Source organism: Pan paniscus, chromosome 9 (assembly GCF_029289425.2).
Source record: "Pan paniscus chromosome 9, NHGRI_mPanPan1-v2.0_pri, whole genome shotgun sequence".
In the NCBI taxonomy this organism is placed as follows: domain Eukaryota; kingdom Metazoa; phylum Chordata; class Mammalia; order Primates; family Hominidae; genus Pan; species Pan paniscus.
In genome coordinates, this window is record NC_073258.2 from 68,779,584 (window position 1) to 68,917,662 (window position 138,079).

A 138,079-nucleotide genomic window follows, 5' to 3' on the forward strand; every position below is an offset into this window, starting at 1 on the left:
AGGGGCAAAGCCCTCATGGAGAACCTCTGCTAGGGCAATGTGGAAGGGATATGTGGGGTTGGAGCCTCCACACAGAGTCCCCACTGGGGCACTGCCTGGTGGAGATGTGAGAAGAGGGCCACCGTCCTCCAGACCCCAGAATGGTAGGTCCCCTGACAGCTTGCACCATGTGCCTGGGAAAGACACAGGCACTGAATGCCAGCCTGTGAAAAATCCTGCCCCTTGCATCAGCATGCCCTGGATGTGGGACATATAGCCAAAGGAGATCATTTTAGAGCTTTAAGATTTAATGACTGCCCCACTGGATTTCAGACTTGCATGGGGCCTGTAGCACCTTTTTTTTTGGGCAATTTTTCCCATTTAGAATGGGAATATTTACCTAATGCTTGTACCCTCATTGTATCTAGGAAATAACTAGCTTGCTTTTGATTTTACAGGCTCATAGGCAGAAGGGACTTGCCTTGTCTCAGATGAGATTTTAGACCGTGGACTTTTGAGTTAATGCTGGAATTAGTTAAGACTTTGGCATGATTGTGTTTTGAAATGTGAAAGGGACATGAGATTTGGGATGGGTCAGGGGTGGAATGATTTGGTTAGGCTTTGTGTCCCCACCCAAATCTGATCTTGAATTGTAATCCCCAGGTGTTGAGGGTGAGACCTGGTGGGAGGTGATTGGATCGTGAATCAGCATGTTGCCTCCATGCTGTTCTCGTGATAGTTGGGGAGTTCTCATGAGATCTGATGGTTTTATAAAAGTCAGTTTCCCTGGGCTTTTTGCTTGCTCTCTCTTGCATGTTGCCATGTAAGATGTGCCTGCTTCCCCTTCTGCTGTGATTGTAAGTTTCCTGAGGCCTCCCCAGTCATGCAGAACAGTCAGTCAATTAAACCTTTTTGCTTTATAAATTACTCAGCCTCGGGTAGTATCTTCATAGCAGTGTGAAAACGGACTAATATACCTTTCAACAGAAGGTAATGGGGCAATTAGAATTTCATAGGCAAAAAAAAGAAATGTTAATCTAAACCTCACAACTTATAGAAAATTAACTGAAATGGATTATGGACTTAATTACAAAATGAAAAATTATATAACTTTAAGGGAAAAAATGTGAGAAAATGTTCAGGATCTAGAGCTAGGCAAAGAATTCTTAGACTTAATACTAAAAGCATGATCCATAAGAGGAAAAATGGATAAATTGCACCTCATAAAAATAAAAATGTTTGGCTGGGCACTATGGCTCACACCTCTAATCCCAGCACTTTGGTAGGCTAAGTCAGTAGGATCACTTGAATCCAGGGGTTCAAGACTAGCCTGGGCAACACAGTGGGACTCCATCTCTACAAACAATAAAAAAAATTAACCAGGTATGGTGGTACATGCCTGTAGTCCCAGCTACTCAGGAGGTTAAGGTGGGAGGATCACTTGAGCCTGGGAGGTCAAGGCTGCAGTGGACCATGATTGCGCCACTGCACTCCAGCTTGGGCAGCAGAGGCAGCTTGGGCAGCAGAGGCGGTGGCTCACGTCTGTAGTCCCAGCACTTTGGGAGGCCGAGGCAGGTGGATCATGAGCTCAGGAGATTGAGACCATCCTGGCTAACACAGTGAAACCCTGTCTCTACTAAAAATACAAAAAAATTAGCCAGGCGTGGTGGCAGGCGTCTGTAGTCCCAGCTACTTGGGAGGCTGAGGAAAGAGAATGGTGTGAACCTGGGAAGTGGAGGTTGCAGTGAGCCGAGATTGCGCCACTGCACTCCAGCCTGGGTGACAGAGCGAGACTCCATCCCAAAAAAAAAAAAAAAAGGAAATGTTTGCTTTGCAAAACACTCTGTTAAGAGGTTAAAAAGTAAAGTTAGAAGTGGGAGAGGCCAGGCACAGTGGCTCATGCCTGTAATCCCAGCACTATGGGAGGCCGAGGTGGGCAGATCATGAGGTCAGGAGTTTGGGACCAGCCTGGGCAACATGGTGAAACCCCATCTCTACTAAAAATATAAAAATTAGCTGGGCATGGTAGTGCATGCCTGTAATCCCAGCTACCTGGGAGGTTGAGGCAGGAGAATCACTTGAACCTGGGAGGCAGATGTTGCAGTGAGCTGAGATTGCACCACTGCACCCCAGCCTGGGTGACAGAGTGAGACTCCACCTCAAAAAAAAAAAAAAGAAAGAAAATAAATAGCCCTCATCAAAGACTCAAGTTATCTTTTTATAGTTGATTTCTAGCTCAGTTGTATTGCGTACAGAAAACATGCTCTAAGATTTCAATCTGTTGAAGAGTGTGGGTGTTTCTGGTGCTGTATAGGATCTGATAGGTACTCCTTGTGTGCTTGAAAACAAAGCGTATTTTCAGTCATTCAAATATTCAATATTATTCTGATCGTTTTCTCAGTCTCTTCTATCAATTACTGAAGCACTATTTCAAAATATCCCACTCTAGGCTGGAAGGAAATAGAAATGAGTCAAGATTGAGATTGGCAAATACACACACACACACACACACACACACACACACACACACACAGCTGTTTTGTGTATTTCTCATCGTAATTCCATCATACTTTACTGTATAGAGTTTGTGGCCATGTTATTAAGGGCATACACATTTAGAATTTTTGCAACGTCCTAATAAATACGGAATCTTTTCACATTAGCAAATTCCCATCTCATATGTAAAGGTTTTGTTTTCTTTGTTTTGAGATGGTCTCGCTGTGTTGCCCAGGCTGGAGTGCCGTGGCTATTCACAGGCTGTATCGTGGTACATTACAGCCTTGAACTCCTAGCCCCAAGCCGTCTTCCAGTTTCAGCCTTCCAAGTAGTAAAGATTTTGTTTTAAAATTCATTATTTATTTATTTATTTATTTTTCTTCCCTTAAGGTGCTATTGGTAGGCCAAGCATAGTGGCTTATGCCTGTAATCCCAGAACTTTGGAAGGCTGAGGTGGGTGAATCACTTGAGGTCAGGAGTTTGAGGCCAGCCTGGCCAACATGGTGAAACCCCTCTCTACTAAAAGTACAAAATTTAGCTGGGTGTAGTGCCGGGCGCCTGTAGTCCCAGCTACTTGGGAGGCTAAGGCAGGAGAATGGCTTGAACCCGGGAGGCAGAAGTTGCAGTGAGCCGAGATCGCGCCACTGCACTGCAGCCTGAGGACAGAGCAAGACTGTCTCAAAAAAAAAAAAAAGAAAAAAAAAGAAAAAAGTGCTATTGACCTGACATCAATATAGATATATGACAGCTTTTCTTCAGTTTGTTCCTATGTGGCCTATCTTTTTTAATCCTTTTATTTTCAACCTTCCTATAGCCTTATGCTATAAATGTGCTCCTTGTAAATAGAATATAATTTGATTTTCTTTTGTTTTTCATTCTGACTTCGTCTTTTTTTTTTTTTTTTTTTTTTTTTTTTTGAGGCAGGGTCTTGCTCTGTCCTCCAGTCTGGAGTGCAGTGGTGTGATCATGGCTCACTGCAGCCTCAACCTCCTGGACACAAGCAATCCTCTTGGCTCAGCCTCCTAAGTAGCTGGGACTACAGGCATGCACCGCCACATCTGGCTAATTTTTTAATTTTTAATTTTGTAGAGACGGAGTCTCCTTATGTTGCCCAGGCCGGTCTCGAACTCCTGGGCTCAAGGAATCCTCCTACCTTGGCCTCCCAAAGTGCTGGGATTACAGGCGTGAGCTACCTTGCCCAGCCCCCAATTTTTTTTTTTTTTTTTTTTGAGACGGAGTCTTGCTTTGTCTACTAGGCTGGAGTGCAGTGGCACAATCTCGGCTCACCACAACCTCCATCTCCCAGGTTCAAGCAATTCTCCTGCCTTAGCCTCCCGATCAGCTGGGACTACAGGCGTGTGCCGCCATGCCTGGCTACTTTTGTATTTTTAGTAGAGATGGAGTTTCACCATGCTGGCCAGGGTGGTCTTGAACTCCTGACCTCAGGTGATCCACCCGCCTCGACCTCCCAAAGGGCTGGGATTACAGGCATGAGCCACCACGCCCGGCCAAATTTTTTTAAAAATACAAAATAAATTGTTCTATTGTGAACAATGCTGCAATAAACATGGGAGCTCGGTTTCTGAGCGTGCTTGTAAAGGTCTTCTGGTGGACGCATACGCTCTTTCCTTTGAGCTTTGTATTAGTTTCCTTCAGAGAAACGGAACCAATGGGATGTGTGTGGAGAGAAAGAGAGAGGGAGAGGCAGAGACAGAGAGGGAGAGGCAGAGACAGAGAAAGGCTCCAAGGAATTGGCTTATGTGCTTGGTGGAGGCTGGGTATGTTCAAAAAAGTCCAATTCTGCAGGATAGGTTGGCAGGCTGGAGACCCCAGGAAGAGGTGATGCCGTGGCTCGAGGCTGAAGGCCGTCTCTGGCAGAATTCCTTCCTCTTCAGGGAACCTCAGTTGTCTCTCTTAAGGCCTTCAGCTGATTAGATGAGGCCCACCCCCATTATGGAGGGTCATCTGCTTCACTCAAAATCTACTGATCTAATTGTCAATCTCATCTAAAAAATGCCTTCACAGAAACATCTAGAATAATGTTTGACCAAATACTTGGGTGTTGGGGCCTGACCAATTTAACCCATAAAATCACCTATCACTAGTATATACCTTGGAAGTTTTACAGCTGATACAGTTTTTCAGTGTGGCTGAACAGTTTAACAATCCATCCCATCTGCAGTGCGTGGAAGTTCCAGTTGCTCTCCCTCCTGTTGACAGTTGGAATTGTTGTTGTTTTTTGTTTTGTTTTGTTTTGTTTTGTTTTGAGACGGAGCCTCATTCTGTTGCCCAGGCTGGAGTGCAGTGGTGGGATCTCAGCTCACTGCAACCTCCACCTCCTGGGTTCAAGCAATTCTCTGCCTCAGCCTCCTGAGTAGCTGGGACTACAGGTGCCCAGCACCACGCCCGGGTAATTTTTGTATTTTTAGTAGAGACGGGGTTTCATCATCTTGGCCAGGGTGGTCTTGAACACCTGACCTCGTGATCCACCCGTCTCAGCCTCCCAAAGTGCTGGGATTACAGGCGTGAGCCACCACGCCTGGCCCAACAGTTGGAATTGTTAGTGCCCTGCGTGCAGTGGTATTTCACTGTGGCTTTAATTTACATTTCTGGCCGGGCATGGTGGCTCATGCCTGTAATCCCAGCACTTCGGAAGGCTGAGGCAGGCAGATCACCTGAGGTCAGGAGTTGGAGACCAGCCTGGCCAACATGGTGAAACCGCGTCCTTACTAAAAATACACAAATTAGCCGAGCATAGTGGCACATGTCTGTAATCCCAGCTACCCGGGAGGCTGAGGCAGGAGAATCACTTGAATCTGGGAGGTGGAGGTTGCAGTAAGCAGAGATCACACCACTGCACTCTGGCCTGGGCGACAGAGTGAAACTCCATCTTGAAAAAAAAAATTGCATTTCCTAATGACACTGAACATGTTTTTACCTTTTTATATGCTTAAGGGGTGTATAATAATGGCACACAAATCGTCTTAAGGCTATTTGTTTTAAATATGAGGGACTAGACTATGAAATATGGACACAGATAGGCTAGTAATTTATTGTCCCTTTGAAGTCTTTTTTTTTTTTTTTTTTGGTAGAGATGGGGTCTTGCCATGTTGCCCAAGCTGGTCTCGAACTCCTTGGCTCAAGTGATCCACCTGCCTTGGCCTCCCAAAGTGCTGGGATTACAGGCATGAACCACCACAACTGGCCCCCTTCAAAGTCTTTTTTTTTTTTTTTTTGAGACGGGGTCTCACTCTGTCACCCAGGCTGGAGACCAGTGGTGCGATCTCGGCTCACTGCAACCTCTGCCTCCTGGGTTCAAGTGATTCTCCTGCCTCAGCCTCCCGAGTAGCTGAGACTACAGGTGTGTGCCACCACACCCGGCTCTTTTTTGTGTGTTTTTAGTAGAGACAGCATCTCACCATGTTGGCCAGGCTGGTCTCAAACTCCTGACTGCAAATGATCTGCCGGCCTCGGCCTCCCAAAATGCTGGGATTATAGGCGTGAGCCACTGCGCCCAGCCCAAAGTCTTTACATATTTGCCCAACATGTATTTAGTTTGGCTGTTTCTTTATTTTAAAAAGCCGCTTTTTATTTAAAGAAAAACAAAAGATTGTTTTCAGAAATAGATTCACCTTCCGGGGCTAAAAAAATCCTAACCATTTCCTACTTCTCTTTGGTTCTTGTTCTCACTTCAGGTTGTATATTAATCAGATACAAGTTCCACTGAGGTTACAAAGTCCCCCAACCGCAGCAGCTGAAACAAGCTAGAAGTATGTTTTCACTCTGCAACAAGTCCGGTGTCCTCTGCACGAAGCAATGGGCACTCCGTGGTGTTAGGGACCCAGGCTCCCCCTGCTCTCTCTGCCATGCCAAGGATGCCATCCCTGTCACGTCCATGTTCCAGCCCCGCGGGATCAGGGGTTCTCTGAACAACACCTTTTGAAGAGGCATCTTCTAGGTTTGCAATGTAGATGATAAAATAAGTCACTTGTTGGCAACACGCAGCATACCCCATGCAGCACCGGGTTTCTGACTTGCAACTGGCGTGACTTCTAGTGAATGTGCCGCCCAGAAACACTCGACGGAGACTGCACTGCTATCACTAAGTTGTTTTTTCTCCCTCTTGAGTACTTCAGTGGGGTGGGGCCAATTTATATTTAACCAGTTATTTCAGGAATCAAGGAGGGCGGGGAGGCACACTGACTGCTGTATTACTGGTTCATTCTGGGAAGCCTGGGCCCAGCTCCAGCTTGCTGAGGCCACGCTACGGGGTCCACAGCGTCGATTGTCCCTGACTCTAACCAGCTCCTCCCAGAGCCTGCAAATGTGCCACACACAGCAGCAGGGGCGGGGCTCACTCCTCATTCTCACTCTTCGACTTGTATTGGGCTGATTTTGATTGAAAGCAGCAGAAACCCAATCAAAGGCGAATTTGCTGACTCAGTTAACTGGAAGATAACGGATGCTTCTGCTTTACGCACGTTGGATCCAGGAGCTCCATCAAATTCTTCATCATTTCTCACTCTTCCTCCCCATGAAACATTCTTTTTCTCCCTCTGTCTCTCTCTTTTTTTTTTTTTTGAGACAGAGTCTTGCTCTGTCGTCCAGGCTGGAGTGCAGTGGTGCGATCTCGGCTCACTGAAACCTCCGCCTCCCAGGTTCGAGCAATTCTCGTGCCTCAGCCTCCCGAGTGGCTGGGACTACAGGTGCCCGGCTAATTTTTGAATTTTTAGTGGAGACGGGGTTTCACCGCGTTGGCCAGGCTGGTGTCGAACTTCTGACCTCAAGTGGTCTGTCCGCCTCAGCCTCCCAAAATGTTGGGATTACAGGCATGAGCCACTGCACCCAGCCAGCGTTCTTTTTCTCTACACTGCTTACTTCTCTGTGGCTTCATTCTCAGGCAGCCTGTACCTGCAGGGTGGCAAATATGGCCAAGTCACTTTAAGGCTTTCTTTGATGAGTTCTGGGGTTGCCTTTCATTGGCGTGGCTCACTGGGTCCTGCCCCTTCCTGAATAATCACTTTGGCTAGGAGAATGCAGTTCCTATCCCCTTGGCAGAAGTGGTCACTTTCAGTTCGATCACATGGCTTTGGTTGCTCCAAGAAAGAGAGGTTCTGTTACCAAAGGAAGAGGCAAAGGATGCTTAGCTGACGAAGACCTCAGATGCCCTCTGTGCCTTCTTTGCTGTGCCCAGATGATGCCTTTGGCCAGCTTTTTCCTGTACTGCTCATTATAAAAACAATATGTAATGAAGTGGAGAAAACTTATTTCTCAAAAATTCCTGGACAGGCACTGTGGCTCACGCCTATAATTTCAGTGCCTTGGGAAGCTGAGGTGGGAGGCCAGGAGTTTGAGACCAGCCTGGGCAACACACTGAGATCCCATCTCCATTTAAAATATGTATATTAAAAAAACAAATCCTAAGGGAAGACTGGAGATAGGCTGGTGGGTGATTTGGACAGAGAGGGGCCATCTCTATGCCCAGGGCCTGGATGTCCCATGAACAGCTTTTCCTGGGGTCAGGCAGGCAGGGGTGGAGGGCACCAGCAGAAGGAGATGGAGGACTGGGCTATGCCAGGTGCTGCCTCCTGTCCATGCCCCACCCTGATTCTCCATCACGGGCCGATTCCCTGCAATGCCCAGGAGGACTGGAGTGAGAAAGTGGGCTCTCCATGATGGAGACTGAGGAGGGGAGAAAGCTACAGGCTTGGTTTGCTCTGTTGCAGAGGAGGGAAGTGGCCTTGAGCTGCCTAGGCCTGGGAATTGGGGTTCAGACTGAGATCTAAGTAAATCTGCAATGGGCAGGAGGCCTAAGGGATCATATGTTTTCTGAAAATCAAAGATGCAGGCCGGGCGCGGTGGCTCATGCCTGTAATTCCAGCACTTTGGGAGGCTGAGGTGGGCGGATCACGAGGTCAGGAGATCGAGACCATCCTGGCTAACATGGTGAAACCCCGTCTCTACTAAAAATACAAAACATTAGCCAGCCGTGGTGATGGGCGCCTGTAGTCCCCGCTACTCGGGAGGCTGAGGCAGGAGAATGGTGTGAACCTGGGAGGCAGAGCTTGCAGTGAGCCGAGATCATGCCACTGCACTCCAGCCTGGGCGACAGAGTAAGACTCTGTCTCAAAAAAAAAAAAAAAAAAAAAGAAAAGAAAGAAAAAGAAAATCAAAGATAAACTGGGGTGTTTTCCAATACCAGCAACCACTTCTCTGACTCTCCAGATACCAGCTTAGTGTTTGAGAAAAGAAAAATCCCTCAGAGCAGTCTGACCTACATGAGGTGCACGAATGAATCAGGCCGGGAGAGACATGGATGTGGACTTCAGTTGCACACCCCCTGCCTGGAGGTAATCATATAAAGGCATTTTGACTGACTAGCTGCCTCACCCATTATCTTCATGCTCCTGGAATTTGTGATACAAAGCACAATGTATAGCCAATCAATAGCTTACGTTATTTTACTGAGATAGGGTCTCACTATGTTGCCCAGGCTGGCCCCAAACTCCTGTGATCCTCAAGTGATCCTCCCACCTCAGCCTCCCAAGTAGCTTGCAATAACTCCTATTATTTTAATGTAAATTCCTGGTAAAGGGGCCGGGTATGGTGGCTCATGCCTGTAATCCCAGCACTTTGGGAGGCCGAGGCAGGTGGATCACTCGAGTCCAGGAGTTCAAGACCAGCGTGGCCAATATGGCAAAACCCATCTCTACAAAAAATACACAAATTAGCCAGGCGTGGTGTTGTACGCCTGTAGTCCCAGCTACTGGGGAGGCTGAAGTGGGAGGATTGCTTGAGCTTGGGAGGTGAAGGTTGCAGTGAGCCGATGTAATGCTACTGCACTTCAGCCTGGGCAATAGAGTGAAAACCTCCTCTAAAAAAAAAAAAAAATTCTGGTAAACAACTTAGGGATTGCCTCTTTTCTTTTTCCTTAAAAACCAGCTTCTAACTGCTGCTAATCAGAGTGTACATTTAGGGCAACTTGAGTCTGTGCTCCCAGGCGGCCACCCTCAGGCTTTAGACTCTATACTTAATAATATTTTCTGAATCTTGTTTTTGTTGTTGTTGTTGTTGTTTGTTTGTTTTTTTGAGACACAGTCTCACTCTGTTGCCCACGTTGGAGTACAGTGGCGCAATCTCGGCTCACTGCAACCTCTGCCTCCCAGGTTCAAGCGATTCTCCTGCCTCAGCCTCCCGAGTAGCTGGGATTACAGGCTCCTGCCACCTCACCTAGCTAATTTTTGTACTTTTAGTAGAAACGGGGTTTCACCATCTTGGCCAGGCTGGTCTTGAACTTCTGACCTTGTGATCCACCTGCCCTGGCCTCCCAAAGTGCTGGGATTACAGGCGTGAGCCATTGCGCTGGCCTGAATCTTGTTATTTAAAGTCGACATTTTGCACCCCAGATGGAACCTGAAGGGAGCCTCCAGCGATCCCACCGCTTCCCCAGCAACCAGATCCTTGGTACCAGCATGAGCAACTTACTCACTTTACCTTGCCCAAGCCAGCAAGGATTTCTGATAAGGCCCCTCTCAGGGCCGAATTCCTCCCAGGTTTGGTTGTGAATTCAGACTTGCTTCAAGCTACACATATTCTTTACTCGGTGGGGTTGGAGTCGAAACTCTACTGAGAGGTGGGAGTTTCATCTGTTATTCTCTAGAGACTCTGCTGATCACATATTCATAATTTTCAGTTTTCTCTGAGGTTAAGATTTTGTTTGTCTTACTCATTAGAATTTGCAACCTTTTTTCTCATTTCAAATTTTGATCAGGGAGAAAATAGTTCCTCTCCGAAAAGAGAAAGTGAAATCTTTGTGGCTTCAGTGTCAAATCTGTAATCTTTCAAACTGGCCAGGTTCTGAGGCTCGGTTCAATGGTCTAAAACTGAGTGTTCCTCCTGAAGGCAAGATCAACATGAAAACATAGGCTGGATTTGTGTTTAACACTGTGGCGCGCCTCTTCATGCAAATGTTTAGAAAACTGGTCATGCATAACTTGTGATGACCCAGCTTATAATGGCCAAAATGGAGGACTTTGAAATGCCTACATGAATTCATCTGCATGCACAACTGGAAAAAGCTGGTTTTAGGAGCAGACAAATGGGGCCGGGCGTGGTGGCTCACGCCTGTAATCCCAGCACTTTGGGAGGCAGAGGCGGGCGGATCACTTAAGGTCAGGAGTTTGAGGCCAGCCTGGCCAACATGGTGAAACCCCATCTCTACTAAAAATACAAAAATTAGCCGGGCGTGGTGGCAGTCGCCTGTAATCCCAGCTATTTAGGAGGCTGAGGCAGGAGAATTGCTTGAACCCGGGAGGCGGAGGTTGCAGTGAGCCAAGATCACACCACTGCACTCCAGCCTGAGTGACAGATCGAGACTCTGTCTCCAAAAAAAAGAACTAAACAAATGGAATGAGCGACTTACTTCCAATAGCACCTAGAAGCTTCTAAAAGACATTCTGAGAGAAAAAATTGCCTCCATTCAAGAGGTAAACAAAAGGATATTTGAAACGAGTTCTAAATTAAGAAAGACTTCGGAGGCTTTTTCTCTTTCTCCTCCAGCTGCCCCTTCGTCCTCTCCCCTGTGATCTGAACTCACCTCTCTCTGCTAGTTCCCTCGGCTCCCATACATCTCTCAGGCAGAGATTTTTGGAATTCCACAATACACACATTTCCTTCTCTCCAAAGGGGGGAATGTGTCTAAATTTGGAACAAAGGAAACAAATGGAACCACTTCACAATGAGAATGACTTACTAACATTATAAAATACAGGTCCAACATTTTTTTTTCTCTAAACGAGGATGAATGAATGACACTGATGATTTATTGACCCAATATCGGACAATACCCTTTAAAAGCCCTGCTGGACTTCACAGTCCCTTGGAGATGTAAATCTTACCAGGTATTTGAAATGTTAACTTCCAGGGAATTGGCTAAGCCATGTTCTAGTTGAGATCAGATCTGAAACAAGTTAAAATCCTTTACATGTTCAAACTGCCTGCTTTGCTTCTGCTGCAGGCCTTACAAAGCAATGGGATCTGGTGGCTATGATTCCGGGCATTCACAGCGGCAGCCCAGGTTGGACTCCTGGTCAGGGAACCAGTCTTGTTTGTTTTAAATTATTGGGGTGACTCTTCACCTTTTGGGTAGCCATTTGTTATTGGTCCTCTTCCTTCCCATGGGCAGCTTCCGATTTCCTGTTTTTCCCATCTGTGGGGCATATGGGGATTTTGAGCCTTTATGCATAGGTGGTCGGCTGAGAAGGTGACATCCTGGAATATGGCTGGACAGAAATGTGGGTCACGCTCCATTTGCAGCTTGTGATGTCAGAGGCATTTGAACCAGAGCAATTCCATCTTGAATGACCTACTGGGCTGCATTCCCAGATGGTTACGGAATTCTAAGTCACAGGATGAGATAGGAGGTCGGCACAAGATACAGGTCATAAAGACCTTGCTGATAAAACAGGTTGCAGTAAAGAAGCCGGCCAAACCCCACCAAAACCAAGATGGCGGCGAGAGTGACCTCTGGTCGTCCTCACTGCTACACTCCCATCAGCGCCGTGACAGTTTATAAATGCCATGGCAACGTCAGGAAGTTACCCCATATGGTCTAAAAAGAGGAGGCATGAATAATCCACCCCTTGTTTAGCATATCATCAAGAAATAACCATAAAAATGGGCAACTGGCAGCCCTCGGGGCTGCTCTGTCTATGGAGTAGCCATTCTTTTATTCCTTTACTTTTTTAACAAATTTGCTTTCACTTTACTCTATGGACTCATCCTGAATTCTTTCCTGTGTGAGATCCAAGAACCCTCTCTTGGGCCTCGATCGGGACCCCTTTCCAGTAACAGTGAGACTTTTCCTTCTTTGAGCTGTCTTTAGGGTGGTTCTGGATCTCGTGAGGATCACTTTGCACTTCTTTGGAGATGTCTTGTGTGTCCTTGGCTAAGTCATAACCTTGGTTAAGGGTTACTGGTTTTGGTGAGTCACTTGAAAAGGAACTTTTTTTTTTTTTTAAGGTGAATTAAATGTTCATAAATGATAGGCCTTCAGGTAAAGTAGCCTTTCTTCTTTTTCAGAGCTATCCATGCTGAGTCCAGCCATGGAGAATTCTTTCTTTGCTTCAGGGTGAAGCTTATTAAAGAGCTTCACCCTGAAGTCAGTTATGTGATCAAGAAACAAGCTAAGACCGGGCACGGTGGCTCACGCCTGTGATCCCAGCATTTTGGGAGGCCAAGGCAGATGGATCATCTGAGGTCAGGAGTTCGAAACCAGCCTGGCCAACATGGTGAAACCCCGTCTCTACTAAAAATACAAAAATTATCCAGGCATGATGGTGGGTGCCTGTAATCCCAGATACTTGGGAGGCTGAGGCAGGAGAATCACTTGAACCTGGGATGTGGAGGTTGTGGTGAGGCAAGATCATGCCATTGCACTCTAGCCTGGGCAATAAGAGCAAACCTCCATCTCAAAAAACAAACAAACAAACAAACAAACAAAAACAATTAGCCAGGCACGGTGGTGCACGCCTGTAATCCCATTTACTCGGGAGGCTGAGGCAGGAGAATTACTTGAACCCTGGGGAGGCAGAGGTTGCAGTGAGCCAAGATTGCACCACTACACTCTAGCCTGGGTGACAGAGCAAGACTCTATCTCAAAAACAAACAAACAAACAAACAAACAAACAAAAAACCGAAAACAAAAAACAAAAAACCCCAAAACCAAAATCAAAAACTCTGCTTCTTCTGTGTGTCTTTACATCTCTATATCTATATATAGATATATAGATTTTTCTTTTTGAGACAGAGTCTTATTCTGTCGTCCAGGCTGGAGTGCAGTGGAGCGATCTCGGCTCACTGCAACCTCTGCCTCCCGGGTTGAATTGATTCTTCTGCCTCAGCCTCCTGAGTAGCTGGGACTACATATGTGTGCCACCACGCCCGGCTAATTTTTGTATTTTTAGTAGAGACAGTGTTTCACCATATTGGCCAGGCTGGTCTCGAACTCCTGACCTTGTGATCAGCCCGCCTTGGCCTCGCAAAGTGCTGGAATTACAGGCATGAGCCACCACACCCGACCACGTCTATATATTTTTATATGTCATGTGTTTGTGATATTTCACCGCCAAAATATATGAAAGAGCTCCAAGTAATTAGCTTAAAGAAAAAGAAAGTGTTTTAATCAAATGTTTCATCAGGAAAACAGAAACTAACTCAAAAATCTTTTAGTTCACATGACTTGGGTACATTTTTGGTAAATAAGACTAGTTCAATATTGTTGGCTTGACTGGGCATGGTGGCTCATGCCTATAAACCCAGGACTTTAGGGGGCCGAGGCTAGAGGATCACTTGAACCCAGGAGTTTAAGACCAGTCTGGGCAACATAGCGAGATTGTGTCCCTACCAAAAAAAAAAAAAAAAAAATTAGCCAGGCACAGTGGTGTGCACCTGTAATTCCAGCTACTCAGGAGGCTGAGGTAGGAGGATAGCTTGAGCCCAGGAGACTGAGGCTTCAGTGAGCCATGATCATGCCACTGCACTCCAGCCTGGATGACACAGCAAGATCCTGTCTCAAAAAGGTGAGATCCTGGAATGTGGCTGGACAGAAATGTGGATTGGACCCCATTTGCAGCTATAATAATATAGTTGGCTTAATAAAAACAGCTCCCAGAGAGAATAAGAAAACAAAAAACAAAACAAACCAAAAAACCAGCTCTGTCTTCTGATCAGCAAAATACCCATGTATGTAAGCTGAGATTGCGCCACTGCACTCCAGCCTGGGAGACAGAGCGAGACTCCTTCTCAAACAAAAAACCAAAAACTGACAAGGGGGAAAGTAAAGTAAATTTTTGTTTGAAAGTTGAATGCCAACATTCAACAGAGCTCTTAGGTGATGACTGCCTAACATTTGAAGGCTATAAAAATAATTAACAAAGAAATAACTTAGGAGGATGGCGAGCTTTGTTTATTGAAATATTCAAGCATAATTGTTGAGAATGAATAAATTAAATAAATGTCAATGGGGTAAAAGTTTAAAAAGGAACTTTTCATAGTTTCAAACATCTTTTGCAGAAACTTAATGCCATTATGTTAACGACATATTAAGTAATTCATCATCATAAAATGTCTGAGTTGTTTATATGGTATAGAAAAACTAAATATATTTAGATCTGTTAATAAACAAAAAACCAATAAAACATTTTTCTAAAAATTATGAAATGGTTTTCATCTACAAATACTGGTATAAAACAGTTTAAGGCCGGGCACGGTGGCTCACACCTGTAATCCTAGCATTTTGGGAGGCCGAGGCGGGCGGATCACTCGGATCAGGAGTTTGAGACCAGCCTGGCCAACATGGTGAAGCCCCGTCTCTACTAAAAACATACAAAAATTAGCCAGGCATGGTGGTGGGTGCCTGTAATCCCAGCTAGTCAGGAGGCTGAGGCAGGAGAATTGCTTGAACCTGGGAGGCAGAGGTTGTGGTGAGCTGAGATCATGCCACTGCACTCCAGCCTGGGCGACAGAGCAAGACTCCGTCTCAAAAACAAACAAACAGAAAGAAACAGTTTAAAATGACATATTTCCTAGGTTTTTCACCGCAAATTAGGGTTACTAAGAGTTAAAATTTGGCAGGGTGCAGTGGCTCACGTCTGTAATCCCAGCACTTTGGGAGGCCGAGGTGGGTGGATCACAAGGTCAGGAGGTCGAGACCATCCTGGCCAACATGGTGAAACCCCATCTCTACTAAAATACGCAAAAAAATTAGCCGGGCATGGTGGCGCATGCCTGTAGTCCCAGCTACTTGGGAGGCTGAGGCAGGGGAATTGCTTGAACCTGGGAGGCAGAGGTTGCAGTGAGTGGAGGTTGTGCCACTGCACTCCAGCCTGGTGACAAAGCGAGACTCCATCTCAAAAAGAAAGACTTAAAATTTTAGTTAATGTATGTAAGTAAAAATACTAACTATAAGAGAAACAATTCTATCTATAGAGTGTATACAGAAAGTAAGACATGTTTTTGGGTGGAAGGCTGAGGCAGGAGGATTGCTTGAGCCCAGGAGTTTGAGGCTGCAGTGAGCTATGATCATGTCACTGCACTCCAGCCTGGGTGACAGAGTGAGAACTGGTCTAGAAAAAAAAAATGTGTTTTTGGTAAATAAGTTGAAAAGAGGGAATAAGCTTTTCTTTTGCATGAGAAAACTCTGTGTGGTTAAACTGACAAGGGGGAAAATAGGTCAAGCATGGTGGCTCACGCTTGTAATCCCAGCACTTTGGGAGGCCAAAGCGAGTGGGTCACTTGAGGTCAGGAGTTCGAGACCAGCCTGGCAAACATGGTGAAACCCTGTCTCTACTAAAAATACAAAAATGAGCTGGGCATGTTGGCACACACCTGTAATCCCAGCTACTCAGGAGGCCGAGGCATGAGAGTCGCTTGAACCCGGGAGGTGGAGGTTGCCGTGAGCTGAGATTGTGCCACTGAACTCCAGCCTGGGAGACAAAGCAAGACTCCATCTCAAATAGAAAAACCAAAAACTGACAAGGAGGACAGTAAGGTAAATTTTTGTTCTAAGATTGAATGCTAACATAAAAAAGGGAGTATAGGATAAAACTGAAGGTTTAAGCAAGTTGTAGATTTACAGGAGATTAATCTCATGAGAGAAATTTTGTGTGTGATCAAGTTGGTTAAAATTGGAAGGGAATTATTTATAAGTTCTATAAAGCGAGTATTAATATCAAAAGCACCGATGCAAGGCCAGAGGCTGAGCCTGTGTCGGAACAACAGGGTTTTCGCCCAGCAGTGACCTGCTCTTTAATAGAAAATCCCAAGAGGTAAAGAAAGATTTATGGAAATCTTACCTTGTGTGGTCAAAGCTGACTGAGATTGGTTGAATTTGTTTATAATATTTTATTAAAATTGGCTTTCATATTGATAATACATTAATATAAGGTAAAATTTGGTTTTCTCCTTTGAACAAGAATTTAGCATTGTATTAATAAGAGATACTAGGCCGGGCGCAGTGGCTCACGCCTATAATCCCAGCACTTAGGGAGGCCGAGGCTGGCGGATCATGAGGTCAGGAGCTTGAGACCAGCCTGACTAACATGGTGAAACCCCATCTCTACTAAAAATACAAAAATTAGCCAGGCGTGGTGGCGGGTACCTGTAATCCCAGTTACTCGGGAGGCTGAGGCAGGAGAATCTCTTGAACCTGGGAGGTGGAGGTTGCAGTGAGCCAGGATCACACCACTGCACTCTATCTTGGCTGACAGAGCAAGAATCCGTCTCAAAAAAAAAAAAAAAAAAAAAAAAAGAGATAGTAAAAGATTTGTTTACCTTTTGAATAAACTGCAAAAAAAAAAAAAAATGAGTGGGAGAGTTTGCCTCAGGCTATCTTTATTGGGTATTTCAATTGTTTAGGAAACTGTCTCCTCTCTAATCCAATAGTAAAGTTTTTTGCTTTTTGAAATCTTTGAGTTATCATTTTGGCTAAATTAATAACTTTTTAAAAAAATTTTCTTAGAGGCCAGGCATAGTGGCTCACGCCTGTAATCCCAGAACTTTGGGAGGACGAGGCAGGCGGATCACTTGAGGTCAGGAGTTCAAGACCAGCCTGACCAACATGGTGAAACCTGGTCTCCTCGAAAATTAGCTGGGCGTGGTGGCGCATGCCTGTAATCCCAGCTACTCAGGAATTACAGGCAAGCTGAGGCAGGAGAATCACTTGAACCCGGGAGGTGGAGGTTGCAGTGAGCCAAGATCGCACCACTGCACTCTAGCCTGGGTGACAGAGTAAGACTCCGTCTCAAAAAAATATATATTTTTTCTTAGAGATGGGGGCTCACTTTGTCACCAGGCTGGAGTGCAGTGGCATGATCATAGCTCACTGCAGCCTCAAGCTCCTGGGCTCCAGGGATCCTTCTGCCTCAGCCTCCCGATTAGCTAATAATATTAGCCTGGGCAACATAGTGTGACCCTGTCTCTATTTTAAAAAAATTTTAAATATTAGCAAGGCTGGCTAATATTTGACATTTTTGTTTTTATAGAATCAGAGTCACACTATGTTGCCCAGGCTGTTCTCAAACTCCTAGGCTCAAGTGATCCTTCTGCCTTGCCTCCCAAAGTGCTAGAATTACAGGCATGAGGTACTGCACCTGGCCTAAATTAATGACTTTTATTTTATAGTAACCTGTATCCTATTTTGATCATGTGTTTTAAACCTTACTTATTTTATTTATTTATTTATTTATTTAATTTTTTTTCGAGATGGAGTCTTGCTCTTGTTGCCCAGGCTGGAGTGCAGTGGCGCGATCTCGGCTCACCGCAAGCTCCACCTCCCAGATTCACGCCATTCTCCTGCCTTAGCCTCCTGAGTAGCTGGGACTACAGGCGCCCGCCGCCACGGCCGGCTAATTTTTTTGTATTTTTGGTAGAGATGGGGTTTCACCGTGTTAGCCAGGATGGTCTCGATCTCCAGACGTCGTGATCCGCCCGCCTCGACCTCCCAAAATGCTGGGATTACAGGCGTGAGCCACTGTGCCTGGCCAAACCTTACTTATTTTAATATCAAGTGTTTTGAACCTTTAATATTTGACATACTTCCCAAAATTAAATTTCAAAATTTTTGTTTTTTTTGAGACAGTGTTTCACTCTGTTGCCCAGGCTGGAGTGCGGTGGTGTGATCTCAGCTCACTGCTACTTTTGCCTCCTGGGTTCAAATGATTCTCCTGTTTCAGCCTCTTGAGTAGCTGGGACTACAGGTGCACACCAACATGGCTGGCTAATTTTTGTATTTTTGGTAGAGGCGGGGTTTCACCATGTTGGCCAGGCTGGTTTTGAACTCCTGACCTCAAGTGATCCACCCGCCTCAGCCTCCCAAGGTGCTGGGATTACAGGTGTGAGCCACCACACCTGGACACCTAATTTAAATTTCAAATTTAGAAAAATTTTTGACATATTTCCCAAAGTTAATTAAGTCTTTTTTATCTGAACTATCTTGGACACAAGAAATAGGAGCCCCTGGAAGTCCAAGAGAGAAATATTGGGCTTATTTGGTATGTTAAAATCATATACGGAGCATTGTCAAATAAGAAATGGTGTTTAACTTTCTTTTTTTTGGGATGGAGTCTCGTTCTGTCGCCCAGACTGGAGTGCAGTGGCACAATCTCGGCTCACTGCAATCTCCACCTCCCAGGTTCAAGCAATTCTCCTGCCTCAGCCTTCTGAGTAGCTGGATTACAGGTGCACCCCATCGCACCCAGCTAATTTTTGTATTTTTAGCAGAGATGGGGTTTTGCTATGTTAACCAGGCTGGTCTCGAACACCTGACCTCGTGATCCACTCGCCTTGGCCTCCCAAAGTGCTGGGATTACAGGCATAAGCCACCGCGCCCAGCCGGTGTTTAACTTTCTTTGAGTTATATTTCTATAAATGTGTTATTAATATGTGTTCCAAAATTGAATGAGATTCTTAAAATGACATGTCTCGGTATATGTTTTCAGTGATAATGTTGTTAAATTTTTGTATGTCACAGAAATAACCAAGTTTCCTTGTCAGTTGCATCTTTAACCATGGCTAGTCTAAGTTTTTTGTCATCCACAGACAATTATTGTTTTACTTTGATTCTCAAAAATTAGTTTATAATCAGCTACAGTCCAAAATTTGCTTCTTAAGGAAATTCACAGAAAACGATGCTGAAAAGTACTCTTGAGTATAGGTTTCCAGTAAATTTATTTATTAATTAAATATTTGTTTGCTTGTGTATGTTTTTTGAGACAGGGTCTCACTCTGTCACCCAGGCTGGAGTGCAGTGGTGTGAACATGTCTCACTGCAGCCTCAACCTCCTGGGCTCCAGCAATCCTCCTACCCTAGTCTCCCGAGTAGCTGGGACTACAGGCATGCACCATCACGCCTGGCAAATTTTTAAATTTTTTGTACAGACAGTCTTTCTGTGTCACTCAGGCTGGTCTCAAACTCCTGACCTCAGGTGATCCTTTTGCCTTGTCCTTCCAAAGTGCTGGTAAGATAGGAGAACAGGGAATTAGGGTAACAAAGGGTCAAGGCATAAGCAAAAAACAGCAGGGGCAGCCAGTTCTAGGCAAGATTAGGCAGCACGCAGGCCACGTCCTCACTCCTGTGATAACAAGACAGGAGTCTTCACTTCTGCCTCCGATTGACCACAGGCAGAGTCTGCACTTCAGCCTCTGATTGGTCATGGGCCAATCGCTTACAGGGTGTAACCAATTGGAAGCCTCTGCAGGGCACCTACGGTGTTACCAAATTCTTTTGGCTTAATAAAAACCCTGAAGCATATTGTAATCAGGGCTGCTTGAGCCTGCTCCCACTCTGTGGAGCATACTTTTGCTTTAATAAATCTATGCTCTCATCTTCTGTTGCTTTGTGCATTTTGTTCAGTTCTTTGTTCAACACGCCAAGAACCTGGACAACTCACAGTCAAGACTTTCCATCTGGTAACACTGGGACCACAGTCATGAGCTACCGCACCCTGCTCTGGTAACTTTAGAGATCATACCACTGAACTAAGTAAAAACTTCCAGAACCCTAATAAAGAACTGATGCATTCATGAAGATTGTGAACACAACATCAAGCAGAACAAGAATTAATTACGTAGGACAGAACCGATAGGGGACTAAAATGATTTTTATGACTTTTGTTTGTTTGAAACGTTGCTGATTCTTTTTATATTTTGTTTTCTAGAAACAAGAAAACTTTTTCTTTTGAGCTATTTATAACTCACAGCCATTGGGCAAAGTATACTTTTGTGAGCAAAATTGAAATATTTACCTTTCTTTCTACCTGATTTCTCCAAAATTTGGGCACTATTTGTGACGATTCTTATTTTATTGCAATACAGTTATTTGCATAAGTTCAGTAAGACTATGTTTTCTTTTGTAACTGGGCACACTGAAGACACTGGTAATTTTACCAAGGCTTTGACTGTACTGGCATATTTTCAGATACAGCCAGACTGTTTTGAGGAGTTGAGGCTGATTTTATAGAGCCAGTAAAAAGTCCCTTGGAAAGATTGGTCTGGTACCTGGTTTTTATGGTTCCCTTACAAGCTTCCTGACCTTGTGGTGTGGGCGGCAAGCCACCCACGTGCCGAGGCAAGAGACCGAAGGCATGTGCTCTTCCAGCATAATAAAGAAAATAATTAGAATAAGAATAGTTATACTAGAAATAGAATATAGACATGATTGTATATGAATATTATCAATCATTAGTTTGTAGCATTACTCTTTATTATATTAATCTCTGTTCTATAATTATTACCTGTTCTATACTTATTACCTAAGGAAAACCAGGCCATACAGAATTAGGAGCTGAAGGGACACGGTGAGAAGTGACCAGAAGGCAAGAATGTGAGCCCTCTGTCAAGCCCGGACAAGGGCCACTAGAGGGCTCCTTGGTCTAGCAGTAACGCCAGTGCCTGGGAAGGCACCCATTACTTAGCAGACCTTGGTCTAGTGGTAGTGCCAGTGCCTGGGAAGGCACCTGTTACTTAGCAGACTGGGAAAGGGAGTCTCCCTTTCCCCCAGGGAGTTAGAGAACACTCTGCTTCACCACCTCTTGTGGAAGGCCTGCCATCAGCCAGGCCTGCCCGCAGCCATCCGGAGGCCTAAATGTCTCCCTGTGATGCTCTGCTTCAGTGGTCACGCTCCTGGTCCACTTTCATGTTCCGCTCTGTGCACCTGGCCCCGCCTTCTAGATAGCAGTAGCAGAATTAGTGAAAGTATTAAAGTCTTTGATCTTTCCGAGAAATGCATAGAAGAAATAATGACGTAAGCTGTCCCCTCTCTCTCTCCGCCTTGGCTACCAAATAGGGAAGGGCCCCCTGTTTGGTGGACACATGACTCGCGTGACCTTACCCTTACATTGGACTTTACATTGGAGATGACTCACGCTCCTTACCCTGCCCCCGTGCCTTGTATACAATAATTATCAGCGCGGCCAGGCATTTGGGCCTTCGCGTCTTGGTGGTAGTGGTCCCCCAGGCCCAGCTGTCTTTTCTTCTATCTCCTTGTCTTGTGTCTTTATTTCTACAATCTCTCGTCTCCGCACACGAAGAGAAAAACCCATAGGCCCTGTAGGGCTGGACCCTACATTGTGGTAAGGAAAGAATGTCACTTTCTGACAAACCCAGGAACCTCAAGATATTTGGGACCTTGAGAAGAGAGGAATTCACCCAATTCATACAGGTACTACAGGCACAGGCTGATCATGAATCCATGGGTTGGCTTCAAAGCCTGGGGAGGCTTTCAAAAGTCCAACCTGAGATTCTTTATGAAAAAGCTCCAGCAAAGCCAATTTAAAAGAGCCTGCATGGCCATTCACTATTCTCATTGCACTTTTTACAAATAATCAGGCCAAGTATAATACTAAAACTTATTTGGCAACAAAATCAGCCCTACTAAGATTTCTTTTGATAGAAATGCAGAACTGGAGAGTGAGAGAGAATCAATCTTTAAAAAGCAAACTGTGGCACATCTGTTATTAGATTCCAGCCCTGACCATTGTTTTTGAGATTTTATTGTTTTCCTACAATTTTGACTAAATCTTGAATTATTTCCTGGCCACAAGTCTCTAAAGAAGGACTGGGTTTTAATTTTCTTCCTGATGTTTTTAGTTGATTCCCTGATGGAATAGGTTTTTGTTGTCATTCTGACATACAAATTCTTTGGTTGTGATTCTTTTTTTGTTTTTGAGATGGAGTTTTGCTCTGTCACCCAGGCTGGAGTGCAGTGCAGTGGTACGATCTCAGCTCACTGCAACCTCCGCTTCCCTGGTTCAAGCGATTCTCCTGCCTCAGCCTCCTAAGTAGCGGGGACTACAGGTGTCCACCACGACACCTGGCTAATTTTTGTACTTTTAGTAGAGATGGGGTTTCACCATGTTGGCCAGGCTGATCTCGAATTCCTGACCTCAGGTGATCTGCCTGCCTCAGCCTCCCAAAGTGCTGGGATTACAGACATGAGCCACCGCATCTGGCCGGTTGTGATTTTTATATACACCCCTCCATTTTTTTTTTTTTAAGAGACAGAGTCTGGCTCTGTCACCCAGGCTGGAGTGCAGTGGTGTGATCTTGGCTTACTGTTGCCTCCGCCTCCTGAGCTCAAGGGATCCTCCTACCTCTGCCTCCCGAGTAGCTGAGACTACAGGCACACATCACAACTCCCGGCTAATTATTGTACTTTTTTGTAAAGACAGAATTTTACTATGTTGCCCAGGCTGGTCTCAAACTCCTGAGCTCAAACAATCCATCCACCTTGGCCTCCCTAAGTCCTGGGATTACAGGTGTGAACCACCACACCTGGCCTGTTTTACTCCCGAGAAAACTACGCTCATTGTATTCTGAACACTAGAGACGAAGTGACAGCAGGTATATAAATCAGACGGAGGTCTCATTTTTGCCACCCTGCAATGCCATCCTAATTTGGCTTTTGGTGCTCTTAAAATTCCTCTTTGAGATATATTCTCCCCCGGCACCCCACAGCATCAGACGGGACCAGCCAGGGAGGAGCCTTCCTAGAGATACAAGGCTAAGACTAAGGAGTGAAAATGAGTTCACTTGAGATGCTGCTTTTTTTGAAAGATCTTGATGAAAAGGAGGGAGATGAGCAAAGAAAAGTAGCTCAGAGAAGTCTTAGCTGTGCAAAGTCTGAAAAATTCATCAGGCTCAGGGAGATGTGATCATGAAACTCCAGCGACCCTCACACCTGCAGCCACACCCCACCCGCACAATTGTTTAAAGGCATTTTGTTCCTGTTTCCTGCCTCACTCATTATGTTCATGTTCCTGGGATTTGTGATACAAAGAACAATGTACAGCCAGTTGATAACTTATGTTATTTTATTGTAAATTCTTGGTAAACAACTTAGGAACTACCTCTGTCTTTTTAACTTAAAAACCTGGGCCTCCTAGCCTGGGCAACACAGCAAGACCCGGTCTCTATGAAAAAGTTTTTTTTATTTGTTTTTTTTTTTGAGACCTCCTGGGTTCAAGTGATTCTCCCGCCTCATCCTCCGGAGTAGCTGGGATTACAGGCACCCGCGATCATGCCTGGCTAATTTTTTTTGTATTTTTGTAGAGACGGGGTTTCACCATGTTGGCCTGGCTGGTCTTAAACTCCTGACCTCAGGTGATCCGACTGCCTTGGCCTCCCAAAGTGCTGGGATTACAGGCGTGAGCCACCCACCAGGACAAAAAGTTTTAAAAATTAGCCGAACGTGGCTGTGCGTGCCTGTGGTCCCAACAACTCAGGAGGCTGAGGTGGGAAGATCGCTTGAGCCCGAGAGGTAGAGGCTGCAGTGAGCTGTGATTGTGCCACTGCACCCCATCCTAGGCAACAGAGCAAGATTTTGTCTCTGAAAAGAAATAAACAAACAGGCTGGACATGGTGGCTCACGCCTGTAATCTCAGCATTTTGGGAGGCTGAGGTGTGTGGATCACTTAAGGTCAGGAGTTCGAGACTAGCCTGGCCAGCATGGTGAAACCCCATCTCTACTAAAAATACAAAAGTTAGCTGGGCGTGGTGGCGAGTGTCAGCTACTCAGGAGGCTCAGGTAGGAGAATCGCTTTGAACCCAGGAGGTGGAGGTTGCAGCGAGCTGAGATTGTGCCACTGCACTCCAGCCTGGGTGGCAGAGACTCCGTCCCAAAAAAAAAAAAAAAAAAAGGAAGGAGGAACATCAGGAAGATGGGGCGTGTGGAGACCCCGGGCCTGCCGCCCCTTGACACACCCCACGCTCTCTGCCCGCCTGGTCTCCAGCCATGGCTGCCACAATCAGCTTCCCACTGGTGACACTTGACAGCCCCTGCCTCAGAGCACCTGTGGCTATCAGTTTCTGCCCTGAGGCCTCTCTAGCACAGATCACCTGCTGGAACCTCCCTGGTGGTCTCAGATGAGACCTGGAGTGCAGGGCGTCAGCAGTCATGAGCCCTTGAGTGATGGGGTGGGAGGCAGGACATACAGTCCCCTCTCCTCTGTCCCACCTGGCTCCTCAGAAGTCCCTAGATGCCAGCCCGATGACGCACCTCGGAGGGGCTCGTCCTCCTGCCCTGTCCCACTCTCCATCGTCCTCCACTCCCGTGCCCTGGAACCACTCCCCAAAACAAGCCACTGCATACAAGCCTCGTCTTGGGCTCTGCCTTTTGAGAGACCCAGCCTAAGACAGCAGGGGGTGATTATAGAAATAATTCTGGGTAGTTTTTCCAACACAGAGAGAGGGACTGACACCCTTTTTCCTGTGAACACTTATTGACAGTCTTCCTCCACATGGAGAAGTAGATAAAACGCAAGCTCCAAAGCGCGGGGACTTTGTCTTCTTCCCTCTGCGTCCCCAGTGCCTTCAGCCATGCCTGGCACATAGTAGGTGCCCAGGAAACCTGTGTTCAAGGAGGAAGGTTGGGGGGGGGGGTGCAGCTCTGCTGCTCTGGGTCCCCTCCAGGCTGAAGCTGCATGTCTCTTTCTTTAGGGGAGCTGTCCTCGCTTCTGCACTCTTTGGTGTTGCCTCAGGAGGGTGCTAGAACCTTGGAGACTGGGTCTGGGACAGGCAGGACTGGGTCTGAGATGGATGATGCCTGGGGCTTAGCCTGGAGGGGAGGGGCAAGGTGGGTGGGTCCCCTGGTGGGTATCCTAAGACACGTGTTGGGAGCAGGGAGGAAAAAGCCTCCTCTGGGCCTGACTCCTGAGGCCGGGTGCTTCTCCCACTCTGGGATGAAGCTCATTGGCCCCTGGTAGGTGTGGGAAGGCTCTCGGGGGTGCTTTGGGATTGAACCCAGAGCATGTCAGCGCCCTCAGTCCCTGGAGCCAGCCTTGGCGGGGGCGGAGATCCTGGCAGCAGAACTGGCATTTGGAAATATCCGGGAGAGGACCTGAGGTATGGGGCCTGAGCTCAGCCCAGGGGACTCTGAGCCCCCACCCTCTGCAGAGTCCCCTCAGGCAGGAGGAGGGGAAGCCGAGGGTCTCCTTCGGGAAGGCTCAGCAGGATGGGGCCATGCAGCCCCAGGGGATCAGGCAGGCAGAGTATGAGTGACTGCTGCTGGCACTTACCATGCACTCGCTGTGCGTGAAGCATCGTCTCGTTGAACCCTTCAGCTTGTCCTCACTGCAAGTGAGGAAAGGGAGCATGAGGTTGCAAGTAGCATGGCCAAGGTTGCAGAGGGTGAGGGAGGAGCCAGGAATTGATCCCAGACCGCCCGGCCTAGAGGCTACGCTCTCGCCCCTGAGGCCATGGATGGAAGATGATATTGTAAGTGCCGCGAGAGCAGGGCGCTTATCTTCTTTATCGCTTGATTCGTTGAAGAGCTGTTCTGCTAACTGCATCTTTCCGGGCTTTCAGGAAAGCACGCAGGACACTGGCCGCCAGCCCTGGAGAGTCAGTGCAGAGGTGAGGGTTTGTCTATCTGGATGACAAGGTGACTTTCAGATGCAGTCTGAAGGAATGTGACTGTCAGCGGGGTCCGAGGCTGTCCCCACCATCCCCGAAGCACCGTCAACACCAGCATCCTGGCACCGAGTGGACACACCCTGGAAAAGGCTCACTGCCACCCATGGGCCCTGCTCCAGCAAGGACAGAAGATGAACTGGGCTTCCAGTTACTCTGGGGGGTTTGGGGAGGATGACTCTGAGTGCTAAGCCACTAAATGCAGCCCCAGTTAGTCAGGTTTGGCTGGGACACCACAAATGATGTGGGCAAAGGCCTGGAGCACTGGCCATCCAGCCCCCACGCCGCTAGCTGTCTCTGGAAAAGTGTTGGACTGAAGCCCAAGCCTGCTTCCGTGCCCTGCTGAGCTGGGCAGTCAACCCCGGCTTAGCTTTTGCTGCCCTGACGGAGCCCCAGCCCTTGGTCAGGCTGCACATGGCAGCTTGGTGGGCACAGGGCAGCCGTGGATCAAGACCAAGAAAGGGACAGAGGCCAAGGGCTTTCCCAGCTTCAGTCCACCTGCTCGGGACAACTGGTGCTCCAAGCACCAAGTAGAGCTCCCAGCCCTGAGATGAGCGTCCTCAACTCCTTTCAGGGAAGCATGAACCCATGCCTGTGGCCCACCCATCCCTGCGCCTGGGCTCAGTGAGGCCACTGGGGCACCTTCACCTTGGATAAGAGTTCAGAACTTTGAAGATTAAGCTGGACCAGATCTGCTCATCCTCACAGTACATTTCAGGAGCATCTCAATGGCTCCCACCCTGGCCTGGAACCCTCCTGTGCTGCCGAGATATCAGGGAGGCGCTGGGTACTGCAAGGGGAAGATGGCATTGCTATGGAGCCACTCTTGGTGAAGGTCAAATGGGTGACATTGGAAGTCTAGCTTTTCCTGAGGCTGGGGTCTGGACCTTAGTCTAGATCAGGGGTCAGCAAATTTTTCTTGAAAATGTAGACAGAAAATATCTTAAGCTGGCCGGGCACGGTGGCTCACACCTGTAATCCCAGCACTTTGGGAGGCTGAGACAGGCAGATCACAAGGTCAGGAGATCGAGAGCATCTTGGCTAACACAGTGAAACCCCGTCTCTACTAAAAATACAAAAAATTAGCCGGGTGTGGTGGCGGGCGCCTGTAGTCCCAGCTACTCGGGAGGCTGAGGCAGGAGAATGGCGTGAACCCGGGAGGTGGAGCTTGCAGTGAGCCAAGATCGTGCCACTGCACTCCAGCCTGGGCAACAGAGCCAGACTCCATCTCAAAAAAAAAAAAGAAAAAAGAAAATATCTTAAGCTTTGAGGACCACATAGTCTCTGTTGCAATCACTCATTTGGGCCACTGTAGCACAAAAACAAACATAGATAACACACACATGAGTGAGCATGGCTGGGGCCCAATAAAACTTTATTTACACAAGCAGGTGATGAACCACGGTCCATAGTGTCCCAACCCTTGATTTAGATGGTGAACTATCATGAGCTTTCGTTGCCCTCTCCGGTAGAAATATGGGAGAAACCACAGAGAGAAACAGAGATTTCAGGAAAAAGTAAAATTAAACAAATAAAGTGAGACGTAGCCCCTCCTGGAGGCTGCAGGCTGTGTTGAACCTGTGTGTGTCTGGGTGTACAGGGATGTGAGTAGATGCGCGTGGAGATGTGTGTGTGGGTGGAGACTGAGCGTGGCTGGAGGTGGCCGTGGTAGGATGCCAGAAGGAAGGAGTTTGCATTCAGTTCCTTTATTAGTACTCTCTGGAGTTGTTGAGGGGATGTCACTGCTGAACACTGACCCTGGTGCAGGCTAAACCGAAGTTAGCCTCTGCTACCCTCTGCTGGGTGAGGCACTGGGGAGAACAGTGGGACTGAATGGGGCGGGCTTTCTCCCTCCCACACTTCCCCTGGAAACACCCAGCACCAGCACATTAGAACATGGGGAGCCACCTTCCCCAGCACTGCTTCCCAAGGTTCGGAAGGGGAAACTCTGACCTCAAGCTCTGTTTGAAGAGCGATAGCAAAGGGGAGAGGTTGGCTGTGGTCTGGTGGTGCTTATCTCCTTCCTTTGCTTTGAAACCACAGGCTGGCATACTACCCGAGAGAATGACCAGTGCCACCAAGGGAAGGGCACAAGCTCACTGGTTCCAGGGGAGACATCTCAGGGGACAGGAACATCCCCTGACGCTGAATGAGTGCAGCACACAGACGGAGAATACACACAGGAGAAATCATGAGGACATGAGAGAAGACACTGGCAATAGGAAGTTACAAAAAGCAACAAAAAGAAAGAGTAGATATAAAAACAATAATCGAAGAAAGCCAACAACAGATGGGATGAATCATACGAGGTATGCGACTCATGGATGAAGAGGTGAGTGATGAGATCAGCTGGGGAACTCTCTCCCAGGAAAGACAAACCAGAAGAAACACAAATGACATCGAAGTGGCCAGGCGCAGTGGCTCACGCCTGTAATCCCAGCACTTTGGGAGCCCGAGGCAGGTGGATCACTTGAGGTCAGGAGTTTGAGACCAGCCTGGCCAACATGATGAAACCCTGTCTCTACTAAAAATACAAAAATTAGCCAGGTGTGGTGGCAGGCACCTGTGATCCCAGCTACTCAGGAGGCTGAGGCAGGAGAATCACTTGAACTGGGAAGCAGAGATTGCAGTGAGCTGAGATGGTGCCAGTGCACTCCAGCCTGGGCAGTAGAGTGACACCCTGTCTAAAAAAAAAAAAAGGCAGTAAAGTGATAGGAGGATAGATTAGAAGGGCCATTTTCCAGATAGTGCAAGGAAGAAAGAAGAAGAAGAAGAGGAGGAGGAGGAGGAAGAGGAAGAAGACGGAGAAGAGGGCATCTCAGAAGAAACAATGGAGATACATTTCTCAAAACTGAAGAAAGATGACCAACCTCAGACCGAAGGGCCAAGAGGCCAAACCAGAGAGACAGCTTGGCAAGCCAGGAAGAGCACCAAAGCTAGACAATTAGAGTGAAATTAAAGAAAACCCAAGGTGACAAAAATTTCAAAAGCTTCCTTGTGACCTCAGTCCATTGGTGAAAATAAAAAAAAAAAAAAAAAAAAAAAAGGGACAGCCTGGGCAACATGGTGAAACCCCATCTCTACAAAAAATACAAAAATTAGCTGGGTGTGGTGGCACATGCCTGTAGTCCCAGCTATTCGAGAGGCTAAGTAAGGCAGGAGGATCACTTGGGGCCAAGAGTTCCAGACCAGCTGCGGCAACATACGTGTTGTGGGAAGTCAGGCACCCCGAACGGAGGGACTGGCTGAAGCCATGGCAGAAGAACATAAATTGTGAAGATTTCATGGACATTTATCACTTCCCCAATCAATACTCTTGTGATTTCCTATGCCTGTCTTTACTTTAATCTCTTAATCCTGTCATCTTCGTAAACTGAGGATGTATGTCGCCTTAGGACCCTGTGATGATTGCGTTAACTGCACAAATTGTTTGTAGAGGACAATTGTGTGTTTGAGCAATGTGAAATCTGGGCATCTTAAGAACAGGATAACAGCAATTTTCAGGGAACAAGGGAGATAACCTTAAAGTCTGGCTGCCTGTGGGCCGGGCAGGACAGAGCCATACTTCTCTTATTACCGCAAACAGGTAAGAGAAATATCGCTGAATTCTTTCCCCAGTAAGGAATATTAATAATTAACAGCCCTGAGAAAAGAATGCATTCCCAGGGCCGGGCCACTGAAATGGCCTCCCTGAGAGTGCCTGCCTTTATTCAGAAGTAGAAAGGGATGAAACACGCCCTAGTCTCCTGCAGCGCCCCCAGACTTGATAGGATTAGGAAATTCCAGCCTGGCAAATTCTAGTCAGACCGGTTCTCTGCTCTTGAACCCTGACAGTGCGTGCACAGTGGGACCTGGAAGTTCATTAGTGATTCTAGTTTCGCCGTGACCTTCTGCCCTGTGATCTTTTGTCGCCCTTGAAGTATGTGATCTCTGTGACCCACACCCTGTTCATGCACTCCCTCCTCTTTGAAAATTGCTAATAAAAACTCGCTGGTTTTACGGCTCAGGGGGCATCACGGAACCTGCGGACATGTGATGTCTCCCCTGGACACCCGGCTTTAAAATGTCTCTCTTTTGTACTCTTTCCCTTTATTTCTCAGGCCAGCCGACACTTAGGGAAAATAGGAAAGGACCCACGTGAAATATTGGGGGCTGAATTTCCCCCGACAATAAGTCTCTTAAAAAAGACTTTTAAATGAAATTTCTTTGTTTTTTAACTTTTATTTCAGTTTTGGGGGTACATGTGAAGGTTTGTTACATAAGTAAACTCGTGTCATCGGTGTTTGTTGTACAGAATATTTCATCACCCAGGTATTATGCCGAGTACCCAATAGTTCTCTTTTCTGCTCCTCTCCTTCCTCCCACCCTGCACCCTGGAGTCAACCACAGTGTCTGTTGTTTCCTTGTTTGTGTTATAAGTTCTCATCATTTAGCTCCCACTTACAAGTGAGAACATGCAGTATTTGGATTTCTGTTCCTGCATTAGTTTGCTAAGGATAATAGCCTCTAGCTCCATCCATGTTCCCACAAAAGACATGATCTAGTTCTTTTTAATGGCTGCATTAAATGAAGTTTTAAAGATACAACATAAACACCAACCTCTTCCCCACCACAAAAATCCCTTGCTGAATTTGATTACACTTAAATTAACGAGTTTTGTTTCATGAAAGACTCCTTGGACAAACTTGACAGTTGATGGAATAGGAGAAGCTGTCTGTCATGTCTAAAGCCAACAAGAGATCAATATATAGAATAAATGGAGATCTGCAAATCAACAGAAAGTAGGCAGCAAAGCCAAAGAAAATAGCCTAAGGCACAGCCACTAAAAGGAACGTGATCATGTCCTTTGCAGGGACATGGGTGGAGCTGGAAGCCGTTAGCCTCAGCAAACTCACACAGGAACAGAAAACCAGTGAGACCGCATGGTCTCACTTATAAGTGGGAGCTGAACAATGAGAACACATGGTCACATGGCGGCGATCAACACACACTGGTGCCTGTTGAGCGGGGTGCTGGGGAGGGAGAGTACCAGGAAGAATAGCTAAGGGATACTGGGCTTAATACCTGGGTGATGGGATGATCTGTACAGCAAACCATCATGGTGCACACACCTATGTAACAAATCTGCACATCCTGCACATGTACCCCAGAACTTCAAATAAAAGTTGGAGGGCCAGGCGCGGTGGCTCACGCCTGTAATCCCAGCACTTTGGGAAGCCGAGGCGTGCAGATCACCTAAGGTCAGGAGTTCGAGACCAGCCCGGCCAACATGGTGAAACCCCGTCTCTACTAAAAATACAAAAATCAGCCAGATGTGGCACGCACCTATAATTCCACCTACTCGGGAGGCTGAAGCAGGAGAATTGCTTGAACCCGAGAGGCGGAGGTTGCAGTGAGCCGCCGAGATCGCGCCACTGCACTCCAGCCGGGGCCACAGCGTGAGACTACGTCATAAAATAAAATAAAAATAAAGCAATTTCCTCTCCTCTAAGCGGCCTCCACCCCTCTCCCCTGCCCTGTGAAGCGGGTGTGCAAGCTCCGGGATCGCAGCGGTCTTAGGGAATTTCCCCCCGCGATGTCCCGGCGCGCCAGTAGCTGTGCACACTTCGCTGCGGTCCTCTTCCTGCTGTCTGTTTACTCCCTAGGCCCCGCTGGGGACCTGGGAAAGAGGGAAAGGCTTCCCCGGCCAGCTGCGCGGCGACTCCGGGGACTCCAGGGCGCCCCTCTGCGGCCGACGCCAGGGGTGCAGCGGCCGCCGGGGCTGGGGCCGGCGGGAGTCCGCGGGACCCTCCAGAAGAGCGGCCGGCGCCGTGACTCAGCACTGGGGCGGAGCGGGGCGGGACCACCCTTATAAGGCTCGGAGGCCGCGAGGCCTTCGTTGGAGTTTCGCCGCCGCAGTCTTCGCCACCAGTGAGTACGCGCGGCCCGCGTCCCCGGGGATGGGGCTCAGAGCTCCCAGCATGGGGCCAACCCGCAGCATCAGGCCCGGGCTCCCGGCAGGGCCCCTCGCCCACCTCGAGACCCGGGACGGGGGCCTAGGGGACCCAGGACGTCCCCAGTGCCGTTAGCGGCTTTCAGGGGGCCCGGAGCGCCTCGGGGAGGGATGGGACCCCGGGGGCGGGTAGGGGGGGCAGGCTGCGCGCACCGCGCCTTGGCATCCTCCCCCGGGCTCCAGCAAACTTTTCTTTGTTCGCTGCAGTGCCGCCCTACACCGTGGTCTATTTCCCAGTTCGAGGTAGGAGCATGTGTCTGGCAGGGAAGGGAGGCAGGGGCTGGGGCTGCAGCCCACAGCCCCTCGCCCACCCGGAGAGATCCGAACCCCCTTATCCCTCCGTCGTGTGGCTTTTACCCCGGGCCTCCTTCCTGTTCCCCGCCTCTCCCGCCATGCCTGCTCCCCGCCCCAGTGTTGTGTGAAATCTTCGGAGGAACCTGTTTCCCTGTTCCCTCCCTGCACTCCTGACCCCTCCCCGGGTTGCTGCGAGGCGGAGTCGGCCCGGTCCCCACATCTCGTACTTCTCCCTCCCCGCAGGCCGCTGCGCGGCCCTGCGCATGCTGCTGGCAGATCAGGGCCAGAGCTGGAAGGAGGAGGTGGTGACCGTGGAGACGTGGCAGGAGGGCTCACTCAAAGCCTCCTGCGTAAGTGACCATGCCCGGGCAAGGGGAGGGGGTGCTGGGCCTTAGGGGGCTGTGACTAGGATCGGGGGACGCCCAAGCTCAGTGCCCCTCCCTGAGCCATGCCTCCCCCAACAGCTATACGGGCAGCTCCCCAAGTTCCAGGACGGAGACCTCACCCTGTACCAGTCCAATACCATCCTGCGTCACCTGGGCCGCACCCTTGGTGAGTCTTGAACCTCCAAGTCCAGGGCAGGCATGGGCAAGCCTCTGCCCCCGGAGCCCTTTTGTTTAAATCAGCTGCCCCGCAGCCCTCTGGAGTGGAGGAAACTGAGACCCACTGAGGTTACGTAGTTTGCCCAAGGTCAAGCCTGGGTGCCTGCAATCCTTGCCCTGTGCCAGGCTGCCTCCCAGGTGTCAGGTGAGCTCTGAGCACCTGCTGTGTGGCAGTCTCTCATCCTTCCACGCACATCCTCTTCCCCTCCTCCCAGGCTGGGGCTCACAGACAGCCCCCTGGTTGGCCCATCCCCAGTGACTGTGTGTTGATCAGGCGCCCAGTCACGCGGCCTGCTCCCCCCCACCCAACCCCAGGGCTCTATGGGAAGGACCAGCAGGAGGCAGCCCTGGTGGACATGGTGAATGACGGCGTGGAGGACCTCCGCTGCAAATACGTCTCCCTCATCTACACCAACTATGTGAGCATCTGCACCAGGGTTGGGCACTGGGGGCTGAACAAAGAAAGGGGCTTCTTGTGCCCTCACCCCCCTACCCCTCAGGTGGCTCGGGCTGACCCCTTCTTGGGTCAGGGTGCAGGGGCTGGGTCAGCTCTGGGCCAGGGGCCCAGGGGCCTGGGACAAGACACAACCTGCACCCTTATTGCCTGGGACATCAACCAGCCAAGTAACGGGTCATGGGGGAGAGTGCAAGGACAGAGACCTCCAGCAACTGGTGGTTTCTGATCTCCTGGGGTGGCGAGGGCTTCCTGGAGTAGCCAGAGGTGGAGGAGGATTTGTCACCAGTTTCTGGATGGAGGTGCTGGCACTTTTAGCTGAGGAAAATATGCAGACACAGAGCACATTTGGGGACCTGGGACCAGTTCAGCAGAGGCAGCGTGTGTGTGTGTGTGTGCGTGCGTGTGCGTGTGTGTGTGTACGCTTGCATGTGTGTCGGGTGGGTAAGGAGATAGAGATGGGCGGGCAGTAGGCCCAGGTCCCGAAGGCCTTGAACCCACTGGTTTGGAGTCTCCTAAGGGCAATGGGGGCCTTTGAGAAGTCTGAACAGGGCTGTGTCTGAATGTGAGGTCTAGAAGGATCCTCTGGAGAAGCCAGCTCTAAAGCTTTTGCAATCATCTGGTGAGAGATCCCAGCAAGGATGGACAGGCAGAATGGAATAGAGATGAATTGGCAGCTGAAGTGGACAGGATTTGGTACTAGCCTGGTTGTGGGGAGCGAGCAGAGGAGAATCTGGGACTCTGGTGTCTGGCCTGGGGCAGACGGGGGTGTCTCAGGGGCTGGGAGGGATGAGAGTAGGATGATACATGGTGGTGTCTGGCAGGAGGCGGGCAAGGATGACTATGTGAAGGCACTGCCCGGGCAACTGAAGCCTTTTGAGACCCTGCTGTCCCAGAACCAGGGAGGCAAGACCTTCATTGTGGGAGACCAGGTGAGCATCTGGCCCCATCCTGTTCCTTCCTCGCCACCCTCTGCTTCCAGATGGACACAGGTGTGAGCCATTTGTTTAGCAAAGCAGGGCAGACCTAGGGGATGGGCTTAGGCCCTCTGCCCCCAATTCCTCCAGCCTGCTCCCGCCGGCTGAGTCCCTGGCCCCCCTGCCCTGCAGATCTCCTTTGCTGACTACAACCTGCTGGACTTGCTGCTGATCCATGAGGTCCTAGCCCCTGGCTGCCTGGATGCGTTCCCCCTGCTCTCAGCATATGTGGGGCGCCTCAGCGCCCGGCCCAAGCTCAAGGCCTTCCTGGCCTCCCCTGAGTACGTGAACCTCCCCATCAATGGCAACGGGAAACAGTGAGGGTTGGGGGGACTCTGAGCGGGAGGCAGAGTTTGCCTTCCTTTCTCCAGGACCAATAAAATTTCTAAGAGAGCTACTATGAGCACTGTGTTTCCTGGGATGGGGCTTAGGGGTTCTCAGCCTCGAGGTCGGCGGGAGGGCAGAGCAGAGGACTAGAAAACAGCTCCTCCAGCACAGTCAGTGGCTTCCTGGAGCCCTCAGCCTGGCTGTGTTTACTCAACCTCACAAACTGGAAGAGGAAGAAAAAAAAAAGAGAGAGAGAAACAAAGAGAAATAACCATGGTCACTGTCCTGGAGCACCACACAGTGTATACAGAAGGAGAAAAGTCTCATAGAAACATGCTTTCTAGGCACAGCACGCGCCTGTCAGATGGACAGACTCCAGGATGGAGGGAAATGAGGGATTCTGGGAAGGAGGGATGTGAGGAGTTCCCTGTCCTGGGGGATTAGCTGAGTAGCTCTGAGCAGCCCAGGTTGGTGGTAGGGTCATTCTGCTTGGATGGGAGCTTTCCTGGCTTCCTGCTGACTTGTGAGTTTTGGTGCATCCTAGGCAAGCAATGACACTACTGTATTAGGATTCTCCAGAGAAGCTAAGCCAGTAAGATACTGTAGGGCAGGCAAAATTTTATCTCTGTCCTTTTAGGGTTTTTTGGCTGGGCCTGAGAACTAAAGACATGAGCAAGAGAAAAGCATTCAAATTTATCTAGGCTGGGCATGGTGGCTCATGCCTGTAATCCCAGCACTTTGGGAGGCTGAGGCAGGTGAATCACTTGAGGTCAGGAGTTCAAGACCAGCCTGACCAACATGGTGAAACCCCGTCTCTACTAAAAATACAAAAATTAGCCAGGTGTGGTGGCGGTTACCTGTAGTCCCTGCTACTTGGGAGGCTGAGGCATGAGAATCGCTCTCTCTCTCCTGCCACCTTGTAAAGATGTGCCTGCTTCCTCTTCACCTTCCACCCTGATTGTAAGTTTCCTGAGGCTTCCCAGTCATGCTTCCTGTTAAGCCTGCAAAACTGTGAGTCAATTAAACCTCTTTTCTTCATAAATTACTCAGTCTCTGATAGTTCTTTGTAGCAGTGTGAGAATGGACTAATACACTGTTTTTGTTTTGTTTTGTTTTGTTTTGTTTTTGAGATGGAGTCTCACTCTGGTGCCTAGGCTGGAGTATAGTGGTGTAATCTCTGCTCACTGTAACCTCTGCCTCTCAGGCTGAAGCAATTCTCCTGCCTCAGCCTCCTGAGTAGCTGGGATTACAGGTGCCCACCACCGTGCCTGGCTAATTTTTGTATTTTTAGTAGAGATGGGCTTTCATCATGTTGGCCAGGCTGGTTTCGGACTTTTAACCTCACGTGATCCACTTGCCTTGGGCTCGCAAAGTGCTGGGATTACAGGCGTGAGCCACCGCCCCCAGCTTAATACGCTATATTAATCAGAAACTGCCAACTAACCTCTAACTTGGGACTTTTCACTCTAACCAGTCAAAATTGTTTTCTTTGTCTGGCTTCTGCAAATACATGATTAAGTTTCACTTCCCCTCTAATAGAAGCACTAGCTGCTTTGGTCTTGTGCTATCTTAATTTATGTGTCACTGAATGCTCAAATAAACTCTTTAGAATGTAAATGGGCTTAAGTTTATCTTTTAGCAGATCTGATGTCAGAGGTAGGATCCTTCAGAAGGACATCAGAAGGATCTGAAGGATTTCTCCCCATCCTGGGCCCAATGATGGTCTCCAGGAGCAATGAGCAAACAGGTGTAGGCATTTCACTGAGCCCCCTACACGCTGCTTCCTGCAGCATATTTGAAGGTCATCACTGGTAAGTCCCACTCAGATACTGTATTAGTCCCTTCTCACACTGCTATAAAGAACTACCTGAGACTGGGTAATTTATAAAGAAAAGAGGCTAAGCCAGGTGTGGTGGCTCATACCTGTAATCCCAACACTTTGGTTTTTTTTTTGGTTGTTGTTGTTGTTGTTGTTTTTTGAGTCAGAGTCTCACTCTGTCGCCCAGGCTGGAGTGCAGTGGCACAATCTCAGCTTACTGCAACCTCCACTTTCTGGGTTCAAGTGATTCTCCTGCCTCTGCCTCCCAAGTAGCTAGGATTACAGGCACATGCCACTATGCCTGGCTAATTTTTGTATTTTTAGTAGAGACAGGGTTTCACCATGTTGGCCAGGCTGGTGTCAAAACTCCTGATCTCAGGTGATCCACTCACCTCAGCCTCTCAAAGTGCTGGGATTACAGGCGTAAGCCACTGCACCCGGCCAATCCCAGCACTTCAGGAGGCTGAGGCGAGCAGATCACTTGAGGTCAGGAGTTGGAGACCAGCCTGGCCAACATGGTGAAACCCCATTTCTATTAAAATATTTAAAAAATCAGCTGGGCATGGTGGCACGTGCCTGTAATCACAGCTACACGGGAGGCTGAGGTAGGAGAATCCCTTGAACCCGGGAGGCAGAGGCTGCAGTGAGCTGAGATCACGCCTCTGCACTCCAGCCTGGGTGACAGAGGATTGATTGACTCACAGTTCTGCATGGCTGGGGAGGCCTCAGGAAACCTACAATCGTGGCAGAAGGCGAATGGGAAGCAAGGCACATCTTACATGGTGGCAGGGGAGATAAGGGGGGAAGTTCCACACCCTTTTATACCAACAGAGCACGTGAGAACTCACTGTCACGAGAATAGCAAGGGGGAAATTCGCCCCCATGATCCTATCACCTCCCACTAAGTCCCTCCCTCACCACGTGGAGATTACAATTCAAGATGAGATTTGGGTGGGGACACAGCCAAACCATATCACATACAAACTCCAGAACTTAAATTGAGTTCTCTGAGTTGAGCCGATCTGGACTGGGTTTGGAAGTTGTGGTAGAAGTTTAACGCATCCTGTAGGGAGGCTTCAGGTATCTGACTGGGTCAGACAGAAACTGAAATGGTTTTAGTGAAAGACCTCTAATAGGTAAGATTCCAGGAAAACAAACAATTCTGGGCTCATTTAAATCCAGGGGGTCTGGGACTCCATCGCAGGACTTGTGCTCTTCTAGAGAAATGAGTGAATCTTACCGAAAATAATTTAGAATTTTGGTGGCCACAGTGGGGAAGTTTTAACCTAAATAAAACTGCTCATCTCCAGAATGCATTGAAAAAAAAGAGGGGGGATCCCAAACACCCCAGAAATAATGGGATGTATTTTTGGTTGGCAAGCAGAGGGTTCTAAGTTCTCCATCTTTCTCACTAGCCTCCTCTGAATCTGCTGACTTCTTTGCTTGGTTACTTTCCCACCTTGACGATGCAATGAAAAAAAACCCAGCTAGATAAGTTATACAAGTTAGGCTGTCAAATCAACCATGTCTGCTTCTTTACCCTTATGCCATGGTTAAAATCTTAAGCTCAGAGCAATAATGAAAAGTATCCCTGTCCGGCATAGAAAATGCTTTGTCTGCCCTATTTGTTAATGGGCTCCACCCTGACCTCAGTAATCTAGTTACACATATGTTGACAGGACCTGAGGAAGCTCAAAATTGGATGCAAGAGGCAGAATGGTATTGCTCTGAGGACAATATCCAAGGTCCACAAGCCCCTACTTGGTCCATATATAGGCCAGAAAAAACCCAAACTTTTGACCGGGCGCAGTGGCTCACGCCTGTAATCCCAGCACTTTGGGAGGCCGAGGAGGGTGGATCACGAGGTCAGGAGATCAAGACCATCCTGGCTAACACGATGAAACCCTGTCTCTACTAAAAATACAAAAAAATTAGCCGGGTGTAGTGGCAGGCACCTGTAGTCCCAGCTGCTCGGGAGGCTGAGGCAGGAGAATGGCGTGAACCTGGGAGGTGGAGCTTACAGTGAGCCAAGATTGCACCACTGCACTCCAGCCTGGGTGACAGAGCGAGACTCCATCTCAAAAAAAAAATTGATGCCTGATAGCATTTCAATTTATCAGTTAGTCTGGAAACTACACGAGAAGAAAGAACAAAATACCCTTAAACAACTACCCCCGGGCAGGGAGACTCATTTTCCTGTCTCTCCGGGCCTGATACGTTTTGCATAGCTCGCATTCTTCACACTGCTCTAGGCTACTTTTCTTTCTCATTTCCCCCTTTTGATAGATATTTTTCTCTTCTGAAAGCATTGATGATCGACATTTTTTTTATACATATGATTTTTGTTCACTGTCACGTAAGATTCAGGAATCAATGTGTTAGATGCAAGTTTGTCCCATGTCACTGGGAAGGCTTATTCCCAGGCCATCTGTCCTACTTCAGAGGGAAAGAGGAGAGGTACCTATGGTTGAAGAATTTAGTGAAGGTGCCGGGCATGGTGGCTCACGCCTGTAATCCCAGCACTTTGGGAGGCCGAGGCAGGTGGATCACCTGAGGTCGGGAGTTCAAGACCAGCCTGGCCAACATGGTGAAACCCGTCTCTACTAAAAATACAAACATTACCCGGGCGTGGTGGTGCACGCTTGTAATCCCAGCTACTCAGGAGGCTGAGGCAGGAGAATCGCTTGAACCTGGGAAGCAGAGGTTGCAGTGAGCCAAGATCGCACCATTGCACTCTAGCCTGGGCAACAAGAGCAAGACTTCATTTCAAAAAAAAAAAAAGAATTTAGTGAAGTCTCAAGGTCAAATTGATTAGAACCACAGAGGGACAAAGCAATGGGAACTCAGTCGAGCCATCCGCTTACAAAGGAGCCGTGACATGTGAGAGCATTTCTAAGCATCTAGCTATCATGATTTTATTTTTTGTTGTTGACTTAAGACATCTAGAAATGCAAAGCATAATCAATTTAAGAATAAAAACTACTGGCCGGGCACAGTTGCTCACACCTGTAATCTCAGCACTTTGGGAGGCTGAGGTGGGAGGCTGAGTTGGGCAGATCACTTGAGGTTAGGAGTTCGAGACCAGCCTGGCCAACATGGTGAAACCTGTCTCTACTAAAAACACAAAAATTAGCCAGGTGTGGTGGCAGACGCCTGTAATCCCAGCTACTCAGGAGGCCGAGGCAGGAGATTCGCTTGAATCCTGGAGGCGGAGGTTGCAGTGAGCTGAGATGGTGCCACTGCACTCCAGCCTAGGTGACAAGAGTGAAACTGTATCAAAAAAAAATATGATGCAAATAAAGACAGTTATTAACAAAACAAGTTGAAATCCAGATCTGAAAAGTGTTCTTACTTGTGAAGGTAACAAATCAAATAGATCATGTAATGGAGTTGGCTTTTTGACAGCTTGCAGCCATTTAGCCTTTTGAGTGATCCTTCCAAACCGAGTTTCCACTTCTCATCCAGGTTTGAAGAACAAGGTGACTGGTTGTGGTCAGCTTCGGTGGGAGATCTCTGGTAATGAAAGATGTCCACTCAGGTGGGCTGCCTGTTTAAAGTGAAAAAAAAAATGTGAATCCATGAGTCAATGCCCCTGATGTTAGCTGCACAAAGACTGGTTAACAGTACGTGACATGATCCCTTCCAACATGGTTGGAGGGAGTATTTTATTTGATGATGTTTCCAATAAACAAAATCTCCAGGTTGGAAGCTGTGATCTTTGATGTCTGTCTCCAGGGAGATTGCTTTTTAAAAGAATTCTTCATTAATTAAATTTTTTTTTTTTTAAGTGAGAAGCTTTATAAAGGCCCTGGCAATCATGAAGTATAGCATTTTTAAGAAGAGCTGGCTCATAGACTTCTGCATTCAGGCACATGGCCTTCCTGTTATTTCAAAGAAAGAAAGCCAATGTTGTTGAAATGGGGTAGAGTGTGAATTAAGCAATACCAATGGAAGACTCTTAGGCCAGAGAAGTTTCAAGTTTCTATAAGCTTGGCCAGGCACGGTGGCTCACGCCTGTAATCCCAGCACTTTGGGAGGCCGAGGCAGACGGATCACCTGAGGCCAGGAGTTCGAGACCAGCCTGGCCAACATGGCGAAACCCATCTCTACTAAAAAGTACAAAAATTAGCTGGGCATGGTGGTGGGTGCCTGTAATCCCAGCTACTCAGGAGGCTGAGGCAGGAGAATTGCTTGAACCTGGGAGGCGGAGGTTGCAGTGAGCTGAGATCACGCCACTGCCCTCTAGCCTGAGCGACAAGAGGGAGACTGTCTCAAAAAAAAAAAAAAAGTTTCTATAAGCTTTGCCAATTTGATTTTTATTATTTGTGCATTTCACAAGTCTGGAAGACTGAGGGTGGTATGGACAATGGAAATGTTGAAAAATCAGCCATACGTTACAAATAAACTGAATTATTTGACCAGTGAAATGGGTTCTTTAGTTTCCATGAAGATTGGAGGGAGCTCTCCAAGAAGGAATAGGGCAAGATTTAAAGTAGTCATGGTCAAAGATGCAATCAACAAAGAAATTTGGTCATTTTATTGTTTTGTGGCCTACTGAAACGGGAAGGGTTCCCTTGTCCCCCTTGCAGGGCGTGTGATGGGGGAGTGGTTCGCTTCTTCAGTGCCCCGCTGCTCAGACCTGCAGGGGAGCATACAGATGGGCAGGTTGTGGGGCTCCAACCCACGGCAGCATCTAGGGGTGGATGTTTACAGCTCCTGAAGCCCCAGTGGGCATGTGTTACAAGGTGCTCTTTTAGTTTTGCCATCTATAGGCAGCTTGTGTTAACCAGCAGCTCAATTAGACCCTCTGCTTTGTTACAAGGACAGAGGGATTTCTGTATCCCAGGTTCTTGCCTTGGTGTACTGGAAGAATAGGATCACACCTGGGCTTGGAGAATGAGTGCAAGGTTTTATTGAGTGGAGGTAACTCTCAGCAGTTGGAGGAAGCCAGAAGGGCATGGAGTGGGAAGGTTTTGCCCTGGAGTCAGGCTGCTCAGCGGCCTGGGCTCGCCTTTGACTGCCAGGCCAAACTCCGCCTCGTTCTGCAGGTGGATGGCCTGCTGGCATGCTGGCGTCTGTCGTGTGCTCTTCCACCAGCCTGCTCCCTTCTGTGGCGGATTGGTCAGAGAGGTGGGAAGAACTATAGGGAAAGGACGCAAACCTTCTGAAAGGTGGGAAGGTTCTGCAGAGCCCCGGGGGAGAAGAACTGAAGGCAGCTCTTCTATAACCCTGAGGCAGAGGGCAAGGAGTAGGTACAAGGGAGTATGGGGGATTTTATCTTAAATAGGCATGTTTACTTATGTCGACCAGGAACTGACCTTAGATCATCTATGATCACCTATGATCATGTTTCAGGGAACATGAGGTTCCCTGAAAGGGGAATAATAAATATTAATTACTTACAGATTGTGTCGGCTCCAGGTTTTCGACATTGTGCCTGCACTGAATAAAAGCAAAGCAGCTCCAGCTTCTTCCACTAGAGCCAGGCAGTCACCTAGCTGCTCTTACACTGCATACCTGTGTCTGGGTACTCATTTCCTCTATTGGCCAGGGTCTGTGGGACAGAGCTGGCACCCCTCAATGACCTCTCAATGTCCAGCCACTTGTGTCTTCTTCTGCCAATGTGTTCCTCTCCACGTCCAGCTGCTTGTGTGTCTGCTTGCTAGGGTCTCAGGATTTTTATAGGCACAGGATAGGGGTGTGGTGGGCCAGGGTGCTCTTGGGAAATGCAATATTTGGGCAGGAAAACAAAAATGCCTGCCTTCACCCAGGTCCATGGGCACAGGCCTGGGGATGGAGCTCTAGCCAGGGACTACACATTCCTCTACCCAGCACTTCCCTGCCCACCTTCCGTATCACTATAATTCAACATAATACTTACAATAATGACCGATAATATATACCAACACATATCAGATTTTTAGGAATCTCATACAATTTTGGAACACATATTAATAACACATTTCACAAATATAACTCAAAGAAAGTTAAATGTCATTTCTTTTTTGACAATGCTTGCTGTGTAATTTTTACATGCCAAATAATACCAAGTTCTCTTGAACTTACATGGGTTTTTTTTTTCTTTTTCAAATGTTGAAAAGTTAGTTTGAGGTCAAAATGGCTTAATTTAGAATTTGAATTTTCATTTTTGGAAGTTTGTCAAATACCAAAGCTTTAAAACACTTGATATTAAAATAGAAAAGGTTTAAAAGACTTGTTCAAAATAGAATCATGGGGAACTTCAAAATAATAGTCATTCATTTAGCCAAAGTGATAACTGAAAGATTTCAGAAAAGCTGGGTGTGGTGACTCATATCTGTAATCCCAGCACTTTGGGAAGCCAAGGTGGGAGGATCACCTGAAGTCAGGAGTTCGAGACCAGTCTGGCTAACATGGTGAAACCCTGTCTCCCCTAAAAATACAAAATTAGTTGGGCATGGTGGCAGGTGCCTGTAATCCCCGCTACTCAAGAGGCTAAGGCAGGAGAATCGCTTGAACACGGGGGGTGGGGGGGAGGTTGCATTGAGCCAAGTTCGCACCATTGCACTGTAGCCTGGGCAAAAAGAGCGAAACTCCATCTAAAAAAGAAAAAAGATTTCCGAAAGCAAAAACCTTTATTGTTTGATAGAGAGGAGACTCAGTTTTCTAAACAATCCAAAGACCTAATGAAGGAAGCATAAGGCAAACTCGCTCCTCTTTTTTTATTTTTTTCACTTTGCAGTTTGCTCAAAAGGCAAACAAAAATCTTTTACAATCTCTTATTACTACTACATGAAAATCTCGTTTAAAAGAGAAAACTAAATTCTACCTTTACATTAGTGTATTATTAATGCTACAGCTAAAAATATAGTTATAATAAAATCTTGCAAACAGATCCATCTAATCTCAATCACTTTTGACCACTACTCAAGATAAAGTTTCTATATACCTTTTATACTCTTACAATGTTTTTCTTTTTCTTTTCTCTTTTCTTTTCTTTTTTTTTTTTTTTTTTTTTGAGATGGAGTCTCGCTCTGTCACCCAGGCTAGAGTGCAGTGGCACGATCTCTGCTCACTGCAACCTCTGCCTCCCGGGTTCAAGCGATTCTCCTGCCTCAGCCTCTGAAGAAGCTGGGACTACAGGCACCTGCCACCATGCTCGGCTAATTTTTGTATTTTTAGCAGAGACAGGGTTTCACCATATTGGCCAGGCTGGTTTCGAACTCCTGACCTTGTGATCTGCCCACCTCGGCCTCCCAAAGTGCTGGGATTACAAGTGTGAGCCACCATGCCCGGCCACAATGTTTTTCATTGTCTTTCTTTCTCCAGCTTTGTTTATTCATTTGGCTTTATCTATCTCATATATATGATATGATATGATACACACACACATGCATATATATACGTATGCATATATATACACACACATACACGAACGTATATAATCATATATATTTCTTAATGGGATTATATATATATATAATTTTAGAGATGGGGTATTGCTCTATTGTCCAGGCTGGAGTGCAGTGGCAAAATCAGAGCTCCTGGGCTCAAGCAATCCTCCTGCCTCAGCCTCCTGAATAGCTGAGACTACAGGCATGAACCACCATGCCCAGCTAATTTAAAAAAAATTTATCAGGCCAGCCATGGTGGCTCATGCCTGTAATCCCAGCACTTCAGGAGGCTGAGGCAGGTGGATCACTTGAGCTCAGGAGTTTGAGACCAGCCTAAGCAACGTGCCGAAACCTCGTTTCTACAAAAAATACGAAAGTTAGCCAGGTGTGGTGGCACAGGCCTGTAGTCCTAGCTAGTTAGGGGGCTGAGATGGGAGGATTGCTTGAGCCCGAATTCTTTTTGGTTTCTCCAATTTAAGTGTCTCCCACTTTTCTGACTTGTAATCATTAAGAACAAGGATTGCTTTGTTCCTAAAGCCCTACAAGCAGGATATGGACAACTGGATTAAACTTCAGAGAAAACCCCTCATGCCTGATGTAGGGAGCACTCGAGGAGTTTGCTGAAATGCCTTCTGCCATAAACAGAGATATTAAAACCACAAATCAGGAAAATATACTTCGAGCTTCAATCTAGGAATCTTGATTAACTGACCCCTGGACTCAGAGACTATATTTATAGTTTGTTCTGGTTATCTCCCTGAGTGAGAACTGAGCCCATTCAACCCAGATTCATATGTTTGCAAGGTGTCCTTGAAAAGGAGAGAGAGAGAGAGAGAACAAGGTGAAGACACACTTGTTCCCGGCTGCCCAGGCCTGGAAGTGACACACTTCATTTCTGCCCCATTTGGATGCAAGAAGACTGAGAAACTGTTTAGCTCTGTGTCTGAGAAGAGGAAATGAGTTTGTGATATCTAGCCAGTCTCTATCACATACAACCAACCCATGCTTTAAAAATGAAAAATAAAATAAAATAAAAATATAAAACAAATCCATGCCTATCTTGGAACTCAGTATGTACTCGCAGTGGTATCATAAATAAGTTTGAAAAGAAGAGTTATTTAGATAGCATTAGTGAAACTGATTCCACCTATTAAGAAAAATTACTGGATCCTTACCTCACACCATATACAATAAAGTCTAAACAGATCAGTGGTTCTTGATAGGAGGCAATGTTGTCACCCAGAGGATATTTGGTAATATCTGGAGACATTTTTGTTGTCCCAACTTGTGGGGTGCTATTGACACCTAGGGATGCTGCTCAACATCCTCCAATGCACAGGGCAGCTAGCAAATAAAGCCCCAATGGCCACAGTGTCAAGGTTGAGAAGCTCACAGCAAAGCCCCAAACGGCCATAGTGTCAAGGTTGAGAAGCCCTGCACTAGGGTTCACCTACACTTGAGAGAGAAAAATAAAATACTAACAGAAAAAAATAATTAAAGAAAGTTTTTTATGACCTTGGGCTAGGGATAGATTTCTTTTTTCTTTCTTTCTTTTTTTTTTTTTTTTGGAGTTTAAAACTTTTTATTTGGAAATAATTTCAAAGTTATAAAATGTTGCAAAAAAATTTTTTAAACTACCAAAAACAGCCATATTTACCCTTTACCCAGATTTACCTATTCAACATTTTATACCATTCACTTCATTATTTTCTTTCTCTCTTTTTTTTTTTTTTATTGATCATTCTTGAGTGTTTCTGGCAGAGGGGGATTTGGCAGCGTCATAGGACAATAGTGGAGGGAAGGTCAGCAGATAAACAAGTGAACAAAGGTCTCTGGCTTTCCTAGGCAGACGACCCTGCGGCCTTCCGCAGTGTTTGTGTGCCTGGGTACTTGAGATTAGGGAGTGGTGATGACTCTTAACGAGCATGCTGCCTTCAAGCATCTGTTTAACAAAGCACATCTTGCACCCCCCTTAATCCATTTAACCCTGAGTGGACACAGCACATGTTTCAGAGAGCACAGGGTTGGGGGTAAGGTCATAGATCAACAGCATCCCAAGGCAGAAGAATTTTTCTTACTACAGAACAAAATGAAGTCTCCCATGTCTACTTCTTTCTACACAGACACAGCAACAATCTGATTTCTCTATCTTTTCCCCGCCTTTCCCCCTTTTCTATTCCACAAAACCGCCATCGTCATCATGGCCCCTTCTCAATGAGCTGTTGGGTACACCTCCCAGACGGGGTGGTGGCTGGGCAGAGGGGCTGGCCCCCACCTCCCTCCCAGACGGGGTGGCTGCCGGGCGGAGGCGCTCCTCACTTCTCAGAGGGGGCAGCTGCTGGGCGGAGGGGCTCCTCACTTCTCAGATGGGGCGGCCAGGCAGAGACGCTCCTCACCTCCCAGACGGGGTCCCGGCCGGGCAGAGACGCTCCTCACCTCCCAGACGGGGTCGCGGCCAGGCAGAGGCGCTCCCCACATCCCAGATGATGGGCGGCCAGGCAGAGACGCTCCTCACCTCCTAGACGGGATGGCGGCCGGGAAGAGGCGCTCCTCACTTCCCAGACTGGGCAGCCGGGCAGAGGGGCTCCTCACATCCCAGACAATGGGCGGCCAGGCAGAGACGCTCCTCACCTCCCAGACGGGGTGGCGGCCGGGCAGAGGCTGCAATCTTGGCACTTTGGGAGGCCAAGGCAGGCGGCTGGGAGGTGGAGGTTGTAGCTGGCCGAGATCACACCACTGCACTCCAGCCTGGGCAACATTGAGCACTGAGTGAACGAGACTCCGTCTGCAATCCCGGCACCTGGGGAGGCCGAGGCTGGCGGATCACTCGTGGTTAGGAGCTGGAGACCAGCCCGGCCAACACAGCGAAACCCCGTCTCCACCAAAAAAACCGGGATCGATTTCTTAAACAAGGCCCCTAAATGAATGAATTTAACTAAATCGAAACAAAAGATTTCTCTTTTTAAATTTTTAATGGATACATTGTACTTGTACATATTTATGGAGTACAATTTGGTGGTTCCATATACATATATGTGTTTTATAATGATCAAATTAGGTAGGCTGGGCATAATGGCTCACATCTAGCATCCCAGAACTTTGGGAGGCCCAGGCGGAAGAATTGTTTGAGCCCAGGAGTTCAAGGTCCCCCTGGGCAACATTATGAGACCCCATCTCTATAAAAAATTTAAAAATTAGTGGGGTGTGGTGGTTCATGCCTGTGGTCCCAACTACTTTGGAGCTGAGGTGGGAGGATTGCTTGAGCCCAAGAGATCAAGGCTGTAGTGAGCTATATTCCCATCACTGCACTCCAGCCTGGGTAATAGAGGGAGATCCTGTCTCAAAAACAAACAAATTAGGATATTTAGTGTGACCATCACCTCATGCATTTATCTGAAGTTTTCTCTTGTACAATGATCATTATTGTTTATCAGATTATCAGATAGATGATAAAGGAAATATTTGCAACATTTGACAGGAAGAGGGAGGACCTGTGGTTTTTAATGGTGGAGCTGGGATTCCCACTAATCCTTCAGAATACCCCAAAAGCCACAAAGACCATGAAAACCAAAACACACATTCCATCTAAATACACACTTTATCTCTTATGAAAGTAGGAGACTCCAAGCAGTTTGGGAGGCTGAGACAGGCAGATCACCTGAGGTCAGGAGATAGAGACCAGCCTGGCCAACATGGTGAAATCCTGTCTCTACTAAAAATACAAAAATTAGCCGGTCCCAGTGGCATGCACCTGTAATCCCAGCTACTCGGGAGGCAGAGGCACGAGAATCACTTGAACCTGGGAGGTGAAGGTTGCAGTGAGCCGAGATCGTGCCACTGTACTCCAGCCTGGGCGGCGACAAAGCGAGACTCTGTTTCAAAAAAAAAAAAAAAAAGAAGAAGAAAGAAAGAAAGTAGGACACATCTCGAGTGACTACAGTTAAGAGCATCTGTGCACCAAGTAACATATCTGGGCACCTATACAACAAAAGCTCACAGATAGACAAGGACTCTGGCAGTTTTAAACAACAGATTTCAAACTCTGCCATAGGAAAGCAGAGAGGCACCACCCTTCAATTGCTCTTGGGACATTTACTATAATAATAATGTATTATGCCTTAAAGGAAATTTTAGAACATTCCAGGGATTAAGAGGGGTGGGGAGAGGGAGAGAAATAGTACAGATGACAGTCTTTCATTATGAGGCAATAAAATGAAAAATAACAAAACCGGGAAACAAAATCCCCCTAACCCCTGTACATTTATAAATCTTTCTTAAAATGACTCCCGTCAAAGAAGAAATCAAAACCAAAATTGCAGAACATCTAGCGAATGATGATAAAGATGCACTATATGTAAGAACTATTGGTCTACTTGACTGGATTGCTATGGCTTTAGAATCAGTCTCGCTATCTGCCAGGGCAAAACCCACCACCCACCCCATCTTCTTCTTCAAAATTGTCTTGGCTATTCTTGGCCCTTTGTTGTTCTATATACATTTTGGTGTCAGCTTTCCCACTTCCATGAAAAGCCCTGGTGGGATTTTGATGGGAATTTGCAGTGAATTTACAGATTAATTTGAAGATGTGACACCTTTATGATATTAAGTCATCCACCTGGTGAAAGCCCTGTGAACCAGCCTGGCTCCCCCATCCTCCCAGCAGCTGAGGGGCCGACTGGCGGGGACTGTGGGTGCACGATAAAGGAAGGAAGCCATAAATACTGGCCATGGCCTCATGACCGGCTGCAGCCACAGAGGTCCCCTTCAATGTCCTTTGTGGCTTTGAGTTTTGCATAGTGGGAGGAAATTGTCTTTGCAAGGTGCAAAGTGGCCTCAGGAGGAAGAAAATGTAATAGAAGACAACTGCTCAACCTGTTTCTGATCATAAAAACTCAACAGTATTTTTCTTTTTCTTTTCGCTGATTTATAAGATGAGGCCTGACATTTCTAAAACCTGAACCATTGAGGAATGGGGAAGATGAGTTTCACATTTCTCACAGCTTAGAAGGGGCGTTGAAGGGGTGTGTAAGCTTTTCCTGGTGTCTGTCATCCCAGATAGCCATCAAGGACTATGAGGAGTGAAAAAGAAGAGACTAGAGCTTTTGTTTTAAGGGACAAGAGCTTTTGTGTTAAGGGACAAAGGGGGTATAGGCAAGACTTCAGGTGACAACAGGGGGATGGGCAAAGGACCAATGTAGAAACAATCGTTACCTAGACCTGATCTTCTGGGTTTCCGGATGTGAGTTTGCTGCAGGGAGGCACCAGCAGGACTGGACCCAGGGGACTGATACCGGTACCTGGGGTCTGTGTATGCCCAAGACCTCCCTGGTCCTCCGTGATGGAAACTGCAGACCACGTCTAATGCGTCAGGATGGTATATGCCAAAGAGGGACCCTGAGACCCTGGCAGAGTGATGGAGAGTGGCCACACCAGGATGGCGGCGCGGAGGGTATTCCATGGCCCCCGAGCTGGGCCAGCAGGGAGAGAGGCCTGGGCCTGATGCGTCATTCATTGTGCTGCTTGCCTTAAATACTTTCACCTTGTCCTTTGCGTGCCCCACCGGCCGTGACTGATAGACTTTACTCTTTCCAGTTTAAATTCATGGAAAAAAAAAGATTTCCAGTTCAAGACAGCAGGATACAACCTGAAACCCACTATGTCTTTCTCAAACACATCAAGACCAGAGAAGAAAAACTAGAAAAACTTTTTTTTTTTTTTTTAAGACGGAGTCTTGCTCTGCCACCCAGGCTGGAGTGCAATGGCACGATCTTGGCCCACTGCAATCTCTGCCTCCCGGGTTCAAGGAATTCTCCTGCCTCAGCCTCCCGAGTAGCTGGGATTACAGGCACCTGCCACCATGCCCGGTTAATGTTTTGTATTTTTAGCAGAGACGGGGTTTCACCATGTTAGCCAGGATGGTCTCGAATTCCTGGCCTCAAGTGATCCACCCGCCTCGGCCTCCCAAAGTGTCGGGATTATAGGCGTGAGCCACCGCACCTGGCCTGTATTTCCTATTTAGCATTCTTTCCCTGTATTTCTTCTTTACTCTGTTTTCTTGTCTTCAGTTGAATTGAGGTTTTTGTGCTAGTCCCTTCTCCCCTACTATTGGAAGTTACACATTTTACTTTTATTTTTAGTGATTACTCTTAAATTTTTAGATCATACCTAAATTTCATGTCCAAGCAAAAGCTGATTAATATCTCTATCCCCCTTCCTGAATATGAAGTGAAAACAAAAACAGAGTATATGTCCAGGCGCAGTGGCTCATGCCTGTAATCCCAACACTTTGGGAGGTCGAGGTGGGCGGATCACCTGAGGTCAGGAGTTCGAGACCAGCCTGGCCAACATGGAGAAACCCTGTCTCTACTAAAAAAAAAAATAAATAGCCGGGCGCGGTGGTGCATGAGTGAGCCGAGAGTTCACGAGTTCGAGAAAAAGTAACAATTTGGCCAGGTTCAGTGGCTTACGCCTGTTATCCCAGCACTTTGGGAGGCTGAGGTGGGTGGATCACCTGAGGTCAGGAGTTCGAGACCAGCCTGGTCAACATGGTGAAACCCTGTCTCTACTAAAAATACAAAAATTAGCCAAGTGTGGTGGTATGCACCTGTAATCCCAGCTACTTGGGAGGCAGAGGCAGGAGAATCGCTTGAACCCAGGAGGCAGAGGTTGCAGCGAGCTGATTGCACCACTGCACTCTGGTCTGGGTGGAAAGAATGAGACTCCATCTCAATAAATAAATATTTTTAAAAAAATCACCTAGAAACAGTAACAGGTATTGTCAGGATGGTCATAAAATGTTATTACTTTCTTCTTGCTTTTTTGGCATTTCTTCAATTTCAAACATAGGAAAAAAATTGATGTTTTTCATTTTTCAAATATAATATTTGATTACAATATTGAGTAAGTCCCTCCCTTGAGAAGCTCTGTGCTGGGGGTTGGGGAAGATCTGATCGTGCCTTACTCACACTGGGCCTGACAATAGGTGCTCAAGATAGTTGTATGGGGTTGTTGTAGGACCAACAGGTTTGTATGCCCATATGTATGCAGTAACAGACCAATTACACTGAGATAGCAGGGTTTGCAGCACAGAAAGAGTTTAATGATTGCAGGGCATCAAGTTTGGAGATGGGAGGAGACCTTCAAATCCATCTCCCCAAGGAATTTTGGACTGAATTTTTTAAGGAGATTGTGGAGGGCAAGGGGCTGGAAATTTGGGATTGTTGATTGCCTAAGCAAGGGGCATGAAATAATTGGGATTGGAAACCGCATTCTTTGGTGAGCCAGCTCCTCATGGGGACCAGTTGAGTCAGTAGTTTTATCAGCATGCAGGATATGAAGGAATACTTCAAAAGGAAAATTTAGCATTTTATGTTCAAGTTGTTATTTATACAGCAGTTAAGGGCAGCTATAATCTAGTGTCTTTGTCACTCCGGGACAACAGGCACCAACCAGCCATGAGGAAGCAGGTCAGAGAGCAGCTGACCTCATGATGAATGCTGAGTATGCTGCAGGCTTGGTTTATTTTCATCTTTTCCCCCTACTTCTTCCCTAATTGGTTTTATAAAGTTTATAGGGACGGTTGTAGGGTGGTTGCAGAAAGCTTCCTGGGGGAGGTGACGTCCAAAGGGCTCCTAGGAGGACTAGGGCCAAGTTGGGAGGAAGACAGATCCTCTGGTGCAGATCCAGCTTGTATGGGCAAAGCCAAAGGAGCTGGAACTGGGGAGGTTGACAGGTGGCAGCACAAAGGACCTTGAATGCCAGGCCAAAGGGTCTTGAGCTTTGTTCTGAGGGCAGTGGGGAACCACAAAAACTCTCAGGCAGGAAAGGGGCAAAACGGGTCTGAGATTTATAATAATCCCACTGTTCCATGTTTGCAGAGAAGGGGCTGGAGGAGCCAAGATGTGAGGGTGGGAGGCCCCAAGGATACATTGTTAATTTCAGGTGAGAGATGACAGGGCCACAGCCATCTATCACTGTGCAGGGAATGTTTGGAAGGTAAAGTTGACCAGATAGACACAGTGGATGTGGGGCCAGTGGGACAGGGAGGAGCCCTTGATACCTCTTGGCTTGTGGCCTGGAGGCTGGCTGGGGAGGCTGATACACAGAGTGACACAGGATGGGATGGGTGCTGAGGAGGTGAGAGCCAGGACCTGAGATGCTGCAGAGAAGGCTCCTGGGAGATGACATCGGAGTGGATCTCCTTCTTCGCTTGAGAAGCCTGGCAAGTAGGTGCTCCAGTGGGTGGGGACCAGTGGGGGATTTGTGGTTAGGAGACCTCAGGCCGAGTTCTGGCAGTTGTGTCATCCTGGGAAGGCCACTCAGCAATGCTGATACCCTGCTTCTGAAAACAGGGCTCATCATTCCTGAGGCTGGAGTTTTGGAGGATTAAGGAGGTAACACATGGCAAGTGCTTGGCCCAGAGCCTGGCACTGAATGAACAGAGGATCCTTCCCTCACTCTCCGTTTTCCATCCCCCCTCATGCCCAGCATCTCCTGTCCCCAGCATCCCGAACCTGCCTCTCCCTCAGCCTGTATTCCTTTGACCCAGTTAGAGACAGATGAGGAAGGAATCCACCCGCTGGCTCTGACCTGCCCCCCTTCTTCTGCCCCAAAGGGAGGGATCCGAGGACTCAGGTCTGAGCCCGGATTAGCTGTGTAATGCCCAGCTTTGCCTAGGCAACCTCTTTCCCTGACCAAGAGAGGGGGCCTGCGGCTGGCAGCCAGGACTCCTGGGCTCTGGGCCTGATACTACTCTATCTGTCTGGGAAACCTCAGACAGGGAAGAGATTTCTTGGTGCCTCTCTTGGGAATGTCACTGACGTCCACAGTGACTGTCACATGCGTGTCAGTTGTTCTGTGGGTTTGCTGTGTGCGGGGCACTGTGGAATGGAAGAAAGGCCTAGATTCCAGTCCAGCTCCACCACTCAGCAGCTTCATGCCCACAGACAAAGGACAAAATCCCCTTGAGCCTCAGTTTTTTCGTGGACAAAATGGAGTGAACACCTTGTGGGGCTGCTGTGGGGTATGTGAGAAAATAGCTGCAAAGCAGTTTTGTAAACAGCACGTTTTAGAGAGATCAGGAAGGATGATTACAGCACAAAAGAACAGAGATGGTTCCTCCCCATGAGGACTGGAAAAGAGCTGGGGAGAGCAGGCCAAAAAGGTCACTCTTATCACGAGGACCACAGCAGAGGGTTCCAGGAAACTGAAAAAGACGAGTTCATCAGGCTTCCAAGACCTCCTGGGAAGGCAAAGGACAGAGGGACCTCCTCAGGTCAGGGGAAAACCGAGGGAGGGGGACAGCCACACAAACGCCCTAAAGTCTAATGACGGCAGAAAGGGGTCTTGGGGGACGGGGGTGGGGTTCACAGCAGTGGCCTGGGCGTGATGACCCTGGCGAAGGACGGGGTCGCAGAGCCCTTAAATCCTGGACCAGTGGCTGATTCCAAAGGCAGCAGGGACCAGGCCAGGATTTTGGGCAGAAGCAGAAAGTGCTGGACTCTCCTGACAAGAGCTGAGAGAACTCAGCGGCGCCAGCAAGTGTTTGTGCCGTGCACTGACCATCTGCATCCTCTCTGCCTCACCCCAGCCTAGGATTCCTTGACAGGCCCTCCGGGAAGATCTCCGCGAACAACCCCCTGCCTTGGAGTCTGCAATCCTTCCTCGAGCACACGGACGCCCGGGGTGGGGAAGCCCACAGTCTGGCAGGGCTCGCACTGGGCAGAATAATTGCAACGTAGTCATGAGGATCGGGCTATGACCTGCCTGACTTTTCACTCCTCCCATGATACACCGATGCATACCGCAGGTGCACACTAAACGCCGAATCTATAGAAAGTGGAACACACCAGGACCCAGCAGACGGCGACATGCGAGGTTTGTTTACTTGTGGCATCAAAGGCTGGGAGCCGGCGGGCGTAATCCACGAAGTGAAGCGGCCTAAGGAGGGAGCGAAAGAGCGAGCGGTGGGGACAGCCGCCGCTAAAGGCCAGCCCGGCGGAGGGAGGAAGGCGGACCCCAGGCCGGTGGGACCACATCTCCCAGAAGCCCCGGCGCCAAGGCACTGGCCTCTCAGTCCTCCCCCGAGGAGGCGGGGCCGCTGGCGAAGTTGAACGGGCGCAGCGATACCGGTGCGCGGCGCTGGCGGCGGGCGCGTGACGTCTTTCCTGCGCGCCACCTAGCGTCTCTATCGCGCCAGTTCCTCAGCCTCAGTGCTATGAAGGTGACAGCGTGAGGTGACCCATCTGGCCCCCCGCGATGCTGGCAACACGGCGGCTGCTCGGCTGGTCGCTTCCCGCGCGGGTATCTGTGCGTTTCAGCGGCGACACGGTGAGGCCCGGCCTGGCTGGGGCCACGGGTGTTCGGGGCCGGGTGTCGCGGCCGCGCCTGTGCACGAGCAGTCCCTGGGGTCTGTAGTGGCCTCTGGAGAGCCCTTCTCCCCAGGCCAGGCGGGAAGGCCCCCGCTCCGGCCTGGATGATGTAGGGGAACGGGTCCCAACGCGGGGCCGACTCCTTTGGCCCTCTGACTTGCTGGCTTCCCTTGTTTTACAGTCCTCGGCCTGGCGGAAGTTTTGCAGGTTATGAAGCGCCCTAGTCTTTCATTCCCTCCTTGTCACAGCCTTGTAGGGCGTGAAGGGGTCATTGCCCCATTTAGGGATGCGCACCTCCTGATTTCCCGTCCACTGCTCTGCGCCCTGAAGTGGCTGAAAAGTGCTCTTAAAAGGATGGGAATCCCGTCGCCCTCAGCTGGTGCGCTCTCCACTGGGTCGTGGGGCTCCTCATTTCATCCTAAGTGAGCCCCTCCATCACCTGTGTGTTAAGGAGGCATTTCTTTCCCATCAGTAAACACATTTCGCCTCTTCGGCCGAGGTAGGAATATAAAAGGCCCCTGGCCTACCCAAGTTTTGGTCCAGCAGGGGAGCCAGGCCGGGAAAGGGCCAAGCGGCCACACTCGGCTTGTGGGGCGGTGTGGTGCCGTGATGCAGCTGTGGGTTTGGCCACCGACAGACCTGGGCTCAAATTGGACCTGCTGCTTTTGACTGTGAGACCTTCCATAAGCTCCTTTTGCTCCAAGCCTCAGTTTTCTCCTCTGTGAAACAGAGAAAATCGTTCCTATCAGAGTTCTTATGAGGATGAAATGGGATTTTGGATGTAAAATGCTTCCATCCAGTACCTGCTAAACAAAATGCTTACTAATGGCCGGGCGCGGTGGCTCACGCCTGTAATCCCAGCACTTTGGGAGGCTGAGGCGGGCGGATCGCTTGAGGTCAGGAGTTCGAGACCAGCCTGGCCAATATGGTGAAACCCCGTCTCTACTAAAAGTGCAAAAATTACCCGGGCGTGGTGGTGAGTGCCTGTAATCCCAGCTATCCAGAGGCTGAGGCACAAGAATTATTTGAACCTGGGAGGTGGAGTTTGCAGTGAGCTGAGATTACGCCACTGCACTCCAGCCTAGGCAAAAGAGCAAGAGTCTGTCTCAAAAAAAAAAAAATGCTTATTAAGTGGCAGTGGTAGCTATGATGCTATAGATGCTTCCCTAGCCCTAGCCCAGCCCCTCCTAAATAGGGAGACCCAAGATTCTGTAGCTTCTGGCCCAATCCCTCATGGCCCCAGAGCACTGCTGGACCTCCTGACCCTTTGTCTCCCTAGACAGCACCCAAGAAAACCTCATTTGGCTCGCTGAAGGATGAAGACCGGATTTTCACCAACCTGTACGGCCGCCATGACTGGAGGTGAGACAGTGCCCTTAGTGTGTTGGGTCCCGGAGCAAGGTGTCCCCTTCATTGCCTTCCCTATTCTGTCCAGGCTGAAAGGTTCCCTGAGTCGAGGTGACTGGTACAAGACAAAGGAGATCCTGCTGAAGGGGCCCGACTGGATCCTGGGCGAGATCAAGACATCGGGTTTGCGGGGCCGTGGAGGCGCTGGCTTCCCCACTGGCCTCAAGTGGAGCTTCATGAATAAGCCCTCAGATGGCAGGTGTGTGTGTGGGGGCGGGGCAGATGTGGCTGTGGGAGAGACCTTGGGGGTGGCTGGGGTTTCCCTGGGCCTTTGGGCTCTTTCCTTAGAAACTTAGCATGAATGAGGTGGGCACATGTTCCCAGGCCTTAAATGGATGGGACCTACTCTGTGGACTTCCACAGGGGAGACTTATGTAGCAGAATCAACACATGATTTTGACTCAGGCAGACTTAGTTCAAATCCTAGCTCTGCCTCCTAATCATAGAGGTTTGGGCAATTTCCCGGCCTTTGTGAACCTTAGCTTCCTTTTTGTAAATAGGTACAGTGATATCATGCAAGGATTAAAGAGATAATGTTCATACAGCTTTTGGCCTGTATGCTGGTTGGCACATAAAGCAAATGATAAATGTCACCTGCTTTACCTCCTTTTGATGGTAGAGCTTGAGGAATGCTCTTTGTCACCAAGAGTAGAATCTGGCTCTCAGGGGCAGACACAAGGAGAGATGTTTGGATGAGCTGAATGAAGACCTTTCTTGTGGTCATAGCCACCCAAAGACAGAATAGGCAGTGAGCTCCCTGTCATTGGTGGTGAGCAAGCAGAGCCCCTGGGACATGTTGGGAGGGCAGTAAAGGATTGGCTGTCAGAGGAGACATCTTTGAGGCCTCCCTGGGTGGAGTGGGGTGGCATGGAGTTGAAGACCCAGTCCTGATGGCCCTGTAGCCTGTCTGACCTGTGGGCCCCTGCAGGCCCAAGTATCTGGTGGTGAACGCAGACGAGGGGGAGCCGGGCACCTGCAAGGACCGGGAGATCTTACGCCATGATCCTCACAAGCTGGTGGAAGGCTGCCTGGTGGGGGGCCGGGCCATGGGCGCCCGCGCCGCCTATATCTACATCCGAGGGGAATTCTACAATGAGGCCTCCAATCTGCAGGTGGGCAGGGAGAGATGTGGACAGATGAGAAGGTGTTCAGTGTGCACTCACACACCCCTCACCCAGCACAGTTGTTCTGAGGTGTTAGTACCTGGTCTGTCAGTGGTTGAACTGGGGGAGTGGTGGCCAGTCCTGCATGCATCCCAAATGGGACTTGGCTCCCAAAGCCTCCTTCCAGGGCTCCTAATGCTGCTGGTGTAAATTTTTTTTTTTTGCTTCAAAAATATAGTATTTTTTATAAAACAAGTAGCAAGAAGAAAAAACCTAAGTGGAACTACGTGTTTAGCAAGAGAGCTGAATAATTATGAATATAAACAATTCCTATTTGGAGAAAATACATTATGTTCATTGCTTGGAACTATGAATAATACTTATATCTGTAGGAAATATAGAAAAATAAAATAGGTTAAGGCAATAAGGATATAGGCAATTACATTTTTATTTTAATTTTATAAAGACTTTTATTTTTCCTTACAGACTAGGGTAGTTAGGAGACCTGATAGTAGCTACTTCGTTTTTATTTTCCTGGCAGCAAAGCAGCTTACTTATGTGTTCCTTCTTGCTTATCTGTTCCAGATCATAGTCAAGTTTTCCAATTCGTTTTACTAAGCTAGCAAAATTTTTTATACCAGGAGCATTAGGAGCTTCACCGTGGGAGGCCTTCAAGGGCTTCATGACTCCTGAAGTTATAGGCTGACTCCTGGGCTGGGGGTGGGCTGGGAAACTCACACCTTTGTCCTGCAGGTGGCCATCCGAGAGGCCTATGAGGCAGGTCTGATTGGCAAGAATGCTTGTGGCTCTGGCTATGATTTTGACGTGTTTGTGGTGCGCGGGGCTGGGGCCTACATCTGTGGAGAGGAGACAGCGCTCATCGAGTCCATTGAGGGCAAGCAGGGCAAGCCCCGCCTGAAGCCCCCCTTCCCCGCAGACGTGGGTAAGGCCTGGCGTAACCCTGGGTCAGACTGTGTCCTGTGACACCCGGGATCTGGCTAGGCTCCCTTTGGATTGTTCTTAGGGATTTCTGAGTGGCTTCCCGGCTGGGGCCAGATAGAGAGTAGGCTGGCAACAACACACAGGCTCCCCCAGGGCCGCCTGCTGTCCCTCCTCCTGCCTCGGTCCCCACCGCACCAGTGCTGCTCTGTGGCTCCACCTTCACAGTGCCTGTGCTGAGGCTAAGGGCATGGGGTGAACAAGGCAATGAGGCATCTCTGGAGTTTGGGGTCCAGCAGGGATAAGAATGATAAGGGGATATTAGAGCAGGGGCTCTGCCATGGGAGCAGGACCCTGGGACACACCTCCCTGCCAGGAAACTTGCCCCACCCCCTAGCAGCCACCAGTTCTCTTCCCATTTCCCTGAAGGAGTGTTTGGCTGCCCCACAACTGTGGCCAACGTGGAGACAGTGGCAGTGTCCCCCACAATCTGCCGCCGTGGAGGTACCTGGTTTGCTGGCTTTGGCAGAGAACGCAACTCAGGCACCAAACTATTCAACATCTCTGGCCATGTCAACCACCCTTGCACTGTGGAGGAGGAGATGTCTGTGCCCTTGAAAGAACTGATTGAGAAGCATGCTGGTAAGGCCTGGGGCCAGCCAGGTGGTGGGGTGGGGGGTGCGCAGTGGGGGCAGGTGTCCACAAAGAGAGCCTGGGCGGGAGGGCTCAGGAGACGGGGCTGGGTCTAGGGGCTGACTAAGGGCCTGGGCTGAGGACTAGGCAGGTGTGCCAGCCCCAGCCCTGACCATGCATCCCTTTGGGGACCGACTTGGGGCCCCAGGGGGTGTCACGGGTGGCTGGGACAACCTCCTTGCTGTGATCCCTGGCGGCTCGTCTACCCCACTGATCCCCAAGTCTGTGTGTGAGACGGTGCTGATGGACTTCGATGCGCTGGTGCAGGCACAGACAGGCCTGGGCACAGCCGCGGTGATCGTCATGGACCGCTCGGTAAGGGTTCACACACCAGCCCCGGTCCCTGCCCTCCTGGTTGCTGTCTCCCTCCCTGGGCCTCCCAGAAAACCCTCTTGCCAGCACTCAGGTCTCAGTTCCTGCAGCCTGAGATAAAGCAAGGTGGAAGAGGAGGGAGGAAGGCTGCTCTGAGGAGAATACCCCGGAGTCTGGGCAGCACAGGGGGCCCAGGGAGGCTGGAGGAGGCCAGAACGCTGGGTGGGCTGGGAAGAGCTTCTGGAACTGGGGGAGGGGCTGCTGCTAGGGGGCTGAGGCCCAGGCTTCTGTCTGGCCGTGGGTGCCTGCTAATTGCCCCTCGTCACCCAGACGGACATCGTGAAAGCCATCGCCCGCCTCATTGAGTTCTATAAGCACGAGAGCTGTGGCCAGTGTACCCCATGCCGTGAGGGTGAGCATCGGGCAGGTTGGGGGCTTGCTTGCTGTGGCTTCATTTAACCTCCACCCCACCACGTGGCCTGCAGCCCTCAAGCGCCGCCCCACATCCTGGCTGGGGAGATCATCAGGCCCTCTCTTGTGGCTGTGGCTGCAGGTGTGGACTGGATGAACAAGGTGATGGCACGTTTCGTGAGGGGGGACGCCCGGCCGGCCGAGATCGACTCCCTGTGGGAGATCAGCAAGCAGATAGAAGGCCATACGATTTGTGCTCTGGGTGACGGGGCCGCCTGGCCTGTGCAGGTATTCACCACCCTTCTGCGTAGCACGGAGGGTGGGTGGCACCAAGGGCCCAGGGTGTTGGGGGATTTTTGGACTCTGTTTCACACGGTCCCCCCACCGACCCCAGGGTCTGATCCGCCACTTTCGGCCGGAGCTCGAGGAGCGGATGCAGCGGTTTGCCCAGCAGCATCAGGCCCGGCAGGCTGCCTCTTAGCCCACCACCCTGGCCTGCTGTCCTGCGTCTATCCGTGTGGAATGCTGGACAATAAAGCGAGTGCTGCCCACCCTCCAGCTGCCGCTGCTGTGACTGTGCTCTTTACCCTTTACCCAGCACACAATCCTCAAGGGTGGGAGGGGAGAACAGGGTCCAGTCTGGCCCATGGCCAGAGAAAGGACAGGGTCTCATCTGGCTTGAAGGAGATGTTTATTTCGGCTCCATGATTTGGGGTGGGGTGAATGTGAAAGCGGGGAGAGAGGAAACACCTCTCTGACTTGGGGCTGGGCATGAGGGTAAGGCAGCCCCAGCCGCCATCATTTTTGTGGGGACGTTTCAGGCAGCTGTAGTGGAGGGGCGGCAGGCAGGGCCCATGGGCTAGTCGCTGAGCTGGACAGGCTTGCTGTCCAGCGGGTGCCACAGCTCCAGGCGGTGGTCACTGTGGTCCAGGCACTCAAGCCAGTGCCGCAGGCGCTCCCCACTGGCATGGCTGCCCAGCTGCACCCCGCCTGCCATGGGGGATGGGTCAGGAACCGCCAGGAGCCTACTGGGCCCCCACCCCAGCTCCTCATGTTCCCACTCACCAATGAAGTCATCAGCTGTGCCTAGGTCATAGTCCCACACGGACACCAGCAGCGTCTTCTGGGCCAGCTCCTCCCGTGGGCCTGAGTAAAAGAATTCCTGCAGGGAGAAGGGCAGAGAGGCGGGAAGGACGCAGCCTCGGCTCTCCCACAGCTTAAGAAGCAGGCCACGGTAGGGTAGTGGCTCAGCATGTCAAGGCCAGGGTTGGCTGGGACCTGCCTGGCCCTGGCTCACCTCATTGAACTCAGGGTTCAGGGTCTTCCTGTGAACACTGGTTTTGAATTTAGATTTCTTCCCTGCATTTGGATGCAGGAAACTGATCGGGGAAGATTGGTGGGTTAGGTGTGGCCCTGGAGAGGTGAGGAGTCACCGCCTTATCCTCACCTCCCGCCTGTCTACCCCAGTTCACTCACAGGCGCACGAAGGGGTCCGAGTAACCATTGGCATCCATGGTGGCCAGGTGGGCGCAGCGCAGCACACCTACCAGCAAGCCAGCCCACTGAGAGCTGTAGCACAGTGACAGTAGGACGCGCCCATGTTCCTCCCAGGCCACCTCTGTCTCCACCTCCTCCTGCAGGTGTAGGCTGAGGTCAGCCCCCATCCAGTCCAAAGCCCACCCCCTTTAGCCTCCGTGCTCTGGGCAGGAAAGCTCAACCTGGCCCCAAAGAAATCGGGGGCAATGACTTCATTTCCAATACAGCCACTTGCCCAGTGCCATGGAAGTGGCCCTATGGGTCAGCTGTACCCTCCAGGGCCTGACCAAAGGCGAGGCTTGCTGACCACATGACCAGTCAGATACGTCTGTCATGGAGGGAAAGCGAACTGGCTGACATGCCAGTAGCTCCCAAAGTGGCCTCCCATCCAGTGCGTGTAGCCACCCCTGTAGGCAAGCGGCTCTGAGAGGATGTTCACTTCCCAAGGAGAAGCAGATCTCTTCAAAACCCCACCCTCTTCACCCCCTATTTCCCTGGGGACCAGATGCTGAGTATTGTTTGTCACACTCTGGGCCCTGGTGCTTCTGAACAGGCTCAGGGAGGAAGCCCGGGGAGGATGCACTGCTCTCACCCGCAGGGTAGGTTTCCATTTGCGGAAAGCCCCACCACCTTGCTCACAGGCGGTTCTCAGGAATGCGGAAGTGCTCTGTGAGCACCCACCATGCTCCGGGCGCTGTTGTGCTTGGGATCTGGGGCGGAGGGTACACAGGGCTGGCGCTGGGTGAAGTGGCCTGTCCATGCCACCTTGGTGGGCTTCAGCCACTTGGGCTTAGCTAATCGACAGCTGCAGCAACTTGTGGCTCCACCAGGGGGCAGGGCACCCGGCACTTTGGGGAGGAGCTGGTAGAGGGCCCCGCTCTCAGCCTCCCAGCTGCCTCCCCCACCGACCACAGGGGTTCTAACTAGGTCTTTGGTCTCCAGTGTCGTCAAACCCCTGCAGTCACCCTCACTGCCTCTGGACAAGGGCCTGTCTAGGACAGCCTGCCCCAGGAGTGGCCCCCACACTCCCCTTAGGCCAGACCCCAGCCAGGGAGCCCCACCCAACTGTCCTCTCTTCCACCTCGCCCAGCCTCCCATCTCGGGCCATGGACAAATGCCGCCAGTTTCAGCCTCTGCCTCAAGGCAGGTCTCTGCCCAGCTGTGCCCCCAAGGACTCTACTTGTCCCAGTGCCCCACAGCTCCTCTGGGCCGCCCTGGCAAGGGAGTCACCCTCACTTTGCCATTGGGTACCTGGCTGTCTCCTGTGACAATGAGGGCTCACAGGGCCTATGAGAGCTGGCCTCAGGTTCCTCCAAGTCCCCTACGCCCCTGCCACCAGGCCTGCCCCCTCATCTCTGCTCAGCCCAGTTGTCCTACTCGCCTCATAGAGGGACATGCCGCAGGCTGTGTCCAGGCTCTTGGGCCTCTTGGCCTGAAAGGGCAGAGAGCCCGGTCATCCTGGCCAGATGCTGCCCAGATCCCCCTCCCTGTTCCTCCCCTCCAGCTCCCCCCATCACAAGGTTCCTGGCCTCTGCAGTCCCACTCTGTGCTCCAGCCCCACTCACCAGCCTCCGCTTCTCCAGACAGATGTCAAAGCTCCTGGCTCGGTTTGGCACCAGCTTCCTCAGGGGCACCCGCAGCTCCCCCAGGGAAGGTGCCTGCCGCTGTCGCTGCAGCCATGGGTCCTCGCACACACACAGCCTGGTGGCCGCCCAGGTCAGACCTGGCCAGGCCAGCCCCATCCCTCTGCTCCACCCCCAGGTGGCCCAGGCCAGATCCTCACCTAAGGGTCTTGCACTCAGCATCCTGGCGGGTGAAGCCGTGATAGGTGAGTGTCTCCTCCCAGACAGGTACCCTCGTGCCCTGAACGGTGCGTGTCCGAAGCTGGCTGGCCTGGGGCCCAAGCAGGGTGGGTCAGGGCCTCCTAGGGCTAAGACCGTCCTGTAACCCCCAACCCTACCTCCCTGGTAGGACCCCCCACTATTTGCACATCCCAGCAACTGAGACCTAGGCCTTGCGGGATGGGGAGGAGCCAAGCAGAGCCAAGTGGGTGCCCCAGGCTGGGTGTTCCACCAGAGGGCAGCAGTGGGGGCCTGGGGCTTGCCCTCACCTTGCTGGCCCCTGGCAGCAGATTGGCTTTGACATAGGCATCTGCGGAGCCTGAGGCCAATGGCTTGAGGCCCTGGGAACAGACAGTGGGTATGAGACAGGCCCGTGGCCCAGCCCTCTGTCCCAGGAACACCCACCCCCATCCTCACCTTGGCACGATGAGGACTGTTGTCCGCTTCAAAAAGAAGTGTGAACTCCAGGGTGCCCAGGGCAGCTAGAGGCAGGTGGAAGGCAGCGTCACCTCCTACCTCAGCTCAGTCTGCCCCCACCCATGGCACGTGCTTCCTGCCTTGCCCCTCCACGGCCAGATGGTAGGGACACCCCACTCCCCCTCCTGGCTGGGCTGAGCTCAGGGTGTCCCCCTCTTCCCGCCCCTACTCACTGCTGTCGTCTGAGTCTCCTTCTGGCTCTGGGTCGGGCTGCAGCTAGGGTGCAGAGTGGATGGTGGACGCCGCTGCGGGGCGCAGGTCCGGAGGGTGCAGGGCAGGCTCCGCAAAAGGGTAAAAAAAGGGTAAAAGTGCGGGAAGTAGTGGGAGATGAGGCGGATGGGCCGGATGGGGCCCGGGCTCACATCGATGGCCATGTGCTCCTGCATGCTAACCCGGGGAGGCTGCCCACCTGCTGCCGCAGTGCCCGCCATGGGGACCCAGACGGGGGGGGGGGCGGAGAATCAGAGAAATGCCTGAGGACTGGGGCTGGCGGGAACGCACCCGGCCTCAGAAATGGGGTGAAGAAGCATCGCTGATACCATGCAGGGACCTGAGGACAGAGCGCAGGGTTGAGGGAGGGGCCGGGGGAGTCCTCAGCCTGGAGGGTTGTGGCAGGCTTTGGAGGGGACTGGGTGTGTTGGGAGTCAGTCCAGCTCCCGGCCCTTACCGCTCTGGGAGCTACTTCACCCAGTGTGAGTCGCTGCTGCTGGCAGTGGGTATGCACTCTTGAGGGCAGAGCCCGTGACTGCTGTGTCCCCAGTGAGTGAGGGTGACCCAGAGCTCAGAACCCTCTCAGAGCTCCTTCCTAGTGCTGGGGCTCAGCTTCCCTCCTCCCTCTGCCCCCTTCACACTTTGTCAAAGGGAGTTATTTTTACCACCATCATGTGGCCCTGCTCCCAGGTGAGGAGGCTGGAGGGCCGGAGGTGACAGAGGGCTGTGGAGGTGATAAGTGGTTTGTGGGAAGGAGGGAGCGCATAGGAGGAGGGGAGGGGGTGCATGGGAAGGTGGGAGGGGAGGGAGGTCTGGGGAGGAGAGGAGGGGAGCCACAGGAGGGGGCCCCTGTGATGGAGCCCTGTGGGGGTGGCCAGTTTACACTCTGAAACATGAACCAGATCATCCCGCCTCCACCCCTGCTTGGAATAAAATCTGAATCCTTTGGTGAGGCACGGCCCCTTTTCACCTCACCAAGGAGTGTCCCCTTGGCATCTCACAGTAACGGCCTGCTCCCCTCCCAAACTGGGCCACCATCCCTGCCCTTTGACCTGATCACTCCTACTCACCTTTGGTTTCTGGGTCACCCCCTGCAGGGGATCTTGGCTGGTTTTAACCATCCAGCATTCCCTCTCCTCTCTTCTCCCCAGTTATTCTTTTAATTTTTAATCAACATAACCGTAGGTGTGTATGGGCTGCAATATGGTGTTCTGATGTGATATGTGTAGAAATGCAATTTCTACAATATGCATTGTAGAAAGAGTCAGTCAGGCTAATGAAAAAAAGAACACTTAAAATGTGCTCTTCAGGCAACTGTGAAATACACAAGGCGCTATTGTTAGGGATGTTTGTCATGCTGTGCAACAGGGCCTTCAGCTTACTCTTCCTGACTGGAACTTTGTACCCTAAGAGCGATGTCTCCCCTCTCCCCATCCCTAGTCCCCCACTCTCCAGCCCCTGGTGACCACCATTCTGTCTGCTTCTAGGAGTTCAACTTTTTCAGATTCCACATAAAAGACCGTATAGTATTTGTCTTTCTGTGCCTAGCTTATTTCACTTAGCATATCGTCCTCCGGGTTCATCCATGTTGTCACAAATGATACAATATCCATCTTTGTTAAGGCTGAACAGTATAGACAGACCATCCTATCCATCCGTCTGATGCTGGGCAGTCAGGTTGCTGCTGTGTCTTAGCTGTTGTGAATGGCACTGCAGTGAACACGGAGGCAGACACCTACCTCTTCAGCATGCTGATGTCAATTCCTGTGGATACTACCCACAAGTGAGGTTGCTGGATCACACGGTAGCTCTATTTTTAGTGTTCTAAGGGACTGCCATATGATTTTCCAAAATGGCTGTGCTCATTTACCTTCCCACAAACAGCACATAAGGCTTCCCTTTCCTCCACATCCTCACAAGCATTTGTTGTCTCCCATGGTTTGGTAGTAGCTTTTCTAACAGGTGTGAGGTGGTATCTCATTGAGATTTTAACTTCTATTTCCTTCATGATTAGCGATGTTGAGCATTTTTTCACGTGTCTTTTGAGAAATGTATGTTCAGGTCCTTTGCCCATGTTTAAATGGGGATATTTGTTTCTTGAGTTCCTTGTTTCTTTTGGATATTAGCCCCCTTATCAGGTGTATGGTTTACAAAGATTTTCTCCCATCCTGTAGTCTCTCTCTTCACTTTGTTGTTTCTTTTGCTGTGCAGAAGCTTTTTAGTCGGGTGCCATCCCATTTGTCTGTTTTTGCTTTTGATGCCTTTGCTTTTGGGGTCCTATCCAAGAAATCATTGCCCAGACCAATGTCTAGAACTTTCCCCATATGTTTCCTTCAAGTAGTGTTACCATTGCAGGTTTTTTTTTTTTTTTCCTTTAAGATAGGATCTCACTCTGTCGCCCAGGCTGGAGTGCAGTGGCACAATCTCAGTTCACTGCAGCCTCTGCCCCCTGGGCTCAAGTGATCTTCCCCCCTCAGCTTCTTGAGTAGTTGGGACTACAGCGTGCACCACCATGCCTGGCTAATTTTTTTGTATTTCTGTACAGACGGGGTTTCACTACATTGGCCAGGCCGGTCTTGAACTCCTGAAGTCACGGTGGCCCGCCTTGGCCAACCAAAGTGCTGGGATTACAGGCATGAGCCATGACGTCTGGCTCACTTCAGGTTTTTACAGGCCATTTTGAGTTGATTTTTGTCTAAAGTGGGAACCTAAATTGTTCTTTGGGAACCACTGCTTCTCAGTCCAGGGAGTTCCCCCTCCTACCCAGGCAAGCATCCCAGATTCTGTCAATCAATGTATTGTAAATCCAACTGAGAGGTGACAGCGTGCGGGCAGCCCTCATCGCCCTCGCTCGCTCGCTCTCGGCGCCTCTGCCTGGGCTCCCACTTTGGCAGCACTTGAGGAGCGCTTCAGCCCACCGCTGCACTGTGGGAGCCCCTTTCTAGGCTGGCCAAGGCTGGAGCCGGCTCCCTCAGCTTGCAGGGAGGTGTGGAGGGAGAGGCGCCGGGAACCGGGGCTGCGCGTGGCGCTTGCGGGCCAGCTGGAGTTCCGGGTGGGCGTGGGCTTGGCGGGCCCCGCACTCGCAGCAGCCAGCCGGCCCTGCCGGCCCTGGGCAATGAGGGGCTTAGCACCCGGGCCAGCGGCTGTGGAGGGTGTACTGGGTCCCCCAGCAGTGCCAGCCCACCGGTGCTGCGCTCGATTTCTCACCGGGCCTTACCTGCCTTCCTGCGGGGCAGGGCTCGGGACCTGCAGCCCGCCATGCCTGAGCCTCCCACCCCCTCCGTGGGCTCCTGTGCGGCCCGAGCCTCCCCGATGAGCGCCGCCCCCTGCTCCATGGTGCCCAGTCCCATCGACCACCCAAGGGGTGAGGAGTGCGGGTGCACGGCGCGGGACTGGCAGGCAGCTCCATCTGCAGCACTGGTGTGGGATCCACTGGGTGAAGCCAGCTGAGCTCCTGAGTCTGGTGAGGATATGGGGAACCTTTGTGTCTAGCTCAGGGATTGTAAATACACCAATCAGCACCCTGTGTCTAGCTCAGGGTTTGTGAATGCACCAGTGGACACTCTGTATCTAGCTACTTTGGTGGGGCCTTGGAGAACCTTTATGTCTAGCTCAGGGATTGTAAATACACCAATCGACACTCTGTATCTAGCTCAAGGTTTGTGAACACACCAATCAGCACCCTGTGTCTAGCTCAGGGTTTGTGAATGCACCAATTGACACTCTGTATCTAGCTACTCTTGGTGGGGACTTGGAGAACTTTTATGTCTAGCTCAGGGATTGTGAATACACCAATCGGCACTCTGTATCTAACTCAAGGTTTGTAAATACACCAATCAGCACCCTGTGTCTAGCTCAGGGTTTGTGAATGCACCAACGGACACTCTGTATCTAGCTACCCTGGTGGGGACTTGGAGAACTGTTGTGTCGACACTCTGTATCTAACTAATCTGGTGGGGACTTGGAGAACCTTTGTGTCTAGCTCAGGGATTGTAAACGCACCAATCAGCGCCCTGTCAAAACAAACCACTTGTCTCTACCAATCAGCAGGACGTGGGTGGGGCCAGATAAGAGAATAAAAGCAGGCTGCCCAAGCCAGCAGTGGCAACCCGCTTGGGTCCCCTTCCACACTGTGGAAGCTTTGTTCTTTCACTCTTTGCAATAAATCTTGCTACTGTTCACTCTTTGGGTCCACACTGCCTTTACGAGCTATAACACTCACCGCGAAGGTCTGCAGCTTCACTCCTGAAGCCAGTGAGACCACAAGCCCACTGGGAGGAACGAACAACTCCAGGCGCGCAATGAACAACACCAGGCGTGCCGCCTTAAGAGCTGTAACACTCACCGCGAAGGTCTGCAGTTTCACTCCTAAGCCAGCGAGACCATGAACCCACCAGAAGGAAGAAACTCCAAACACATCTGAACATCAGAAGGAACAAACTCCAGATGCGCCACCTTAAGAGCTGTAACACTCACCGCGAGGGTCCACGGCTTCATTCTTGAAGTCAATGAGACCAAGAACCCACCAATTCCGGACACATTTTGGCGACCATGAAGGGACTTTCGCCTATTGCCAAGCGGTGAGACAATCGCCGAGCAGTGAGACCATCGCCTATTGCCAAGCAGTGAGACCATTGCCTATCGCCAAGCAGTGAGTACCATTGGACCCCTTTCGCTTGCTATTCTGTCCTATCTTTCCTTAGAATTCGGGGGCTAAATACCAGGCACCTGTTGGCCAGTTAAAAGTGACTAGCGTGGCCGCCGGACTAAAGACACGGGTGTCAGACTTTCTGGGAAAGGGCTCTCTAACAACCCCCGACTCTTCAGAGTTGGGACCGTTAGTTTGCCTAGAACCAGCTTCCGCTTTTCCTGTACTTCTGGGCTGAGCCGAGGGTCGACAGAGAGGAAGGCCATGCAGCTCTGGGGTCCCAACAACATGTTGGTTGACCCTGCGGCCATGAGCAGAACTCTCAAAAGCATGTCGCCCAAGCGAGACTCGCCCATCTATCCTATCTATCCTGACCCTAGCCCCCTGGGTCCTAATGCCTGCCAGACAAACTTCCTCTTGCCTCCCTTCTCTGAGGTTAGACCCACTTCTAAAAATTGCTACCTGTCTCTGGTGCTTTTCTAGTTTCTCCGATAAGAATGATTTCTAGTATAAACTCCAGGACTCTGTTACCTTCTTTAGGCACCCGGGCTCACCAATCAGAAAGACATAATTTTTGCCCAAAGCCCCATCATAGTGGGGACTACCTGAAATTTTAGGATCCCTCCTCACACTAACAGGCCTAACAAAAGCTATTCCTGAAGCTAGGATATGGGGAGCCTCAGAAATTGTATCCTTCCTATTCATATCAGTTAGGACAAAAGATGTCACTCTTCCAACCCTGGAGACCCCTTCCCTCCTTCAGGGTATGGCCCTCCACTTCATTTTTGGGGCATAACATCTTTATAGGACAAGGGTAAAGTCCCAATACTAACAGGAGAATGCTTAGGACTCTAACAGGTTTTTGAGAATGCGTCGGTAAGGGCCACTAAATCCGATTTTTCTCGGTCGGTCCTCCTTGTGGTCTAGGAGGACAGGCGAGGGTGCAGGTCTTCGAGAATGCGTCGGCAAGGACCACTAAATCCGACCTTCCTTGGTCCTCCATGTGGTCTGGGAGGAAAACTAGTGTTTCTGCTGCCGCGTCGGTAAGCGCAACTATTCCGATCAGCAGGGTCCAGGGACCGTTGCGGGTTCTTGGGCAGGGGTTGTTTCTGCTGCTGCGTCAGTGAGCGCAACTATTCCGATCAACAGGGTCCAGGGACTGTTGTGGGTTCTTGGGCAGGGGGAGAAACAAAACAAACCAAAACTGTGGGCGGTTTTGTCTTTCAGATGGGAAACACTCAGGCATCAACAGGCTCACCCTTGAAATGCATCCTAAGCCATTGGGACCAATTTGACCCACAAACCCTGAAAAATAGGCAGCTCATTTTTTTCTGCACTGCGGCTTGGCCCCAATATTCTCTTTCTGATGGGGAAAAATGGCCACCTGCGGGAAGTACAAATTACAATACCATCCTGCAGCTTGATCTTTTCTGTAAGAGGGAAGGCAAATGGAGTGAAATACCTTATGTCCAAGCTTTCTTTTCATTGAGGGAGAATACACAACTATGCAAAGCTTGCAATTTACATCCCACAGGAGGACCTCTCAGCTTACCCCCACATCCTAGCCTCCCTATAGCTCCCCTTCCTATTAATGATAAGCCTCCTCTAATCTCCCCTGCCCAGAAAGAAATAAGCAAAGAAATCTCCAAAGGACCACAAAAACCCCTGGGCTGTCGGTTGTGTCCCCTTCAAGTTGTAGGGGGAGGGGAATTTGGCCCAACCCGGGTACATGTCCCCTTCTCCCTCTCTGATTTAAAGCAGATCAAGGCAGACCTGGGGAAGTTTTCAGATGATCCTGATAGGTACATAGATGTCCTACAGGGTCTAGGGCAAACCTTTGACCTCACTTGGAGAGATGTCATGCTACTGTTAGATCAAACCCTGGCCTTTAATGAAAAGAATGCGGCTTTAGCTGCAGCCCGAGAGTTTGGAGATACCTGGTATCTTAGTCAAGTAAATGATAGAATGACAGCCGTAGAAAGGGACAAATTCCCTACCGGTCAGCAAGCCATCCCCAGTATGGATCCCAACTGGGACCTTGACTCAGATCATGGGGACTGGAGTCGTAAACATCTGTTGACCTGTGTTCTAGAAGGACTAAGGAGAATTAGAAAAAAGCCTATGAATTATTCAGTGATGTCCACCATAACTCAGGGAAAGGAAGAAAATCCTTCTGCCTTCCTCGAGCGGCTATGAGAGGCCTTAAGAAAATATACTCCCCTGTCACCCAAATCACTCGAGGGTCAATTGATTCTAAAAGATAAGTTTATTACCCAATCAGCCGCAGATATCAGGAGAAAGCTCCAAAAGCAAGCCCTGGGCCCTGAACAAAATCTGGAGACATTATTAAACCTGGCAACCTCGGTGTTCTATAATAGGGACCAAGAGGAACAGGTCCAAAAGGAAAAGCGAGATCAGAGAAAGGCCGCAGCCTTAGTCATGGCCCTCAGACAAACAAACCTTGGTGGTTCAGAGAGGACAGAAAATGAAGCAGGCCAATCACCTGGTAAGGCTTGTTATCAGTGTGGTTTACTGGGACACTTTAAAAAAGATTGTCCAATGAGAAACAAGCTGCCCCCTCGTCCATGTCCACTATGCTGAGGAAATCACTGGAAGGTGCACTGCCCCAGAGGATGAAGGTTCCCTGGGTCAGAAGCCCCCAACCAGACGATCCAACAACAGGACTGAGGGTGCCTGGGGCAAGTGCCAGCTCATGTCATCACCCTCACTGAGCCCCGGGTATGTTTAACTATTGAGGGCCAGGAAATTGACTTCCTCCTGGACACTGGCGCGGCCTTCTCAGTGTTAATCTCCTGTCCTGGACGACTCTCCTCAAGGTCTGTTACCATCCAAGGAATCCTGGGACAGCCTGTAACCAGGTATTTCTCCCACCTCCTCAGTTGTAATTGGGAGACTTTGCTCTTTTCACATGCCTTTCTTGTTATGCCTGAAAGTCCCACACCCTTATTAGGGAGGGATATATTAGCCAAGGCTGGAGCTATTATCTACATGAATATGGGGAACAAGTTACCTATTTGTTGTCCCCTACTTGAGGAGGGAATCAACCCTGAAGTCTGGGCATTGGAAGGACAATTTGGAAGGGCAAAAAATGCCCACCCAGTCCAAATCAGGTTAAAAGATCCCACCACTTTTCCTTATCAAAGGCAATATCCCTTAAGGCCTGAAGCTCATAAAGGATTACAGAATATTGTTAAACATTTGAAAGCTCAAGGCTTAGTAAGGAAATGCAGCAGTCCCTGCAACACCCCAATTCTGGAAGTACAAAAACCAAATGGTCAGTGGAGACTAGTGCAAGATCTTAGACTCATTAATGAGGCAGTAATTTCACTATATCCAGTTGTACCCAACCCCTATACCCTGCTCTCTCAAATACCAGAGGAAGCAGAATGGTTCACAGTTCTGGACCTCAAGGATGCCTTCTTCTGTATTCCCCTGCACTCTGATTCCCAGTTCCTCTTTGCTTTTGAGGATCCCACAAACCACACATCCCAACTTACATGGATGGTCTTGCCCCAAGGGTTTAGGGATAGCCCTCATCTGTTTGGTCGGGCCCTAGCCAAAGATCTAGGCCACTTCTCAAGTCCAGGCACTCTGGTCCTTCAATATGTGGATGATTTACTTTTGGCTACCAGTTAGGAAGCCTTGTGCCAGCAGGCTACTCTAGATCTCTTGAACTTTCTAGCTAATCAAGGGTACAAGGTGTCTATGTCAAAGGCCCAGCTTTGCCTACAGCAGGTTAAATATCTAGGCCTAATCTTAGCCAAAGGGACCAGGGCCCTCAGCAAGGAACGAATACAGCCTATACTGGCTTATCCTCGCCCTAAGACATTAAAACAGTTGAGGGAGTTCCTTGGAATTACCAGCTTTTGCTGACTATGGATCCCTGGATACAGTAGATAGCCAGGCCCCTCTAATCAAGGAAACCCAGAGGGCAAATACTCATCTAGTTGAGTGGGAACCAGAGGCAGAAACAGCCTTCAAAACCTTAAAGCAGGCCTTAGTACAAGCTCCAGCTTTAAGCCTTCCCACAGGACAGAATTTCTCTTTATATGTCAGAGAGAGAGCCAGGATAGCTCTTGGAGTCCTTACTCAAACTCATGGGACAACCCCACAACCAGTGGCATACCTAAGTAAGGAAATTGATGTAGTAGCAAAAGGCTGGCCTCACTGTTTAAGGGTAGTTGCAGCAGTGGCCATCTTAGCATCAGAGGCTATCAAAATAATACAAGGAAAGGATCTCACTGTCTAGACTACTTATGATGTAAATAGCATACTAGGTGCCAAAGGAAGTTTATGGCTATCAGACAACTGCCTACTTAGATACCAGGCACTACTCCTTGAGGGACCAGTGCTTCAAATATGCACATGCGTGGCCCTCAACCCTGCCACTTTTCTCCCAGAGGATGGGGAACCAATCAAGCATGACTGCCAACAAATTATAGTCCAGACTTATGCCGCCCGAGATGATCTCTTAGAAGTCCCCTTAACTAATCCTGACCTTAACCTATATACTGATGGAAGTTCATTTGTGGAGAATGGGATACGAAGGGCAGGAAATGCCATAGTTAGTGATGTAACCATACTTGAAAGCAAGCCTCTTCCCCCAGGGACCAGTGCCCAGTTAGCGGAACTAGTGGCACTTACCCGAGCCTTAGAACTGGGAAAGGGAAAAAGAATAAATGTGTATACAGATAGCAAGTATGCTTATCTAATCCTACATGCCCATGCTGCAATATGGAAAGAGAGGGAGTTCCTAACCTCTGTAGGAACCCCCATTAAACACCACAAGGAAATTATAGAGTTATTGCACGCAATGCAAAAACACAAAGAGGTGGGAATCTTACACTGACAAAGCCATCAGAATAGGAAGGAGAGGGGAGAACAGCAGCATAAGCAGCTGGCAGAGGCAGCAGAAAGGAAAGAAAGAGACAGGAAGTCAAAGAAAGAGACAGAGAGGAAGAGACAAGAAGTTAGAGAGAAAGAGGGACAGACACAGAAAGTCAAAGAGAGGGTAAAAAAGAGAGGAAGAGACAAAGAAGAAGTCGAAGAGAGAAAGAGAGAGATGGAAGTAGTAAAGAAAAAACAGTGTACCTATTCCTTTAAAAGCCAGGGTAAATTTCTCTCTACCCGGCCAAGGCATATTCTCTTATGTGGATCTTCAACCCATATCTGCCTCTCAAACAGTTTGCAAGAAATAATGAAATCTATCCTTACTTTACAATCCCAAATAGACTCTTTGGCAGCAGTGACTCTCCAAAACTGCTGAGGCCTAGACCTCCTCACTGCTGAAAAAGGAGGACTCTGCACCTTCTTAGGGGAAGAGTGTTGTTTTTACACTAACCAGTCGGGGATAGCATGAGATGCCACCCAGCGTTTACAGGAAAAGGCTTCTGAAATCAGACAACGCCTTTCAAATTCTTATACCAACCTCTGGAGTTGGGCAACATGGCTTCTCCCCTTTCTAGGTCCCGTGGCAGCCATCTTGCTGTTACTCACCTTTGGGCCCTGTATTTTTAACCTTGTCAAATTTGTTTCCTCTAGAATCGAGGCCATCAAGCTACAGATGGTCTTACAAATGGAACCCCAAATGAGTTCAACTAACAACTTCTACCGAGGACCCCTGGACTGACCAGCTGGCACTTCCCCTGGCCTAGAGAGTTCCCCTCTGAAGGACACTACAACTGCAGAGCCCCTTCTTCGCCCCTATCCAGCAGGAAGTAGCTAGAGCGGTCATCGGCCAAATTCCCAACAGCAGTTGGGGTGTCCTGTTAATTGAGAGGTGACAGCGTGCTGGCAGTCCTCACAGCCCTCACTCACTCGCTCACTCTCGGCACCTCCTCTGCCTGGGCTCCCACTTTGGCAGCACTTGAGGAGCCCTTCAGCTCTGTATCTAGCTACTCTGATGGGTCCTTGGAGAACCTTTATGTCTAGCTCAGGGATTGTAAATACACCAATCAGCACTCTGTGTCTAGCTCAGGGTTTGTGAATGCACCAATGGACACTCTGTATCTAGCTACTCTGGTGGGGCCTTGGAGAACCTTTGTGTCAACACTCTGTATCTAACTAATCTGGTGGGGATGTGGAGAACCTTTGTGTTTAGCTCAGGGATTGTAAACGCACCAATCAGTGCCCTGTCAAACCACTCGGCTCTACCAATCAGCAGGATGTGGGTGGGGCCAGATAAGAGAATAAAAGCAGGCTGCCCGAGCCAGCAGTGGCAACCTGCTCAGGTCCCCTTCCACACTGTGGAAGCTTTGTTCTTTCACTCTTTGCAATAAATCTTGCTACTGCTCACTCTTTGGGTCCACACTGCTTTTATGAGCTGTAAGACTCACCACAAAGGTCTGTAGCTTCACTCCTGAAGCCAGTGAGACCATGAGCCCACCGGGAGGAACAGACAACTCCAGGCGCACCGCCTTAAGAGCTGTAACACTCATCACGAAGGTCTGCAGCTTCACTCCTGAGCCAGCGAGACCACGAACTCACCAGAAGGAAGAAACTCCAAACACATCCGAACATCAGAAGGAACAAACTCCAGACGCACCACCTTAAGAGCTGTAACACGGCTGCTGCTCCTCATGTGTATACTTAAGAAGGCATGTTTTTGATCCCGGAGACCGGGCTGGAGCCGGATGAGCTGTCGGGTGGCGGCGCCGCAGCCATGGAGGGAGGCGGCGGCGGTGGCGGCGGCGGCGGCTCGGGTGGCTGCGCTGGGAGGCGGCGATGAGAGGCTCGCACGCCTCCAGCCCGGCCCCGGCCCCCTGGGACGGAGAGCCGAGCAGCCCCGGCTCTGGGCTACGGACTATGGGCGAATAGCTCTGACCACCCGGCGAAGCATGCCGCCTGCCTTGGCCTCCCAAAGTGCCGAGATTGCAGCCTCTGCCCGGCTGCCACCCCGTCTGGGAAGTGAGGAGCGTCTCTGCCTGGCCGCCCATCATCTGGGAGGTGAGGAGCCCCTCTGCCTGGCTACCCAGTCTGGAAAGTGAGGAGCGTCTCTGCCCGGCCGCCATCCCATCTAGGAAGTGAGGAGCGCCTCTTCCCGGCCACCATCCCATCTAGGAAGTGAGGAGCGTCTCTGCCCAAACGCCCATCGTCTGAGATGTGGGGAGCGCCTCTGCCCCGCCGCCCCATCTGGGAAGTGAGGAGCGCCTCTACCCGGCCGCGACCCCGGCTGGGAGGTGAGGAGCGTCTCTGCCCAGCCGCCCCGTCTGAGAAGTGAGGAGACCCTCCGCCTGGCAACCACCCCATATGAGAAGTGAGGAGCCCCTCCGCCCGGCAGCCACCCCGTCTGGGAAGTGAGGAGCGTCTCTGCCCGGCAGCCACCCCATCCAGGAGGGAGGTGGGGGTCAGCCCCCACCAGGCCAGCCGCCCCGTCCGGGAGGGAGGTGGGGGGGGTCAGCCCCCCGCCCGGCCAGCCGCCCCGTCCGGGAGGGAGGTGGGGGGGGTCAGCCCCCCGCCCGGCCAGCCGCCCCGTCCGGGAGGGAGGTGGAGGGGTCAGCCCCCCACCTGGCCAGCCACCCTGTCCGGGAGGGAGGTGGGGGGGGTCAGCCCCCTGCCCGGCCGGCCGCCCCGTCTGGGAGGTGAGGGGCATCTCTGCCTGGCCGCCCCTACTGGGAAGTGAGGAGCCCCTCTGCCCAGCCAGCCGCCCCGTCCGGGAGGGAGGTGGGGGGGGTCAGCCCCCCGCCCGGCCAGCCACCCCGTCCGGGAGGGAGGTGGGGGGGTCAGCCCCCCGCCTGGCCAGCCGCCCCATCTGGGAGGGAGGTGGGGGAGTCAGCCCCCCGCCCGGCCAGTCGCCCCGTCCGGGAGGTGGGGGGGTCAGCCCCCTGCCAGGCCAGCCGCCCCAACCGGGAGGGAGGTGGGGGGGTCAGCCCCCCGCCCAGCCAGCCGCCCCGTCCGGGAGGTGAGGGGCACCTCTGCCCGGCCGCCCCTACTGGGAGGTGGGGAGCCCCTCTGCCCGGCCAGCCGCCCCATCTGGGAGGGAGGTGGGGGCGTCAGCCCCCCGCCTGGCCAGCCGCCCCATCCGGGAGGGAGGTGGGGGGGTCAGCCCCCCGCCCGGCCGGCCGCCCCGTCCGGGAGGTGAGGGGCGCCTCTGCCTGGCTGCCCCTACTGGGAAGTGAGGAGCCCCTCTGCCCGGCCAGCCGCCCCGTCCGGGAGGGAGGTGGGGGCGTCAGCCCCCCGCCAGGCCAACTGCCCCGACCGGGAGGGAGGTGGGGGGGTCAGCCCCCCGCCCGGCCAGCCGCCCCGTCCGGGAGGTGAGGGGCGCCTCTGCCCGGCCGCCCCTACTGGGAAGTGAGGAGCCCCTCTGCCCGGCCACCGCCCCGTCCGGGAGGTGTACCCGGCAGCTCATTGGGAATGCGCCATGATGACAATGGCGGTTTTGTGGAATGGAAGCGGGGGAAAGGCGGGGAAGGGATTGAGAGATCGGATGGTTGCCATGTCTGTGTAGAGGGAGGTAGACACTGGAGACTTTTCATTTTGTTCTGTACTAGGAAAAATTCTTCTGCCTTGTGATCCTGTTGATCGGTGACCTTACCCCCAACTCTGTGCTCTCTGAAACATGTGCTGTGTCCACTCAGGGTTAAATGGATTAAGGGTGGTGCAAGATGTGCTTTGTTAAACAGATGCTTGAAGGCAGCATGCTCGTTAAGAGTCATCACCACTCCTTAATCTCAAGTACCCAGGGACACAAACACTACGGAAGGCCGCAGGGTCCTCTGCATAGGAAAACCAGAGACCTTTGTTCACTTGTTTATCTGCTGACCCTCCCTCCACTATTGTCCTATGACCCTGCCAAATCCCCCTCTGTGAGAAACACCCAAGAATGATCAATAAAAACAAATAAATTAAAAAAAAAAAAAAAAAGAGCTGTAACACTCACTGTGAGGGTCCACGGCTTCATTCTTGAAGTCAGTGAGACCAAGAACCCACCAATTCCGGACACACAACCGGCCATGTGACAGGCTCAGGGAAGGACATGTGACTCCAGGCAGGCCAGTGAAGTGCAATTCTAGGTTAGACTGGCCGAGAAGGAGCGGCCGTGTTTTCTGTTGATGGATGCTGCTGCCCTCTCCTCAACCTCTCACACTCTGCACTAGAGACAACCTCCCTGGGGCTGAGGCCAGCACAGCGCAAAGCACAGCAAGAGGGGAGCCCGAGCCCCTGGATCCAGCCATCCTCCACGGCAAGCTCAGACCACCCGCTCCCTCAACTCTTTCACAGAACCCTGGTCTACCTAGTTGATGTCTTATATAATTCCACTATTATCTGTGATTAATTAATGTGGAACCACATGATTATCTGTGTGACCTGGTCTGAGGTCTCCCCTAGACTGAGCACCCCCTCTGGAGGGCAGGTGAGCATCTGACCGGTCCACAGCTGTGGCCCCCACACAGCAGCTGGCACACACAGGGGCTCTGCGTGTTAGACTCCTGCAGTAACACCCAGGGGCATGGGTGCGCCTTACTCCTCTCTGGGATCCCGGAGCCCAGCACAGCGTCAGCCAGGCACAGCAGAGAGAACAGGAGGTGCAGGCTGAGACAGGGCAGTGCAGTGCCTAAGAGTCTGGGCTGTGGAGTCTGAGAGCTCTGGTTCCAATCCCAGCGTGGGGCCCTTAGGCAAGGTGTCTCTCCTCCCTGAAAGCAGTCTCACCAGCCAGAGACAGTGTTGGCCCTGCCTTACAGGCTGTTGTGAGGGTGAGATGAATTGACTCCAAGTACTTGGCACCCAGGAAGTGTCCATTGCTGTGGGGCATGGCGTGACTGGAAGGAGGAGCCCCAGCCAGCGACCTGGAGTGGTCTGCCCAAGGTCAAGGCCCCAGTACAGCAGAAGCAGGAGCTCTAGAGCTGTCAAAGACCTTTATTCAGTCCTGGAGTGGAGCTGGCCTGACAGGGTGAAGCCAGGGGCTGCTTAGGGCGGGCCAGACCCTCAGCCCCTGAGCAGGTCAGGCCGGCCAGGCGGGGCTGGTAGGTACCAGGTGCCAGCAGCTGCAGGGCAAACTCGGTGATGACAGCTGTGAGGCCCCAGACCCGGTGTGGTCCATGCAGGAAGACGGGTAGTGTGTAGCGGAAGTGGCCACCCCGGCAGAAGTGGGTATAGCCCTGATTCTGCGTCTGCAGCAGGTGGGCCAGCGGCAGTGCAAACACCTCATCTACCTGCAGGCAGGAGGCAGAGAGGGTAGACAGAGGACTGGAACAGCCCAACCCCCTCATATCCCCCAGCTCACCTCCTCCGAGTTGGGCCTGAGGCTCTGGGGATCCAGTGGGCCTACACCAGCAAGCACTGGCACCACGGTGGCCTTTTGCTGGGGAAGAGGGCAGGTGGTCAGGGAAGCATGGCCTTCGCTGGGTTTGAAGGCTGGGGAGGGGAGTGTGACAGGAAGACCCCTTTGCCATGCATAGGCCTTTGGTAGTCATGTTCGGGTCCACCTGCCTGTGTCCTCCAGCCATGCTGACTGACTCAGGTCCCCTCAAATGCACTAGACCTGTTCCCTCTGCTTAGGACAATCTCCCACTTGGCATTCAAGCCTGGGTTCAATCCCTGCCTACCCCATGAAGCTTCCCTGACCCTAATCCACCAAACTGAGTGGAGCTGGACCACCCCATCGCCCTGGGCCACCTCTACTCAGGACACCAGAGCCTCCCCAATCCCTTCCCGAGGGGGTGTGTGGGGTGGTGCATGTGACCAGGCAGGTTAGGGGCACCCTTCCACACTTTGTGCCCGTGGGGGTCCATGACCACTCTCCTGGTCCCTGGGAGCCCAGCTCCAGGGCAGGCACAGAGTGAGTGAATGGGGTGGGGTGGCCTCAGCCAAGTGGCTCACCGGATCATACACAGGCCGCAGCAGGCCCCACACGTGCTCCTCGGGCACTGCCAGGCCCAGCTCCTCCCGGGTTTCCCGCAGGGCCGTGTGCACCACATCTTGGTCAGCCGGGTCGCACTTGCCGCCTGGGAAACTAAACAGACACAAGGAGTCTGGTCCTTGGACTCTTGGGGCCACGGAGAGGTCGGGGTGTCGGCAGTGCGGGGGGGCCACTGGCCCACCGAAGTGTCGCCTGCCTCTGCCCCTAGTTTACTGGGAGGCCCCAGGCAAGCCACGCGACCTCTGGAGGCCAGTTTACCTCCCTGAGCAATGGGGATAAGGAAGAGAGTCCCGGGACAGCGCAGGATAAGAGGGTCTGCAGCAGGGGCAAGAAGATCCTGGGGCTCAGATACCCAAATTCGGCCTATGGTGGCCCCAGTAACACTGACATTGTCCTCAGGATGTTCTTAATTCCCGCCGGGCGGGGCCCGAATCTCTCCGTAGTCGCCGGCAGGGGGCGGCGTCCGCCCTCTAAGCGGGAAACAGCTCAAAGGGGTGTCCCGGCCCAGGCGTGCGCGCAAGGACGCGTACGACGGGCCCACGCGGCGAGGACGTGGCGCCCGGGCAGGTGCACCGGGGCCGACGGACACGGATCGCTGACCTCTCGCCGCAGCCCTTGGGCGGAGGGACTCTCCCCAGACCCATTTTACGGAGGCGGAAACCGAGGCTCGAAGGGGCTAAGTGCCCTGCCAGAGGTCCCTGCCAGCCCCGGGCTCCTGTGGCCTCCGGCAAAGGGCTAGGAGTTCCCGGCCGCTGTACCTGACGTCGCCCTTGTGCCTCCCGGTCAGGCGGCTGGACCGCAGCGTGTACAGCAGCGCCGGGACCCCACGCACTGAGCAGAGCGGCACGAGCACCGCGGCCGACGCGGGCCGCGCGCGGAGCCGGGCCGTGGCCCCTGCCAGCAGCCGGCGGCAGCGCAGCTCGCCCTCGGCCGACAGGCAGTCGGGCAGCATGTCAAGTCCTGCGCGGCCGGGACACTGAGGGCGCGGGATCGGGCGAGGGAAGAGGCGGGGCGAGGCGGGGCGAGGCAGGGCGAGGCGGGGCGGGGCACTCAGCCCGGGTCCCTCCGGAAGCTGAGAGGGAGAAGGGGCAGCCCGCGCGACGCGTCCCGCCTGAGGGGCTGCGGAGCGGCAGCGGCGTCGGGGGGCCTCAGTGGGGTGGGTCTGTTCGTGGGCGGGGCCTGCCCGGAGACGGGGCCTCGGTGGGACTGGGTCTGTTCGGGGGCGGGGCCTGTTTGAAGGCGGGTCCTCGGTGGGACGGGGTCCATTAGGGGGCGGGGCCTGTTTGAAGGCGGGGCCTTGGTGGGACGCGTTGAGTCCCCCGGATGGGAGGGACGGAGGGCGGCGGGGCGGGGCGGGGCCTGCGCGGGAGCCGGACCCGGACGTTACTGCGAAAGGGTGGCGGGGCCTAGTAGGCAATCGAGGTTGGGGCGGGCTGGGGGCGGGGCCTGGACCGGAGCTTTTGCTACGAAGGACTGGGGGGCGTGGCCAGGCGGACTGTGCTTCCGGCAGGGCCGGGCCGTGGCCGGGGGTGTGGCCGCGGGGAGGGAGATGGGCGCGGAGCTGCAGGACCAGCCGGTTGTGTTCTCCGAGATCCTGGAACCACGCGAACCGTGAAGCGCCCGGCGACCGTCCTCGGTCCCGTTGGGTCCTGGCGTTGGGGTGTCTGATGAGGCCCCGCCGGCCCCCACTGGTCCGTCCCTCCCCTAGGGGCTCCAGGATGTACGGAGCCGGGATCCCACGGGGACGCCCCTCTAGGAACCCGAGGTCGATCGGTGCGCGAGAGGAGCGTCCGGCCCAGCCCTCCCTCCGGTCCTCCCTCCCGATACCGCTGGGTGGCGCGCGCCGCCCCCAGTCTTGTCTTCCCCTCTGGCTTCGTCGGACTCCAGCCCCAGGCCTTTGACCTCCTTGTCCCAGAGTCCAGAGCTCTTCTCCCTTCCTGCCTTGAGTCTTGACCGGATTCCCAAATGCCTCCCCCGTTCCTACCTCGGCCCCTGTGGTCACTGACCACCGTGGTTCTGCGCCCTTCCACCAGACCCTGGGCTTGGGGACCAGATGACCCCAGCCTTGCGCACAGCATTTAAACGTGGGGTGGCGGGTGTCCGCCATGCTCTGCTGTGTGACGTTGAGCAGGTCCCGCGCCTCTCTGAGCGCCAGTTTCGATCCTCATCTGGGCAAGTGCAGCCCTGCCACTGGGCTGGAGTCACCACTTTTAATATTACTGTGTGCTCCCAGGGATGCGGACGGCACTGGGCAGAGCTTCGGGATGCCTACAGGGCTGATGTGGGGACTATGATGGGTCTGGGAGTTCCTGAGGCCCCCACCCACCCTGACCACGACGACAGAAGTGCTCTGACCACTCATGCCAAATAGTTTAATGTTAGGGGGAAGGGAGAGGTAAGGCAGGGTTTTCGGGAGTCACCCCCAAAGCAAGAGGGCATAGTATTCAGGCTGCTGGGGTTGGGAGGTAGAAGTCCTGGTTCCAAGCTTGCCATGGTCCCAGCCTTGCTGTGACCCTGGGCAGGTAGCCTCTTTCTCTAGACTTTCACCTACCCTGCTCTCCTTGAGACAGAGATGGGGCTGGAGGGGGCGGGGCAGAGGCTGATTCCCACACCCGGTGTAAGGTCCAGGGTAGCAGGGCTTCCCCACAGGGCTTCTGGCATCACTGGGAGTCCTGGCCAGGCCCCAGGCACACAACAGTGGGGGACAGGAGCCCCAGCCCAGCTGGGAGAGGCAGGCCTCCTTGATCCCTATCAGCCCGGATGTTGGGGAGGGGGTATGGTGCTGGTCGGGTCCTTGGGATCCCTAGGTGGCTCGGGGCTCCAGAGTACAGGCTCTGATACGTGACAGGCCTGTAGGTGGCCGGGGCCAGCAGGACCTCAGGTGGGGGCAGCAGCTGATGATGGAGCCGAGCAGGGGTCTTGGAGGTGGAAGCTGAAGCTTTGTTGAGGTCTGAGGGAGGAAATGAGTGGACTCTGGGCCTCCCATCGCATCCTCATCCCTCATCCCAGGCCTGCCCTGGTCCCTTCCTGCTCCTCCTTCCCAAGTTACCTACCTCTCAGCCTTCGCCTTTGCTTTTCCCTCTGCCTGGAATTTCTTCTTCATCTTCTCCCTCTGTCCAAACCCTTCCCAGTCCTCCAAGGCCCAGCTTGAGAGCCACCTCCTGCAGGAAGCCTGCCTGGCACCCTCTGCCTGTGCTCTTTGCCCTGAGCCCCATATTGTCTTAGGCATGTCTGCTTGCCCCTCTGTGTGTCCACACAGGGGCCCTGTGGGTTCGCTGAGCTGCTGAAGCCCCTTCCTGGAGGTCCTGTCCCTTTGCCTCCCGCCCACTGTGTACACCTTAGTCCCACTATGTCTGCAGGCCTGGGGCCTTACCTTTCTCCCTGTCTGTGGCACCCTTCAGCACACAGGGACTGAGGCTGCTGTGACTCCGGGCTGGGACACTGAGCAGGGGCCGTGGGGCCACAGGCCTGAAAGAGCAAGCGAGAATGCGGGGAGGGGATCAAGGGGAAGAACCCGGGCCAGGGATCATGGCCAGCTTCAGATGGTGGGGCCCCAGGATGGGTCAGAGGGTGTGACCCTGAAACAAGGGTCAGGAACTGAGGCCTTAGGATATGCCTGGGGTGGGGGTGAGGGGCTAGGGTCAGGGTCAGACAGTACCAGGAGTCCAGGTCACTCTCTCTAAAGCCTTTGGCAAAAGGGTTGCTGGCGATTTTCAGCTGGGTGATCTGCAGGAGACAAAGTGCAGTTGTGGGCTGGCCATGAGCCAGGCTCAGCCACCTTGTCCTCCCGGGAACCGGCAGTCAGGAGGCCCTGGCACCCGGGCCTCTTGGCCCAGGAACTCTGAGCTGATAGGAGTGCGGGCAGGGCCTTGACTGATGGCAGATACTCAGGGCAAGTTGGGAGGGCAGTAGTCTGTGCCAGTGAGGGCTGCAAGCCTCAGGGCTCAGTCTCCACCCCTGTGAAATGGGCCTGCAGCGGGTGCTCCTGAGCTGGTTCACCCACCCTGTGGTTCTGATAGGCTGTCACTGCTGTGAACTGGGTCTCTGTGAAGATGAAGGACTTGAAGTTCTCCTGGGCATAGCGCTCACTGTCCTTGCGTGGGTCCACGAAGACCACATGGAAACGGGGCTGGTAGCGGTGCATGGAGTTGAGAATGATCTGTGGAAGAGACAGAGCAGGGGTACAGGGGTGAGGCGGAGTACAGCGGACTCCCTGAGGCTGGAGTCCTTCCCTCCAAGCCGGGAGACTGCCCTGGGCCTGCCACCCTGTTCCTTTCATGGCAGCACAGGGTCTGAGCTGGAGAGGCTGCAGTTCCGTGTCAAAGGCCCCTTTGGATCATAGATCCTTGCCTCCATGTCCTCTCACACCCCACATCCCAGCTGCCACCCACTGCCTGTGTGCTGGCCCGTCACTGTCGCGTTCACCAGTTTCCTCGGTTGCCTCCTGGCCTGTCCCCTGTCCCCGCCTTACCCCTCTGTTCCTTCTCCACACAGCTGCCCGGGAAGCCACATCATATGCCCCCTGCTCCTAACCGTCCAGCGACTTCCACCCCACACGGTAAAAGCCAGAGCCCCCCGAAGTCAGCCCGACCCCTCAGGCATTCGCCTCCTTGGCTTCCCCTCCTGGCTCCACTCCGGCCCCATGGATGCGTCTTGCAATTCTGCCGGCCCAGGATTCTCTGGCCTCAGGGCCTTTGCACCTACTGTCCCCTCTGACGGGCATGGGCCGCTCCATCCTCCACCTCCTTCAGGTCTTCAGCTCCCTGTGCCCCCTGAGAGCAGCAGCACCCTTTCTCCGCCCCCCTTCCGTACCTCTGCTTCCTCTTTGGCATTTGTCCCTATCTGAGACGCTGGGGACAGTGTCTTCTGGACCCTGCCTTTGCCCCAGGAAGTGACCTCTGTGAGGGCAGGGATCGTTGGCTGTTTGACCAAGTGTTAATGATGCTGTGTCCACACATAAAGCGGGCCCGGCCTAGGCTGGGCGTTCCATACCTTGTCCTCCCTCTCCTTGCCGGGGACAACGTATGCTGGAACATTCCCCCGCCCCCACCCCCTTTTCCACCTGCCTGGACAGCCCTCCCTGCTGTGCCACCCCCAGCCAGGTGAGCTCGCCACCCCGGCTCCCCGCCCCGCCTTGACCATCAGCAGCAGGCAGAGGTGCTGGGCACCAAGGCCATTGGACACCAAAGTCCCTACCAGCCCTGACCCCAGGCCCTTCCGTCCCCACCGTGGCCCCGGCCTCACGTGGCCATTGTCATCCAGCAGGTTGTTGGTCAGCTTGAGCTTGTCGAAGGACACAATCTGGCGCATCCACTGGGCACCCTTGGCTGGCGAGTCGGGGTGGAAGTGCACGCGGCCAGGTGTGGCTGGGTCTGCCTTGCCCGCCACCAGCCAGGCCGAGCTGTGGAAGGCATACCTGGGGAGCACAGCGAGGTGGTGAGGGCTTCCCCGACCAGAGTCACACCTAAACAATACAGGCGGGGTGAAGGGGCTGCTGCCGACTCCAACACTGCTCACCCCACCTGGTGGGCACCTTGCTAAGGAACCCAAGGCTCAAGAGAATCCTGTTGAGACCTGAGTTCCCTGTGGCTGCACCTGGCTGGTGGATGACAGGATAACCCCTGCTGCCCTGGGCTAGACCTCTCTGCCTGCCCAAGGCTAGCCCACTACCCATGGAAGTCTGCTGGGTACCCTGAGCTGGGCTCCCTCCTGCCCTCAGGCTGTTGTTGCCTGTCTGTCGTCCTGCCCTTAGGCTGGACCTCCCTGGCATTGTTTGGACAGGCCCCTGCCTCACCTTGGGGTGCAGGAAGGGTCTAATTCCTGGTCTCAGCACCTGAGACCTGAGCCTTTGCCCCAGGCCGGTTCCCGCACCTGTATCTCTTGTCGTCCAGGGGGATGAAGTCCATGAGCAGGGCATAGTCGGCCAGGGAGTCCATGCCCACGATCTTCACCTGGAAGGGGGGGAACATCCTCCTGCGGGAGGGAGGTGCTCAGCAGCCGGATGCGGCTCCAACCCTGGCCCCTGCCCCACCCCGCCCCCGCTGCTCACACCTGCCTGCCTTGGTGACGATCATCTCAGTGCCCAGCTGGTAGAATTCCTCCCACAGAGGCTTCATCTCCAGCTGAACCGTCACTCTGGACACACGTGGGTTCTTGGGGCCCTGCCCAGTGGGTTCGGCCACAGCTTGGGCCCCAGTAGAGCTGGTGCAAGGGCCTGATGGGAATGGCGACCCCAGCCGGGGCTCCCAGCCAGAGCTGGTTGTAGGTAGGGGGTAGGTCTCTGAGGGTGCAAGTATGCCAAGGCCAGCAGATAGGAAGGCTGTGGAGAGAGGACGGAAGTGTGGGCCCCACGCACCACCCAGCCAGCTCTTATCCTTCAGGCTGCACTTACATGCCTCTTCCTCCAGGAAGCCCTCCCTGACTGCCAGGGCTGTGTTCTCACAGGATCCCCCACTCAGCATCACTCTGTGAGGTAAATGCTCACTTAAAGTCTATTTTGCCAGCAAGCTCCTTGACGGTAGCGTCAGGGCCTGTCTTGCTCCCCAGAGAATGTTTGGGCCGTCTTGTGTCTATGTGGCCTCAAGCAAATTGTTTCACCTCCTGGAGCCTCAGTTTCCACATCTGTCAGAAGGGGCTCTTAATACCTGCCTCACAAGGCCGATGTGAGGATTAGTGACCATGCACAGGGGCTGGTGCACAGGGGGCCCTTCACAAACAGCACCTGTTCTAGATGATATGTGTGTGTGGGGTGGGGGGAGGGGGCAGGGGTCTTCCCCAGCTCTGTGGGACCCTGCCTCCCGGTGCTGCTGAAGGAGAGCTGAGCCAAGAAGAGCCCCCCATTTAGCCCCAATTACCCATCCCTGACCTTGACAACCCGCCCAGAGCCTGCCTCCAGAAACCCATCCTACAGTCTTTTTCTCTGGTCTCTGCACTCTTTTCTAAGCATCTTGTCTTTTGATCTGCAATCCCGGCACAAGTCTTGGCCAAATGCTTTGTCACCCTTCACCCCTCCAATTAAAAAAAAATCTTAGCTAAATAAGATACCATTTTATACCCATTAAGATGGCTATTAGAAAAGAAAAGAAACCAGAAAATAAAAAGTGTTGGTAAGGAGATGGAAAAATTAGAACTCCTTTTTTTTTTTTTTTCTTTTTGAGGCAGGGTCTCACTCTGTTTCCCAGGCTGGAGTGCAGCGGGAGCTCTGTCATAGCTCACTGCAGCCTCGACCTCCTGGCCTCAAGTGATCCTCCCATATCAGCCTTACAAGTAGCTGGGACTATAGGTGCACACCACCACACATGGCTACTTTTTTTTTTTTTTTTGTAGAGATGGGATCTCCCTATGTTGCCCAGGCTGGTCTTGAATTCCTGAGCTCAAGTGATCCTCCCACCTCGGCCTCCTAAAGTGTTGGGATTACAGGCGTGAGCCACTATGCCTGGCCTCAAGAAATTGGAACTCTTGTGCACTGCTGGTGGGAATGTAAAAGGTGCAGCTGCTGGGGAAAACAGCATGGTAGCTCCTCAAAAAGTTAAAACTAGAATTACTATATATGTATATATTATTTATTTATTTATTTATTTATTTATTTTTTTCCAGACAGAGTCTTGCTCTGTCACCCAGGCTGGATGGATCTCGGCTCACTGCAACCTCTGCCTCCCTGGTTCAAAAGATTCTCCTGCCTCAGCCTCCCGAGTAGCTGGGATTACAGGCGTGCATCATCATGCCTGGCTAATTTTTGTATTTTTATTAGAGACGGGATTTCACCATGTTGTCTAGGCTGGTCTCGAACTCCTGACCTCAGGTGATTTGCCCACCTCAGCCTCCCAAAGTGCTGGGGTTACAGGCGTGAGCCATCATGCCCAGCCTAGAATTACCATATGATCCAGCAATTCCACTTCTGGGTCTATACCAGAAAGAATTGAAAGAAGAAACTCAAACAGATATTTGCACACCCATGTTCTTATGAGCATTATTCACAATAGCTGAGAAGTGGAAGCAACCCAGTGTCCATCGGAAAATGAATGGATGAACAAAATGGGGTCCATCCGTGCAAGGTAATAGTATCCAGCCTTAACAGGGAAGAACATTCTGACACATGCTGCAACATGGATGAGTCCTGAAGACGCTGTTACACGAAATGAGCCAGACACCAAAGGACAAATACCATATGATTCTACTCATAGGCGGTACGTGGTGAGGCCAAATCATAGAAACAGAAAGTAGAATGGTGGTTGCCAGGGGCTGGGGAGGAGGAAATGGAGAGTTGTTGTTTCATAAGGACAGAATATCAGTTCTGCAAGATGCAAAATGTTCTAGAGATGGATGCTAATGATGGTTGCACAACAGTGTTGTTAGAAATGCTTGTTTTCCGGTGCCATAAAGAAATAGCACTTGAACATAAATTTAATTTCCTCAGCAAGGCCATTTTGTTTACTTTTTGCAGAAAGGGTACACTCGCCAGCAGCTTTGCCATGAGAGTACACCGAACAAAGGAGACAGGGTCATTTATAACCTGACGTGTCCACCCTACTGCTGTGTCTGGTTCCCATTGGCTGGAACGGGACCTCACATTCTGTATTTGTCCTGATTGGCTAGTAACTTAGAACTTTTAAAACAGGCAAAGGCAGAGGAGAACAAAGGAAGGAGGAAGTAACTTATAGAATGCTGAGAAAGGTAAAAACACCTTCAAATAAGGATGAGGAACAGGCTATGACCTAATGTTTGCTTGGACCAATATAAGCATGCCAGGGCAAATATTTAGGCTAAATTGTGGGAGCTAAGAACATAAAATATATTGATTTTTTAAATTATTGTTAGCAGATATTTAAGAATGTTAGTACAGGTCTTTGAATAAATTTTGCTTCTAAGAGAAGTTATTATTTATTCTAATTAGATGGCAGGAAAGTCTATGAAGAGGAACCTCTACTTTACTTTTTACAGTGTGAATGTAATTAATGACACAAAACTGTGTATTTAAAAATGGTTAAGGTGGGCCGGGCGCGGTGGCTCATGCCTGTAATCCCAGCACTTTGGGAGGCCGAGGTGGGTAGGTCACTTGAGGTCAGGAGTTTGAGACCAGCCTGGCCATCACGGCAAACCCTATCTCTACTAAAAATACAAAAATTAGCCAGAAGTGCTGGCGGGCACCTGTAATCCCAGCTATTCGGGAGGCTGAGACACAAGTGTCGCTTGAACCCAAGGGGGTGGAGGTTGCAGTGAGCCAAGATAGCACCACTGCACTCCAGCCTGGGTGACAGAGTGAGACTCTGTCTCAATAAATAAATAAATAAATAAATATAAATAAATAAAAAGGTTAAGATGGTAAATTGTGTTATGTATATTTTACAATTAAAATGTTTTAAATGGAAAAAAATCCTGAGAAACGGAACTATTATTTTATAGCAGCCCCATAAGGGGCTGAGAAGCTGGAAGGGCCATGGAAGCCACAGTGGCTGGGAGTCAGGGGACAAGGTTTTATTCCCAGCTGTGTCCCCACCCGAGTGGCTTTGGGATATTTACACGACTGTAAGACTATGGGATGCCTGGAGCAGAGGGGGGATGCTGGGTGTTGGAGAGATGGATGAACTGGCAGACAGGCGGGTGACGGAGGCCCCCAGGTGGCATAGCATCTGCTGAGGTACCAGGTGGACGGCACCTGGCCAGGGTGAGCTCTTAGTAGGTGCCTGGGGAGAATGTGGAGCCCAGGGCCATGGCCACGTCCTCAGCAGCCCTGAGAGCTGCGTGCAAAGGCCCTGGGATTTCTGCAGCCTCGCGGGGGAGGGGGCGTCTTTGTGACAGGGATGGGTCACATCAGGTTTGAGGACCCTGGGCAGGATGGATAGATGGGCTGATGTCCCCCTGCCCCTGTGGCCAGTCCATCAGAAGGGTAACTGGTTGTCGCCCGGCTGCCCTGCTGGGGCGGGTACGTCATCCAGGTGATGCCAGCCCCCCTGGGTCCATGGCGATGGGTCCCAAGGTGGGGGGGCTCATGATTTCACTGGGCCTGGAGGCTTTGCCGGTGGTCACTGGCTCCCAAGTCCTCTAGGGGCTCACCCGCTGCCCGTCGCAGCCAATGTGCTGCCCCTCAACACTTTCAGGGACTCTGGCGGGGGGAGCCTGTCCTTTGCTCAGTCCCTCTAGAAGCCAGCATTCCTCAGGGCCCAGAGATGACAGCTTGCCAGAAGCATCGAGTGTCAAGTCTGGAAGGGAAGCTAAGGGCTTCTTGTCCAGCCCCCAACTTTGATGCTCAAGGAGCTGGGGCTCAGGGAGAGGCCCGAGGTCACACGTGCCCAGTGAGGCGCTCATCTCCCAGAACAGCCTGGTCCCTGGCATCTCCCATAATTGCACTTGGGCAGCCGTGAGCCCTGTCCCGCTGGGATCTCAGACCTTAGCCTGGGGTGCCCCTGCCCCACCCTCTTGTGAAGGACCTGGGTTCAGCGGGGCTGTCTTGGTTCCCACCCTGCCCACCCACCCTGGAACCTGAGCCTGACCCATGAGGCCACCTCTGCTTCAGAACGTAGCCTACCTGCCATGGAGACAGAGAGGCTGTCCGGCTCCTGGAGAAACACTGCTTGGCTGGGGCTGGGCTGCGGCTGCCACCCAAGGGGAACCTGCCTGCTGGAAGGGGTGGTCACCACTCGTCCACTCGGCACCTCAGCTCAGCCCTCAGGTGCTCACACAAGCTGTAGTCTCTCGGCAGGACGGTCCTTGCCTCCTCGATCGCCCTTCGTCCACGTCCTGAGGTCGTGGTCTTCCCACTCGAGCTGGACCCCTGGTCTCCGAAGGTGAGATGCAGGCTCTGGGGCGTGCAGCGGTCCTTCTCCAAGCCACTCTCGGGCTGTGCTGTCCAAGGCTGTGCGGGAGGAGGGCAGGTGGGAAGGTTCTGACGTTGCAGAGCCCCCCTTCCTCCCTCCTTGTCCTCCCTCTTCAGGTTCCTCCCTTCCCCAGCTAAGAGCCCCCCAGCCATTCCTGATCGATGGGCCCAGGCGTGGCAGGGGTGAGGGGGTGGGAGAGTGGTTCTTGAGGACGGCTGGGCATCTGCAGGGGTCCAGGCCTGGCTGACTGGAGGGGCTGGGGCCCCGGGGGTTGGGAGGCACAGTGGGAGCAGCAGATTGCGGGCTGAATGGTGGAGGAGGTGCCCTCCCACCAAGACCCAGACCCCTGACCTGAGGCTGGCCCCAGCCGGCCGGCAGATGCGCAATTGTCAGGAGCAGTGTGAGCAGGAAACGCAAGGGGGCAGCAGCAACGAGTGCAGTCAGCGTAGAGCCCCAGACTGGGTGGCGGGAAGCCCAGGTCCTGTGGCACGTGAACCCACACGCACAGACACATGGATGAACTCAGGGAGCTGCACAACGCTGGCAGGTCCCACAGTCTCCGTGCCTCAGCCTCCCCAGTTAACCTAAGCACATAATCTCTTCTGCCTGTGATGGTCTAGCCCAGCCTGGAGAGCGGTAAGCCCATCCCGCCTGGAACTGGAGGCACTGCCCTGGCTGATGGTGTCCATGGAACCCCCATCTGGGCATGAGTGGAAACGGTGAGGCTGGCCCAGGTGAGAAGTGGGCGTCCGCTCTGCCTGTGGGTCTGTCTGTTCTCTCTGGCCTGACCGGGCACCCTCTCCAGGTTGTCTACAGCCTGTGCTGGGCATTCAGGGGACACATGGATCACTCTGCAGGGAGGCAGAACCTGGAGGTCCCCCTGAGAGGCTGCCAGTTCCTTGGTTGAGAGTGCTCGCTGGCCTTTTGACTCTTGCTGAATGGCACAGAGTGGGTCGTCTGGCTGGAGCCCCCCATACCTCCTCCAGAATCCTGTCTTGGGGATGCTGGGTTGGCAGTGGCCTTGATTCCTAAGAGGGGGCATGGAGGGGCTGGGGGGTGGCAGGGCTGCTTCTCCCTGAGTGCTATGTTTGGGCGCAGCTGCAGCTCAGGGATGCCTGTGGCTCAATCCCTTGTGTCTCACATCTCAGCCTGCAGAGCTGGATGGGACCCCACACAAAGATGGTGGGCTGGCTCTGGGGGATGTAAAAGGAGGAGGGCCGGCCCCTGGCCCAACCCCATGCCCGGCTGTGTGAGAAAAGGCTGCCAGCACTTTGGAGTTGCTGCCAGGCAAGATGGGAGTGCTCTGTGTGAGTTGGAGGGTCCCAGCAGCCCCTTGGGGCTATACAACAAGGTGTAGTCATCTGCCCTGGCCATGGCATGGTGGGTGGGAAGTGGGGAGATGATGGAGGGAGTTGGGGGATCCATTCCAGTACTGGTGGCTCCCCTTCACCGAGACACCCAGGGGAGGGCCAGGCTGGGATTGTAGTGGCCCCGATACGTGTGTGTGTGCGATTTTGATCTGTGTGATGGGAAACAACCCCCCTCCCACACACACACACGAGCACACTGACATGCTAACCCACACGCACACAGACACATGGATGAACTCAGAGCCTGCTGACTCGCCACACGGTGCACACACGTACAGCTTCTGTGCACATGGACTTACCACACAGCACGCGCACAGACACAGGCAGGCCTCCCTGCACACCCCTCCCCGGCTGGCCCGCCCGCCCTGCCTGCCCGAGGCGCCTGCTGGCCCCCTGCCCCCTCATCCATCTTGCCTGCCAGCCTGTCCCTGGTGCCCCCGTATCCTTCACACCTTCTCATATCACTGCTCAATACCAGGAGGTGGTGTGGCAGCTGTGGCCGCAGGGAAATGGATGGGCAGGGTGGGGGTGTAGAGGGCTGGGGGAGTGGCACTGCGAGGGGACTCTGGACTCCAGCAGCCCCAGCTGTCCAACAAGAGTCCATTAGGCTCAGGCAGGTGCGGGCAGTGAGGCTGCAGCCAGGTCGCATATAGCCCTGCCTATTTGTCCTGCCATGACACCCCGAAGGGTGCCAGCATCAGGACAGAGGGGCCCTCAGCAGTGGGCCTCATGTCGGCTCGCCTGACATCAGTGCGCGGTGTCCTGGGGATGGCGGAAATGGTGGCTTCCCAATTAGAGCTGGGAAGTCCCTCTGCCCCAACCCAAGCCACCTCCTCCCTGCATCTCTGCAGTTGGACAGGCTGTCCTGCATGGGGACAGCCTTGTCCTGCTGTGGCCCTTCCCCCAGCCCTGACTCCCTGCTTGAGCCACTATGGGCACCGAGCTCATTACACACTTGAAAATGCACATCTGGCCACATAGAGATCCCTTTAGAACGCCCAAGGAACTGAGGCTCTTGGAAACACGTGTGTGTGGGAAACGCACAGACACGCACGCCAAAGAGCATCCAGGGCAGGCGCCATGCACGGACAAACACACACGTGTGCACAGACATGGGCCTGTCTCTGCGCTCCCCACACTCACTGTCTGGCCCCAGGACTGTAGGAGGGTTGGGGGGTCCCCCTCTGGGTTGTAGCCTCCTCTGGAAGCCCCTCCGCTGGATCCAGAGCAATCCTTCTTCAGGTTCTCCTCCCACACTCTGGAATCCTCCCCCGGGCATGGATGGACAGCTGTGGGCACAGAGGCAGCCACCACTGGCCCCAAGACACTTGCATGTCCAAGGCTGCACTGGCCAGACCTCCCCCAGATCCTGTGGTCAACCTCCCTTCCTCCATCCACTTCCCCAGCCAGAGAGGAGCCGTGCAGGACAGAGGACACAAACCATGGACCTCTGGACATCTTCCATTTTATAGAAAGGGAAACTGAGGCCAGGGGTTGGGGAGGCCTGGCAAGGAACATGGTGCATGGTAGGTGGCAGAAGGGACCTCTGTGCTCAGAGCTGTGCCTCAGGACCCATCGTTCAGATGGGAAGACTGAGGTTGGGGAGGTGTGTCTTGGGTTAGGAAGCTGGGCTCGGGGCAGGGGTCAGCGCGGGCATGGCAGGCACGGTGAATGTGAACTTCTCAGTCTGGACAAAGGCAACGCCCTTCTCATAGTAGGCAGCCTCGTTAATGAACACGGGGTACACCGTGGACTCTCCCTCATAGAGCAGGTCCTCCCCACTGAACATCTGGAAGATGGGAGCACCAGGCTGCAGTGGCTGGAAGTCTCGGTCCTGGGAGGAGAGCCAAAGGCCAAGATTGCTGGGGCCACCTCTGCCCTGGCCCCAGAGGGGGGTGACCCCAGCTTGACACCCAAAAGATGCCCCTCATTCATGGCCTTTCCCACCCATGCTTCACTTCCTTAATCCATATGACAGCAGGTCTGGTGAGATACCAGTCTGCTCTGTGTCTAGAAATGAAGACACAGGTCACCTTGGGGTGGCATGTGCCCATGTGGAAGTGGACCCTCATGGATACGGGCACAGGTATTGAAGCTGGAGTTCAAATTCTTGCTAGCTGTGTATCTGTGAGCAAGTCACTTAACCTCTGTTTCTCAGCTTTCTTGTCTGTAAAATAAGGATTACAATATCTCCTCCTATCATTCTGAAGTTTAGACTAAACAGGTTAATAGTGCTTACAGCAGTGTCTGGCACACAGTAAGTACAATATGATTCTTTATTAAATAAATTTTGGCTGGGCGCAGTGGCTCACACCTGTAATCCCAGCACTTTGGGAGGCCAAGGCGGGTGGATCATGAGGTCAGGAGTTCAAGACCAATCTAGCCAACATGGTGAAATTTCATCTCTACTAAAAATACAAAAATTAGCCAGGTGTGGTGGTGAGCGCCTGTAATCCCAGCTATTCGGGAGGCTGAGGCAGGAGAATCGCTTGAACTCAGGAGGCGGAGGTTGCAGTAAGCCAATATTATGCCACTGCACTCCAGCCTGGGCAACAGAGCGAGACTCTGTCTCAGATAAATAAATAAATAAATTTTAAGGCTGGGCACAGTGGCTCATAATCTCAGTGGCCTGTAATCTCAGCACTTTGGGAGGCTGAGGTGGGCAGATCATTTGAGGTCAGGAGTTCGAGACCAGCCTGTCCAACGTGGTGAAACCCTGTCTGTACTAAAAAGACAAAAATTGGCTGGGTGTGGTGGTGAGTGCCTATAATCCCAGCTACTGGGGAGGCTGAGTCAGGAGAATTGCTTGAACCCAGGAGGCAGATGTCACAGTGAGTTGAGATTGCACCACTGCACTCTAGCCTGGGCGATGAAGCAAGATTCTGTCTCAAAAAATAATAATAAAAAATAAAATAAATTTTAAAATTGTAGGAGGAGCCACCCAAATTGACTGTTATGACTGAACGTCTGCAAGGTAGCTGGGCATGGCTGGATTAAGACTGTCTAGCCCTAAACATGGACGGGATGGTGCTGCCTCCATTTGTAAGAAGGTAACTCCTCAAAATGAAACTTCAGGGCACAAAAGGCCACAAGACTGCACCAGACCCTATTCAACAATGACCCCCTGTGGCAGCAAGCAGAGCAGCAGCCAGTACGTTCTTCTCAGGCACCCAAGGGAAAGGTGTGGAAGCAGGATTGCCTAATCCTGGAACATTCAGGAAGGGAAGGCCTGCAGAGAGACATACTCCAACAGGCATGGGGATGCTCGAGGAACCAACTGAAAATCAGAAGAGAGTTTTGTATTTGCACCTCCAAGCAGGTGAATTGAGTCATGCCTGCTCCATGTCCCCTCCCTCTGCCTTTTACAGCCAGGGTAGGGTTGTCTCCATCATGCCCTCCACAGGAGCTATGGGGATCACTGTGGCCTCTTGTGCTAGGCCTGAGTGTGGGGTTCCAGGGAAGGCAGCAGGGCCAGGGGAAGTGGGATGGCGGAGCCCAGCCTCCCATCCTGCTCCTCAACCCGAGATGCTGGTGAGCTCGTTGGAGGCTTGGCTGCACCCTCTGGGGCTCAGTTTTCCTTGACAATCCTCCTCCCCAAGGCTGTGGCCCCAGAAATCACCCCCCACCACACACACACACCTGCAGCTGAGGATGCACAGTGCCTGCCAGGTTCCCGGCCTCGGTGCGGGGGAAGTCCACGACGCCCACGGGTCTATAGGCTTCCATCTCAAAGGCAGGAAAGGCCGTACCTGTGTGGGAGGCTGGGTGTGTGAGCCCATCCCTCCCTCCAGGCTAGGGGACAGACTGGGCCGTGGGGGTACCTCAGGGCTAGATCCCAGCCTGCCTGTGAGCCTGGCTCCCCAACCCCTGAGCCAGACCTGCTCTTCCCCGGACCTGTTTCCCGAAAGTCCCCTGGGGTCTCACCCTGGTTGAAGAGTTCGATGAAGTCCAGAACTGTGGCCACCAGGGTCCTCATCCTTGAGAAAATGTCAGCCCGCAGCACACCCTGTGGCTGGGGGCCCAGCTCCAGACCTGGGGACCAGGAAGCAAGGGGTTAGGCAGGTGCAGGACCCATATACTCCTTGAAGAGGCCCTGCCCCTTGGTGACTGGCCCCACCCCTCCAGCCCTCCTGGCCCCGCCCACTTCTCAGAAGGCTGCGGCCCACCCAATCCATTTTTGGCCACAGAGTCCAGGTTGTAGCTCTCCTCCCCAGACCGCTGGTACAGGAAGACCTGGCAGGACAGCTCGGGGTACTGCAGCTGGGGGCGAGAGAGGCAGGTTAGGGGCCCAGGCCTACTTGGGAAGGGAAACTGAGGTGGGAAGGTGTTGCATGGACGAAACACAGGGCACCACCCTCCTTGGCCAGGTCTCCCTCTACCCTCTGGCAGGGTGGGGGAGGGGGTACCGGGGGCCTGGAGTGCTGGCGAGTGGCAGACCCCAGGGACTGGAGCCCAGGGGAAACTAGGCCCGGGGAAGAGGGGCTAAGCAAAGGAGGTTCCAGCATTGTCCCACCTGCCCTCCCTCCCTCCCACTCCCCTCTGGGGAGCTGTGTGCTTTGGGCCGGGGCCACCTGCAGATGGCGGCACAGGTGCATGGCAAAGACTTCGTGGGAGGACTTCGCGATTAAGCAGGTGCCCATGTTGGCCGTGGTGTTGTGCAGGTCAAGGACAAAGTCAAAGGCCCGGCCCGAGGCCTTGGGCCCCAGCAGCTGGTTCAGCTCTCGGGCTCTTGTCACCTCGTATGGGTCGTCCGGGGTGGGCCTGGAACTGTGGAGACGGGAATGGGGGACACCGATCTTCACAGTCTCAGTCAGTCTTCAGTGGTTTAAGGGGAAAGGGGCAGGGGCCCTGCAGGAGCCACTCTGAGCAGCTCGAGCGAGGGCTTTCCCTTCAGCCGTTGTGGCTGTGTCCACCCCTGCCCGTGGCCCTCTTGGCTCTGCACTTCCCGGTAAAATCCAAGCTCTCAGCCTGGCCCACCCTCCCACCCGCCTGCCCACTTGCCTGCCTCTCATGCCCTCACTCCAGCCACACTGCCTGAGCACCATGCTGGTCTCACCCCCAGGTCTGTGCTGTGCTTGGCCCTCCAGTGGAAACTCCCTCTCACCTCTCTTCCCCTGGCTAGCTTTTAGTCAGCCTTTGGGGCTTGGCTGAGACACCATTGCCTCCAGGAAGCCTTCCCTGACTGCTCTCAGCCAGGTTAGCTGCTTTGTGTAGCCTCCGGCCCTGCCTTTAGCCTCCTGGGTTATGGTTGCCCGGTTCTTCCTCTGTCTCCCCATTAAGCTTGAAGCCAACACCTTGGTCCTATTCCCCATTCTCTCACCTGAGCTGGCCAGAGCCTGGCCTGGAGATAGGACACAGTGACTATTCATTGGAAGGAGGCATGAACAGTGGTCAGGGCACACGACAAGTAAACATGGCCTGTGGGGCTAATCTGAGGGAAGCACTAGGTCTGGGATCCCCAGAAGAGGTCCTGAACCAACTTGCAGTCAGGAAGGCCTTCCTGGAGGAGGTGACATCAATCTTGGTTTCTCTAAATGTTCGGTTTGTCCCGTGGAGGAATGGGCCACATAGGCAGAGGGGAAGCAGGAGTGAAGGCAGGGAGGGCCCTGCTGGTGGCTGGAGGGAAGTTTTGTGGTGGGGACTCGGTGCCCAACTGCCTGGGCCAACCTGGCGGCCAAAGCACTCACTTGAGGAAGCTGCTGGTGAAGGTGCGGTTGAGGTCATGGTCCACGTAGCGGCGGCAGCCGGATGTGGCTGCCGGGTTGGCCAGCACAGGCACAGCGGAGAAGCTGGCTCTCTGCAGCTCTGCGGGGGCATGCAGCCAGTGCCGGGCCAGGTAGACGCCCGACATCTCGTTGCCATGCGTGCCCCCGGTAACAGCCACGCGACGCAGGGGCTCCCGGGGCACAGGCAGTGAGCACATGCTGGTGTGGGGTGCAGAACCTGGGGGTGGGCATACTTAGGAGACCCTGGCCCGGATGCAAGGGATCTGGGCTCAGAGCAAGGATGGCGGTGGGAGGCTCCACAGGGCAGCCGCCTGTCAAGAGGTGTGGCCGGCTGGGAGTGTCTCAGCTGTGTCCCACCTGCACCCCCAGTGGCCCTTTCTCTGAGGAGACAATTTTCCTGCTCCTTTGGAGAAAAGAAGTTTCTTTTTCCTAAATTGAGAAGAGGGGCCCAACTATTCAGGAAGATGGCTTCACCAAGGCACACTCCCTATAGGAAGAGGACTGCGCTCCTTTTTATAGACAGGGAAACTGAGGCACAGCGTGGGGAGTGGAAAGTGTCACCAGAGTTAGCTGTGGAGTGTCTGGGTTCTAGGCAACAGCCTCGCCTTTCTGCCCCTCCTGCTTGCTCCTCCAAGCTGGTGCAGGGGTCTCAGGTCAGGGGGTACTTACCGCTGATGCAGATCTGGGCTTCCCGGGCCACCAGGACTGGCGTCTAACTCACAGACAGGCTGGTATTTATGGGCCTGGAGATCCACAGATGGGAAGTTTTGTGGCAAGCTGGCAGACAGCAGGGGGTGGGTGGGACGGGCTGAGGTTCACGCAGCCAAAGGTCGGAGTGCTGGGGTCTGCTCCACTGCTCCTGCCCCGCCCGCCCCATGCTGCTACTTGTGCTGCCACGGCCCAACGAGTCCAGGTCCTGCGGGCAAGTTCCTGCCCCTGCCCTTCGTCCTTCTGCTGGGCCCCAGAGGGGCCAGCTTCCTTAACACTACTAAGAGGTACACCCGCAGTGGGGTGGTGACTTGGTTTTGGTCACCACCAGAGCAGGCTATTGAAAGTTACTATAGAGGTGTCACCTTGATGGCCACCAAGATGACAAGCTGCCCCTCCTTCACCACCTCGGCAACATGCCTCTGTCCTTGCAGCCCGCAGAGGGCTGTGGTCACTCCTGAGTCGCCCTTACCCAAAGGTGTCATGTGGAGCCCCAGTTTTACAGCTCTTTGTTGCTTTAAGCAAAATTTTAAAATGTTTGATCCGGGATTTCAGTCATTTTCAAGGACAGTGTAACTCAGATGACTCGGTTTGCCCTGTTTTGGGAACAACCCTCAGGCTCATTTTATAGATGTGAAAACTGAGGCTCAGAAAATTGTCTGCAGGCACACAAGCCCTAGAGGCAGGCTGCAGGTGGCCCACAGAACCCTAGGGGCAGACTGTTCAGCGGCACACAGAGCCCTAGAGGCGGGCTGCAGGTGGCGCACAGAGCCCTAGAGGCGGGCTGTAGGTGGCACTCAGGGCGTCCAATGTGGCTCCATCCCCTCCTGCTGCCTCTCAAGAGCAAAGTGGGGAAGGATGAAGGTGAGGTCCCCTGCACTCAGCCCTGGGGCCTCTACCTCCCACCAGGCTCAGCTGTCTGCTGGGAGGAGCTGAGGCCAGTTCTGAAGTCACTGGGGAGTGAGGCAAGCGGCTCCGCCAGGGCCTGCTGGTTGCCAGGTGCTGGGACCCTGAGCTGGAGCCTCCCCCAGGCATCGATCCTAGGCCTTCTTTACCACCACACTGGGTCTCCCCGGGCCAGTCCAGCCCTGCTCCAGATGCCAGGCCCACCAGCCTGGGGGGCTCTGGGTGGCCAGGACCCTCTAAGTTACACCCTCTCGGAAGCTGCCCCAGATCACACTCAGCTCTGTGTGGCCTGGGCTCTCCTGCCCTCCACACCCAAGGCTTCGTGAGCTCAGAGCATGGCGATTGTGGGGACAGGGGATTTGTCATCCTGGCTCCCATCAGGGCAGCTGGGATCTTGACAGGGTGTCAAGAGGGGTGGATGGAGTGTGAGGCTGAGCCCCCAGCAGGCCGGGGCTCCCTATGAGCCCCCTCCAGGGGCCACTCCTCCTGGCACCTGGAGCCTCAGCAAAGGGAGGGCAGAGACTGCCATTAGGGGGCCATGCCATGCCATCAACTCCTGTATCTGGCCCAGCCCTGGGGGCAGCTGTCACCGGCTCCATTTTGCAGGTGTGGACTGAAGCTCTAGGGGTTGGGTGACTTGACTGAGTCCTTGGCAGGTGGTGGGAGAGGGAGTCAGCAGAGGAGCCTGTCGGCCTGGGTCTGTTCCCTCCTTGCTTGGGGTAGGGGTCTCAGGGACCCCCATGCTGCTTTATGAGTCCCAGGCCATGGTCTTTGTTGGAAGGCCCCCCCAACCCCCACAGAGGCTGGGATCCTGCTGACTCGGTGTGGTACCTATCAGGAAGGAAGGGCCTCCGTGGCAGACCTAGCTATTTTGGGGGCTGCTGGGGGCCAGGGTGCTTCCTGCCACGAGGTGCTGGGCCCCCAAGTTTAGGGAGAACAGCAGTAGGGGTGCTGGAAAGTTTCACTTCCCTTGGCTGGGGTCCAGCTTCTGCATTTCAGTGAGTGTTTATGGAACAGAACGGGGTCCAGGAGCCCTCAGAAACAGCAGCCCCCAGTCCTGGCAGTGTGTGCGCGTGTGTGCATGTGTGTGCATGCATGTGTGCATCTGTACATGTGTGCGTGTGCATGAGAGCATGTGTGTGCATGTGCACGCACACATGTGTACGTGACAGCATGCGTGTGTACGTGTGTACGTGTGTGCATGTGCATGAGAGTATTGTGTGCATGTGTGCATGTATGTGTGTGTACATGTGTGCGTGTGTGCATGAGAGCATGTGTGTGCGTGTGTGCACGCACATGTGTACGTGACAGCATGCATGTGTGCGTGTGTACGTGTGTGTGCATGTGCATGAGAGTATTGTGTGCATGTGTGCATGCATGTGTGTGTACATGTGTGCGTGTGTGCATGAGAGCGTGTGTGCATGTGTGTGCATGTGTGCATGTGCTTGAGAGCGTGTGTGCATGCATGTGCGTGAGCATGTGTGCGTGTGTGTGTGTTGTGTGCACACGTGTGACCTGGCTCTGGCCCCACCTCCCTGACAGGCTGTGTGACCTGGAGAGATTCAGTGCCCTCTCTGGGCCTTGGCTCCACCCTGTGAAAGTCCTGGCCAAGGGCAGCTGTGGGGAGTGAGGAACAAAGGGCGGGCACAAGCTTGAAAATGGGCACATGGAGACCCCAGCATGAGTGAGGGCAGAGGATGGTGATGTCATGGGCATCATCACTGGGGCCAATTTCCTCACTGCAGTTGGGGAAACTGAGACCCAGAGAGGGGTCAGAGCTGTGGTTCCCCACTGTGTCAGCATCCAATTAGATCATGCCTCCCAGCATCACCTCATTGCAAGATGCAATCAGATCACGCCTCATTACCCTATGCTTATAAAACCTGCCCCAGCCCTCAGCTCGGGGAGACACTGCTTTGGGAGCTGTCTCGGTGTTCTCCTTACTTGTTGCAAGAAATAAAATCCCCTATTAAATCCTCTTTAGTTAACACCCGCCAAGCAACTGAGCCCACCCGTTGTGTGGGTAACAAAACTCTGGCGACCCAGATGGGGCCGACTGGGATTCTGATCCTAACTTCTTGAGGCTCACTAAGGTAAAGCAGTGGGCGGCGGCACCTCCCCCGGGCGAACTCACCCACGTGGCCCCAGAGGGTTGAGGGTGACTCCGGGGGATCTTCTGCTTGCTGCGCGGCCGGCCCGTGGGGCTGTCACTCCGCCCTACCCGCGAAACAGCGGAAGCAGCTGCCTGGAGCTTTTGTTCTGCGCTGCTCCTTCAGGGAAGAAAGTGGACTTTGCCCCGTGGGTTGACTGAAAGGGTAAATTCTTTGGACCTAGCAGTGGGATCTCTAGACTTCAGCGCAGGGCACCTCTGCTTTCGGTTTCTGTCTGGCTCTGCGTGCCGTGGGGGATTGAGAGGCATCTCTGGCCAGGCCAAGGGCAACCCGGATCCCGGATCTGGGTAGACAACAGTGGGACTAGTTTTGGGAATTCGTTTTTTTTTTTTTTGAGACAGAGTCTGGCTCTGTCACCCAAGCTGGGGTGCAGTGGCGCGATCTCGGCTCACTGCAAGCTCCACCTCCCGGGTTCACGCCATTCTCCTGCCTCAGCCTCCTGAGTAGCTGGGACCACAGGCGCCTGCCACCACGCCCGGCTAATTTTTTGTATTTTTAGTAGAGACGGGGTTTCACCGTGTTAGCCAGGATGGTCTCGATCTCTTGACCTCGTGATCCGCCCGCCTCGGCCTCCCAAAGTGCTGAGATTACAGGCGTGAGCCACCGCGCCCAGCATGGGAATTTGTTCTTTTTTAGAGAAACAGAATTTTTCACAGGAGGCTGAGCTGCTCCATCTCCCAGAGCCCCTGCTTGCCATACCCCGGGTTACCGGAAACAGGAGCTCTGCCATTTGATGAAAAAAATACTTTTTTCAGATAAATGTTTTTGTCATATTATCACACAAAGCGGGTAAAGTTGTATATATATATACATACAACTTTTTACAAATATGTGATCATATGTACAAAGGCTAGAAGGAAATATACAGAAAAATATGTATTAAAATACTGGGTTTTTTTCATTATTTTATAAGATACTCTACAAAACATTACAATGAGGTAGGACTATTTTAGTGCTAGAGAATCTCATTAAATGAATTTGTTCAAGAGCTTCTTTGTCAGCTGGGTGCAGTGGCTCACACCTGTAACCCCAACACTTTGGGAGGCCAAGGGGGGCAGATCGCTTGAGCCTAGGTGTTCAAGACCAGCCTGGGCAACATAGGGAGACCCTGTCTCTACCAAAAAAAAAAAAAAAAAATTAGGGTGGGCGCGGTGGCTCACACCTATAATCCCAGCACTTTGGGAGGCTGAGGCGAGTGGATCACCTGATGTCAGGAGTGTAAGACCAGCCTGGGCAACATGGCAAAACCCCGTCTCTACTAAAAATACAAAATTTATCCAGGCATGGTGGTGGGTGCCTGTAATCCCAGCTACTTGGGAGGCTGAGGCATGAGGCAGAGGTTGCAGTGAGCCGAGATCACGCCATTGCACTACAGCCTGGGCGACAAGAGCAAAACTCTGTCTCAAAAAAAAAAAAAAAAAAAAAAAAATTAGCCAGGTGGTGGCACACACAGCTGTGGCCCCAGCTACTCAGGAGGCTGAGGCGGGAGAATCAGTTGAGCATGGGGAGTTGGAGGTAATCGTACCGTGAGTACAGTGAGCCGTTATCGTATGGCTGCATTCCAGGCTAGACAACACAGTGAGACCTTGTCTCAAAAGAAAATAAATAAATAAATAAAGAGCTTCTTTGTCAATATCCTTTTGTGGGTATACATCATAGTCCCACAGTACTTCTTCAACCCAGGGAGATAAATGTGTATTAGTCTGAAGACCCAGGAGAGAATCTTCAAGACTTGGCACTGTCACTGATGATGATCTGCTTCCTTACATTATGACAAATGTATTCCCAGCTCTGGCTTGTTCTGCCTCATTAAGAGAATATTTGAAGACATTATTCATGATAGCAGCATCAGCATTTTGCAGAAGAAACCCTGGGGACAGATGTCTGCATGAAGCACCTTTATTCTGTGAATAAACTGGTATTTTTTAATGACCATTTCCTGCAACTGGCAAAAGTCTCCGTTCAGTTCTACTCCACAGGGTTGCACTGCTAAGCGATAAGATCACCCCATAAAGACTGTGCTGAGCCTGGAGCTGACGTCAGCCACAGCCTTTCCTGATTGATCAGGGAGTGCATGAAGATAAATGAACTTCAATTCCATGAGGGAGAAGGAACGAGCAATCAGTCTAAAGGTTCTGTTTGGTGTGAACCACCCAGTAGTTTCTGCTCATTTTCCCTTTGTCACATAATGAATCAATGAAGTCTTTATCACAAAGGAATGCGTCAGCGTGAATGGTGGGTTCTGGCTGCTGCTGTAGTTTTTGAAGGGTTAGATGTTCTGAGGAAAGCATGGTTTCTAGAGGCAAGCAATTCTGAAGGTCTTCTGCAGTGGGTTTTTTTTTTTTATTTTGAGACAAGGTCCGGCTCTGTCACCCAGGCTGGAGTGCAGTGGCTCGACTGTGGCTCACTGCAACCTCCAACTTCCAGGTTCAAGCAGTCCTCCCATCTCAGCCTCCCAAGTAGCTGAAACTACAGGCACGCACCCAGCTAATTTTTTTTTGAGATGGGGTCTTGCTATGTTGTCCAGTCTGGTCTCAAACTCCTGAGCTCAAGTCATCCACCCCCTTCAGTCTCCTAAAGTGCTGAGATTACGGGCATAAGCCACCACACCCAACCTTTCTGCTGTGTTTTTAAACACAATGTCTTTATTTCCTTCAGTGAATTCATCAAAATCTCGGGCAGTTTGCATCTGCTGGAGCAGCGCCGGGCAGTCGGCAGAGCCACAGTGTAGAGCAGTTACAAGATTTCCTGCCTTGCCGAGTGAAATCTATGCCTTCCAATTTTTTTAATTAATTAATTTTTAAAAAATTAGATTGGTACAAAAGTAATTGCAGTTTTTACAAAAGTAATTGCAGTTTTTGCCATTACTTTCAATGGCAAAAACAGCGGTTACTTTTGAACCAACCTAATATTATAGAGACAGGGTTTCACCATCTTACCTAGGTTGGTTTCGAACTCCTAAGCTCAAGTGATCCACCCACCTCGGCCTCCCAAAGCGTGGTGATTATAGGCATGAGCCACCATGCCCGCCCCTCCCCACCAATATATTTTTAAAACTAGTTGAGTATGGGCCAAGAGTTGTGGGATCTGTGTCACCACCAATCCCGCCTCTAAGCTGCTGGGCGGGTAATATGGGAAAACAGTAATTGTAGCAGGACTCCAGTGGCAGAAGCCATGCGGATAAACTACAAAAAGCAGAAGGGACACTGGGGATGCTGACATCTCCATTGGTTGAGATTACCCTTAAGGTATTGAGCAACTGTGGCCAGGTCCAGGAAGGGCAAAAAACAAACAAACAAACAAACAAAAAAACAAAAAGGCAACACAAGACAAGAAGCCACCGAGTCTCTTGGCTACAACCAGCCAGTACACAAGAAACAGTTCACTGCGGCCGGGCATGGTGGCTCATGTCTGTAATCCCAGCACTTTGGGAGGCTGAGGCGGGAGGATCACCTGAGGTCAGGAGTTCAAGACCAGCGTGGCCAACATGGCTAACCCTGTCTCTACTAAAAATACAAAAAATTAGCCAGGCATGGTGGTGGGCACTTGTAATCCCAACTACTCGGGAGGCTGAGGCAGGAGAATTGCTTCAACCCAGGAAGCGAAGGTTGTAAGCTGATATCGCGCCATTGCACTCTAGCCTGTGCGACAAGAGCAAAACTCTTTCTTGAAAAAAACAAAAAACAAAAAAACAAAACAGTTCACTGGAGATGATCAGCCATAAGTAAGATCCCTAGGGACCCCACTGCCCGGCCAAAGGGCCTCCCGCCCTTGAGAACACAACAGTGTGCATATTGTAAACAAGAGGGCCATTGGGTACTAGAGTGTCCTAACTGTCCCCAGTGGGTAGGGAAAGAAACTTCCCCGTCAATCAGCCCACCAGATGCTACAGTTTGCTAATAGTGACCAGAAGTGATGGGACTTGGGGACTCCTCTATGATCTAGGAACCCCTAGATCGGGTAACAATTGCTGTGGGAGAGACTCACGGGTTTTCTAACTGACACTAGAGCCAAATTTTTGCCTGTCTCCTTTCTACCGTGTTCTTCCTAAAATTTAGGAAAGGGCTTCTGCTGTATGGGAGAGATAAATTTTAGCTAAAATTGTTAGTTGGACGGAGACAGAGTTGGAACTGTCTTTTAAGTAGTGAATTTTACCTGACCCATGGCTAAACCTTTAAAAGTTAAAGCTATAGGATCGTTATTTGTATCTGGTAGTATGTACACGTCCGGTTATATTTGGCTATGGTACCGAATTGGCTTATAAAGAAATGAGTACTCATAAACTAAGCAAATAAGACCAAGTGCTTTTCAAGTTCACATGACAGTAATCTTTTGGTGAATGGAACTAGTCTAAAATTGTTGGTTTGATGGGAATGGTGTGCCTTCTGAAATGTAACTTAAAGGTTCTTACTTTTATTTTTTTTTTTGAGACGGAGTCTCGCTCTGTCGCCCAGGCTGGAGTGCAGTGGCGTGATCTCAGCTCACTGCAAGCTCTGCCTCCCGGGTTCACGCCATTCTCCTTCCTCAGCCTCCGGAGTAGCTGGGACTACAGGCGCCTGCCACCACGCCCGGCTAATTTTTTGTATTTTTTTTTTTTTTAGTAGAGATGGGGTTTCACCGTGTTAGCCAGGATGGTCTTGATCTCCTGACCTCGTGATCTGCCCACCTCGGCCTCCTAAAGTGCTGGGATTACAGGCGTGAGCCACCGCATCCGACCTTAAAGGTTCTTACTTTTATGATAGTTGCCTGACATGCAGCTATATAAAGGTAATTAACAGATAAATAATTTGAAATGATGACTAGCTTTGTCTAATATATCAGTTCTCATAAGTAATCCTGGTAAACTGCTAAAAATAAATAAAGTATGTAAAGGTAAATGGGATAAGTATCTATCGGCTTTTTAATGTAATTTGAAATCCTCTATTAGGTAATGGATACTCATTAACTATGTGAGTTATTTCCAAATAAGACAAAAACTGGAACAAATTGCTGACCATAAGTATGTTTGCCCTGGGTCTCTTAAATTTAATATGAAGACTAAATATGTTTGGGCCTATAAATATGTATAAAAATTATGCTATAGGAAAGCATGTTTTTCTAACAATTACAAAATGGCTCTTCCCCATAAAATACCAATATGTGATAGGAAGTTCAAGATTTTGTGCTTCCTATGTTTTCAACAAAATTTAGGGGAACTGGATGGGCACTGTGGCTCATGCCTGTAATTCCAGCACTTTGGGAAGCTGAAGCAGGAGGATCGTTTGAGATCAGGAGGTTCAGACCAGCCTGGGCAACATAGTGAAACTCTGTCTCTACTGAAAAACAAAAAAGAAAAAATTAGCCAGGGGTGGTGGCACATGCCTACTGTAGTCCCAGCTACTCAGGAGGCTGAGGTGGGAGGATCACTTGAGCCAGGGAGGTCAAGGCTCCAGTAAGCCAAAATCAATGCCACTGCACTCCAGCCTGGGTGATGGAGCACGACCTTGTTTCAAAAAAAGAAAAAAGATAATTAAAAACAAAAATTTAAGAGTACTAAGGGTTTTTAAAAATCCTAATATACAATTCTATATAGGAAGTGTGCCAAAAGTAAGGAGCACTTAATAAGAAAACAGTAAGAAAGGTATACAATATATTCTTCATTGAGAAAAAAAGTAATTTGTCTAATTTAGCAGTTATTTAAAGGGAGTTTTAAAATACGGATTTAGGAAAGAAATAGAAAAAAGATTAAAAGGAACCAGTAAGTAGATGAGACAGAGATGTAAAGAAAATTACAGATGTGAAGCAATGAGAGTAATTTTGTATAGGAAAGAAACTTGTGTGTTCAATCTCTGTCTTAGACTAAAATGACTAGACATTTAAGAAAGAGGAAGTACAGGGCAAGTCCAAGCATGCCACAGCTGTCTGAGTAAGTCATGATAAGGCTTGTGAATGGGAACTTATGATGGAAATGTTGGGTGTGATTAAATTGGCTGTAATTAAATGAAATGATTTGTAATAGTTTTTTTTTTTTTTTTTGAGATGGAGTCTGGCTGTCTCGCTCATTTGCTGAGGCTGGAGTGCAGTGGTTCGATCTTGCCACACTGCAACTTGCATCTCCTGGCTTCAAGTGAGTCTCCTGCCTCAGCCTCCTGAGTAGCTGGGATTACAGGCGTGCACTACCATGCCTGGCTAATTTTCGTATATTCAGTAGAGATGGGGTTTCACCATGTTGGCCGGGCTGGTCTTGAACTCCTGACTTCAGGTGATCCTGGCCTCCCAACGTGCTGGGATTACAGGCATGAGCCACCATGCCTGGCCTGTAACAGTTTTTCTAGAGAATGAATTTGAATGTTAAAACACATGACACATAACTTACAATTTTGGTCCCCTGTGTTAAAACAACAGTGGTTTCGGCTGAGCGCAGTGGCTCATGCCTATAATCCAGGCACTTTGGGAGGCCGAGGCAGGTGGATCATGAGGTCAGGAGATTGAGACCAACCTGGCTAACATGGTGAAACCCCGTCTCTACTAAAAATACAAAAAATTACCCAGGCTTGGGGGCGCGCACCTGCAGTCCCAGCTACTCAGGAGGCTGAGGCAGGAGAATGGCGTGAACCCAGGAGACGGAGCTTGCAGTGAGCCGAGATCACACCACTGCACTTCAGCTTGGGTGACAGAACGAGACTCCATCTTAAAAACAAACAAACAAAAAACAGCAGTTTCTTAAGACATTAATTCACTCTTAGTAAAGTTCCAAGAGGTTTTGATATTTATTTCTAAAACCTGCTTCGTTAATAGCCATTCTCTGAATGACAAATTAGTTTCTGTTTCTGTCATAATCCTTCTTAAGATCAGTCTAATTTCTTTGGTTTCAGGTTTATCTCAAAGGTCTAGAAAAGCAGTTTTATGCCAGTATAAACTGATTCTGTGTTCTTGGTTTTTCTTAATGTGTCTGAGTTGTTTCATGTAACCAGGACTTCCCATGGTATTACTAATGTATTCCCCTGCTCACCAGCCTAGGAAACACAGATTGCTTAGGGAGACTGAGCTTTAAAGTGTTAAGGTTTTTCCATGCATGTAACTTTTCGTGTTGCTTTTGAATTCTTTTGATTGTCACTGTGGTTAAACGAGTAACTATTATTCGGCAGTGATCTCTGATTCTGTTGAAGGAAGCCATTTGAACTTTTTGACATCCTCTTTGGCAGAATTCCCCAGGATCCAAATCCTAAATTAAGCCATCTGGCCTAAAATCAACTTTGAGATTCTACCAAAAGGGCCCCCTGGAACAAGCCTCAAAGGTTTTGTCTCTGATCTTTTGGAGATATTAAATGATCAGGCTTACTTGGTAAATAATACGGGAAGCATTGTCAAATAGAAACGGTGTTTAACTTCCTTTAAGTAATGTTTGTGTAAGTGTGTCACTAACACATGGGAAAAGGTTTGAGATTCCTAAAACTCTGATATGCCAAGATACGTGTCATGACTATGATGATTGTGTCACATGGTTGTATGCCACAGAAATGCTGAAATTTCTGGCCGGGCGTGGTGGCTCACATCTGTAATCCCAGCACTTTGGGAGGCCTAGGCGGGTGGATCACGAGGTTAGGAGATTGAGACCATCCTGGCTAACACGGTGAAACCCTGTCTTTACTAAAAATATAAAAAATTAGCCGGGCATGGTGGTGGGCACCTGTAGTCCCAGCTACTCGGTAGGCTGAGACAGGAGAATGGTGTGAACCTGGGAGGCGGAGCTTGCAGTGAGCTGAGATCGCGCCACTGCACTCCAGCCTGGGTGACAGAGTGAGACTCCGTCTCAAAAAGAAAAAGTAAAAAAAAAGAAATGCTGAAATTTCCTGTCAATTGTAAATTGTCATCAGATCTCTGACTGGCTGCTCTGGGCTTTTGTCACCCACAGTTAATTTTTATTTTTCAGTTCTATTTCAGTTTATTTTCACTCACTCTATTGCCCAGGCTGGAGTACAGTGGCGTGATCACAGCTCACTTCAGCCTTAACCTCCCAGGCTCAAGTGATCCTCCCACCTCAGCCTCCTGAGTAGCTGGGACTACAGGGGTGCTCCACTGTGCCCAGCTAATTGTCTTTATTTTTTTATAGGGACAAGGTCTCATTATGTTGCCCAGGCTGGTCTCAAACTCCTGAGCTCAAGTGATTCTCCCGTCTTGGCTTCCCAAAATGCTGGGATTATAGGCGTGAGCCACCATGCCCTGCCACCCACAGTTGTTTTAAATTCTTCTCTGGAAGCATTCACAATTGGCTATGGTCCAAAATTGCTAATTAAGATTGAGCAAAACTGGCCAGGTGCAGTGGCTCACGCTTGTTGTAGGGTCCAGCCCTACAGGATATGTGGGTTTTTTCTCTTCATGTGTGGAGATGAGAGGTGGTAGAAATAAATACACAAGACAAAGAGATAGAAGAAAACACAGCTGGGCCCAGGGGACCACTACCACCAAGGTGTGGAGACTGGTAGTGGCCCCAAATGCCTGACTGCACTGTTATTTATTGGATACAAGGTAAAAGGGGCAGGGTAAGGAGTGTGAGTCATCTCCAATGATTGATAAAGTCACGCGAGTGACGTGTCCACCAGACAGGGGGCCTTTCCCTTTAGGTAGCCAAGGCGGAGAGACAGAGGACAGCTTACATCATTATTTCTTCTATGCTCTTCTCAGAAAGATCAAAGACTTTAATACTTTCACTAATTCTGCTACTGCTATCTAGAAGGCAGAGCCAGGTGTACAGAGCATAACATGAACGTGAAACAGGAGCGTGACCGCTGAAGCACAGCATCACAGGGAGACAGGCCACCAGATGGCCGTAGGTGGGCCTGACTGATGTCAGGCCTTCCACAAGAGGTGGTGGAGCAGAGTCTTCTCTAACTCCCCCAGGAAAAGGGAGACTCCCTTTCCCAGTCTGCTAAGTAACGGGTGCCTTCCCCAGGCACTGATGCTACGCCTGGACCAAGGTCCGCTAGGTAATGGGTGCCTTCCCAGGTGCTGGTGTTACCACTAGACCAGGGAGCCCTCTAGTGGCCCTGTCCAGGCATAACAGAGGGCTCACACTCATCTGGTCACTTCTCACTGTGCCCCTTCAGCTCCTATCTCTGTATGGCCTGGTTTTTCCTAGGTTATAATTATAGAACAAAGATTATTATAATATTGGAATAAAGAGTGATGCTACAAACTAATGATTAATGATACTCATATACAATCATATCTATAATCTATTTCTAGTATAACTATTCTTATTCTATATATTTTCTTTATTATACTGGGACAGCTTGTGCCCTCAGTCTCTTGCCTTGGCACCTGGGTGGCTTGTCGCCCACGCCTGTAATCTCAGCACTTGGGGAGGCCGAGGTGGATGGATCACTTGAGGCCAGGAGTTTGAGACCAGCCTGGCCAACAAGGTGAAACCCCGCCTCTACTAAAAATACAAAAAAATTAGCCTGGTGTGGTGGCGGGCACCTGTAATCCGAGCTACTCAGGAGGCTGAGGCAGGAGAATCGCTTGAACATGGGAGGTGGAGGTTGCAGTGACCCAAGATTGCACCACTGCCCTCCAGCCTGGGTGATGGAGCGAGACTCTGTCTTAAAAATAAATAAATAAAAAGATTGAGCAAAACAAAAATAATTACATGAAATTAAGTAATTGATATGAATAATGTTTTTATGACTTAAATGTGAGACTATCACCTCATTTTGTTTTGCAGATTCAAGGAAGTTTTCTGTCATAACCTGCCTATAGTTTGTGAGGACTAAACTCTGATTTTTTTGTTCTTATTTTGCTCAAATTCCTCCCTAAGGGACCTGGGGAGTCACACCCTACAAACCATAAAGTCTCATCAGAGAGGCTTTAATTTTAACCCTATAGCGTGGTCTGCTTTCTGACCTGACTCTGGCATAACCTCACATAACAAATAAGAGAAGAAATCAAAATACTTTAACCCCAAATATATTTCCTTGCCATATCTTGAAACTGCCCTGCAAAGTTGTCTCCTGTGGAAAAAATCTACATTCTGTAGAGAATCCCATTTTCCCTTTTTTCTAACTTCTTTCCAGATCCAGGAGATAATCACCTAAGAACCAGGCACCCTTTTATGTTAGATAAGAAACACTTTAGGCCAGTGCAGTGGCTCACACCTGTAATCCCAGCTCTTTGGGTGGCCGAGGCATGTGGATCACTTGAGGTCAGGAGTTCAAGACCAGACTGGCCAACGTGATGAAACCCTGTCTCTACGAAAATACAAAAATTTGCCAGGCGTTGTGGTGCGCGCCTGTAATCCCAGCTGCTCAGGAGGCTGAGGCAGGAGAATCACTTGAATGCAGGAGGTAGAGGTTGCAGTGAGCTGAGATCACTCCACTGCACTCTAGCCTGGGCAACAGAGCAAGACCCCATCTCAGAAAAAAAAGAAAAAGAAAAAGAAAGATTTTACAGCCTGCTATCTGAGAGCTTCCTCTGCACAATAAAACTTGGTCTCCACAATCCTTCATCTTAACATGAACATTTCCTTTCTGTTGATCCCAGGTCTTCAGATAAACTCAACCAATAGTCAACCAGGAAAATTTTAAATTTAGCTATAGCCTGGAAGCCCCTGCTTTGAGTTGTCCCATCTTTCTGGACCAAACCAACATATATCTTGCACGTATTGATTGATGCGTCACGTCTCCCTAAAATGTATAAATCTAAGCTGTGACCTGACAGTCTTGGGTACGTGTTCTCAGGATCTCCTAAGGGCTTTGTCACGGGCCATGGTCATTCATCTATGGCTCAGAATAAGTCTCTTAAATATTGTACAGAGTTTGACTCTTTTGATCGACATTTGCGATAATTTTGATGAAGTGTCTTTTGTGAACAAAGGTGGAAGTTATTCACTTTTTCTCCCTACTTGATTCCTACAAAATTCAGAAACTATTCATGAACATTCTTATTTATATATAGTAAAACAAACAAACAAAAACCCTGCTCTCAGGGCTGGGCGCAGTGGCTCATGCCTGTAATCCCAGCAGTTTCAGAGGCCAAGGCGGGAGGATCACCTGAGGTCAGAATTTCAAGACCAGCCTGGCCAACATGGTGAAACCTCATCTCTACTAAAATAGAACAAATTAGCTGGGCATGGTGGCGGGCACCTGTAATCCCAGCTACTAGGGAGGCTGAGGCAGGAGAATCACTTGAACCCGGGAGGCAGAGGTTGCAGTGAGCCGAGGTTGTGCCTCTGTACTTCAGCCTGGGCTACAGAGTGAGATGCCACCTCAAAAAATAAAAAAACAAAAACGAAAACCAAACCCTGGTCCCTGTAAGCAGGACACAATTAGAAACATCGATTGTATTACTAAGGTTTGGACTGAAATACCATTTTTAAGAAATGTGGGCTGGGAATGGTGGCTCACACCTGTAATCCCAGCATTCTGGGAGGCCGAGGTAGACTGCTTGAGCCCAGGAGTTCAAGAGCAGCCTGGGCAACATAGTTCTAAATCTGAGATTTCCTTTATGATCAAAGATGGGTGGGAACCCCATTCTGCAAGATAAGTGTCAACCTCAGAGAGACAGGCTCTCCAGAACAGATGAATTTATTTGGGAAGAGCAGAGGATTCCTATCTGGGCTATGAGTGCTTGGAAGGATCCCAGGCATACACAGAGGGCCACAGCCAAGGGGAAGCTTTTAAAGGACAGAAGTCCATGTAAGCAGCTTTTAAACAAGGTTTGTAAGTCACAAGCTGATCGCAGGAGTTGGCGATGGTTTTCTGGTGGAGACGGCCGTGGTAGGTAAGCATCTGCAGCTCATCTGGAATACTACAGTCTTGAGGACGTGCTTTCCATACGCCCTGCGTCTGGTCTACATGCAGGAGTGTCTTGTGATAAATCCTGTTACGGGCATGTGTGTGTGAGGGCTTCTATGTGGCCCCCCGACTCCATTTTATTAGAGTTTGGCATAAGTGACTCCATTTTGGTTCCAGCAACTTTCACATAAGGAAACTGAGGCTCAGAGAAGTCAAGGGACTTGCCCCCAGGTCCCACTAACACTGTGCGGTGGAGTGATGCAAACCCCAGTTTTCCCAGTGGATGGAGCTGCTGTGGGTGAGTGCAGGGTGCGGTGTGAACCAGAGGGGTGGTGCAGAGACCAGTGTGGGATGTGAGAGGATCCCTGGGGGAGGCAGTGCTGGTGCAGTTGGGATGGGGCAGAGGTGGAAGTGCGCGTGTGCCTAGAGGGGAGAGCAAAGGCCTGGAGGGCTCCACGCTCTCAACCGTTCAGGGCTGATGCCCCTAAGAAGGCAGGGCACTGTATTTTCCAGGGTGACACTGCCCCTGTGACTGGGCCTGGCCAACCCTGACCGAGAGGGCAAAGGGCTGGAATTGGGGAGGGTGGGGTGAGTGAGGACACTTGGCATGTTCTGCGGCCTCTTGGCCTCTCTCGAGCAGCGTCCCCCAGATAGAAGCAAGACCTTGCTTTGCAGCCCTGGCAGGCAGGATGCAGTCATGTGACAGCTCCAGCAACCTGAGGCTGGGGGAGCCTGCGGTCTGGAGGAACAATGTGAGTTGGGAGCATAAGCCCCTCATGGCTAGACTCAGGTTTCTCTGTGTGACCCGTTGGAGGCGGGTGGGACGCTCACAGTAGGCTGCAGCTCTGGGAGCCCATGCCCCAGCGTAACAGCTGCTGGTTCCAGTCGGTATAGGGTGGGTAGCGGATCTCCTTTAATTTCTCCAGGCCGGAGGGGGCGAGCAGGCAGGTGCGGTGGTGGGAGAAGGTGTCGAAGGTGAACTTGCCGTGGTACCGGCCCATCCCACTGTGGCCTGTGTGGGCACAGAGAACAAGGGCCTGAGGCCAGGCAGCCCATGGAGCCCCAGCAGCAGCCCACTGCCCTGGCCAGGGCACACAGCTGCCAGGGAGCTCAGAGAGAGCCAGGCCACTCACAGAGCCATTTTACAGATAGGGAAACTGAGGCCTTGAGAGGCCCAGGGTGTGGATCAAGGTTGAACAGTGAGTGAAGGGACTTCCTGGGTCTGGGGTACCAAAGCCAAGCTTCCCTAGGGGTGGAAATGGGCAGGGACCCACCGACTCCCCCGAATGGCACGGACGGCAGAGATATGTAGGTGAAGCCCTCATTGCCTCCAAAGCTGCCACTGCTGGTCCGCTCCAGCATCTGGTTCACAACCTGCCAGGGAGTGAGAAGGTGGGTGTTGGGCTCCAGTCATGGGAAGAGGGCTTGAGCCCCGCACATTCCACAGCGGAGGTGAGCCTCATCCTCACCTGCCCCTCCACCCTCTAACGGGCAATAATCTCTGCTCTAAGCATCTTCTGGGGACAGCACCCTCTCAGTGATGGTCGGGGTGCCATGGGGGTGATTACTACCATGGCGCAAAGACCAGGAAGCCCTGCAGGATCGTGGGGAGCCAGCAGCCTTGAGTCGCGACGGTGAGGTTAGGATGCTGCAGTGCGGTATGCGGGCCCCAAAGCGACCCGCTGGGCTCTATCAGGCCCCCGCTCTGCTCTGTCCCTGACCTCCATTCCGGGCCTCTGCTTGCCCGTGCAGAACCTTTGCACAGTCCAAGTGCAGGCTGCTCTGGCCAGGACAGAGGATGGACCCGCTAAGTGTCTGGTGGGTTTGGACCCTGTCTTCTCTGCCAGGCATCCTTGCGCCGGATGCAGTGGTACCAGGTGGCCTAGATATAGTCACCCTTGAGGCATCTGCTGCTCTAAAGCCTTGCTGGGAAGGGCTGTGAAAGGAAAGGTGCCAGTCTGTGCCCCTTTCAGCCCCTCCATTGCCCCCAACCCGGCCGCACCCCCACCTGGCTGCTGTTGGAGAAGGCGTACAGGGCCAGGGGCTTCTCCCGCCGGTTGATGAACTCGATGGCCTCGTCCACGCTCTGCACGTTCACGATGGGCAGGATGGGCCCAAAGATCTCCTCCTGCATCACAGGCTCTGTCTCCTGCACGTCCACCAGCACCGTGGGGGCTGCGGGCACCAGAGACGGCTCAGCCCTGGGGCCACAGTGAGGACCGCCCCCAGGGGTGGGGTAGAGGTGGGGACAGCGGCATGGGCCAGGGCTCCAGGCCAGGATCCCAAGGTCTGACTTCCCAGCGCTTCAGGCTTTGGAGTGTTTAGGGAAGAAAGTTTCCCCACAGCCCCCCAGAAGGGACCCTAGGGCTTCCCCAGCCTGCTCAGGGCCTGTGGGGCACAGAGAATCCCTCGACCTTGGTCTCACAGTCAGGGGTGATGGGATCTTAGAACCTTGGAGTTCATGAGGCAGCAGCGTCCCAGAATGTTGGAGCTGCAGTGTCCCATGAGCTGCTGAGTCATACGGCCCAGGAGACTGGGGGCTCAGGATGGGGCCGTCAGAGTTTAGAACCTGGGGATCATGGGCTTGGAGAATCAGAGGTTACGGCCTTTCAGGACAGCCGGTGGTGGGATGGGAGTTCATCTTAGCACGCTGGGCCCTGGAGCCCTGGAATCTGAGCTCAGTGAATCCAGGGCTGAGGGACCAGAGTTTGGCCTCATGGGGCCACAGGCTCAGAAGCACAGAGACGGAATCGTGGCACCAGAGCCATGGCTCAAGGCCGGGCTCTGATGGTGGGGCCGGGTTTCAGGTGCGAGTCCAGACTCGTGGCCCAGCCGTGGGCCCTCCAATGAGAAAGGGTCTTGGCCCAGGTGGGCTGTGGTAGGGGCAGCAGGACTCACCGATGTAGCGATCGCTCTCGTTGCTCTGGCCCCCAATGGCCACGCGGCCGCAGCCCAGCAATGTCCGCAGCCGCTGGAACTGTTTCTGGTTGATGATGCGGCCCAGGTTTGGGGAGCTCTGGGGGTCGTCGCCATAGAAACGGGTGATGGTGCTCTGCAGGGCGGGCAGCAGCCTCTCCTGCATCTCAGGGCTGCACAGGACGTAGTCGGGGGCCACGCAGGTCTGGCCGGCGTTGAAGTAGCGGAACCAGGCCACTCGGTTGGCCACGGTCTGGGGGTCGCAGTTGTCGTCCACGTAGCAGGGGTTCTTGCCCCCCAGCTCCAGGGTGACAGGCGTCAGGTGCTTGGTGGCAGCAGTCATAACAATCTTGCCCACACGAGGGCTCCCTGGGCGTGGAAGGAAACCAGAGTGGCCAGTCAGTGACCTGGACCAGGCAGGATGGCCCAGCCCAGAGCCTGCTCCTCCCTGGAGAGGTGTTGGAGTCGGCGGGCTTCCTAGGGACATGGTGAGGAGACCCCATCCTCAACTGGCCTTGACCACACACTCCAGGCACCTGACTCTTTCCCGCTTTCTTCATAGAAAGTCCTGGCCCGCTTCACCCTTCTCCTGGCCGGTCTGGCTCACCCACTGGGACCTGCCTCCAGCCTGGCCACTCCTGGATCCAATTGCTGCAGTGTGCCCAGGGCGTGGCCTATGCAGGCAGATGGCCTCTGTGCCAGCTCCAGCTCCCCACGTGCCCCCACTGCTGGCCCCAGCCTCCTCCCTCCACAACCCTCCCACACTCTCTCCTGATGATCCCCTCCACCTACTCTGGGACCCTGGCCTGGCCCCCTCACCCGTGAAGAAGATGTAGTCCAACTTGTGCTCTAGCAGCTGCCCTGTCTCCTGGGGTCCGCCCAGCACCATGGCAAAGCAGCTCTGCAAGGCGGAATGAGCGGCTCAGGGGCAGGCTCGGGGGCCAGCCGGGCCTCCTCAGCCCACAGGGGTGATGTATGGGGACGTCGGGCACTGCTGGGGCAGGGCCACCCTCACCTGGTCCAGGTACTGGGGTAGCACCTCAGCCAGGACCTTCTCTGTGCCCTGGCTGATTTCTGATGGCTTCAGCACCATGCAATTCCCTGCAGGGGCAGATGGGGACGTCGTTGGGGGAGCCCAGGGTCCCCATGCCCAACCAGGGGCTGGGCTCAGAGGGCATGTGAGGCCCAGGGTGCCTCAGAGCAGGATTCCAGGGGCCTCTTTGGGAGGGGCTACTGGGCGGGGAGAGCATGGGGTTCGGAACGCCCTCCTCACCTGCGGCGAGGGCGCCCACCAGGGGCACCAGGGTCAGGTTCAGTGGGTAGTTCCAGGGTGCGATGATGAGGACCAGGCCAAAGGGTTCCTTCCGGATGAAGACCGAGTCCAGCTTCATGAACTGAGGCACAGGGTAGACGGTGAGGCCCTGCCAAGGGCCACACCAAAGCCCACCCACTGCACACTTGGGGCCTCAGCTCCCTGTGCGATGGAATCCCAGGAGAGACGAGAAAATCAGTGACTCGCCCGGGGCCTCAGGGGCAGAAGGGGGCCTGGGCCAGAGCTGCCCGGTGCCCTGCCCTGCCCTCCTGCCGCCTGCCAGCAGGGCTCACCAGGTTCGTGGACCGTGGTTCATCCTTCATCCAGGCCTGCAGGTTCTTGAGAGCGTAGTCAACCTCGTTCTGGCAAAGGATGAGCTCAGATATGTCTGCCTCAAAAGCTGGCTGTGGTGGAGGTGGAATTCAGAGTGGTCAGGCCCAGACCTGGGCCAGGAGGGGTCTAGAATTTGAGGAGGGCACACGCAGGCACCACCACCACTGGACATATAAATACAGCTCCTATGGGAGGCACTGCCGTCCCCTGGGAACTGCGCATGGCTGCAATTCTGATCTGTGACTTCCTGGCTGTGTGGCCTTGGGCAAGCGATGTTAACCCCTGAGTGCCTCAGTTTCCTCATCTGCAACATAGGGACAGCCATGGAGCCTGCATCACAGGGTGGCTGTGAGTGTTCAGGAGTGAAGGTCAGGTGCCTGCCACACTCCACATGCCAGGGAGGGGATCTGTTAAACAAACAGGAGTGAAACTAGGGACATAGCCAGTCACTAGGGGGCACGGGCCCTCCTGAAAGAGGACAGGGATGCTGCTCCAGCCCCTGCCCGGGCCCACTCTCCACGGCCCACCTTATGCAGGTCCTGGGCCAGCACGTCGCGCAGAAGCTGCTTGTTTTCTTGAAGGAAGCGGCCCAGGCCCTGGAGCTGCGCAGCCCGGAACTCGGCCGGCCGCGTGCGCCCTGAGTTGAAGGCCTCACGCAGCCGCCGCAGCGTGTCCTCGAAGGGGTCCATCCTGCCGGATGGGGTGGCTTGAACTGGGTGGCCAGGGCTGCCCCTCCTTCACGGGCACCCTCCAGCCACCCCAGGGTCTGCACACCCTTGCCCCACCTGCACCCATGGGGGCTCACAGACACCCCACCTCATACACACACAGACCCACTCGAACGACCCCACGGGGCTGGGGCTGCCTGCACCACCCCCAACTCACCTGCCTTCCAGGTGTGCCCATGAGGGAGGGCCCTGGGCTTGACCTCCCCCACTCCAGGGAGGGGATCCCCCTCCTGGACGCCCGCCCTGGAAGCCCAACACACACACCTCGGGTGACCCTGCTGCCCACCATCCCAGCTCTTCCCTGCACTTCCCCTCCTTGCGCAGACACACACCCACCCACGCTGGCACCTTGCCACCCCTACACCCAGACCACTCAGATGGAACAGAGCTCTCCCCTGGGCCTCCCTCCCTTCTGGGACTAAACGAGGGACTCGGAGGGTTCTTTGCTTCAGAGATCACAGAGCTTTGAGGTCGCAGATGGGGAAACTGAAGCCATAGGCATGCCCTAGCGCTGAGGAGGGTTTGGCACCTGCTCTGGGGAGGGGGTGGCACTCTGCTGGTCGTAGAAGGAAGCAGAAGCAGAGGAGAGAGCTCCGGGGCTGGTATGGGTGGGGACAGGTGCAGGTGGGGGTAGGTTGGCAGAGCTGAGACTGCCCCAGGGCATGAGCCCCTCTGGGCTTTAGCCTGAGGGCCCAAGGGAACCCCGGTGGGGTCTGGAGAGGAGGAAGGATCAGGACCCTGGGGGTGGGGGAAGGGGCTCAGGGGGACACTCAAGAGGATTGCCAGGCACCTAGCAACGGGATTCCGAGCATCCCAGCCCAGGGGCTCAAGAATGGTGCACAAATCCTGTGTCTTTGTGTATCCGTGTGTCTGTGTGTGTCTTTGTGTATCCGTGTGTCTGTGTGTGTCTTTGTGTCTGTGTGTCTTTGTATAACTTTGTGTCTTTGTGTGTCTATGTGTGTGTGTATGGCTGTCTGTCTTTGTGTGTGTATGGGTGTCTGTGTGTGTCTGTGTATGTATGGGTACTGTGTGTCTTTGTGTGTATGGGTGTCTGTGTGTGTCTGTGTATGTATGGGTGCTGTGTGTCTTTGTGTGTATGGGTGTCTGTGTGTGTCTGTGTATGTATGGGTGCTGTGTGTCTTTGTGTGTATGGGTGTCTGTGTGTGTATGGGTGCTGTGTGTCTGTATGTGTATGGGAGTCTGTGTGTATGGGTGTGTGTATGTGTGTATGGGTGTCTGTGTCTCTGCGTGTATGGGTGTCTGTGTGTCTTCGCGTGTCCGTGTGTCTTTGTGTGTCTGTGTGTCTTTGTGTGGGTGTCTGTGTTTCTTTGTGTGTCTGTGTGTCTTTGTGGTCTGTGCATCTTCATGTGTATGGCTATGTGTGTGTCTGTGTCTTTGTGTGCCTTTCTGTGTATGGGTGTCTGTGTGTGTCTGTCTGTGTGTGTATGGGTGTCTGTGTGTGTCTGTCTGTGTGTGTATGGATGTCTGTGTGTGTGTATGGGTGTTTGTGTATGGATGTCTGTGTGTCTGTGTCTGTATGGGTGTCTGTGTATGTATCGGTGTCTGTGTGTCTATGGGTGTCTGTGTATGTATCGGTGTCTGTGTGTCTATGGGTGTCTGTGTGTCTGTGTGTCTGTGTGTGTATGGGTGCTGTGTCCATGTGTGTCTGTGTATGGGTGCTGTATGTGTATGGGTGTGTGTGTCCATGTGTGTCTGTGTGTGTATGGATGTCTGTGTGTGTATGGGTGTTTGTGTATGGATGTCTGTGTGTCTGCGTGTGTATGGGTGTCTGTGTATGTATCAGTGCCTGTGTGTCTATGGGTGTCTGTGTGTCTGTGTGTCTGTGTGTGTATGGGTGCTGTGTCCATGTGTGTCTGTGTATGGGTGCTGTATGTATATGGGTGTGTGTGTCCATGTGTGTCTATGTGTGTATGGGTGTCTGTATGTGTATGGGTGTGTGTGTCCATGTGTGTCTATGTGTGTATGGGTGTCTGTATGTGTATGGGTGTCTGTGTGTGTATGGGTGTCTGTGTGTGTGTATGGGTGTCTGTGTGTGTACGGGTGTCTGTGTCCACGTGTGTCTGTGTGTGTATGGGTGTCTGTGTGTATGGGTGTGTGTGTCCACGTGTGTCTGTGTGTGTATGGGTGTCTGTATGCATATGGGTGTGTGTGTCCACGTGTGTCTGTGTGTGTATGGGTGTCTGTATGTGTATGGGTGTGTGTGTCCACGTGTGTCTGTGTGTGTATGGGTGTCTGTGTGTATGGATGTCTGTGTGTGTATGGGTGTTTGTGTATGGATGTCTGTGTGTCTGCGTGTGTATGGGTGTCTGTGTATGTGTCAGTGCCTGTGTGTCTATGGGTGTCTGTGTGTCTGTGTGTCTGTGTGTGTATGGGTGCTGTGTCCATGTGTGTCTGTGTATGGGTGCTGTATGTGTATGGGTGTGTGTGTCCATGTGTGTCTATGTGCGTATGGGTGTCTGTGTGCGTACGGGTGTCTGTGTGTGTATGGGTGTCTGTGTGTGTGTATGGGTGTCTGTGTGCGTACGGGTGTGTGTGCCCACGTGTGTCTGTGTGTGTGTATGGGTGTCTGTGTGCGTACGGGTGTGTGTGCCCACGTGTGTCTGTGTGTGTGTATGGGTGTCTGTGTGCGTACGGGTGTGTGTGCCCACGTGTGTCTGTGTGTGTGTATGGGTGTCTGTGTGCGTACGGGTGTGTGTGCCCACGTGTGTCTGTGTGTGTGTATGGGTGTCTGTGTGCGTACGGGTGTGTGTGCCCACGTGTGTCTGTGTGTGTGTATGGGTGTCTGTGTGCGTACGGGTGTGTGTGCCCACGTGTGTCTGTGTGTGTGTATGGGTGTCTGTGTGCGTACGGGTGTGTGTGCCCACGTGTGTCTGTGTGTGTGTATGGGTGTCTGTGTGCGTACGGGTGTGTGTGCCCACGTGTGTCTGTGTGTGTGTATGGGTGTCTGTGTGCGTACGGGTGTGTGTGCCCACGTGTGTCTGTGTGTGTGTATGGGTGTCTGTGTGCGTACGGGTGTGTGTGCCCACGTGTGTCTGTGTGTGTGTATGGGTGTCTGTGTGCGTACGGGTGTGTGTGCCCACGTGTGTCTGTGTGTGTGTATGGGTGTCTGTGTGCGTACGGGTGTGTGTGCCCACGTGTGTCTGTGTGTGTGTATGGGTGTCTGTGTGCGTACGGGTGTGTGTGCCCACGTGTGTCTGTGTGTGTGTATGGGTGTCTGTGTGCGTACGGGTGTGTGTGCCCACGTGTGTCTGTGTGTGTGTATGGGTGTCTGTGTGCGTACGGGTGTGTGTGCCCACGTGTGTCTGTGTGTGTGTATGGGTGTCTGTGTGCGTACGGGTGTGTGTGCCCACGTGTGTCTGTGTGTGTATGGGTGTCTGTGTGCGTACGGGTGTGTGTGCCCACGTGTGTCTGTGTGTGTATGGGTGTCTGTGTGCGTACGGGTGTGTGTGTCCACGTGTGTCTGTGTGTGTATGGGTGTCTGTGTGCGTACGGGTGTGTGTCCACGTGTGCCTGTGTGTGTATGGGTGTCTGTGTGCGTATGGGTGTGTGTGTCCACGTGTGTCTGTGTGTGTATGGGTGTCTGTGTGTGTATGGGTGTCTGTGTGTGTGTATGGGTGTCTGTGTGTGTATGGGTGTCTGTGTCCACGTGTGTCTGTGTGTGTATGGGTGTCTGTGTGTGTATGGGTGTGTGTGTCCACGTGTGTCTGTGTGTGTATGGGTGTCTGTATGCATATGGGTGTGTGTGTCCATGTGTGTCTGTGTGTGTATGGGTGTCTGTGTCCATGTGTGTCGTGTGTGTGTCTGCGTGTGGACTTGGGTAATCTCGGCCCTCAGCTGCAGGTCACAGGGCCGTGCCCAGGGCTGCTGCCTCAGACCCGCATTGCTGAGGGCAGTGGGGGTGGGTGGTGAGCAGGGCCTTGGCATCCCCAGTGAGTGTCCTGGAGGCCAGTGGTCCCATCTGCACTTGCACCGCACCAGGCATTCTTGTCATATGTGATGCAGGGACAGTGCTCGCCCGTGGACAGAGCCAGCTGAACCAATGGCAGAAGTCCGTGTCTTGTGAATGACAAGATGAGGAGAGCAGCCCCTGCCCGGCTCAGGTCCCAGCTGAAGAATGTGAGGAGACAGGAAGCCATGCTGGGCACCTTCCCGGCCACACCTGCAGATGCCGCCTCCCTCCCCTGGGCAGCGTGATCACATTCCTGGCACAGGACCCCCACACTCAGTGTGCGGCCCCCCCGCATGAGGGCCTGGAGGAGGACGCAGCATACAGGGCTCTGCAAATATTCATCTACTGTCTTTGCTCAAGCCCTTGGGCTAGAACCTGGGTGGGGGCTGGGCCCTTCTCTGGTAGCGGGCAGTATTGGCCTGGAGCGCTTCCAGGTCCCAGGTTCCAGGGCCCTGACCCAAAGCTCTGCCTGGCATGCGAGCATCAGCAGCCTCCACCCGGCGCTCAAGCAGCTCCTGGCCACATCAGCTCAGCTCTAACCTCTTCCATGGCTCCCTGGTGCCTTTGGAGGGATGACCGCCTCCGGCCTGAATCAAGACCCGGATTGGAGGAGTCTGGGATGAGCTATGGCACACAGGTGTCCTGATGTTCATCCCAGGAACCTGGCCTCAGCGTGGTCACAGCTTTCCCAGGTGAGGCAGGTGGGGCAGAGGAACCCCTGCCCTTTCTGGGCAGTCATCGCCTGTCCTCACATGTGCACATCTGGTGCTCGGTGAAATAATCACGGAGCCGGCAGCATCTGCCTGACGGATGAGGAAACAGACGGGGGCTGGAGCTGGACCCGAGCCCTGCCTCTCATGCAAGGTGCTTTCTTGTCTCGCCCACCTGCTGCAGGGCAGGGGTCCGGGCGCTTGCTGGGGCAGGGCTGACTGGTGTGAAAGGAAAATATCTTGGACCCCCAAAATCAGTAAGCTAAAAGGAAAATTCAAGCTGGAAACTGATCAGGGCCAACCTGCCTCCCCCACTTTTTTTTTTTTTTTTTGGAACGGAGTTTCGCTCTTGTTGCCCAGGCTGGAGTGCAATGGGGTGATCTCAGCTCACCGCAACCTCTGCCTCCCAGGTTCAAGTAATTCTTCTGCCTCAACCTCCCGAGTAGCTGGGATTACAGGCATGCACCACCACGCCCAAATAATTTTGTATTTTTAGTAGAGATGGGGTTTCTCCATGTTGAGGCTGGTCTTGAACTCCTGACCGCAGGTGATCCGCCCACCTTGGCCTCCCAAAGTGCTGGGATTACAGGCATGAGCCACCGTGCGGGCCCCTGCCTCCCATTTTATTCACAGCCACCCCTCTGCCCACAGAGATAGATGCACATTCTGATTGCCTCCTTTGGAAAGGCTCATCAGAAACTCAAAAGAATGCAGTCTCTCACCTACCTGTGACCTGGAAGCTGCCCCAACCCTCACCCCCACCCCCTGCTTCAAGCTGTCCCTGCCTTTCTGGATGGAACCGATGTACTTCATATATATATATATATATATATATATATATATATATATATATATATGTATGTATTGTGTGTGTGTGTGTATATATATATATATTTATTTTTTATTTTTTTTATTTTTTTATTTTTGAGACAGACTTTCTCTCTTGTTGCCCAGGCCGGAGTGCAGTGGCGGGATCTCAGCTCACTGCAATCTCCATCTCCCGGATTCAAGCGATTCTCCTGCCTCAGCCTCCCGAATAGCTGAATAGCTGGGATTATAGGTGCCTGCCACCATGCCCGGCTAATTTTGTATTTTTAGCAGAGACGGGGTTTCACCATGTTGGTCAGGCTGGTCTCAAACTCCCGACCTCAGGTGATCCCCGCCTTGGCCTCCCAAAGTGCTAGGATTACAGGCGTGAGCCACCGTGCCCGGCCTTCTTACATATATTGATTGCTGTCTCCTGTCTCCCTAAAGTGTGTAAACCAAGCTGTGTCCCGACCACCTTGGGCACATGCCGTCAGGACATCCCCAGGCTGTGTCACAGGTGCACATCCTCAACCTTGGCAAAATTAACTTTTTTTTTTTTTTAAGATGGAGTCTCATTCTGTCACCCAGGCTGGAGTGCAACTGGCATGATCTCGGCTCACTGCAACCTCTGCCTCCCAGGTTCAAATGATTCTCCTGCCTCAGCCTCCCGAGTAGCTGGTATTATAGGCATGCACCCCCATGCCCAGCTAATTTTTATAATTTTTAGTAGGGACAGGATTTCACCATGTTGGCCAGGCTGGTTTCAAACTCCTGTCCTCAAGTGATGCACCTGCCTCAGCCTCCTAAAGTGCTGGGATTACAGGCATGAGTCACCACGCCTGGCCACAAAATGAACTTTCTTTCTTTCTTTTCTTTTCTTTTTTTTTTTTTTTTTTGAGACGGAGTCTCACTCTGTTGCCCAGGCTGGAGTGCGGTGGCGCGATCTCAGCTCACTGCAAACTCCGCCTCCCGGGTTCACGTCATTCTCCTGCCTCAGCCTCCCGAGTAGCTGGGACTACAGGTGCCCACCACCACACCCAGCTTATTTTTTGTGTTTTTAGTAGAGACGGGGTTTCACCGTGCTAGCAAGGATGGTCTCGATCTCCTGACATCGTGATCCGCCTGCCTCGGCCTCCCAAAGTGCTGGGATTACAGGCAAAATAAACTTTATAAATTAACTGAGACCCATCTCAGATTTTCTGGGTTTACACTGGGGACCCCTGGCTGCTCACCAGGCAGTTCCTGACTGGACCTGGGTCCCATAGGTGACCACCCCAGACTTGGCCAGCCCCTGTGGAGCTCACAGTCTACACACGGAACAATGACACCGGAAACAATATCATTACAAACATGATCGGTGGGCCAGGGCTTCTTCCAGAGGTGGCCAGAGACCCACCCCTGGCTCTGACTGCTGCGGGGAAGCCGTAGGGGAGGGCCTCTTGGAGGGCAGGTGATCTGGACAGAGGGACCAACGTGTGCAAAAGCCCTGTGGGGGCAGATGCTGAGAAATAAGACACACAGGAAGGTGGAGGCCTGATGGGACCTGTCATATGGAGAGGGGACTCATTCCCTTGGCAGTGGCCATGCCTGGTGCAGGGCCCAGAAAGAAGTCAGAGCTGGCATCTGGGGCCAGGTAGCTGGCATGCACATCTCATTTGAGCCTCACAGCTATTATTATTACCCAGTTGGAAGGACAGGGAAACCGAGGCTCCCAGAGACGACTTGATTTGCCCTCCTCACAGCCTCAGTGCGAGGAGGGAGGCCCCCCAGCCCCTCTCCTCACACCGGTCTTGTGACCATGTGCCAATGTGTGCCTCACGCCTTTCACTGTCTTCTCAACATCTTCCTGCAGCTTCCAGACTTTCTAAATGGGAATGTAGTATTTCTAGAACCAGAAACAAGCAATGCATGTTGCTTTTAACATCTGAAACCAAAGATCCGACTTTCGCTTCAACTGCCAAGAATCTCTCTGCTTCCAATCCCCGATTCTCCGGCACCTCCTGATCACAGCCCTGGTGCCCCTGACCGAATCCTTGTCTGTCCACAGAGCTGCCTTCTCCTCTAACCTGGGAGCTCCTCAAAGGGAGGACGGGGTCTGTCCCCACCCCTGGGGCTCCTGGGGAACAGGCTTCATTTCTGTGGCTGCTTCCCAGGAGCCTGCCAAAGGGCAAAGTGAGGCTCAGAAGACACCAGCACCCACCTCCCTGTCCTGAGCAAGCCCCGTACCCATGGCCCCTGCAGCCATAGGCCCCTTGGTGGGCTTGCCCCCTGACCCATGGGCCATGGGCACACATCCCCTTCCCTCCATGCCCCTGGTTCCCACCAGTGTCCTTTACCCTGAGCTCCCTCTGCCCGCCCCTCACCCCTGTGGCCCCACATACCCCAGCGTGGGCTCTGCCCCTGGGTCCTTCGCTGCACCTCCACTCCCTTTCTTGGACATGCTGCCTCCAGATGCGCAGGCTCTGCTCCTACCCCCAGGCCTCAGCCCTGCTCTGCTGACTGCGATCCTCCCAGGAGCCTGGCAGCTCCCAAACCAACTCCCGTGCCCACGCCTGGCAATGGGGTAATCAATGGGGTGATGCTCAGTGTTACCCAACAGGCGTGGGGCAGGGCTGCACCTCCCAATTCCCACGCCTACCCTTGTCTCACTGCCAGGACCTATAGCTGCTCGGTGTCTGCCCTGTTCTTCCAGGGCCCTGCCCCCAGGTACCACACTGCACAGCCGGCTTGGGAACAGGTTAGACAAGTCAAGGCTGTCTGAGGCTTTGCTCTGTGTTTCCTGGAATGGGCTAGCAGGGAGTTACCTGATCAGGAAAAAAGAACCCCAGGGGAAGGTCACAGGATGAAAATATCAGCAGGATCCTGGTGGCAAATGCTGCCTTCGCCAGGAAGTCCTCCCAGGCCCCAGCCACAGTGGTCCCATGCCCCCCATGGCCCCTCCTAGGGTCTCTATGCTAAATCTTCATCTCCCTCCTCTCCTGTCCTCACTCTTCAGGCTTCACAGGTCAAGATGAGCAACTGTGGCTCTATTTCCACTCTCAGTGTGCCCAGCTGGCATACTCAGGGCAGAGGAAGGGGCTCAGATCTTTGCAGAGAGACCCTTGATGGGCGACGGCACCTGTAGCTCTAGGATGGTGCATTGTTCATTGGTTTATTTATTTACTGTGCAACCATGGGTAGATTACTTAACGTCTCTGAGCCTTTCGGAAGTAACAATAACACCTAATTGCCATGGTTCTTGAGAGGGTCACAGAGGGAGACGTGAGAATGGAAAAGGCAGATCACAGCTCCTGGCACAAAATCAGTGCCCCTCAACGTTGCCCGCTAATGTTTCCACAAGTATTTGCTGAGCACCTTCTAGGTTCCAGGGAGCAGAATGAGCTCAGGTCCTGCCACTGTCCTTCATGGATGGCCTGACTCTGTCCCCACCCCACCTTCCCCCGAGCCTGAGACCAAGGACACGCCCTGCTTAGGGCTGTAGAGAGTCTCTTGGCAGAGTGTGCAGCCCTGTGGGCAGGAGGGACATCTGAGATAACCCTTGGTTGTGACTGGAGACAGCCCAGCGGAGGCCACAGCCTGAGACCAAGCCCTGGCCCTGGAATCTTCGGTAGCTAAAGATGTAAATGCCAATGTGACACCAGGAAGGGACCTCGGGATGGGGAAGGGGATACAGGGCAGAATGCTAAGTCCCATCTAAGAGCAGCAGATGGGTTATGGCCACTGGGGAGGCCCACTGCCTCCAAACCACTGAATTGTACACTGTAAATGGGTGAGTTGTATGGGATGTGAATGCTATCTCAATAAGCTGTTTTGTTTTGTTTTGTTAAACTGAACTGACAAGAAGCCTGAATAGACGTAAATAAATTAAAATATGCTCAACCTCAGTAGCAATTGTTAAAATGTAAAATAGGTCGGGTGCAGTGGCTCATGCCTGTAATCCCAGCACTTTGGGAGGCCGAGGCTGGTGGATCACTTGAGGTTAGGAGTTCCAGAACAGCCTGGCCAACATGGTGAAACCCTGTCTCTACTAAAAATACAAAAAATTAGCCAGGCGTGGTGGCATGTGCCTGTAATCCCAGCTACTCGGGAGGCTGAGGCAGGAGAATTGCTGGAACCTAGGAAGCAGAGGTTGCAGTGAGCCGAGAGCACACCATTGCACTCCAGCCTGGGCAACAAGAGAAAAATGAAATTATATCAGGCATGCTCTTAGACCATGGTGGAATAAAACTGGAAATCAACTCCAGAAAGAACCTTCAAAACCATGCAAATAACTGGAAATTAAATAACCTGCTCTTGAATGAGCATTGGGTCAAAAACAAAATCAAGATGGAAATTAAAAAATTCTTCAAACTGAATGACAATAGTGACACAACCTATCAAAACCTCTGGGATACAGCTAAGGCTGTGCTAAGAGGAAAGTTCATAGCCCTAAATGCCTACATCAAAAAGTCTGAAAGAGCACAGACAATCTAAGGTCACACCTCAAGGAACAGAGGAACGAGAACAATCCAAACCTAAACCAAGCAGAAGAAAGGAAATAACCAAGATTAGAGCAGAACTAAATGAAATTGAAACAGAAAAAATATACAAAAGGTAAATGAAACAAAAACTTGTTCTTTGAAAAGATAAATAAAATTGATAGATCATTTGCAAGATTAACCAAGAAAAGAAGAGAGAAAATCCTAATAAACTCACTGAGAAATGAAACAGGAGATATTACAACTGACACCACTGAAATACAAAAGAGCATTCAAGACTATGGTGAACACCTTTACACACATAAACTAGAAAACCTAGAAGCAATGGTTACATTCCTGGAAAAATACAACCCCCCTAGTTTAAATCAGGAAGAATTAGATACCCTGAACAGGCCAATAACAAGCAGCGGGATGGAAGTGGTAATTTTAAAATTACCAACAAAAAAAAGTCCAGGACCAGAAGGATTCACAGCAGAATTTTACCAGACAGTCAAAGAAGAATTGGTACCAATCCTTTTGACACTATTCCACAAGATAGAGAAAGAAGGAACCCTCCCTAATTCATTCTATGAAGCCAGCATCATCCTAATACCAAAACCGGGAAAGGACACAACCAAAAAAGGAAATGACAGACTGATATCCTTGATGAACATAGATGCTAAAATCCTTAACAATATACTAGCTAACCAAATTCAACACCATATCAAAAAGATAATCCTCCATGATCAAGTGGGTTTCATACCAGAGATGCAGGGGTGGTTTAACGTAGGAGGGTCAATAAATGTGATGCATCACATAACCAGAATTAAAAATGAAAATCACATGATCATCTCAATAGATGCAGAAAAAGCATTTGATAAAATCCAGCATCCTTTTATGATTAAAACCCTCAGCAAAATCAGTATACAAGGGACATATCTTAATGTAATAAAAGCCATCTATGACAAAACCACAGCCAACATAATACTGAACGGGAAAAAGTTGAAAGGCTTCCCACAGAGAACCGGAACAAGACAAGGATGCCCACTCTCACCACTCCTTTTCAACATAGTACTGGCAGTCCTAGCCAGAGCAATCAGATGAGAAAAAGAAATAGGGGCATCTGAATCGATAAAGAGGAAGTCAAACTGTCCCTGTTTGCTGATGATATAATTGTTTACCTTGAAAACCCTGAGGACTCCTCCAGAAAGATCCTAAAACTGATAAAAGAATTCAGCAAAGTTTCTGGATACAAAATTAATGTACACAAATCAGTAGCTCTTCTATCCACCAACAGCAACCAAGCAGAGAATCAAATCAAGAATTCAATCCCTTTGACAATAGCAAAAAAACAAACAAACAAAAAAACAAAACAACTTTAGAATATACCTAAAAAAGAAGTCGAAAGACCTCTAAAGGAAAACTACAAAACACTGCTAAAAGAAATCATAGATGACACAAACAAATGGAAACACATCCCATGCTCATGGATGGGTAGAATCAGTATTGTGAAGATGGCCATACTGCCAAAAGCAATCTACAAATTCAACACAATCTCCATCAAAACACCACCATCTTTCTTCACAGAGTTAGAAAAAACAATTCTAAACTTCATATGGAACCAAAAAAGAGCCCGCACAGCAAAAGCAAGACTAAGCCAAAAGAACAAATCTGGAGGCATCATACTACCTGATTTCAAACTATACTCTAAGGCCATAGTCACCAAAACAGTGACATATCGGTGTAAAACTAGGCACACAGACCAATGGAACAGAATAGAGAACCCAGAAATAAACCCAAATACTTACAGGCAGCTGATCTTCAACAAATAAACAAAAACATAAAGTGGGGAAAGGACACCCTTTTCAACAAATGGTCCTGGGATAATTGGCTAGCCACATGTAGGAGAATGCAACTGGATCCTCATCTCTCACCTTACACAAAAATCAACTCAGGATGGATTAAGGACTTAAACCCAAGAGCTGAAACTATACAAATTCTAGGAGATGACATTGGAAAAACCCTTCTAGACATTGGCTTAGGCAAGGATTTCATGACCAAATAAACTATGATATATATATACACACACACAGTATTGTGTATATATATACTATGGTACATATATATACACTATGATATATATATATACACACACTATGGTGTATATATATATACACGCTATGGCATATATATACATACTATGATATATATACACGCTATGGTATATATATACATACTATGGTATATATATACACTAATGGTATATATATATGTTGGAATACTACTCAGCTATAAAAAGAAATGAATTAACAGCATTTGCAATGATCTGGATGAGATTGGAAACTATTATTCTAAGTGAAGTAACTCAGGAATGGAAAGCCAAACATCGTATGTTTTCACTGATATGTGGGAGCTAAGCTATGAGGACGCAAAGCATAAGAATGATACAATGGATTTTGGGGACTTGGAGGGAAGAGTGGGAAGGGGGTGAGGGATAAAAGACAACAAGTATGGTGCAGTGTATACTGCTCAGGTGATGGCTGCACCAGGATCTCACAAATCACCACTAAAGAATTTACTCATGTAACCAAATACCACCTGTATCCCAATAACTTATGGAAAAAAAATCAGGGGCCAGGCGCAGTGGCTCACATCTGTAATTCCAGCACTTCAGGAGGCTGAGGTGGACGGATCACTTGAGGTCAGGAGTTCAAGACCAGCCTGACCAACATGATGAAACCCCGTCTCTACTAAAAATACAAAAAAAATTAGCCATGCATGGTGGCGTGCACCTGTAATCCCAGCTACTTGGGAGGCTGAGGCGGGAGAATTACTTAAATCTGGGAGGTGGAGGTTGCAGTGAGCTGAGATCGCACCATAGCACTCCAGCCTGGGTGAAAGAGCGAGACTCCATCTCAAAAGAAAAAAAAAAGAAAAAAACAAAGCCAGGCACAGTGGCTCATGCCTGTAATCCCAGCAGTTTGGGAGGTGGAAGCGGGAAGATCACTAGGTCAGGAGATCAAGACCATCCTAGCTAACACAGTGAAACCCTGTCTCTACTAAAAATACAAAAAATTAGCTGGGCATGGTAGCAGGCACCTGTAGTCCCAGCTACTTGGGAAGCTGAGGCAGGAGAATGGCGTGAAAAAAAAAAAAAGTAAGAACCTTTAAGTTACATTTCAGAAGGCACACCATTCCCATCAAACCAAATTAATAAGAGCCTATATGACCAATCAAATCTTGCTGCATTTTATGCGAAAAAATCAGGCCAAGTATAATAAGCCTAAAACTTATTTTGCACATAAATTGGTCTTACTATAATTTCTCTCTGGTACAAAAGGAGGGCTAGAAAGAGAAATTCTTTCAAAGGAAAATTATAACACTTATTACTAGATTCCAGCCCTGACTTTTGTTTTTGAGTGCAGATTGAATCATGAATTATCTCTTGGCTACAATAAGCCTCTAAAGAACCAGATTAGAGGGCAGGCGCGGTGTCTCATGCCTGTAATCCCAGCACTCTGGGAGGCCGAGGTGGGTGGGTCACGAGGTCAGGAGTTTGAGACCAGCCTGACCAACATGATGAAACCCCATCTCTACTAAAGATACAAAAATTAGCCGGGCGTGGTGATGCGCGCCTGTAATCCCAGCTACTCAGGAGGCTGAGGCAGGAGAATCACTTGAACCAGGGAGGTGGAGCTTGCAGTAAGCCGAGATTGCAGTACCGCACTCCAGCCTGGGTGACAGAGTGAGACTCCGTCTCAAGAAAAAAGAGTACCAGATTATAATTTTTCTTCATATTTTTAGTTGGTGCCCTGATGGAATAGATTCCTTTGTCTGTTCTGACACACAAATACTCTTAATTGTCAAATTATTATCATTATTATTGAGACAGAGTATCTATCACCCAGGCTGGAGTGCAGTGGCAAGATCTTGGCTCACTGCCACCTCTGCTTCCTGGGCTCAAGCAATCCTCCAGCCTCGGCCTCCTGAGTAGCTGGGACTACAGGCACACGCCACCAGGCTCTTCTAATTGTTGTATATTTTTTAGAGACAGGGTTTTGCCATGTTGCCAAGGCTGGTCTCAAACTCCTGGGCTCAAGTGATCCACCTGCCTCGGCTTCCCAAAGTTCTAGGATTACAGATGTGAGCCACCACACCTGGCCAATTGTCAAATTGTTAATGTTATTTATCTCTCCTTGTTTTACCTCCAAGGAAACCAGAATCATGGCATTCTGAAGACTAGAGATGCTAACCTCTCTCATTTGGCACCCCACTGGGCCCAATTTGCTTTTTACTGCAAATGACCTGCTGTTGAAACTATACAAGCACCCTCCCTCTGGGCCCAGGGACTGTTGTGGAAGAGGTGGGCATGTGACATTGTAAGGGCAGGGTTTGAGGGATATTGTTAGCTCAGATCCTCCAAATCAAGGATGGGTACACAAATGCCTAAACAGCTGGGCAAAGGACAAAGGGACTTTTGACTTCTGAGCCAATGTGTGGCACTGTATTAGTCTGTTCTCACACTGCTAATAAAGACATACCTGAGACTGGGTAATTTATAAAGGAAAGAGGTTTAATTGACTCACAGTTTAGCATGGCTAGGGAGGTCTCAGGAAACTTACAGTTATGGTGGAAGGGGAAGCAACCACATCCTTCTTCACATGGTGGCAGGAAGGGGAAAAATGAGAGCTGAGCAGAGGGAAGCCCCTTATCAAACCATCAGAACTTGTGAGAACTTACTCACTATCACGAGATTAGCATGGGGCAAACTGCCCCCATAATTCTATTACCTCCCACCAGGTCACTCCCACCACACATGGGGATTATGGGAACCACAGTTCAAGATGAGATTTGGGTGGGGACACAGCCAAACCATACAGGCACTTTTTTATCCATTCCCAACCACAAAGAATTTTCTGCTTCCTGTAGAATTAAAAGACAATTTTTACTGAGAGGATACAAAGATCCTCCTGGACAAAGCCTCCTGGGTATAATACTCCTAGTTAGGAGATTTATGCAGATAGATATATATTTTTAAAAGTTTTACCAGCCATCTTAGAACAAATTACTAGAAGGCCACAAAAAGCACTGCAGCACCACAAAAGTATCTAAATTCCTTAGCTTAAAAGGTTATAGTAATGTTTATGTTTTATATAGTTAATTGCTATAAGTCTATAAAACCAAGATTACAGTAGCTCAACACATAGAAATTAAAGATAGATAAAGTTATTGCGGGATCTGGCCAGCAGCCCGCAATGCAATGGGGGCTCTCTCTTTGTTCCCAGGCAGATTGGCAGGTCGAAAAATAATAGACACACACAAGATAGTGAAAGCTGGGTCCAGGGGGGTCACTGCCTTCTGGTCCTGCAGTGCCAACAATGCACTGGATATACCAGCATTTATTATTAAGTTTAGTGAGGGTGGGGGTAGGTTAGTGCGGGATTTAGGGTCATTTGATTCTGAGGTGAGATGGTCACATGGGGATGAAGTAATTCTTTAACATAACATCTGTATGCGGAAGTACAGTATACAGGGATAAGAATTTACAATATAGCGTGTGCATCAGTAATTTCTAACAGAGCCTAAAAACAGAAACACAGTCTTTCCATAACCTATGATTAGCAAGATATTAATCAGCGGTAACAGTTGCAGCAAAAGCTGGTTACAAACAATCCATAGAAACAGGACGTGAAGCTAGACAACCGATTAGACCAGAAATTCTCAGAAGGGAGTGTGCCTTAACCCTAAAGAGGCCTAGAAGAGCCATGGCATTTTTAGCCATGGCTAAAATGAGGGCATTTTTAGCCCTATCTTATCCATATGGACAGGGGCCCCTCATGTGTCCATTTATAGGCTCTCTACAAGGGTCGCATTCCATTCCCAGAGCTATGAACATCTGCTTTTCTGGGATAGGAATCTCGGTGATGTGAAACCTCCCTGACAGCATGTCCATTCATAGGCTCTCTGCAGGGGGAAGCACATCACGCGCTGTTGGCTCGTTCTGGCAGTCCAACCTGGCATTGTCTTTACACAATCCTGCATGCAACTTTGTGTTTACAATAATTAGGAGCATTTCATCTTTTATTCTGTAGCAATAGTTTCAAGGGGTCTCCTTACATAAAGTCAATTTTATAACCTCACCTTTGGCTTTTATTTTATTTTATTTTTTTATTTTTTAAAACCAGAACATTTATTGCATGACTAATTGTTGACATTCTTTTTTTTTTTTTTTTTTGAGACGGAGTCTCGCTCTGTCACCCAGGCTGGAGTGCAGTGGCGCGATCTCGGCTCACTGCAAGCTCCGCCCCCCGGGTTCACGCCATTCTCCTGCCTCAGCCTCCCGAGTAGCTGGGACTACAGGCGCCCGCCACTACGCCCGGCTAACTTTTTGTATTTTTAGTAGAGACGGGGTTTCACCTTGGTCTCAATCTCCTGACCTCGTGATCCACCCGCCTCGGCCTCCCAAAGTGCTGGGATTACAGGCGTGAGCCACCGCGCCAGGCCCGACATTCTTAAGATGAACTGGATGCTGCAACAGCTGCCCTCTTGGGTTTAGGTGTTGTTCCTTCACGGAATCCATGCCTGAATCTGCGTTATACAATTTTTAGGTGCCTCATTCGACCAGTTCTGGTGGTTTTTCGTCTTTTAGCCTTGGCACTCCAGTTATACTTTCTCTTGCGCTTGGCAGAGTAGCCACATTTGCCACAGGTCGACTTCTGAAGGTGGTAGGCCTCAGAGCCACAGCGGCGGCACAACGTGTGTGTCTTATTGCGATGCTTTCCAAACAATGATGTTCCCCTCGTCATCTCGCTTCTGCGGCCGAGACCAGAAAGTGGCTTTTTGTTTGTACAAAAAAATTTTCCAGGCACGGTGGTGCACGCCTATGGTCCCAGGTACTTGGGAGGCTGAAGTGGGAGGATTTCTTGAGCCGGGAGGCAGAAGTTGCAGTGAGCCGAGATCATGCCACTGCAATCCAGCCTGGGCGACAGAGCGAGACTCCGTCTCAAAAACAAAACAAAACAAAACAAAACAAAACAAAACAAAACAAGTTAATGAATGCCTGTTCACATCCATCTTTCCTAGAACATTTAAATTGGCTATAAATCTTTGACTCTATGTCTCTTGGCCATAAGTAGTCCCACCAAGGGACAGGATGGACCTGGGGCAGGCAGTCTTGCTGCCCTGGCAATGCCAGGGAATAAAATAAAAGTTTTGATGGCCATCGATGTTGCCTCTGGCAAATCTTGGCCAGAAGGGGAAGACAATAAACCAGAAATGAAATTCTAAAACACCCAACCATCTAAATTGACCCCTCCTCTCAGCCAAGGGCATTCTAACCTTAACCTGAAAAACTATTTCAGGCCAAGATGGGAAGCAGGGGCCAGACATGCCTCGTTATACCCTCCTCCCTTTTGGACTTACTGATAGAACACACTCTTAAGTCTGGTAAGAAACATTCACAATCTATTCTCTTTCAAGCCTGCTACCTGGAGGATTCATCTGCATGATAAAATCTTGGTCTCCACAACCTCGCTGGAGTGCAGTGGCATGACCTCGGCTCACTGCAAGCTCCATCTCCCAGGTCCAAGTGATTATCTTGCCTCAGCCTCCCAAGTACCTGGGACTACAGCCATGCACCACCACGCACAGCTCATTTGCTTTTTTTCTGGAGGCAAGGTCTCGCTATGTTACCCAGGCTGGTTCCAAACTCCTGAGCTCAAGCGATCCTCCTGCCTCAGCCTCCCAAAGTGCTGGGATTACAGGCATGAGCCACTGTGCATGGCTTTGGTGCAATTTTTTAAATGGCCAGATGTCAATTCAGGCTCTCTGTTTCTTCCTGTGTTAAATTTTGTAAGATATACACTTCCCTGGGAAATTTACCAATGTGTTCTAAGTTTTCAAATGTATTTATAGTTATTTACAGAATTCTCTTTCCCTTTAAACATTTTGACTGTAGCTATTATGATGTCCTAGTATCAATTAGTTATTTTGGTTTTGTGGGGTTTTTTTTACTATTTTTCATTTTTAAAAACTGGATTTACAAATAAAGATTGAATATAGTCAAGATGTGCCATGCAATGATTTGATACATATACATGGTATATAGTTATTTTTTTTCCTAATCAGCCTCGCCAGATGTTGGCCAATATTGGTCTCAGCACTGTGAGAGGCAGAGGCGGGTGATCACCTGAGGTCAGGAGTTTGAGACCAGCCTGGCTAACATGGCGAAACCCCGTTTCTACTAAAAAAAAATACAAAAATTAGCCGAGCATGGGGGCGGTGCCTGTAATCCCAGCTATTCGGGAGGCTGAGGCAGGAGAATCACTTGAGCCCAGGAGGCGGAGGTTGCAGTGAGCTGAGACTGAGCCACTGCAATCCAGCCTAGGCAACAGAGCAAGACTTTGTCTCTGGAAAAAAAAAAAAAAAAGAACCATCTATTTTGTTGATCTTGTCTCTTATGCTTTGTTCTCTATTTCATATATTTTTGCTCTAATTATTCCTTTATTTTCTTAGATTTACTCTGTAACTTTTTAAAATCATCTTATTGTTTACAATTAATTGTAGTTCTTTGATGTTTTCTTTCTTTTCTTTTTTTTTTTCTGAGACAGAATCTCACTCTTGTCACTCAGGCTGGAGTGCAGTGGCACAGTCTCAGTTCACTGCAACCTCAGCCTCCCAGATTCAAGCGATTCTCCTGCCACAGCCTCCCAAGTAGCTGGGATTACAGGTACCTGCCACCACGGCAGGATAATTTTTGTATTTTCTGTAGAGGCAGGGTTTCATCATGTTGGCCAGGCTGGTCTCGAATTCCTGACCTCAGGTGATCTGCCTGCCTTGGCCTCCTGAAGTGCTGGAATTACAGGCATGAGCCTGTAATTTTTCTTTTTCTTTTTTTCTCTCTTTTTTTTTTTTTTTTTGAGACAGTCTTGCTTTGTCACCCAGGCGGGAGTGCAGTGGCATGATCTCAGCTCACTGCAACCTCCACCTCCCAGATTCAGGCAATTCTCTGGTCTCAGCCTCCCAAGTAGCTGGGATTACAGGCACACACCACCATGCCTGGCTAATTTTTTTTTTTTTTTGAGACGGAGTTTCACTCTATCACCCAGGCTGGAATGCAGTGGCACAATCTTGGCTCACTGCAACCTCCGCCTCCCAGGTTCAAGTGATTCTCCTGCCTCAGCCTCCCAAGTAGCTGGGATTACAGATGTGTTCCACCATGCCCAGCTAATTTTTGTATTTTTAGTAGAGGCGTGATTTCACCATACTGTAGTGGGATTGATAAGGAATCAGAGAGACCAACGGGGTTGAGAAGGATATTTATTATTTAGGCGTACTGGCCCAGTCAGATTAATATCCAAAGGACTGAGCCCTGAACAAAGAGTTAAGTTACCTTTTAAGGTAGATCTGTGCAGGGGGAAGCATATTACAGAAGTGAGAAAAAAAGACAGTTATTTAATTAATTGAGACATGCATTACATCATTTCTTACTTTTCAAGGAAAAACATGTTTTACAACTTGAGTTTATCTGTCTAGTGACCTTGCAGCTGCACAGCTAGAGAAACAGGGTCTTCACAATGCCTGGGAAAGGGGAAGAGATGAGGCTCCCTAGCCACAGAAAAACAGGCAGTTAATTTTTAAAGGACTCCAGCTCTTTCTCTTTCTCAGGGGGAACTGTGTTTTCTTATATGTAACTGAGTTTTTGCTTACACATTCTTTAATTTCTTTTAATTCCTGTTTCATTTTCTCATCTTTGGTGCTTTTTATAACAAAGGTGTTAATAGAAAGCACCACTATTTGCCACCTCTTCGTGGAGCTGAGCTGCTTCTTCTACTGGCAGTGGCTGATATTTGGTTAATGCCATCAACTGCACGGTAGTGAGTCAGGTTACTATTGCCTCTATAGTTGACTGAATACTCTTAATCAGCAGGGGTAAAAGGCAAGGGAGGATGAGGCAGATGCCAAGAATAAGTAAGAACCCACCAATGAGGGTTTTGAATTTTCCAAAAGTTGAGAACCATCCTCCAAACAAGGAATCCAGGGACCACCCAGACCATGTCTGAACTTGAACATGGGCCAGTTTGCGCATTTCAGCTGTGATTTCCATGACAGCTCGGCCATTATTATCGATTTCTAGGCAAAGGTTGGTTAAACTAAATTTTCCACATACTCCTCCTTCTGAGACTAAGAGGTAACCTAAAGCCAATCTATTTTGATATATAGCATTTCTCATTTGTGTTGCTTGTATTGCTAGTAAATCTAGTGCCCTTGACGTTTCATTGGTTATAATTTCTTTATAATTTCTAGGACTGCCTGCAACCTTATGATGTGGTTGAGCATATAGATGGGGGTATGTTACCCCATGCGCCCAGGTAGCTGGCCCATAATATTTAATGATTCTTTCAGGAGGCCATTTATTATCTTTCCAGTTTTCTAATACTGGTCAGGCTAGTCTCGAACTGATTTTCTTATATAAATATTTAGAGAGATATATTTTCCTCTAGGCATCATATCACTCCACTCCACAAGTTTTTGATATTTTCATTATTGTTTAATATTAACATTTGCTAATTTCCTTTATAATTTCTTAGTTAATCTATACATTATGTAGCAGCATATTTTTTGCCTTTCAAATGTATGGCTGCTGATATTGTTTTATTATCCATTTTAACTTGATTACCTTATAGTCAAAGAATCTCATATATATAGCCAGATTCTTGAAATTTCCTTCTTTTATTTTTTATCTTTTTTGAGACAGAGTCTCACTCTCTCGCCCAGGC

General features: G+C 51.2%; 8 protein-coding genes and 1 pseudogene across 14 annotated transcripts; 2 read left to right on the forward strand and 7 right to left on the reverse strand.

Annotated features, from left to right (window-relative positions):
• Positions 1-31,515: 31,515 nt before the first annotated feature.
• On the forward strand, positions 31,516-34,654 carry GSTP1 (glutathione S-transferase pi 1). Its single transcript, XM_003828732.6, has 7 exons — positions 31,516-31,848; positions 32,138-32,173; positions 32,468-32,574; positions 32,689-32,776; positions 33,142-33,245; positions 34,105-34,212; positions 34,390-34,654. Coding segments are annotated over exons 1-7 (633 nt in total). The 5' UTR covers positions 31,516-31,847; the 3' UTR covers positions 34,579-34,654.
• Positions 34,655-50,861: 16,207 nt separating this feature from the next.
• Positions 50,862-53,012, reverse strand: LOC100990592 (uncharacterized protein NDUFV1-DT). Its single transcript, XM_055094595.2, has one exon. The coding sequence runs from the start codon at positions 52,135-52,137 to the stop codon at positions 51,325-51,327; it is 813 nt and encodes a 270-aa protein (XP_054950570.1). The 5' UTR covers positions 52,138-53,012; the 3' UTR covers positions 50,862-51,324.
• A 116-nt stretch (positions 53,013-53,128) lies between these two features.
• On the forward strand, positions 53,129-59,569 carry NDUFV1 (NADH:ubiquinone oxidoreductase core subunit V1). Its single transcript, XM_003828734.4, has 10 exons — positions 53,129-54,105; positions 55,426-55,508; positions 55,582-55,752; positions 56,482-56,665; positions 57,410-57,599; positions 58,025-58,237; positions 58,437-58,603; positions 58,931-59,012; positions 59,154-59,299; positions 59,406-59,569. Exons 1-10 carry the CDS (start codon positions 54,034-54,036, stop codon positions 59,490-59,492), a joined length of 1,395 nt encoding a protein of 464 aa, XP_003828782.1. The 5' UTR covers positions 53,129-54,033; the 3' UTR covers positions 59,493-59,569.
• Positions 59,570-59,683: 114 nt separating this feature from the next.
• Positions 59,684-64,487, reverse strand: LOC100993195 (double C2-like domain-containing protein gamma). Of its 2 annotated transcripts, XM_063608204.1 has the most exons (8): positions 63,039-64,487; positions 62,331-62,440; positions 62,113-62,248; positions 61,929-61,979; positions 60,488-60,645; positions 60,309-60,390; positions 60,077-60,173; positions 59,684-60,001 (listed from the first exon to the last, which is right to left on the reverse strand). In XM_063608204.1, the coding sequence occupies exons 1-8, from the start codon at positions 63,294-63,296 to the stop codon at positions 59,871-59,873; spliced, it is 1,023 nt and encodes a 340-aa protein (XP_063464274.1). In that variant the 5' UTR covers positions 63,297-64,487; the 3' UTR covers positions 59,684-59,870. The 2 variants fall into 2 exon arrangements, with proteins under 2 accessions (XP_063464274.1, XP_034789061.1); XM_034933170.3 differs by lacking the exons at positions 60,309-60,390; positions 61,929-61,979 and having other exon boundaries at positions 60,559-60,645; positions 63,039-64,481.
• A 13,092-nt stretch (positions 64,488-77,579) lies between these two features.
• Positions 77,580-80,246, reverse strand: NUDT8 (nudix hydrolase 8). The gene is made up of 4 exons (XM_003828737.6): positions 79,361-80,246; positions 78,563-78,695; positions 77,967-78,044; positions 77,580-77,895 (listed from the first exon to the last, which is right to left on the reverse strand). Exons 1-4 carry the CDS (start codon positions 79,552-79,554, stop codon positions 77,590-77,592), a joined length of 711 nt encoding a protein of 236 aa, XP_003828785.1. The 5' UTR covers positions 79,555-80,246; the 3' UTR covers positions 77,580-77,589.
• A 785-nt stretch (positions 80,247-81,031) lies between these two features.
• On the reverse strand, positions 81,032-87,344 carry TBX10 (T-box transcription factor 10). Its single transcript, XM_034933171.3, has 7 exons — positions 84,654-87,344; positions 84,474-84,575; positions 83,847-84,018; positions 82,606-82,761; positions 82,261-82,328; positions 81,976-82,070; positions 81,032-81,552 (listed from the first exon to the last, which is right to left on the reverse strand). Exons 1-7 carry the CDS (start codon positions 85,061-85,063, stop codon positions 81,263-81,265), a joined length of 1,293 nt encoding a protein of 430 aa, XP_034789062.1. The 5' UTR covers positions 85,064-87,344; the 3' UTR covers positions 81,032-81,262.
• Positions 87,345-92,231: 4,887 nt separating this feature from the next.
• ACY3 (aminoacylase 3) lies at positions 92,232-102,078 on the reverse strand. Of its 3 annotated transcripts, none has more exons than XM_003828738.5 (8): positions 100,261-102,047; positions 97,182-97,255; positions 96,474-96,729; positions 95,358-95,553; positions 94,953-95,046; positions 94,711-94,818; positions 94,426-94,535; positions 92,232-92,620 (listed from the first exon to the last, which is right to left on the reverse strand). In XM_003828738.5, the coding sequence occupies exons 3-8, from the start codon at positions 96,707-96,709 to the stop codon at positions 92,405-92,407; spliced, it is 960 nt and encodes a 319-aa protein (XP_003828786.1). In that variant the 5' UTR covers positions 96,710-96,729; positions 97,182-97,255; positions 100,261-102,047; the 3' UTR covers positions 92,232-92,404. The 3 variants fall into 3 exon arrangements, with proteins under 3 accessions (XP_003828786.1, XP_063464275.1, XP_008952422.1); XM_008954174.5 differs by lacking the exon at positions 92,232-92,620 and adding an exon at positions 92,704-94,063 and having other exon boundaries at positions 100,261-102,078; XM_063608205.1 differs by lacking the exon at positions 100,261-102,047 and having other exon boundaries at positions 97,182-97,458.
• Positions 102,079-111,256: 9,178 nt separating this feature from the next.
• ALDH3B2 (aldehyde dehydrogenase 3 family member B2) lies at positions 111,257-125,413 on the reverse strand. 4 transcript variants are annotated; one of them, XM_057299187.2, is made up of 10 exons: positions 125,226-125,413; positions 117,157-117,319; positions 116,590-116,700; positions 116,258-116,378; positions 116,000-116,085; positions 115,804-115,885; positions 114,967-115,353; positions 114,077-114,243; positions 113,343-113,442; positions 111,257-113,080 (listed from the first exon to the last, which is right to left on the reverse strand). In XM_057299187.2, the coding sequence occupies exons 1-10, from the start codon at positions 125,282-125,284 to the stop codon at positions 112,896-112,898; spliced, it is 1,461 nt and encodes a 486-aa protein (XP_057155170.1). In that variant the 5' UTR covers positions 125,285-125,413; the 3' UTR covers positions 111,257-112,895. The 4 variants fall into 4 exon arrangements, with proteins under 4 accessions (XP_057155170.1, XP_008952423.1, XP_034789065.1 ...); XM_008954175.4 differs by lacking the exons at positions 116,590-116,700; positions 125,226-125,413 and having other exon boundaries at positions 117,157-117,318; XM_034933174.3 differs by lacking the exons at positions 115,804-115,885; positions 125,226-125,413 and having other exon boundaries at positions 114,967-115,084; positions 117,157-117,318.
• An 8,393-nt stretch (positions 125,414-133,806) lies between these two features.
• Positions 133,807-134,149, reverse strand: LOC112441182 (large ribosomal subunit protein eL37-like; annotated as a pseudogene).
• Positions 134,150-138,079: the final 3,930 nt, after the last annotated feature.

Coding starts and splice junctions, on each gene's coding strand:
- GSTP1 (XM_003828732.6), top strand. Junction 32,777..33,141: donor TCACCTGGGCCGCACCCTTG/GTGAGTCTTGAA, acceptor ACCCAACCCCAG/GGCTCTATGGGAAGGACCAG. Junction 33,246..34,104: donor CCCTCATCTACACCAACTAT/GTGAGCATCTGC, acceptor GGTGTCTGGCAG/GAGGCGGGCAAGGATGACTA.
- LOC100990592 (XM_055094595.2), bottom strand. CDS start 52,137: ATGATGAGCCCTGTTTTCAGAAGCAGGGTATCAGCATTGCTGAGTGGC.
- NDUFV1 (XM_003828734.4), top strand. CDS start 54,034: ATGCTGGCAACACGGCGGCTGCTCGGCTGGTCGCTTCCCGCGCGGGTA. Junction 55,509..55,581: donor TACGGCCGCCATGACTGGAG/GTGAGACAGTGC, acceptor TATTCTGTCCAG/GCTGAAAGGTTCCCTGAGTC. Junction 58,604..58,930: donor TGATCGTCATGGACCGCTCG/GTAAGGGTTCAC, acceptor CTCGTCACCCAG/ACGGACATCGTGAAAGCCAT.
- LOC100993195 (XM_063608204.1), bottom strand. CDS start 63,296: ATGGCGGGCACTGCGGCAGCAGGTGGGCAGCCTCCCCGGGTTAGCATG. Junction 62,441..63,038: donor AGGAGACTCAGACGACAGCA/GTGAGTAGGGGC, acceptor CTTGGGCCCCAG/GCCAGCCAGCTTCGGACACG. Junction 60,646..61,928: donor GCGGCATGTCCCTCTATGAG/GCGAGTAGGACA, acceptor CTACACCTGCAG/GAGGAGGTGGAGACAGAGGT.
- NUDT8 (XM_003828737.6), bottom strand. CDS start 79,554: ATGCTGCCCGACTGCCTGTCGGCCGAGGGCGAGCTGCGCTGCCGCCGG. Junction 78,696..79,360: donor AGGCACAAGGGCGACGTCAG/GTACAGCGGCCG, acceptor GTGTCTGTTTAG/TTTCCCAGGCGGCAAGTGCG. Junction 77,896..77,966: donor TCAGGCCCAACTCGGAGGAG/GTGAGCTGGGGG, acceptor TCCTGCCTGCAG/GTAGATGAGGTGTTTGCACT.
- TBX10 (XM_034933171.3), bottom strand. CDS start 85,063: ATGCTGAGTGGGGGATCCTGTGAGAACACAGCCCTGGCAGTCAGGGAG. Junction 84,576..84,653: donor ATCGTCACCAAGGCAGGCAG/GTGTGAGCAGCG, acceptor TCCCTCCCGCAG/GAGGATGTTCCCCCCCTTCC. Junction 82,071..82,260: donor GAGAGTGACCTGGACTCCTG/GTACTGTCTGAC, acceptor TTGCTCTTTCAG/GCCTGTGGCCCCACGGCCCC.
- ACY3 (XM_003828738.5), bottom strand. CDS start 96,709: ATGTGCTCACTGCCTGTGCCCCGGGAGCCCCTGCGTCGCGTGGCTGTT. Junction 95,047..95,357: donor ACCTGTGCCGCCATCTGCAG/GTGGCCCCGGCC, acceptor TCTCGCCCCCAG/CTGCAGTACCCCGAGCTGTC. Junction 94,536..94,710: donor CATCGAACTCTTCAACCAGG/GTGAGACCCCAG, acceptor CCTCCCACACAG/GTACGGCCTTTCCTGCCTTT.
- ALDH3B2 (XM_057299187.2), bottom strand. CDS start 125,284: ATGTCCAAGAAAGGGAGTGGAGGTGCAGCGAAGGACCCAGGGGCAGAG. Junction 117,320..125,225: donor GGGGCAGAGCCCACGCTGGG/GTATGTGGGGCC, acceptor CCCATCCGGCAG/GATGGACCCCTTCGAGGACA. Junction 113,081..113,342: donor CGTGCCATTCGGGGGAGTCG/GTGGGTCCCTGC, acceptor GTGCCCACACAG/GCCACAGTGGGATGGGCCGG.